Raw genomic sequence first — 144,179 nt, forward strand, 5'->3', positions numbered from 1 at the left:
GATCCTTTGTTACTAATGGGAAAATGTAGCGTGTTTCCTTTCTAAGACTATATGTCAGAATTACCAAAAGTTTGACATCCAATAGCCAATGCTTGATAAAACAATGTGCCATAGTTAAACAAAACAAACTATACAATTTACTTGAGACAAGACAAAAGGTGTTTTAACGATACCACTATAACACATTGGTTTATTAAAGGGACTGTCCCGAGTTTCCTGCATTGTAAGATGTTTCCGACTACTAAAATCTTTTAACGTCTAACAATACGCATGAATACAATTATTTTCCTGTTTAGAATATCAGTGTCTGTATATTCTATGCGTTTCTGGTCGTCTTACTATTTGTAACAAGCCCAAACTGGACTTTGCCTTCAAATAATTTCGTACATACAAAATATTTTTTTTTTTAGAAAATAAAATGAAATTTAACCTAATACAAATATTAGAACGACCAGAAACAAGTTTAATTTGCAGCCACAAATATTTTATGCAAATAAATATGTTTGATATGTAATTTCAGTCGTTAAAAAGTCTCTGTTAGTCGATAATATCTTAAAAATTGCAGCAAACTCAGGACTGTCCCTTTAAAGATTGGTTATTGGTTGTCAAACGTTTGGTAATTTTGGCATATGGACTTAAAAAGTAGCAACGGATTTTTCGTATGCCTTTACCCACAGACAGGACAGCACATGCCACAATCTTTGACATACTAGTCGCGGGGCACTGGTTGGGATGGGGGAAAAACAGTCAGAAAATGAGTCCCCTGAGTTGGGTTTGATTCTGTGATCAAAACACCTCAGATTAATTGAAGGGACAGACCCTTGTTTTAACCTGTTTTTAAAAATATGAAAAATGCATTTTGTGGTATTAGGAACACCAGGATAACTAGAAACACTTCGGCTGTACGGAAACGGATAACCACAACAATACAATATAAGTAATGTTTGATTTCAGTGATCATAAACAGCTCTAATAGTGTTGGGGTCTGTCCGTTTAAGACATACGGAGTTACACAAGGTCACTGTCTCAGCAATCTGGTACTATTATCCTGTTCAATTATTTAGACCCAAAGTTTTTTGCAAATGTTACGTTTATTTCCTATTCGATATTTGTTTTCTTTGCATTTACATGAAAACAAACCCAAACTCCAACAGGTTTTATATACAAATCATATAAAATGCACGAAGTTGACTTAATTCCACTTTTTAAAAATCTCAGTGTCTTTTGAATGCACGTTATTTATCCTATAAATAACTAAGGTCATTTGCATATCAAAACATTGGGATCTGAGGCTACGTGAAGGCCATTATAGCTTGTTTCACTAAATCAAGGTTATTATTGTTTTGCAGTGTGTAACAGCATTGTCTAATCTTTCCGTTAAACATAGATGTAAACAAACAGAACATGTAACCCTTTCTTGTAGGTGCATTATATTTAATAAATTTAGCTAATATATTATGTATTTTTATTTTATTATATCAATTATATATTGGCATACCATACCTGACCTACCACAACTGAGGTGTAGCACAGTAATAAACACAAATCACCTCACACACCGCAGGAATGTGCTTTCCAAATTTATAAATAAATTTAATGCAGGGCCGGACCCAGAAGACCGGGGGGGGGGGGGATAAAATGTCAAAGGCCACCAACATCAAATAATAATAAAAATGTTATTTAATTTGCCTCTAAATTGGGAACTCATACGTGTATATATATATACACACACACACACACACACATATATATATATATATATAGTATTTAGGGTGGTGCTAGGGGCTGGGGTTTGGGGGTTGGGTGTTACATTTGTAATTCGAAAAACCAAAGGGCTATTGTTCGGACTCGTATGGGTTCAACCACTTTTTCATCCCGCAGACACAGCCCTGAATGTTCAAAATACGATAGCATTGCTTGGTCAATAACATCATTATTTCGATCTATGACTGCACGTGCTATTGTAGCAATGTGTAAACCACGTAAAATACAAGTTAGGTAGGGTATATAAATTCGTTGAAAATGTATTAGTCGACATTCCTGTTATTGTTATTTGAGGAAAAATATGGGTAAATCGAAAAACACTTCAGTTGATGTAAAATCGTGTATTAAGAACGTTTTCGATTATTTTGAAGATGAATATCAGCGCGGTAGACCTAGGTATGCTTCTTATCGAATTGTCGATCGAGTTGCCGCTGCACTTAAAGTTTCGGTTTCAACAGTAAAAAGAACTGTAAAAAATCTAAGCTGTACGAATCCAAGCACAGAAATCACTGTTAAAAAACGCGACCGAAAACTCGTCGATTTATTTGATAAAGATGTTATTAGACGACGAGTATACAGATTTTATAGAGAGGGCGAATTACCTACATTACATAAGATTAACGTGGCTTTAAGGGAGGAATGTGGAATCAACATATCCATATCAACTTTACGAAGAACACTCCATGACCTCGATTTTAAATACCAACATATGTCTACAACCGGAAAAGTGATTTTTGAGGACGCCAATATATCAGACAGGAGACTGTCCTATCTCCATGAAATATCCAGTTTACGAGAACAGGGGTATTTAATAGTGTATCAAGATGAGACCTGGGTGAATGTCAACCACACAACATCCCACCACTGGACAGATATCCACCCGGGCACAAGTACCGCCAATCACCTGCCGATATCAGACGCTGCTGATCGAGTTCCTAAACTCTGTTCGGTGACTGGGAAGGGAAAAAGACTTATTATTTGTCATGCTGGCTGTGATAAATATGGATTAATAAGTCACCCCCCAAAACCCCAGAAACAAACCGAAAACAAAAAAACAAACCAAAAATCCCCAACTAAACAAACCAACCAAATAATAAAAAAAGACACCCCCCAAAAAAACAAAAAAACAAACAAAAAACAACCCCAAAACCCCCACAAATCCAGCAAAGAAAGAAAGAAACCAACAAACAAACGACCAAAACAAAACATGAAAACAAGCAAGGAAACAAAACGACCAGCCGACCAACTAACCGACCAACCAACCAACCAAACAAAACCCACTGGATTTCTCTGGCGGCTTGACTCTGGAGTACGCGTAGGGTATGAGGTAGGGGAGGGGGGGGGGGGGGGGGTGCATTAATGCCTGATATAGTAGCTCATCACGTACTTTCTACAAAATAAGCGATAGACGCCTGCATTGCGTTGCTGCATCTGATATTACAGAACAAGAAAACAAAATGTACTGTTCTATCAAAACTAGAAACGGAGCCAAAATTAACGGGGGTGGGGGGGGGGGGGGGGGCGCTGGTTTGATGAACGTCGAAGATCGATTCTCCTCCCTGCATCCATTTGTGTTTTCCTGTTCCAACCAGTGATCCTCATGTTGTATATCAAATGTGTAACATGTATATGCAATTTTCACAAACAAAAAACCCTCAACGAATTCGACAACTATTGGTTGTTCCCAAGAAGGGTGTTTTGACAGTGGAATGGTTGATTTGTCAAATTATAAACTTAAACTGCAGTAATTTATTATTTGGTGACTCGAACCTTAGTGTCCTAGAACATAGCAGACCCCTCTCTGTCTTTCTCTCCCATCTCTGTTTCCCCCTCCGCTCACACCTCCCCTCTCTCCATCCCACTCCGCCTCTCTCTCCTTTCATCTCTCCTTTCCCCATTCAGCCCTCACCCCCCCCCCCCCCCCCCTCTCTTGCTTTCTCACTGTGTTTTTCCCCCCTCATCTCCGTGTTAGGTCAGCCTGTCTGGCAAGGGATCAGTCTGGTTTTGGCTCAAGGGACCGGCGTAATCCACGCACGTCTGGTGTCGTCGCTGTCAGAGGTCAGCTGCAACATTCCCGCAATACCAGACGACGGGGAGAAGTCACTGCTGTCGCTGTCGTCGTCGCAGGTCAGTACAGTGTATTGCGCGGGTCGGTCAGTACAGGGGATGACGTGGGTCACAGCTGCCCCACCCCGCATGCAATAGTTCTTAATACCACTTAATCACAAGACGTTCATGCCCCACGGCTGGTCCATCAAAGCCCGTGGTATGTGCTGTTCTGTCTGCCGAAAAGTTCATGTAAAATATCTCTAGCTACTAATACAAAAATGTAGCGGGTTTCTTCTGAAGATATGTCATAATTACCTAAAGTTTGACATCCAATAACCGATGATTAATTAATCAATGTCCGTTAATGGTTCTTTTAAACAAAACAAACCAACTGTAGACTAAATGTTAGAATTATCAAATGTGACATCCAATAGCTAATAATTAATTAATCAATGTGCTCTAGTTGTGTCTTTAACAGAACAATTTTTTACGACTACGTGTCATAATCATGCTAATTCACTTATCGGGTTTGCAACCCTGAGTGAGTGCTCCGCAAGGCTCAATGGGTAGGTGTAAACCACTTGCACCGACCAGTGATCCATAACTGGTTCAACAAAGGCCATGGTTTGTGCTATCCTGCCTGTGGGAAGCGCAAATAAAAGATCCCTTGCTGCCTGTCGTAAAAGAGTAGCCTATGTGGCGACAGCGGGTTTCCTCTAAAAAAATCTGTGTGGTCCTTAACCATATGTCTGACGCCATATAACCGTAAATAAAATGTGTTGAGTGCGTCGTTAAATAAAATACTTCTTTCTTTTTTTTATCGGGTTTGCTGTCCAACAAAAAAGCAAAAAAACAACAACCATGTTTGGCTATATATGACATGTTCACATATGTAAAATAAAAATAAACCGTTGGTATAGTAGCTTTATTTTACCGAATATCCGATGAACATTGAAATACTAGTATCGACCCTTTCGTGAAAGATGCACGGAAAAGGCACCAAGGGACAAAAAAGTAAATGAACAATTAAAAGATAAAGAAGTGAACTCATTGTACGTTTCTTTAAAATTGATTTTGTAAACCTAAAATTGCATGCATGACAATAAATAAAAATAAAATTATTATTATTTGTTTTTCGTTTCAACAAATGTTAATTTGGCAGTTGCCGTTCGGGTAAATGTTTTATGTAACTTTGGAACTATGTTAATTAGCGGGCGGGAGGGGTGGGGGTGTGTGTGTGTGGGGGGGGGGGGGTGTTGGACGTCTACTTGGATAAAGAAATGATAATGGCATGCTGTAAACGTGTGTGGAAGCTAATGTATGTCGACAGATATAAACGCGTATAAGTAACGGCAGTCGTATTACATAATGGACATGGAATCCATTCCAAGGAAAGCTGTAAGAATGTATACGGAGGATTGCAATATGGGCGTGGTAACTTGTCATAATGTAGCGTCTGGAAACAATAAATGAATGAATGAATTGATCCATGAATGAATGAATGAATGAATGTACGAACAAATAAACAAATGAATGAATAGATGAATGAACGAATGAATGAATGAATCAATCAATCAATCAATCAGACAATGAATGAATGAATGGATGAATGAATGAATGAATGAATGGATAAACGACGAATGAATCAATGAATCAATGTTCAACGATACCCCAGCACAAAAATACACATCGGCTATTGGGTGTCAGACGAAGGTAAGTATTCTGGAATCCAGGGAATATCTTAACACGCTATAACATGCGTGCTAACCAGCACCTATGTGGGATCACTTTGACTGTCGACAGTATAATGTTTTCAATGTTTCAAATTTACAAAATAAATTGATGCACTGTTTGAATATTCTGTTCTGTTTGTTTTGTTATTATTATATTAAAAGAAATGTTGTTTCTTTTGTTTGTTTGTTTGTTTGTTTGTTTTTGTATTTTTATTTTGTTTTGGTTTTGGTTAAAGCCGAAATATCCACCCGAAATGTCCTTAGCTGAAACGTCCCGTCTTCACCGAAACAAAGCTATAACAAATCATAACTTGCCAAAAAACTATTTTGGAAGCCATGTTGAATCCAATATGTTGGAGTCTAGCTGATACGTACAAATAATAATTGACCGTTTCCCTTCTTTTCTAAGTTTACAAAACTACATTGTAATGCCACTAAAATAGCCTTCCCCACGTGAATCCAGCACGTGGCATCTTTCATTTCGCACGCGCATGCGACCCCGGCCAAACTGCAAAATTTACATCCTCTATTTTTGGCAATGATCGCCCGACACCTACAGAACGAAGTGCCAATATGACATCTATGTTCACAGGTTGTGGAAACAACTGCAGTGTCGGTGGGTGATCCAGAGACACCAAACGTGATGAAGCGGGACACGGCAGTAGACAGATGGGATTAATTCTTGTAGGGGCGCCAACAGAAAGTAACACATTCACGGCTTTTCGATCATTCAGTTTTACCAAATATAAATATGCGATGATGTAGGCGTCGAATGACACATTCTTGGACTTCTGTCACTCGACAGTTGGCCCACTAGAGGTAGAAGAAGTTTGCTTTGTTTAACGACACCACTAGAGCACATTGTTAATTAATCATCGGCTATTGGATGTCAAACATTTAGTAATTCTGGTATGTTAAAATTTATTGTTTAACGACACCACTAGAGCACATTGATGAATTAATCATCGGCTATTGGATGTCAATCATTTGGTAATTCTGGTATGTTAAAGTTTATTTTGTTTAGCGACACCACTAGAGCACATTGATTAATTCGTTAATCATCGGCTATTGGATGTCAAACATTTGGTAATTCTGATACGTAGTCATCAGAGGAAACCCGCTATATTTTTCCTAATGCAGCAAGAGATCTTTTATATGCACTTTTTAGAAAGACAGGAAAGCACATACCATGACCTTAAACCTGTTGTGTGTACTGGTTGGATCGAGAAAAAAACAGCAGTTGAACGGATCCACAGATGTGGTTCGATCCTGCGACACCATCACCTCAAGCGAACACTCAACCGACTGAGCTAGAATCCCGCCCGCCAGAGGTAGAATCCCCTGAACTACCTGACCTGAAGTCTACATACATCTTTAATGAAGGTGGAGGGATCTCGATCAAGAGGTAGAGCGCTAACCTTAGGTGCTTGGATCGAAGGATCGAAGCTTCTCGGTGGATCCATTTATTGATTTTTTTTTTCTTCTGTCCCAGCTAGTGCACCACGGCTGGTATATCAAAATGTATAGTATGTGCTGTCATATCTTTGGTAACAATACATATACAAGATCCTTTGCTACTAATGGAAACCTGCCATGGACAGAACAAAACTCTTTGGAAAAATACATATAAAAGATCCTTTGCTGCTAATGATTTTTTTGTTGCGAATTTCCTCTAATTACTACGTGTCAAAATAACCAATTGTTTAACACCAATAGCCGATGATTAATTAGTTAAGGGGCTCTCGTTAAACATAGCAACCGTTAACTGAAGAAATATTTGCCAACATAGGCCTACATAAGGTTTAAACTATATCAAATGGGATGTGACCTGTTGCTTAATTAGCATGAAATCCGTTACTATATCAGCAAGAGACTTAATGTTGATACCACTGTAAAGCTCGCTTGAAGCTAAATGTTTTATTCCATACAAGGGTTGTCATTAAAACAAAATAAACTAATTACAAATTAATTTTTAAAATATTTGACCTTGACGTAAACATTAATATATGTTTCAAAATTAAAAAATAAAACTCACTCAATGGTAGCGCATAATTATAATATAAGTAACAATCACTGTACGTTTTGTGATTGAATGAGAGAGTGTCAAAGAAACTTTCGAAGATGCACGAAACTCGAAAATGCAAAGTTGAAACAATTCTAAAATAACCGCACGATGTTAACTGTTTTTGTCGCAAGTAGTTCATAGTAGATGATGGATATGTGTCTTGTACCATATTCTTTACTATTCTTCATTTTGTTGGCAGTGGCGTGGTCAATATAAAAGGGCCCTTGCTGCTAATGGAAACCTGTCATAGACAGAACTCTCTGGCGAAGTCAGAGGTTGTGCCCACGACAGACGTGCTTGAACAGTTCTCTGATTGAAGCATGCCAAAAATTACCCACACCCACCAACAAAAAAATGTTGCGGGTTCCCTCGCTAAGACTACGTATCAATATTACGAAAAATGTTACATCCAATAGCCGATGATTAATATTCCAGTGTGCTCTAGTGATGTCGTTAAACACAACAATCCTTAACTTTAACCTCTATACAAGATATTAATGGCATCTACTGCACGTCTCTTCCGGGTATCCATCAATCATTTTTGGTAGACAAAATTTGGTACCTTTCAAATATGTCTGAATGTCCTGTACAATTACCAAAATGTTGTTTAGTCTTCCAAACCAAATTCACTGTCGGATCATTATTGTAACAGGAAGGAAAACTCTATTAACGTGCTCATATCCACTGAATATTCAAGCACGTCTATCCTGGGCACGAGTTCTGATTTGCGCCAGATCTCCTGTCCAAGGCCCCGTTCCACAAAGCGATCTTAGCGCTAAGATCACCTTAAGTGCATATGTTAGCTGTGTAGTTACGGTGATCTTAGGGCTAAGATCGTTTTGTGGAACGGGGCCCAGGACAGGATATAGTAACAATGGAGATACATGTATACATACTTTTATAGATAAAGGTTAAATATTTGAAGACAAAATTAATTATATTTTAATAAACATCACATGTAATAAATAAAACATTGGGCTTCAAACGTCGGGTGTCATCGGTGGGGCAGGATATACTCATCTTTCGTGAACACCTGATATCATCACTGATATGACAGCTGTACTTATTCCAATGAGATCTGTCCTGTACTAACAGAGCTGCAGTCCTCGCTGTGGTTATGCAAAAGGAATGAAATATCCAGTAAAGGATCTCCTTGAGTGGCTGTCCTCCTATAGACGAGACACTAGACAGAGATTCATGGAATCATCCACAATTTTGCCAAAATGCCCACTCGACTCTGCATTGTGCAGAGATACGGCCCTGGGCCCCGTTCCACGAAGCGATCTTAGCACTAAGATCACCTTACTGCATAAGGTAGCTATGCGTATAAGGTGATCTTAGGGATAAGGTCGCTTTGTGGAACGGAGCCCTGATAATGTATTACTGTTTTTTTTCGTTCAGATTTAAATGGTACGAACCTCAGAGCTTCTTGATGACAACTAGTGGATATGTAGCTGTTTGAACTAGTTGAACTAACGTACTTTATCTCATGGTGCTAAAATAATTACTAGTATTAAAAATGTGTGTCATTTTTATTTTATAAATGTACTTAAATCATCTCAGAAAATGTCAAGCACATTTTTAACGATGATGTTAAAGAGAGTATTGAGTTGACATAGAATGACCAATTTATGGTGGTTTATACATACTTTTAAATATATATTATACTAAGCATGGTTATTGTGTACACAAAGAAAACATTCCGAAATAACTATCAATTTATATATGTTTTAATCAACGTTACAACTTACGTTCCACTACTATGTTCGTTTGTTCTTTCGTTCATCTCTTATACAATGATCAATCTAAACGTTAATTTATTTCGTTACAAGACAGTAGAAAGGGAAATAACTGTTTAAGACTGACACGCACTTAATAGTAAGAATTGTTTCCCATGGTTGCATATTAAAAGAATTGTCTCTCTTGGTTGCAAAATATAATACGAATTGTCTCCCTTGGTTGTATCTTGAATTTTATATTCATGTTGATCATGAAATGTGTTTTGCATTTACCATAGTTTGACACCCAATAGCCGATGTATTTTTCGTGCTGGGGTGTCGTTAAACATCCATTCATTCATCCATTCATTCATTCATTCATTGCCTTGGTTGTATGGGTCAGAAAGGTCAAAAGGAAAGGAAGTTGAAGCTTGTTTTGTTTAACGACACCACTAGAGCACATTGATTTATTAATCATCGGCTATTGGATGTCAAACATTTAGGAATTCCGAAATACAGTCTTAGAGAGGAAACCCGCTGCATTTTTCCATTAGTAGCAAGGGATCATTTATATGCACTTTCCCATAGACAGGATAGCACATACCACAGCCTTTGAAGTACCAGTAGTGGTGCACTGGCTAAAACGAGAAATAGCCCAATGGGCCCACCAATGGGGATCGATCCTAGACCAACCGCGCATCAACGAACAATTCACCACTGGGCTACGATCCGTCCTAAAAGGAAAGGAATGTGTGTTTAACGACACTACAGGGTGTACTATAAGCGATCATATAATGTTTGTGGCTAAAAGTACTATATGCAATACATCAACCCTTGCGACTAAAAGTACTATATGCAATACATCAACCCTTGTGACTAAAAATACTATATGCAATACATCAACCCTTGTGACTAAAAGTACTATATGCAATACATCAACCCTTGCGACTAAAAGTACTATATGCAATACATCAACCCTTGCAACTAAAAGTACTATATGCAATACATCAACCCTTGCGACTAAAAGTACTATATGCAATACATCAACCCTTGTGACTAAAAGTACTATATGCAATACATCAACCCTTGTGACTAAAAGTACTATATGCAATACATCAACCCTTGTGACTAAAAGTACTATATGCAATACATCAACCCTTGCGACTAAAAGTACTATATGCAATACACCAACCCTTGCGACTAAAAGTACTATATGCAATACATCAACCCTTGCGACTAAAAGTACTATATGCAATACATCAACCCTTGTGGCTAAAAGTACTATATGCAATACATCAACCCTTGTGGCTAAAAGTACTATATGCAATACATCAACCCTTGTGACTAAAAGTACTATATGCAATATATCAACCCTTGCGACTAAAAGTACTATATGCAATACATCAACCCTAGTGACTAAAAATACTATACACAATATATCAACCCTTGTGACTAAAAGTACTATACGCAATATATCAACCCTAGTGACTAAAAGTACTATATGCAATATATCAACCCTTGTGACTAAAAATACTATACGCAATATATCAACCCTTGTGACTAAAGTACTATATGCAATATAACAACCAATCTGACTAAAAGTACTATACGCAATATATCAACCCTAGTGACTAAAAGTACTATATGCAATATATCAACCCTTGTGACTAAAAATACTATACGCAATATATCAACCCTTGTGACTAAAGTACTATATGCAATATAACAACCAATCTGACTAAAAGTACTATACACAATATATCAACCCTAGTGACTAAAAGTACTATACACAATATATCAACCCTTGTGACTAAAAGTACTATACACAATATATCAACCCTTGTGACTAAAAGTACTATATGTAATATAACAACCAATCTGACTAAAAGTACTATACACAATATATCAACCCTAGTGACTAAAAGTACTACTATATGCAATACATCAACCCTTGCGACTAAAAGTACTATGTGCAATACATCAACCCTTGTGACTAAAAGTATTTTATGCAATATACCAATCCTCTTCTAAAAGTACTATATGCAATACATCAACCCTTGCGACTAAAAGTACTACTATATGCAATACATCAACCCTTGTGGCTAAAAGTACTATATGCAATACATCAACCCTTGTGACTAAAAGTACTATATGCAATATATCAACCCTTGCGACTAAAAGTACTATATGCAATACATCAACCCTTGTGACTAAAAGTACTATATGCAATACATCAACCCTAGTGACTAAAAGTACTATATGCAATATATCAACCCTTGTGACTAAAAATACTATACGCAATATATCAACCCTTGTGACTAAAAGTACTATACGCAATATATCAACCCTAGTGCCTAAAAGTACTATATGCAATATATCAACCCTTGTGACTAAAAATACTATACGCAATATATCAACCCTTGTGACTAAAGTACTATATGCAATATAACAACCAATCTGACTAAAAGTACTATACACAATATATCAACCCTAGTGACTAAAAGTACTATACACAATATATCAACCCTTGTGACTAAAAGTACTATACACAATATATCAACCCTTGTGACTAAAAGTACTATATGCAGTATAACAACCAATCTGACTGAAAGTACTATACACAATATATCAACCCTAGTGACTAAAAGTACTACTATATGCAATACATCAACCCTTGCGACTAAAAGTACTATGTGCAATACATCAACCCTTGTGACTAAAAGTATTTTATGCAATATACCAATCCTCTTCTAAAAGTACTATATGCAATACATCAACCCTTGCGACTAAAAGTACTACTATATGCAATACATCAACCCTTGCGACTAAAAGTACTATGTGCAATACATCAACCCTTGTGACTAAAAGTATTTTATGCAATATACCAATCCTCTTCTAAAAGTATTATATGCAATATACCAATCCTCTTCTCAAAGTATTAACTGAAGAAAGTGGAACCTTGCAGTTCCATGACTCATTTAATAATAATCGGATGTTTTTACAATACCCTTAGTTTCTCACAAACTTGTGGTACCTAATTTTACAAATTCCCTATACATGTTCAAAGGTCTGTCCTATGTGACACAGTGGTACTGGATTAAATAAACTTGCATACATTTATTACTCGGATAAATAGAATATTTTAACAACAAACGCTGTCACATTATGGGGCAGGAATTAACTCAGTGGTACAGATCTCACCTGATGCGCTATCGATCTAGGATCGATTCCCGTCGGTGGGCCCATTGGGCTATTTCTCGTTCCAGCCAGTGCCCCACAGTGCCCATTGAAGTGGCGACAGCGGGTTTCCTCTCTCAATATCTGTGTAGTCCTCAACCATAAGTCCGATGCCATATAACCTTAAATAAAATGTGTTGAAGGCGTCGTTAAATAAAACATTTCCTTCCTTCCTGTCACATTTATTACTAGTGGCAGGAATAACCAACATTAAATTCGACCTTTGACCCATCCGGATGTTATTTGGTATAGTGCTACCTACAATACATTTTAAATCCACTGCCATTGAATATCTATCATGTTACCGTGGCGACACGTGGCCTTGAGATAGCAGTACACTAAATAGTGTCTCAGCAAGTCAAAAGTCGAGGTACACTATAAGACAATCTACGTCAATCTTCATTTCTAAACAGTCAAACAATAAGAGTATACTCTAGCTTCAAGGAAAGCAAGAACGGAAATGTTTTTATGAAGATAATTCAACAGTTTGTTACAACAACAACAACAACAACAACAACAACAAAAAATTTAAAAAAAATTCCGCCTTGACCACACAAGATATTCCTGCAAATCAGAATAAAAATTCAGAAATATAATATACTCTTCAAAAAAGTAGGGGAACTCTAATAAGAATTTACAATTGCCAAAATTGTAAGATATATTAACTGTGGGGAATGGTTATATGACGACAGTGAATTAATTGGGCAAAAATTACAACCGGTAGTTCAGTATTACAGTAGGTTTTATGACCACCAAAGATCTCGAAGGACGATTGGGGTCAGAAGTGAAATTTGAAAGTTGAAGTTTTTATCAGTAAATCGCAAATTCAAAGAATAAAAATGACTAAAAACAAAACAATAATATGATCAACAGAATGAAAACGATTGACAGAAATAATGTTCCACGGTGATTAATGGACCTACCTGGAAATTGTCAAAATCGAGAATGACTCCCCACGCCCGTGTACGGGGAAACTGTGTGATGCACGTGTAAATTATGGAATGTGTTTCGGTGTGTTGATAAACAGACCTGAACGTTCTTTACTAGGATGTCTGTGGTCAAAACGTATGTTCGGTTTAATAGTTGATATTAACAGTAATATTTCAGGTTCCTCTACTTTTTTTTTTGAAGGGTATATATTATTGAATTACCATGTGTCTGATTTTCAGTTTATAAATGCACTGTTGTGGGATGCTGGGGGTGTTAATGTAGCCTTCAGCCTGATGACCAATTCCCAAAATGCTACTTTCAAGACCGTAATAAATATGATGAAACTGCAGAAATATGTTTCATGTGCTCTTTCCAACATACGCTACTAAACCTTTTTTTTTCTTTCTTTTTTAAAATCTCCACTCATTTTTTTAAAACTGCGGCTAACTAACACGCGCTTAGTTCATCCCTTGATCGCGATTTAATAAGAGAGGGTTTGTTTGTTTTGTTTAACGACACCACTGGAGCACATTGATTAATTAATCATCAACTAAATGGATGTCAAACATTTGGTAATTCTGACTCGTAGTCATCAAAGGAAACCCGCTACATGTTTTCTAATGCAGCAAGGAATCTTTTATATGCACCATCCCACAGGCAGGATATCACATACCACTGCCTTTGATATACCAGTCGTGGTGCACTGGCTCGAACGAGAAATAGCCCAATGGGTCCACTGAAGGGGATCGATCCCAAACCGGCCGCGCATCAGGCGAGCGCTTTACCACTGGGCTACATCCCGCCCAATAAGAGAGGGAATCCGTGGCCGACACCTACTGCAGCAAAATAGTTTATATGCATTTTGTTTTTCATAGACAGGACACAGCATATCCTTGACGTGCTAGAAGGTATACGCTGGTTGCACCAACAAAGAAATGTTTTTTTTTAACGACGCACTCAACACATTTTATTTACAGTTATATGGCGTCGTACTGGATACACCACTACCGGTATATCAAAGGCCGTGGTATGTACTACCCTATCTGTAGGATGGTGCATACAAAGATCCCTTGCTACTAATGCAAAAATGTAACGAGTTTCTTCTCTAAGACTATTTGTCAAAATCATCAAATGTTTGACATCCAATACCCGATGATTAATAAATCAATGTGCTCTAGTGGTGTTGTGAAACAAAACAAAACCTTTAAGTAACATGCGCTTATTTCAGCCCTTAATAAGAGAGAGAGAGAGAACCCGTTATCGCCATATAGGCGACACCCCTACTAAAAAGCCAAAAATGCCACACACAAAAAAAAAGCAGTAAAAAAAAGCAGAAAAAAAGCTAAGATTTTTTAATATATACCTTTTTTCATACCTTTGATGTATTAGACGTGTACTAGTTGACATGCTTTATACGCTAATAGACCAATGGCATAGCGAAAACTGGTGATAACTAAGGAACATTGCATTACTATGGAACCGTGACTGTGTGATTATTAAAAGACAATTACACCCAGTATGGCTATATCGGTTATCAGCCGACCTGCAGTTGTTACCAACATACATCACCAGCAGACGACACGAGTTGTTAATACCCAGTGAAAGAACTTCCTAATAATACGTACGGATCTCAGGCTTCGTTTCGTTTGTGAATTTGCGCATTGACCTGCAGTTACAATATTAACAACGGTACTGCAGACGACGTGAATCGGTAATACCGAGTGACAGAAATTCTCTACGTAGGTAAGAAATTTCTTAATATTCTATACCCAGGTTGTGAAAATTGCAAGAAAGATAATTTCGTTGTTCGCGCAGTAGATTTATTCCATCATTTGCTGGCCTCGGTGGCGTCGTGGTTAAGCCATCGGACTACAGACTGGTAGGTACAGGGTTTGCAGCCCGGTACCTGCTCCAACCCAGAGCGAGTTCTTAAGGGCTCAAATGGGTAGGCGTAAGGCCACTACACCCTCTTCTCTTTCACTAACCCACTGCCCATAGACAGACAGCCTAGATAGCTGAGGTGTGTGCCAAGGACAGCGTGCTTGAACCTTAATTGGACATAAGTGTGAAAATAATTTGAAATAAAATGAAAATTGCATCATTACTAATCACTAACAACTAACCCACTGTCCTGGACAGACAGCCCAGATAGCTGAGGCGTCTGCCCAGGACAGCGTGCTTGAATTTTAATTGGATATGAGCACGAAAAATAACTGAAATGAAAATTGCATCATTATAATTATCATGACAGGTTACGTTAAATGAAAATAGGTTCCCTATATTTTCTTTTTGTGCAAACCATAAATTGTTTACACAAATTTGCAATTCTTAGAAGCCTGTATTATTATTGTTATTTTGTATGTATGTACGTTTGTGTATTTGTCTGACTGTGTGTGGCTCTGTGTCTGCATGTATGTGTGTGTGCACGTGTCTGTGTTTGTGCGCGCGCACGCACGTGTGTATAGGTCCAATAGCCACAAGGTGTTATATATTAATAGACTCCATCCTATGTGGTCATGTGGGATAGAAAAAGTACACCCGAGGTGGTGGAAATTTCGATGCGGGACGAGGCTTGTCGAATTTCCAAACAGTGTTACATGGATTACAACTAATTTTGTGGGTAGAACGATTGAAATACATGATTAAAAGGTCTCACTTAGCACATTTTGCCTGAATATCTCAATAATTTTTGCCTGAATTTGAGGATTTGTCCCCCCCCCCCCCCCCCCCACGTCTCGTACGCTTATGCTAGTGGCTTTAGAATAACCAATTCCATCTTCTAGTTCTTGAGCTTCATCATAAGTCAGTTAGTTACGGCTAATACGGGTTTTGTAGTTTTAACAAAGCTGTCACCGGTTTCGTTTGATAAATCATGTATTCATTTGACCGCTTATTACTTTCTCATTTTCTAATTTGGTTTTATAAATAACCCCTTTGTAGAGTTCCTAGATTCTTTGTGGTCGAAGTATGTACCATAGTTTCCTCAGTCAATTCAATTCTGCTCTGCATCTAATAAACGCAGGGGCGAGACGTAGCTCGGTGGTACAGCGCTCGCCTGATGCGCGATCGATCTAGGATCGATTCCCGTCGGTGCGTCCATTGGGCTATTTCTCGTTCCAGCCAGTGCTCCACAACTGGTGTAACAAAGGCCGTGGTATGCACTATCCTGTCTGTGGGATGGTGCATATAAAAGATCCCTGGCTCCTAATTGAAACGAGTGGGTCATGAAGTGGCGATAGTGGGTTTCTCTCTCAATATCTGTGTGGTCCTTAACCATATGTCCGACGCCATATAACCGTAAATAAAATGTGTTGAGTGCGTCGTTAAATAAAACATTTCCTTCCTTCCTTCCTAATAAACACATCATTAAGTGTGGCTGTTTTGTTTCTTCAGACAACACGTTGCTCTAATCATTTAAACTTTCTGGGATAAAAATGGCGTTACTCTTCTTTTTAAAAGTGGAATAGTCACGCAGGCCTCTCAGAATTGAATATTTGCATAAACCGTTTATGGTTTAATCACAAATAAATTCAGGTAACCCATTTTCATTTTGCGTAACCCTTTATATCCATGTCAATAATGTCCTAAAGTTAACACAGGATACATAAATTAGATTTGCGTGAACGAAGCGCGAACGAAATAATCGTTCTCGCAATTTTCAAAGGCTTGTTGTGTGTGATTTATCCAACGTATTTTTCCGAATAGTGTTTCTTTCATTACATTTCAACTTATTTGCGTGCTTATATCCAATTAAGGTTCAAGCACGCTATCTGGGCTGTCTGTCCAGGACAGTGAGGTACTTTGCTAGTGGTTAGTGAGAGAGAAGATGGTACAGTGGTCTTACACCTACCCACTGAGTCGTTAAAACTCGCTCTGGGTGGGAGCCGGTACGGGGATACGAACCCTACACCTATCAGCCTTATGCCCGACGGCTTAACCACGACGCCACCGAGGCCGGTTATAGTGTTTCTAAGAACAGCTGATCAGTGTATGCTGAGTGGCAGGAATTATAATTTTGATATTCTCAAATCAGACCCCTTGGAATCATATCTGAAGTGTAGGGGAGGGGAGGGGGAGGGGGAGGGGGAGGCGGGCGCAAGTAAGAATTTTATCTTTCTTATATATAGTATAACAAAGCCGTACACATTTTCGTCCGCAAGTGTGTGTGTGCGCGCGTGTAGGGGGAGGGAGGGGGGAGGGGTGCTATACCCACCCAGCCCCAGATCCTACGCGCCTGCAAATTACTTGTGCATGCATATATATATATATATGTTTGGAATCGATAGTTGGTAGTTATTTACTTCAGGTTTAACAACAGTGATATCAGTCACATCCAAGTTAGTGATAATGCACCTTTAATCAAAACATTGTCTGATCGGCAGACCTGTTTCTACCATATGAACACTGTGAATTATTCACTGAATAACACCATTATGTATACCGGCCTCGTTGGCGTCGTGGTTAGGCCATCGGTCTACAGGCTGGTAGGTACTGGGTTCGGATCCCAGTCGAGGCATGGGATTTTTAATCCAGATACCGACTCCAAACCCTGAGTGAGTGCTCCGCAAGGCTCAATGGGTAGGTGTAAACCACTTGCAACCGACCAGTGATCCATAACTGGTTCAACAAAGGCCATGGTTTGTGCTATCCTGCCTGTGGGAAGTACAAATAAAAGATCCCTTGCTGCTAATCGGAAAGAGTAGCCCATGTAGTGGCGACAGCGGGATTTCCTCTCAAAATCTGTGTGGTCCTTAACCATATGTCTGACGCCATATAACCGTGAAGAAAATGTGTTGAGTGCGTCGTTAAATATAACATTTCTTTCTTTCTTTCCATTATGTATCACACTAACAACGTTCAGCTAGTGACCGTTATCAACACGATGCTGCGTCAAGGCAATAATTATGACGAGGCAGTTGCATAACATATCTGACAGGTCGATAACATTTCTTTTCATTTCAACTTATTTTTCTGTGCTTATATCCAGTTAAGGTTCAAGCACGCTGTCCTGGGCACATACTAAGGCTGGCAGGTACAGGGTTCGCAGCTCGGTACCGGCTCCCACCAAGAGCGAGTTTTAACAACTCAATGGGCAAATGTAAGACAACTACACCCTGTTCTCTCTCACTAACCACTAACCAACTAACAATTAACCCACTGTCCTGGGCACAGACCTCAGCTATCTGGGCTGTCTATCCAGGATAGTGGGTTAATTGTTAGTCGGTTAGTGGTTAATGTCCAGACCGAGTTTTAACGACTCAATAGACAGATACGGTGTAAGGTCACTACACCGTTGTTCTCTCTCTCTCTCTCTCTCTCTCTCTCTCTCTCTCTCTCTCTCTCTCTCTCTCTCTCTCTCTCTCTCTCTCTCTCTCTCTCTCTCTCTCTCTCTCTCTCTCTCTCTCTCTCTCTCTCTCTCTAACCACTAACAATCAAAAAACCCACTGTCTTGGATAGACAGCCCAAACAGCTGAGGTGTGTGTGCCTAGGACAGCGTGCTTGAACCTTAATTGGATATAAACACGAAAATAAGTTGAAATGAAATGAATGAAAAGAACAGTGGGTTAGTGGTTAGTTGTTAGTGTTTAGTGAGATAGACGTCACTGTAATGACCATACTCTTAAAAGCAGACTAGAGTTTGTCTCCATAACCGTTACTACTCAGAAGTATGTACGTTTTTAAAATAATAATAAAAAATGCACACACCTCAGCTACCTAGGCTGTCTGTCCAGGACAGTGAAGTACTTTGTAGTGGTCTTAAAACTCGCTCTGGGTGGGAGCCGGTACGGAGCTGCGAACCCTGCATTTACCGTCGTGATGTCCGACGCCTTAACCACGACACCACCGAAGCCGGTTATACAGCTGATCAGTGTATGCCGAGTGGCAGCAATTATAATTTTTATATTCTCAAATCAGCCCTGGAATCATATGTGAAGTGGGGTCTGGACAGAAGTGAGAATTTTATTTCTTGTATATAGTATAACATAAATCCGTTTACATTTTCGTCCGCAAATTTATGTGTGTGTGTGTGTGTGTGTAGAGGGGGGGGGGGGGGGGGCTATACCCACCCAACCCCAGATCATACGCGCCTACAAATTACTTGTGCAGGCATATATGTTTGGGATCGATTGTTGGTAGTTATTTATTTTAGATTTAACAACAGCGAGATCAGTCACAACCAAGTGTGATAATTAGGAAATCACCTGTTTCCATTTTTTTCGTGCGTAGGCACGATGTGGTCATCCTCCTATTCACTGTCAATTAGACGATATCACCTTGAGAAAAACAAAGAATGGAAACTGGTGATCTCCATTGTAAAATACCTTTTACCTTCTTTTTTTATTTTCTGTAAATTGTATATGTTTTATTTTTAATGTAATATAAATAGCGAACTATTTTCACTCACGAAATTCTCCGAAGTTACTCTTCCACATTTTGTCAAACGTGTCTGTAACTGATTGACGTCGATCGACAGGAAGAGTCCATCATGGGGGTAACGAAATTGGAAGAAAATTTTCAAAACTAGTTATATGAAAAATACTGTTGTGTATTTGAACCAATAAAACACTTTTAATATGGAAGAACATAACAAAATTTCAAATACCCTGCAATATGGAACGGTCTGAAATGTAAAGTTATAAAAGTGTTTGTCGATCAGATTTGGATATATTCGTTTTGATTTATTGTGCTACGTTGCTAATTCATATTTTTATGTGATAATGGTTGTGAATTTCAACTGTCATGTTAAAGGTAGGTGTCATTTGAGTAATTTTGTTGATGTTGGGAGTTGTGTAATATTCGTGTTTTGCAAGTTCGTTTGAAAACTTTGAGAGGCCATAATAGGATAAACGGGGTCAGTTGTCGCGTTTTTAATTTGGGGTTTACACGATGATATTTCACTGCTAGGTGCACTTAAGGGATCAGTATTTTCATCAATTTGTTGTAGAATGTTTGGATATTTGCGTTTTTATGTTGGCAAAGCGTGATTTATCGGTGTCGTCTGCTGTCAGTGACTGTACATTCTCGATCAGCTGATTTCGCTCAACAGGACGATTGTTAGTTGAAATTCTGCTTGAAGAGGCCGATGCAGCAAGCATTGCTGGGTCATTCTACAAAAAACGTCACTTTTCAAAATACAAATTCAAGATGGAACAATTAAAAGATATAAATTTTTATTGTTAACTTTTGAAAACAAGATGAACAAAGAAACGTAAAAGTATATATGTCCACGCAGAACTGTACTCGGCCTGCACGTGCAGACACGTGTTACTCTATGAACAAGCTCATTATGGCATTGGTGTTACCGGACAAGTGCGATAGGTCAGCAGTGTCATCAAATTGGTTTATAGTGATCAAGAGCACATGGATGTGTTATATGGGTGTCCCTAATAACATATATGGAATAACTTTAGAATTAAAAACTATCCAAGGGTGTAATTGTGCATTTCCACACGGATATTATGTACGTGACTTAAAATATACACTGTGGCAGTTTTAATTATTTAAAAAATATGGAGTCCTTCAAAATAAATTTCATCAAAGTCATAAAGGTAGAAAGTATGCTTTCCTAAATAACCAATTTAAATTTCAAAAATAAAGTTTCTTGAGAAATGACAGCTAAAGTATTCTTGTTAGCAAAAGTATGTAATTAATATTTCCTTAATTTTGTTTCTTCAGCCTACACCTATTAAAGGTCTATTAGAATAATTGTGTGTTTCTGTATTGATAAGATACGGCCGGTCAGACAATTTTAAAAATATACTAAATTAAGACACAGAATTTTAATTTTGTTTAAATATCAAATCAAAGATTTATTCATTCATTAATTTATGTAGTTATTTTCGTGCTTATATTAATATAAGGCTCAAAATCTATTTTACTGTATACTTGTATTCCTACAATGAGGTTGGCGTCTACGACGAGCTGATAAGGGGCGTGGCGAATAAGTTCGGGACTTTGCTCCTCCGTTGCATCAGTGCAGGGATGACTTACCCGTGAACAGCGCCGACGACTGCCTTGACAATCCTGTGGATGGTCTGGCTTTCCATCTCTCGCAACAGGATCGCTTGTCGGTAGTAGCTGCGGCATCGTAGGGTCAAGACGACCCGAATGTCCTTCCTGAGTCCTGATGGTGTGAAGTTCAAAGTGGCTTTCATCAGTCAGCTGTTGCCAGCCTTGATTCAGGAACTTCCCCTTCAGCATCGCCGAATCACGCGTGTCCTCTTGCACACAATGCCGGAAGCTTGGCCTGATCTTCCTGACCTGGATGTTCCAATCAACTTCCGGCTGGGCTGGGGGGGGGGGGGGGGGGGGGGGGGTTAAGTTGACGGGCTGGTGGTTTCTCCTTGGCTGGCTGTGAGACAGGTGTTGTCGCCTTTCTCTTCGCAATCGCACCAACAACTGGTATCCGGGGCGGCTCGACGGGAGCGGTCGATATAGTTGACCGCTGCACCGGAGCCGCCATGTTGGGGGTCGAAGTAGGAACCAGCGGCGGCGATTGGTACATCGCTATATCCAGCTCGTCGTAGGTCACCTCCGTAGTGTTCTTTTCCTTGATCGGCGAAGTTCTCTTCGGCGGCGTCGCCCTGTTCCTGTTTACTGTTCCTTCTCCTCCTCTTCAAAGGGACCGAGTCGCCATACACCAAGGTCACGGTCGCCCGTGACTCGGTGTACGCGACTCGGTGTACGCGACTCGGTACTCCAACAAAGTTCCGTAGCTAGCTAGCAGTCCCCCCAGGTGGCGGGGGGAGGGGGTGGGTGGGTAAGTCCAGAGCGCATGAAACAACGTTTGTCTTCATTGCCGGTCAAGCTGAGAGTCCCGATAACAAGAATCCTTTTAGGTTGTAGCTCAGTGCATTAATTAACCTGTGTAGCGGCCATGATAACGTACGTCATTTCATTTCAAAGTCTTTTCGTGCTTATCGAAACAGGATCAAGTACGTTGTCCTAGCTACACATCTCAGCTATCTGGGCTGTCTGTCCAGGACAGATGGTACCGTCCTTGTTGACGTCGTGGTTAAGCCATCGGATATAAGGCTTGTAGGTACAGGGTTCGCAGCCTGGTACCGACTCCCACCCAGACCGAGTTTTCACGACTCAATGGGCAGGTACAGTGTAAGGTCACTACCCACTTCTCTCTCCCCCTCCCCCCTATCTTTCTCTCTCTCTCTCACTGACCACTAACAAACTAACAATTAACCCACTGTCCTGGACAGACAGCCCAGATAGCTGACGCGTGTGCCCATGGCAGCGTGCTTGAACATTAATTGGATATAAGCACGGAAATCAGTTGAAATGAAATGAATGAAAAGAACTGGGTTAGTAGTTAGTTGTTAGTGGTTAGTGAGAGAGACGTCGCTGTAGTGGCCATATTCTAAACAGTGACCAAAGAGACAAGAGCTGGTCTCCATAACCGTTACTACTTTTTACGTTTTAAAAAAATGCATTTCGAGTTATTAGCAACACGAGGAAGACCAGACACACTTCGGATGTACGGATATGGATAATCTAGGTAATAAAACGTCAGTAATATAAAGTTAAAGTTCATAATGTTTAACGACACAACCAGAGCACATCGATTTATTAATCATCGGCTATTGGATGTCAAACATTTGGAAATGTTGACTCGGAAGTCATCAGATGAAACCCGCTACATTTTAAAAGTAGTAGCGAGGGATCTTTCATATGTAATTTCCCACAGACAGGAAGGAACGAAATGGTTTATTTAACGACGAACTCGACACATTTTATTTACGGTTATATGGCGTCGGACATATGGTTAAGAACCACACAGATACTAAGGGAGGAAACCCGCTGTCGCCACTTCATGGGCTACTCTTTTTGATTAGCAGCAAGGGTTCTTTTATATACACCATCCATAAGACAGGATAGCAAGAAATAGCCCAATGGACCTACTGACGAGGATCGATCCCAAACCGACCGCGCATCAAGCGAGTGCTGTACCACTGGGCTATGTCTCACACACCCCTCCCCCCCACAGACAGGAAAGCACATACCACGGCCATTGACCAGTTGTGGTGCGCTGGGTGAAATTAGGAAAAAAAAAACCTCAATCAGTTGAATGGATCCACCAAGGTGGTTCGATCCTGAGACGCAAGCACCTCAAGCGAGCACTCAACCGACGGAGCCAAATACCGCCCCCAAAGTAATGTCTGATTTCAATTATCGAAAACGGCTCAAACAGTGATAAACACGCAGTAGTGTCTAAAAACTAGGGTCTGTCACTTTAATTCCGATAGCTTAATCACTAGACTACCGAGGCCCGTGATAAATGTGCTGACATAGTGGTTGGCCTCGGTGCTGTAATGGTTAAGTCATCGGACTTTAGGCTGATAGGTAATGGGTTTGCTTCCCGGCACTGACTCCCACCCAGATGTGTGTATGTGTGTGTGTGTGTGTGTGTGTGTGTGTGTGTGTGTGTGTGTGTGTGTGTGTGTGTGTGTGTGTTTATGTGTGCTACATAATAATAAATGAAAAGTAATAATAAAATAAAATAAATTAAATTAAACTTAAAAAACAACAACAAAAAAACAACACACCCAAGAAATATAAACTAATAAAATTAAATAGTAAATAAAATAAAATAAAACAAAACAAAATAAAACCGTTTGTTAGTTTTAATGTAAGCACTAACAATGTTTCCTTTCACCCTTCTCCCTCCCCCCTCGTAATTATGGTTTGAGTTACCAATTTTCATACTACTTATTAATTATTATTAATTTTAAAAGTCTTGTTTCTTTCTGTTCAGGCAATGAATTCATCGCCCGGAAGACTAACCAGAGTTATCTCCCTCTACTGTTGTCCGTGAACCTGAACAACAACTCCATTTTCAAAATCGTATCTGTGCAAAGCAGAGGCTAACGGATGTTTTGAACAAATGACGACAGCTCCTAGTCACAGTGAAGAGTTTCGCAATTAGGAAGACTGCCACTTTTCCAGAACGAAACAGCCTCCCCACTTCGCCTGTAGAACTGTGAAACTCCAAGACTAGTTAGTCAAATCTAAACCTGCACAAGATAGAACTAGTGTTACCTGGTACATATTTTAAACCAGGATCTGCAAGCAGTCAGTTTTAAAACTAATTAATATTAGCAGACGCAGCAGTCTTGTTAATGGTTGACGAAAAATACTGTCCATAATATGTCGTCAGTACAAGTCATTGTTGCTTGATTGATTGATAAGGTAGACACATTTCAACTATGTACATCTGAACAATACACTGAACAACAAAACCGTTGTCTTATTAAGATCGTATTTCTGCACAAGGCAGAGTCGAAAAGATATGATCAAGGTTGTAATTGTTCTCAGGCATTGCTGTCAGGTGCTTCGCCTATAGGAGGTTTGCTACTCCCCATGACACTACATCTTTACAGTGTCTGTAGAAACAGCATACAACCATTATCATTTTCAAAATCGTATCTCTGCACAAAGGGATATTTTAACAATATCATAACTTCTCTTTTGAGTCTTTGTAATAATAACATGTAATATTTAATAGACGTTGAAGGCAACAGTGTGTTTTAAAGTGGGTTTCTGTATTCAATATTTTGTGTATATTACCATTTGCTTCATAAGATAGCTAACATACTTCTTATACTTGTTCTTTGCTGTTCTTTTTTTGACACAGCCAATAACATCTAATATTTAATAGTCGTTCAAGGCTACAGTGTCTTTTAAAGTGGGTTTTTATAGTCAGTATTTTATGTGTATTCTCATTTGCTTCATAATATAGCTAACACACTTCTTATACTTATTCTTTGTTGTTAATTGTTTGACACAACTAATAACAACATTTAATATTTAATAGACGTTAAAGGCAACAGTGTGTTTTAAAGTGGGTTTCTGTATTTAATATTTTGTGTGTATTATTATTTGTTTCGTAAGATAGTTAACATATTCGAATACTTCCTTCTTCTTCTTCTTTGCACTTCTTTCTTTGACACAATCTACAACATCATTTAATATTTAACAGACGTTGAAGGCAACAGTGTGTTTTAAAGTGGGTTTCTGTATTCAATAGTTTGTGTGTATTATTATTTGTTTCGTAAGATAGTTAACATATTCGAATACTTCCTTCTTCTTCTTCTTTGCTCTTCTTTCTTTGACACAATCTACAACATCATTTAATATTTAACAGACGTTGAAGGCAACAGTGTGTTTTAAAGTGGGTTTCTGTATTCAATAGTTTGTGTGTATTATTATTTGTTTCATTGCTGTTCTTTCTTTGACACAATCTATAACAGCATTTAATATTTAATAGACGTTAAAGGCAACAGTGTGTTTTAAAGTGGGTTTCTGTATTCAATATTTTGTGTGTATTATTATTTGTTTCGTAAGATAGTTAACATATTCGAATACTTCTTCTTCTTCTTTGCTGTTCTTTCTTTGACACAATCTATAACAGCATTTAATATTTAATAGACGTTGAAGGCAACAGTGTGTTTTAAAGTGGGTTTCTGTATTCAATATTTTGTGTGTATTATTATTTGTTTCGTAAGATAGTTAACATATTCGAATACTTCTTCTTCTTTGCTCTTCTTTCTTTGACACGATCTATAACAGCATTTAATATTTAATAGACGTTGAAGGCAACAGTGTGTTTTAAAGTGGGATTCTGTATTCAATATTGTGTATATATTGCCATTTGTTTCGTAAGATAGCTAGCATATTCGTATACTTGTTCTTTCCTGTTCTTTCTTGTTACATGTAAATGAGAATACTTCTGGTATGTAGAATAGTACAATGGGTTATGTAGAATAGACGTGTGTTGTTTTAGTTTTATAGAATAAACGTGTTACTTTGTTTCTTCATCCACACATTCATTCGTTCGATCATTCATTCTTTCATTTATTCGTTCGATCATTCATTCTTTCATTTATTCGTTCGATCGTTCATTTAATGCATTCCTTTGTTCATTCATTCACAAGTGCCTGACTAACCACACATGAACAGCACCAACATTTCCGTAAACGCCAGTGCCACATTGGGTGCCCGTCATACGACTGGCCTGGGCCTTATTCCCGTCCACCTTCTCATCTCCGCTTTCATCTGCACGGTCAACATCCTGACAATAAGCATTTTCCTTCGATCTCCGTCACTGCGGACCACCATCCCCAACCTGTATCTCGTCTCCCTGGCGCTCACCGACCTGCTCACTGGGATGTACATCCCGTGCATCTCTATCCCTCTGCTGTTTGCTTCCACCACCACCTTCTGCTTCTTGTCATTCGCAGCTTTCATCCTTCTCTCCTGCCAGTCTTTCTTGACCATCACCCTCATCGGCGTCGACAGATTCATCTACATAATCTACCCATTCAAGTACGACAATGTGGTCTCCCCTTGGAGGGCCAAGGCGACGATTGTGACGTCGTGGCTCGCGTCTACAGCGGTGGCCATAACAGCCTACCCTACCTCCCAGTGGAGAGGCCTGTGTCAACAGGTGAACACCATGTCCCCGAAATACCTCAATGGGATTCTGATTCTCTTCATTTCGTTGACGGTTATCGTCGGAGTCTTGTACGCTGTGATAACTAGAGCGGCTCTGCATCAGAGGAACATGATACGCGTGGTTACCCTTTCAAGGGAAAACTGCGCCAGACAACCCTGCTTCAAATACATCAGACTCTTCCTTCTGGTGTACTGTCTGTTTGTCATGTTCTGGCTTCCCGTGTTCCTTGTCTTTTTGATCAAATACGTCACGGGGTATCACTCGCTGGTCAGCCAAAGGATTGCAATCACGATGGCGTTCCTGAATTCTGGCTCAAATTTCTTCGTGTACGTTTGGAAAAACAAAGACTTTCGAAGGGCCCTACAAAGAATGTGTGCTTGCAAACGTGAACATTTTGATAGTCCGGGTACTCGTTCAACCAACCTCGAACAAGTGGCCGAATCTTTAAGTCATAGCTTACAGGACGCAGAACAAGAAAAGCAGCAGAATCAGCGGCAACTACAACAATTACAAATACTGGAACAACAGTCGCATATTGCAGGGGTGGGGAGCGGATGTTAGAAAAATATAGAAAAATAGAGGAAAAGTTTCCTTTGGTGGTTTAATGTGCTCTTTTATTCTACCTACAGAAGGCGTTCCATTACTGCTCCCTAATACTTGTGTACTGCATCTCACTTACATTATATTAGGTAGGAGCTTGTACAGCATTACAACCACCACCACCACCACCACCACTATCATCACCACCAACATTAACAACAACGATAATAACACCAACACCTCCAACAACAAACTAATCACACATAACGTATTGTGATCATTGGGGGGGGGGGGGGGGGGGGGGGGAATTAAATTCTGATGCATCGAAAGTTAAGTGTAACCCAAAAAATATTCGGTTCAGAAATAAATAAAACTGTAATACATGCCATAGTAAGAAAACAACACTTACAGCGTTATGGTCGCCATTGTGGGTTTTTGGACTGGTAGTCTGCCAGACAGAAGTCACAAGGAGATTGAGCAGGCTGACAATTAAGCTATTGCAACTATCTATGCCTGTAAGTACGGTTCAGGTTTTTCGGGTTTTCCTTGTAACAACAGTGGTGCGTGATCAGTTTGGGTAAAAGCATTTCTATAGAAGGATGGGACGGACTATAATTGTAGAAAAACAAACGGCTTGGATTACATTAAATTAACACCGGGATTTAAAATAAAAAACTAGCAAGCTGAGACGGGTTGTTTGTTTGTTTGTTTGTTTGGTTGGTTGGTTTTTACTATATCTCGGAGTTCACTGACCAAAATGATGGCTAATGCTAATCTATATTTTGAACGTGTGCATATGTTTTCATCCCTTTAGTGAACTCTTGCAAAACATTTTTGTTCATCGTTTAAATGGACAGTTTGTACGCGATACTGACTTTTATTCTACATTTTAATTTTATCTATCTGTGATATTTTATTTTTACACATTTATTTACGCTGTGTTTTTATTTAACTGTTGACTTTTTATATTGATGTTGACCATCACTTAATTTGTTTGGATTTACCATAGTTTGACACCCAATAGCCGATGTATTTTTCGTTAAACATTCATTCCTTCGTTTTAGACGGAGCTGTAAGCTTGACAACTGTAATGGCCGGTGCTAGCGGTGGGGCAGGATATGCTCACCTTTCGCGGACACCTGATATCATCAGTGTTACTACAGTGATTCATGAGTGTATGTCATCACAGCTGTACTTGTTTTAATGAGCTCTGTCCAGTGCTTGTTTTCAGAGTAAACGCGTCTGGGAGTGGCAGTCCTCTTTGTGGGGGTATAAGACTGAGGGGTGAAATCCCCAGTAAAGCATTCCCCCGGCGTGGCTGCCCTCCTACACACCAGACACTAGATAGAGATTCGTGGAATCAACCACTATTTCGCCAAATGCCCATTCGACTCTGCATTGTGCAGAGATCATGCCCTGATCATGTATTACGGTCACTTGATCGTTACATACATAAATGTAAGCTTCTGGTACAGCGTACTATACTCAATCTTTATTAGGTTATATTTACGATCGTGTACTTACCTTTTCTGTACGTCCTGTTGGAATACACGACATAGGGGGAAATAAGAACAAACTGGGCATATAAGTCTGGGAAGGAATATGATTCCTAAGGAATGAGACTGCTCTTCCCTGGGCCCCGTTCCACGAAGCGATCTTAGCCCTAAAATTACCTTACGCGCATAGCTACCCTATGCACTTACGTTGATCTTAGTGCTAAGATCGCTTCGTGGAACGGGGCCTAGGAATCAAAGTCCTCGATTCCTACGGCTTGGTAGGAATAGTAACAGCAGCAATTTAAACGTTTAAAAATGTATGTAATTACTCGTGTGTAAGACGTAATCTATAAATAGAAGTTCGACCATGTGAGAGGCGGGACGTAGCGCAGTGGTAAATCGCTCGCCTGATGCGCGGTCGGTCTGGGATCGATCCCCATCCGTGACCAATTGGGCTATTACTCGTTCCAGTCAGTGTACCACGACTGGTATATTAAGGTCGTGGTATGTGCAATCCTGTCTGTAGGATGGTGCATATAAAAGATCCCGTGAAAACATTTTTGACATCCGATAGCCAATGATTAATGAAATCAGTGTGCTCTAGTGATGTCGCTAAATCTAATAAGTTCTCCTCTTATGATCTGCACTGCCGTTCGGCCTACGGGTTATATACAGTTAGATATAAGAACCACAATCAAATGCTCTCAGGCCGACTACTATCACATACGCCTACGGGTTAAATATATATACAGTTAGATGTAAGAACCACAGTCAAATGGAGTGGGCCTACGGGTTATATACAGTTAGATGTAAGAACCACAATCAAATGGAGTGGGCCTACGGGTTATATACAGTTAGATGTAAGAACGATCAAATGGAGTGGGCCTACGGGTTATAATGTTAGATGTAAGAACGACAATCAAATGGAGTGGGCCTACGGGTTATATGCAGTTAGATGTAAGAACGACAGTCAAATGGAGTGGGCCTACGGGTTATATACAGTTAGATATAAGAACTACAATCAAATGGAGTAGGCCTACGGGTTATATACAGTTAGATATAAGAACTACAATCAAATGGAGTAGGGCTACGGGTTATACTGTTAGATATAAGAACTACAATCAAATGGAGTGGGCCTACGGGTTATATGCAGTTAGATGTAAGAACCACAGTCAAATGGAGTGGGCCTACGGGTTATATGTAGTTAGATGTAAGAACCACAGTCAAATGGAGTGGGCCTACGGGTTATATACAGTTAGATGTAAGGACCACAATCAAATGGAGTGGGCCTACGGGTTATATACAGTTAGATGTAAGAACCACAATCAAATGGAGTGGGCCTACGGGTTATATACAGTTAGATGTAAGCTATATACAGTTATATATAAGAACGACAATCAAATGGAGTGGGCCTACGGGTTATATACAGTTAGATATAAGAACCACAATCAAATGGAGTGGGCCTACGGGTTATATACAGTTAGATATAAGAACCACAATCAAATGGAGTGGGCCTACGGGTTATATACAGTTAGATATAAGAACCACAATCAAATGGAGTGGGCCTACGGGTTATATACAGTTAGATGTAAGAACCACAATCAAATGGAGTGGGCCTACGGGTTATATACAGTTAGATGTAAGAACCACAGTCAAATGGAGTGGGCCTACGGGTTATATGCAGTTAGATGTAAGAACCACAGTCAAATGGAGTGGGCCTACGCAGTTAGATTATCAAATGGAGTGGGCCTACGGGTTATATGCAGTTAGATGTAAGAACGACAGTCAAATGGAGTGGGCCTACGGGTTATATGCAGTTAGATGTAAGAACCACAGTCAAATGGAGTGGGCCTACGGGTTATATGCAGTTAGATGTAAGAACCACAATCAAATGGAGTGGGCCTACGGGTTATATACAGTTAGATGTAAGAACCACAATCAAATGGAGTGGGCCTACGGGTTATATACAGTTAGATATAAGAACCACAATCAAATGGAATGGGTCTACGGGTTATATACAGTTAGATCTAAGAACCACAATCCTACGGGTTATATACAGTTAGATGTAAGAACCACAATCAAATGGAGTGGGCCTACGGGTTATATACAGTTAGATGTAAGAACCACATCAAATGGAGTGGGCCTACGGGTTATATACAGTTAGATGTAAGAACCACAATCAAATGGAGTGGGCCTACGGGTTATATACAGTTAGATACAAGAACCACCATCAAATGAAGTGGCCTACGGGTTATACACAGTTAGATATAAGAACCACAATCAAATGGAATGGGTCTACGGGTTATATACAGTTAGATGTAAGAACCACAATCAAATGGAGTGGGCCTACGGGTTATATACAGTTAGATGTAAGAACCACAATCAAATGGAGTGGGCCTACGGGTTATATACAGTTAGATATAAGAACCACAATCAAATGGAGTGGGCCTACGGGTTATATACAGTTAGATGTAAGAACCACAATCAAATGGAGTGGGCCTACGGGTTATATACAGTTAGATGTAAGAACCACAATCAAATGGAGTGGGCCTACGGGTTATATACAGTTAGATGTAAGAACCACAATCAAATGGAGTGGGCCTACGGGTTATATGCAGTTAGATGTAAGAACGACAACCAAATGGAGTGGGCCTACGGGTTATATGCAGTTAGATGTAAGAACGACAATCAAATGGAGTGGGCCTACGGGTTATATGCAGTTAGATGTAAGAACCACAATCAAATGGAGTGGGCCTACGGGTTATATACAGTTAGATGTAAGAACCACAATCAAATGGAGTGGGCCTACGGGTTATATACAGTTACAGAACGACAATCAAATAGATGGCCTACGGGTTATATACAGTTAGATATAAGAACACAATCAAATGGAGTGGGCCTACGGGGTTTATATATCAGTTAGTTATATACAGTTAGATATAAGAACGACAATCAAATGGAGTGGGCCTACGGGTTATATACAGTTAGATGTAAGTTATATACAGTTAGATATAAGAACGACAATCAAATGGAGTGGGCCTACGGGTTATATACAGTTAGATGTAAGAACCACAATCAAATGGAGTGGGCCTACGGGTTATATACAGTTAGATGTAAGAACCACAATCAAATGGAGTGGGCCTACGGGTTATATACAGTTAGATGTAAGAACCACAATCAAATGGAGTGGGCCTACGGGTTATATACAGTTAGATGTAAGAACGACAATCAAATGGAGTGGGCCTACGGGTTATATACAGTTAGATGAAAGTCAAATGGAGTGGGCCTACGGGTTATATACAGTTAGATGTAAGAACCACAATCAAATGGAGTGGGCCTACGGGTTATATACAGTTAGATGTAAGAACCACAGTCAAATGGAGTGGGCCTACGGGTTATATACAGTTAGATGTAAGAACGACAATCAAATGGAGTGGGCCTACGGGTTATATACAGTTAGATCGATAATCAAATGGAGTGAGCCTACGGGTTATATACAGTTAGATGTAAGAACGACAATCAAATGGAGTGGGCCTACGGGTTATATACAGTTAGATGTAAGAACCACAATCAAATGGAGTGGGCCTACGGGTTATATACAGTTAGATGTAAGAACGACAATCAAATGGAGTGGGCCTACGGGTTATATACAGTTAGATGTAAGAACTACAATCAAATGGAGTGGGCCTACGGGTTATATACAGTTAGATGTAAGAACCACAATCAAATGGAGTGGGCCCTACGGGTTATATACAGTTAGATAAGAACCACAGTCAAATAACGGGTTAACAGTTAGATGTAAGAACAATCAAATGGAGTGGGCCTACGGGTTATATACAGTTAGATGTAAATCAAAACTACGGGTTATACAGTCAAATGTGGGCCTACGGGTTATATACAGTTAGATGTAAGAACGACAATCAAATGGAGTGGGCCTACGGGTTATATACAGTTAGATATAAGAACGACAATCAAATGGAGTGGGCCTACGGGTTATATACAGTTAGATGTAAGAACCACAATCAAATGGAGTGGGCCTACGGGTTATATACAGTTAGATATAAGAACTACACAATCAAATGGAGTGGGCCTACGGGTTATATACAGTTAGATATAAGAACCACAATCAAAAGTGGGACGGGTTATATACAGTTAGGCCTATCAAATGGAGTTATATACAGTTAGATGTAAGAACCACAATCAAATGGAGTGGGCCTGTTCTGTTCCACTGAGTGTTATTGGTTGCAGTGTGGATTACATTGTGTTATTTGTTCTTTGTGTTTAAATAAATAAAGGTAATCGATATATATATATATATATATATATATATATATATATATATATATATATATATATATATATATTAAATTTCTGCACTAGGAAACATCAGCACAGTGAAATAAATTTGTTGTTTTATTGTTTTTTTGCTTTTTTTTCACAATATATATACAACTATGTTCATCTATGATGGGGGGGGGGGGGGGGGTGAGGCGCCTGCATGACACAAGCATCTAAACATTCTGTGTTTGCTGTCATTGTACATGTTTCAGAATCATGTCTGGGATCGATCCCCGTCATTGACGCCATTGAGATATTTGTAAATCCAGCCAGTGCACCACTATTGGTATATCTAAGGCCGTGTTATGTGCTAGTATCCTGTCTGCCGGCTGGTGATTAAACGATCCCTTGCTACTAATGAAAAAAATAAGCGGGTTTCCTCTCCATGACTATAATGTCAAAGTTTCCATTAATTTAAAATAAATCAATGTGCACTAGTGTCGTTAAAGAAAAAACAAACTGAATTATAGAGCCTTTTATAAATGGAAGCTCAGGCAAAATATAAGCATTATGCACATTTTAATTACGGTTATATGACGTCAGACTTATGGTTAAGGACCACACAGATATTGAGGGAGGAAACCCGTTGTCGCCACTTCATGGGCTACTCTTTTTCGGTTAGAAGCAAGGGATCTTTTATATGCACTATCCCACAGACAGGATAACATATACGACTGCCTTTGATATACCAGTCGTGGCGCACTGGATGGAGCGAGAAATAGCCAAATGGGCCCACAGATAGGGACCGATCCCAGACCGACCGCGCATCAAGCGAACGCTTTACCACTGGGCTACGTCCCGCCCCAAGTACGTAGGTACTGGGTTCGCAGTCCAGTACCCGCTCTCATCCAGAGCGAGTTGTAACAACTCAATGGGTAGCTAACCAATTACCTCGCATTGTCACATAGCTGAGGTGCTTGCCCAGGACAGCGTGCTTGAACCTAAATTGGTTATAAGCACGGGGGGTGCCGGACATGGTGGAAGGTTTTTATTTCTTTCTCTGAAGTCGCCGAATCCGCGCCTGATTTACATTAGAAAGTGACAAAGTGGAAGGTTGTGAGATAGTACAACAATATGTGAATGGGAAGATAATTAACTAGCATAATTAGATGCACATAGGCGTACAGGCTCCCATTTTGTTGTTGTTGTTTTTGTTGTTTGTTTTTTGCGTGTGGTTTTTTTTTTTGGGGGGGGGGGGGGAGGCTGGTTTATGCCCGAATTAAACAAAAATACTCGAATCTGTACATTTATTAATATTAGCATTACTGCCAAACAGTTATATTGGGTTGAAAACGAATCACTACGCATTTTTACACCAATTACAACTAATTTTGACGGTAGAGTGATGGGAATGCATGGAAAAAAGGTTTCAGGTCAGCACATTATGTCCGAATATGTGCATAATTTTTGCCTGAATTTGAGGTTTAGCTCCAGCACGGGGGGGGGGGGGGGGGGGGGGGGGGGGGGGGGGGCAGTTGCCCCACTGTCTGATACGCTTAATAAAAATTTATTAAAAAACGGAATGTCAGTTACACTTTTGTAGAAGTTATTAAGGTCCTAAACGGGGTAAACCCCACTGACTAGGTTAAAACATATTATCTATGCTAGAATAGTAAAACTTTTATATTATTAAAGTGCTAATGAATTAATAAGAAGTTCCAACAAACAACCAAAATCTTTACGTGCATGCGTGTAACTTATGAAGGTGCCTGAACCCGAGTTATCGCGCTTCATCAAAGGTGGCAGCACCGGTATTTAACGCTCGAGACGCCATTGATTGTGGATAGTTGTCAACTGTCAAAACACGAAACAGACGGTGTAGTCTGTCAAAATGACTTGTGATTTGCCATGCATTTCATACATGGCGATCTACGTCATATCACTGCACATTGTGAACAGTAATTCTAGGAGCTCCTCAAGTTCCAACCACTGGCGGCTCGATCCCGGCGAGGGGAAAGTGAGACGAGCTACCACGGACGATGGAAGTCATTCGGAAGACGATCTTGTGATGGACATTTTGAAAAACAAAGTTGTTAAAAATGGGGAGTGGAGGGTGGAAACACAACATGTGGGCTGCGATACTCCAGAATCTCTAGGGCAGGAAAAAAGGTAAAGAGACAGAACTGTTACAGAAAGCTAAAGGCATGGGTCGCCATCATCACGACTGTCACTAGTATAACTATAACCGTAACGTGTTTTAGCTTGAACTACATGTGTCAGTTATAAATTATTAAATAGTGTGTACATAATAAACACAACCCAATGCACCGGCCCTAAGATGATATGTGTTGTTGTAGCTCAGCCACCTCCAACCCACCCCTTATTGATACTGATAACAGTGATATGTAGGGGAAGGGTTTGGGGTCGTTGAGAGTGTGGTTGAGAAAACCATTTACTTAAAGGGACATTCCTGAGTTTGCTGCATTGTAAAATGTTTCCGACTAATAAAATATTTTTACGATTAAACTTACATATTAAATATATTTTCTTGTTTAGAATATCATTATATATGTATATTTAATGTGTTTTCTGGTCGTCTTAATATTTGTAAGAAGCCCAAACTGGATTTTGTCTTCAAATAATTTCGTATACAGTGTACGAAAAAATATATTTTAGGAAATAAAATGAAATTTAACCTACTACAAATATTAGAACGATCCGAAACACGTTTAATATACAGGGACTAATATTTTATACAGAAAAATATATTTGATATGTAATTACAATCATTAAAAAGTCTCTGTTACTGTTAGTTGATAATATCTTAAAAACTGCAGCAAACTCAGGAATGTCCCTTTAATGTGTGCCATGCACTAGGGATAGACCTACATATTAATATTATTAAGGGGATGGCTGGAAGTGACTCGAGCTACTGGAGTGAGTGCACAATCTCTAGTGGGCAGTGGGGTGTGTGCACAAACCACATTTTGCATCTAGATTGATAGAGTAGGGCAAAAACAAAAGCCTGGTACATTTTTGTCATTAAGGGGTGAGGGCAAATCCCCCCACCCAAACTGGTTGCCATGGATCTGGTGTGCAGAGGGAACACAGGGGTACAGCAATGAAAAATATTTCACTAGTCTGCTGGACCAGAACTAACTAAAATTTACTAGCCTGCCAGAAGTTAACTAGTCCGCCAGCCTATAGAACAATATATTGTTTAATAATATTATAATATGCACATCAAATGATATATATATATTTTTAAATATTGTAATAAAGACAGTTTTTCACAGTTCTTTCATATAGATTTACAAAATTCAAGGTTTATAAAATAAAAACAAAATACCATCCGTCAGAAAAAGACAGATCGCCCGTCGGACTAGAAGTTGCATTTTTCAACTCGTCCATGAGAATTTTTACTCTCATTTGGCGAGCGGGCGAGTACACAGTAGTGATATCTGAAAGTTGCATAGCGAACCATGACAGATACATCTAAATCTACTTTTCAAACAAAATGTGTCCCTACAAGGTTTATTAAAATGATAGCAAAAATGTCCATGTCAATATTTAAATTAAGCACCTTAGGATTAACAGTTTATTCATGACATAATTTACATACATGTACATAGTACATAGTACAATGTTCACCCTAATTTCGCACCTTACATTTTAGTAACATTTGTTGTGTTTAACTGCTGGATTACCAGTCATATCGTCTCCACTTTCTGAGTCCTCACAAAAATGTCCCAGGGACTATAAGAAGATTAGTAATAATAATGTTACATGAATAAATGATTTGAAGGTTGAAAGTGACATACCAGGGAACATTTTATTCAATATCACGTTGCGATTCGCTACACAAGTTTCGAGATCACTACACAATTTTAAAACATTCAAGGGACAGAACCTAATTAAAAAAAATTAAGGTATACATGTATGTATTTCTCACTATTAGAGCTGTTTATCATCACTGAAATCAAACATTACTTATATTGTAGTGTTTTCCCTAGCTTGTTTTAGCATGGTGCAGCACCATACCTCAATAGTCTAGCACCATCTTGTCTCAATCAGCGCCATGCTGCCCTGAAATTAAACAAGCCTTTTTCAAATTTCAGTAATTAATTCTAAAATTACCTTTATAAAACACCAAAAAAGGTATTAATTAATAAAATATGCCTTTTATATCTTTTGCCATTCATTTATTAAAGCAAGCACATAAATTACATTAATGTTTATTTTAATTAAATTTTTTGGTATTTTTAATGAAAAACAGGTGCCCCAAAAATGGTCAAAATGCCCCAAAAGTGTTTGGTCTACCATGCCTTGCCTAATTTCTTGGGAAATCACTATATTGTATTGCTTAGATTATCCATTTCCTTACAACCGAAGTGTTTCTGGTCATCCTGGTGTTTTTAACACCATAAAATGCATTTTTCATATTTTTTAAAATGCATGTGCATCTGCGAAGTAACTGTTATGGAGTCGCGTTTTTGTAGACCTATTTTAGCTTAGCTTAGTAACTGGTTTAATGTGTCCATATACCACTAGGGTTTCTAACACCCCTATCCCGAGTCCAGCCTCCGATATGATCGGGGGTTTGACTTGGGACAGGGATAACTTAACAAATAGGGGAAATTTTGAATATTAATGCCAAAAGTATAAAAAGGGGAGAGTTGGGGTTAAAAAGTTTTGGCTGCGCCCTTAAAGAAAAATATCAACATTCCTAACCTATATAAATTATTAATATAATGTATTGTCGGCGCAAATTTAGATGGGCTGGTCTAAAATTAATAATAATTCTTAAACAATATTCATTAAGCCCATGGGAGGTTAAGAGGAAAGGGGCTGCCAGTCATATTTTAAACATTGGTGTGACCAGGTGAGGGTCGGGAGGGAGGGGAGGCCGGCCCTACACAAAACCTAAGGCCGAACCGCCTACGCATATAGCCCCAAAGAATGCCCTAACTCCTGGCATCCCATCACCCCCACTCCCCACCGTGTCCAACTGCAGTTCAGTCCAATCCTGGCAGCCTAGTAGTTGTTTAGGAAGTTATTATAACTTCCCAAACCGGCGTAACTTGAAGAGTGGTGCCAAAGGGTTATAAGAGTTTAATTGCTGGTGCACAAAAAATCCAGCGATGGACCTATTTTAAAGAGTATTTCAACGTCACAGACTCTTATTTCACTCTGTTGTATCCAAATTTGTTACAGGTTTGTAAATTAACCAAACATAATGTCCATTAGTGAAAAATATGCCTTAGTGTTTAAATACTAGGGTATGTTCCTTTAAACAGTAGTTGCTAATCCATTATTTTCAATTGACTAGAAATATCACTAATCAAGATTTTGAAAATGAAATATTCGCTGCAGACCCTAGTTTCTAAACACTACTTAAAAGGCAAATTTTTCATCATTAGAACCGGTGTTGATAACTGAAATCATACATTATGTAGATTTGTTTGTTTAGATTATCCATTTCCATACAACCGAAGTGTTTCTGGTCATCCTGGTGTTTTCAACAAATAACAAAATATTTTTTCATATTTTTAAAAATGCACATGGGTCTGAAAAGGAATGGTTATGGAGTCGAGTTTTAGTCTATTATTAAGGGTATTTCATGGTGTCAAAGTCATAGGTCTACTTAAGATTGTTTCACACTGTTGTAACTTTTAAATCCAAATGTGTTAAGGTTTGTAGATTAACAACATTTAGTCTCAATTATCACGGGTTAAAATTAGTCTGAGCAGACTCCTTTAATATTTTGTTGTTTAATTGGGTTGTCAAACGCACAAATGCGCATGTTTACAAAATGTATTTACATTATTAAAGACTGAGACTAGTGCCATTTGACTTGAGGCTGGTAGGTACTGGGTTTGTATCCCACCTGAGCCAATGTGTGATTTTTCATGCCAGTAGAGCTCCAACCCAGAGTGAGTGCACCGCTAGGCTCAATGGGTAGGTGTAAGGCCTCATACACCGAGTTTCACCCACTTCACGGGTGCGATTATGGGTGTGTCTCCCGAGTGTATGACCCCACATGGGGGACAATTACCCGGCATGCACTGCAGGTTCTGTGTACCCCGGCCTCGGGTGATACCGAGATAGCTCACCTGACAGCTAGCGTGGATCACGGCCCTGTCAAGTAGTCCCATATGGAAATACTGCGGCTTCACCATTCATCTCATCATCATCCATGTTTGTAATTACTGTCAAAAAAATGTTCACATTTTACTGACAAGAACATTTTTCCTGTGTCAGTATGATGTAAATGTAACTATATATATTCATTTATATAACAAGTCATATACATGTATGTATGTATTTAAAATTAATACATGGACATTTTGTTTTAAATTGCAGCACACAAACAAAGACATCTCATAGAAAAAGCAAAAGAAATTTAACGTGTGGCCGGTCGGTGAACACGACACAGTACGATCACCTGCGGGGTGTAGCTGAGCGCAAGGAGCACAGTCAGTTCCCCGAACCCGAGGTGGCGATGATTTTTCAGAAGAAAGGAACACAGATTTCAGACGTCGATATGAACGAACTTGAAGAAAGATTATGGAAGGCAAAAAAACAGGTATTAAAAACTGTACAAGTTGTCAGCTTCATTCTGTAAATTAGTTGCACTGTTTCATTAAAATGTTAATCAAAACCAGAACTCTACTCTTTTTGTCAAAACCCGAAACCGAAGCCAAATTTCATAACCGCACATCGCGAGACTGTATATGTAATATAAGTTGTAGAAGCATCACGGGGGGTATATGGCTTTTTATGTACCCTTTGTGTGTTCTTATACCCCGAGCCAATGGCGAGAGGGTAAAAGAGCACACAGAGGGTACATAAAAAGCCATATACCCCGAGAGATGCTTCTACAACAAATTTATCTTGCTGACATGTTAAACCATATAATCAAAATAACGCCAGACAATAATTTTTAACAATTTATTAACGGAGCCATACCACGTGGACGCGAACGAAACCACTTGCCAGTGATGAAAAATAGTTCCATAGATAAACAAGTTTTTAACTTCAAATGTTTGTAATATGAAATTATTGCAATATTGATTGATTATCAATGTTATTTATAATCTAATTATTGCTTTAGCATTAACTGGGGTGGCTGGAAACTGTTGGAAATTTCAGATGGGGTATAAGAGAATTTGGCTCCGCCCACAGGGGTATAAGGGATTTGTCCAACGGCAAACAACCAATGAGATTAAAGAATTTTACATGAAGGTGAGATAATAAAATTTATACACACATGTATATACATGTGTACAAGCCACAAGGTTTAAAATTTTATGCAAAACACTTTTTGGGGTTCAATGCCCTGTGATCATCAGAATCCACAGACTTAATTGTGGTAATTAATGGATCTCCAGCAGCTGTTAATGACAGCACTGAACTAAAATGACCTTCCTGCACTTAGGAAAGATAAAAGTCCAAGTTGTGCCCATAATTAGTGCAGTCTAAAGCCCTGGATATAATTTATATGTTACTTGATGATCATACGTTGTCCTGGAAAAAAACCTAAGGGTAGCCTAATAATTAATTGCTCCTCTGCCTTAAATTAGATTATATGGAGAGCCATTTAAGATATGTATACTACCATATTAATACCATAATTAAATGAGTTAAAATTACTCTCGATCTAGTAGTATTCGACAAATGGTTGAGAAAGTCCCTAGTCAAATGATAATTTCCACTAGCCCAGACCAAATATAGACGGGTTTTTCTGATTGTCGCCCAGCAGTTTATGATGTTGTCGATAGATAGCGTAATCGTACAGCCGCCATTAAGGGAGTGAAATTCACGCAACAATAACGTGACGGCATTGCAGCTGGGTGCAATTTCAGTCTTAATTACTTTTATGGAACGTTTTACAAAAGCAAAACCAGTCTCGGATAATTCAACCTCATTTAAATATTGTATATTCATATCAATATCGGTGGAAATCTGTGAATGATTAAAAACATAAATAATAAAGCATCTATACACGCCAATACAAAAGCATAGCGAATAAATTAAATACACGCAAGTGTAAATAATTTTAATGATTATTAAGTGAAACTTTACTGAATGCATCCTAAAATATAGAAAAGTATTTCAATTATGTACGTTTGTAGAAAACGTGGTGTTCCATGGATTTAAAAAAAAAAAAGACTGACCTTGGATCTCGACTCTAGAGTAGATGTCAACGTTTAGCTGTTACTATTATTAGCTCTGAGATATTCCAGATGTGATCACTTAGGGTTGAAGTGGGGCGCAGTTAACACTGCCAAATATTTATCTCTTATTTATTGTTATTTTATTTTATTATTATTATTTGTTTAATATACATACGAGTTATTATGGTGTTAAATGTGTGCGATAAAATGATAAATAAATAATTTACTGACATAACACGCATGCATGTCACGCCGAAAATCGCACAACCCATTTTGTCGTAAAAAATTTATAATTATTATTTATTTTATAATAATAATAATAATAATAATAAAAAATAAAATAAAAAATAATTTATTTATTTATCTGTTATTATTTTATAATTATAATATATATTTTTAAAATTATTATCTTTTGTTTCTTGGAAAAATATTAAATTAAATTAATCATCCACAATATACAACACTAAATTACCCCGAAAATGCGCATTTGGTTAGTCATAACATTTTCTATACAGGGCCACCTAGCTAATTACAAACAGAACCCCTTTTATCTGATACCCTTGTCCGCTGAGGCGAAGATATTGTTTTAAAGTTCAATATATTAGGCTATACAAGTGTCCAGGGAAATTATATTTGCTTGCATTTAAGTTTAAATTATTCGTTATGCTTTAATATATTCGCCTGTATATATACATGCTTTATTATTTACGTTTTTAATGATTAATACACTTCCACCAACTTTGATATGAATATACAATCTTGAAATGAGGTTGTATTATTCGACATACTGGTTTTGCTTTCACAAAATGTACTAAAAAGGTTATAAATACTGAAAATGCACCCAGATGCAATGCCTTCACATGTTATTATTGTGCGAATTTCACTCCCTTAATGGCGGACCGATCACGTGATTCTAAACATGGCCGCACACAGTACTTTGACGTCACTCGCCAATAAACCCGTCTGTTGCCCAGCCGGGAACAAGGGCTAGTGGATTTGTCAGATCCTGCAACTAGTTTCAGGGCAGTGATGGAGAGTGACAGTTTTTTGTTTGTTTTGTTTAACAACACCACTAGAGCATATTGATTAATTTATCATCGGCTATTGGATGTAAGACATTTGATAATTCTGACACATAGAGTCATCAGAGGAAACCCGCTACATTTTTCCTGCAGCTTAGGGATCTTTTATATTCACTTTCCCTCAGACAGGAAAGCACATACCACAGCCTTTGTTCAGTTGTGGTGCACTGGTTGGAAGAGAAAAAAATCGAATCAGTTGAATGGATCCACTGAGGTAGTTTTATCCTGCAACATAAGCTCCTCCAGTGAGCACTCAACCAATGGATCTTTGTTTCCATGAAATCATTTAGCTTGTATGAACATTTGCATCATTGATCATGCATGAAGCTTTTAATTAGTTTGCATCGATCAATAAATGTTCAGTAATACAGTTATGTCACTGTATGCCTGTGTACATATGAATATCATGGTGTATACATACTCAGGGGTTCAACATTTTTCTAAAAAATTACTTGCCACAAGGCAAGTGCCAATCAGATATTCACTTGCTCCATATATTTTTCCACTTGCCTGTACTTCTTAGATAACCAATTCTGTTACTGTACTTCATTTAATACATTGCTCAATAATGTAATAATCTTGAAAGCAATTGGTTTAATTGCACAAATAAAGAAATTTAGCAATAGGTTATCACAATTACCCAGGAAGTACTAAATTTATATGCCTGTTCAGTAGTATCCACTGTTTATTGTATTTTTGTCTGTCTTCTCTACTTGTTGATTTAAACTTTGTTTCAAATAGTGTCCATTTGTTGATTTAAGCTGTGTTATTTGCTTGGTAGTGTCCACTTGTTCATCTAAATATATAATTATTGTGTCAGTGTATGTCTTAGTGACCACTTGTTGTATGGCCGTGGATGTGACGAGAACCTATTCCACTTGTGAGCCATACTTCTATGGCCCATGTGTCATTATTGTGAGTACCGGCATATTATTTAAAACTCTCTGCCCCAAAACACATCTCTGGGATGCTTTTACCCTGTTCATGGCTGAGAAAAGTCTCTCGCAAACAGCCATGGCTGGGCTCAAACTAAACATATGAGCTCTATTACTCTGCAAATGTTTTAAAATATCTCAGGCTTGGTAAACAACAGCAGAGGAGGGGATATTGTCATTTATGCTTAGAGGGGATCGCATCGTCACGATTATGGCGTAGGGCTAATGAAATCTAACTTGTCACGATTATAATGTAGGGCTAATAAAATTTAACTTCGCCCTAGACGTTTATTTTACACAAACGTAGATTTACATTTGCAAAGTACTGAAAAACATAAAGTATGTTCTGCTACAAGATGTATTACATCTAAGCTCATATATCTTACAACTTTTATAAGAATACAGTTCATAATATTTATGCTTTGTTCGAGTGGACTCGGAAATTATAAACTCGTTAGTAGCACTTCCTTTAGGCCTACACCCCCGTTCATTTGCAAAGAGTAAATTCCGGTACTGCGTTAACGGCTAATTTAATTTTAATATGACAATGTTAAACTATATCCATCCTCATATGCCATGTTTGTAACGATTAAACATTTTGATTGTACAAACAAGGCATGTTACTGTATACTTTATTTTATATAAGCTGTAAAGTGTATTGGACACTATGTCCAAGTTTAAAGATCATCGAAACATTACTTGTACAAATTCAATCAAACATTCAGTTGTGGAAATTACCGATTTCAGTCGATAGTAAAAGGAGAATAAGTTGTTATCAAACTTTTCAACACAATTTCCATTTTGGTATGATAGTGCATTTGCAAGAGTTACGATTTAAGGTTAGGGTTAATTCTCCTTAGAGCTATGTAAATGCTTGAATGATCGGAACTCTTTCCAAAGGATTCACCAAGATTTGTAACAAAATTCAAATAACTTTTAGGTGTTACATTAGTCACTTGTCATCGGGCATATGCAGTTAACATAATTACTTGCCCAGCATGAAAATTCCGCTTGGCACAGGAATTTTTTCTCCCTTGATCATACTGTGAGATACTAACCATTATGAATCGTATTTTGGAAGGCACAAATGTTGTTAACACCTGAGAAATCGAACTTTTTCTCTCTTCACCATCAACAATTGCCGTGTTCTTTAAACTTGTGGATTCCAAATAGTGAGCATAACAAGCGTGACAATATGGAATAAACCAGTCTAGCAATTCCTATGACACTCCAACTAGGTTTGGCATCTCTCCATATCACCAAATCATATTTTATTTATACATGACAATATTAGTAACATAATATTATGTCACTAAAATGGCTGTAAGTAATCATTCAATAAACATCATGGATATAAATTATACATGTGCCTTTGTACAGATACTACAACCCCGTCACCCTTTAACCAGCAAAAAAGAGGGGTTAAGCAGCTAGTTTCAAATACATGACTGTATAACCGAAATCAGCTTTGATTACCCTGGGCCTAGTTCCGCTAAACATTGTCATCCTCATTCTAGTAGGACCCTGTACATACAAGAACATGTTTCACCATTTTGTACAACAATTAATTATGGATTCCACAATCAATCAATCATGTTGACCAGTAGAGCCAAATCGTTTAAGAACCAGTTAATTTTTAGTTATAATCAATCATTGGAACGCCACCAGTTGTATCTACATTGTATGTATGTACAGGTGTACTTACAGCAGTACAGGATGTTAGGTGTTTGAGTGGCAGTGTGCTGAGTGTTTAGAGCCCAGGGCTGGCTATCACATTCATTAATTTTGTACATACCTGTACAGTGGAAACCCTCTAAACCAGACACCCTTGGAATCAAGACAAATGTCTGGTTTTAAGAGCGATCCAGTTTAGAGAGGTTAAGTTCTGTCCTGATTTTTACGGAGTGTCCGGTCTTGAGGGGTTTCACTGTAATTGTATGTATATATACATGAGCTGTCACATCAGGTTCGAGTTTTACGCTATTCCGCTGTTCCTCAAATAGTAAATTTCGAAACGGAATAGTAAAACAATTCTTCCAATATTCCACCATGAAAGTGAAAATAAAGCACATAATACCGAAAATTGCCTGCGACTATTCCGCTTATGCTTTTTCTTCAGCTACATGTTTCTGCAGAACAAATCCTCGCACTACTAAGACCTTTCTCATGCACTTAATGGTACAAAATAAACATCTTTTTGGAGTGAGTTTGTTTGTAATTCCAGCTAGTACGCAGTAATGCATAGTCTGGTATATAAACAATTGTTCATTACGCAATGTTGTACAGGGCGACGTAGCAGTCAGGAAAACTAGTGGTACATTAATAATTGAAGGGATAGTACATTTTTAGATGGAATAGTGTTTTTTGAAATTCACTATTCATTAATTAAATTTCAACCCCTGCACATGGGAAAACCTACAACTTGGCAAAAAAAAAGTTTGTCTTATTTTTTGGTAAATAACAGGTAATAACCTTACAAAACTAAATCTCAGGTATTTGAGCTCTATCTTAATTATATCTTGTAAAAATACAGCATTAATGACATCATATTTTCAAAATCAAAGTAGACGGCATCAAAATGAAATTTCAACGTTATTACCTTATTCTAGGTTACTTCCCGCCCAATTTCAATGAAATCAATTGATTTGGAATCAGTACATTTTTCATTTTATTTTTACCCAGTATTTTAAGTTATATATTCCGATTTGTTTTTTTTGAAAGCGATATATTCCGATTTAATTTTTAAAAATAACTCTACAGATCCCATACATGAATGTAATACTAATTAGTGAGAGATATGAAATTTAGCAAACTACAACATTTCACACCAATGTTTTTCAAATTTCTGTTACATATTGCACCCCACCCCACTTTATTCAGATTCCTGTATCCACTATGGAGTAATTTCGTATTTTGTTGGTGTCGTACTGTCGAACGATATGGTTTCATTCTTCGGTTGGTAGTGAGCATGTTGTAACCTGGTACTTGGGGTGGACAAAGGGTTGAATGGTTTTATATTTAGTTTTGTTTCTGTTGTGACAAGTGTTCTCGCTGCTCGATGTAAGCAGGGCGGATGGCCCACTATTGCATTTTGCCGCCCCGCTTTCGTGTTTTGCCGCCTCCTTTATTTTTCTTCATCCCACTTTATTTTCCCGCATCCTACTATATTTTACAGAACCCAGCTCCGCTATTTCATATTGGACACCTTTTTTCACACTGAAAAAGAAAATCATCGGTCGGCACACTCAACATCAAAGAAAACAAGCTGCGGTGTGGTCGATCAGTCTTTTGTGTTCACTAACTTTCGTCTGATATTTTGTTCTCAATTGCAGATGCAGTTGGTCGTAACTGATGATTTTTAATTACTTCATTTGTGTAGTCGGCAATTCTTTATAAAATATTAGAAACTTTTCATTTTGGGGGTATCACCGCTTATAAAAATAACGGAAGTGGTAGTGTTCACCATTAAAAGTATTTTTCTTGGACGCCTTTACAAAAACGAAACTTTTTATCACCTGGCGATATCAGTGCGATTGATTTATTCAATTAGGAAATAAAATGAACACAGACATGTTATGCCAATTTAGGGAATCCCCTGTATTTTTTAGATATCTTGAAATCTTTATTAAAATAATATTAAAACAAGAGGTATGTCTTTTCGCAAAGTCGACCAATACCCAATGATAGGCCTACACATAGCCCAAGTACTCGGGCTAGCCTATATGGTAACCATGTTTCCCACTCCTGTTTTTTTCTTTTTCTCTTCTGGTTTCTTTTTAGGTGGGTGGGGGGTGGAGGGGGACTTCCACAATCCTTTAAGTTTTACCCAGCGAGAATATTATGTAGGCCTACATTTCCTTCTGCTGTTTTTCTATTTCCCTCAACTTCAAAATATGGTCATAAATTTGATTTTTAGATTATTTTCTAAAAGACAATCCACTGCATCCTTTCTGTAACTTGTGCTAATTGGATGAGGTTCAGTGTCATTCTGCTCACTGGTGTTATCATCAGATAAGTGTTTGATTCTATGTTCAGTATTACTGTCAACATCTAATGGACTGTATTTATCATATTCATCCAATACAGTTAAAGTTAAAAGTTAGATTTTTATTAATCATCAGTTATTGGATGTCAAACATTTGGTAATATTGACCTATAGTCTTACAGAGGAAACCCGCTACATTTGTCTATTAGTAGCAACGGATGTTTTATATGCACCATCCCACAGACAGGATAGCACATACCACAGCTTTTGATATGCCAGTCATTGCGCACTGGATGGGACGTGAAATAGCCTAATGGCTCCACCGATGGGGATTGATCAGGCGAGTGCTTTACCACTGGATAATCCGGGATTACGTCCCGCTCATCAGCTAATACAGATACTGTTTCTTCTGTTTCCACTGTTCTTAGTCTTGGTCTTCTATTTTGAATTCCAAAATGTGCCTCAAAGAGTAGGACTACTTCAGGCTTTCATGTAAAATTAAAATATACATCTGTAAGGAAAGAAAACCAACTCCTATACAAATGATGTAAAGTGAACAGATATTATAATAGTTTAATAATTATCACACACATGCACGTACGCACATACACACACAGCAATAATAAATTTGGTTGAGGGAGAAACAACCTTTCAAGAATTGATCTTACTATACCTCCACGTTAATCTCTAGACCAGCTTATGCAATGGCATCATGACGTATAATAAAGGTACATGTATATAAATGAAATGTTTCTGTTACCATACTGCAATGTGTGTGCAGACGACAGTAAATTTGTTTGCAAACGATGTTAAAATAAATAACTAATAATGTAGTATTGTTACAGATATATATATTTTTTTTTGTAGGAAGTGATTTAGTTTTCAGTATTTAGATTAGAAATAGAAATAGGAGTAGAAATAGTGGTGTTGATTGTAGTCCACAGAACAGGTAGGCCTAACCAAGTGGTAGACCCATGCAACCTGATACGATCCTAATTTGATGTTTGGTCTAACTTATGAATATTGTATATAAATTTTGGAAACGTTGCTGAACTTTATGTTATGTATAATCATGTACATAATAAAAATGCGTGATACTTGCATGCCATATCGATATATAGGACTTCTCCCTATGCTTGTAAATGTGTATCAAAGTACTGATGGTATCGCTAACGATCTCGACCAGTGTTCTCAGGTACAAAATACAAAATAGTAACCAAACACTATTGTACATACAGATATATGTTTACTTCAAACTAATCTTCATGTAAAGAAGAAGATGTCATCTTCTAAATTCTTCAAAACAAACAACGCAAACAGCATGTCAACTTTTACTTCTGCGTTTATATGTGACGTCAAACTTTGAGCCGTGTTTACTCGGTTTATGACGTCATGCCAAATTGTAGGTTTTCGCGTGTGACGGCTCATATATATATATATATAAAAGTAAAAGTTGTGTTGTGTTATCTCCCTTTATATTTTGCCACATGTATATTTAGACAATACAACATACTTGTAGAAACTTTGTACACTGTACATACATTTGCACAGTATAAAGTAAGTTTTTTGTTTGTTTAACGACACCACTAGAGCACATTAATTTATTAATTGTCAGCTATTGGATGTCAAACATTTGGTAATTTTGACATATAGTCTTAAAGTTAAAGAGGAAACCCACTAAAAATGTTCCATTGGCAGCAAGGGATCTTTTATATGCACCATCCCACAGACAGGATAGCACATGCCACAACCTTTGGTATACCAATCATGACGTAACGAGAAATAGCCCAATGGGTCCACCGACGGGGATCAATCCCAGACCGAATGTGTATCAGGTGACTGATTTACCACTTGGCTACATGTATTTATCTACAGAACATTTTACCTGATGTTGGTGGATATACCAGTTGATACATGGACACATTTCATTATTATTTCAGTCTAAATATTCTATAACAAATGATTGAATGGGTTACATTGATATTACGTGTACATGTAGGTTGTTTGAAAGAAAGGCGACTGCATGCATGTACTTCATGAACTTGATTTTACACTACATGTACATACATGTACTTTGAACACTGCTTACAAGAAGAAAAGAATTCCGTAGAAAAATGACATACATTGACTGGTCACATAAACATTGCTTCCATCCCAAGTTACCAGTTCAACTGAGCATGTGTACACAGTGATAGAAATAAGCAGAATTTTTCACTAGTCCACCAGACAAATAAATCTAGAAATCTACTTGTCCGCCAATATTTTCATTTGTCCAAATAAATGATTTGTTTTATTCAAGTCCCAGGATGATGTTTTTGATTGCTCAAAATAAAACTGCACTGAAAATTTCTACTTGTCCACTGGGCAACCATCAAGGCGCATTTTGCTTGTCTGAATAGATTTTCACTTGTTGGAACAAACGGACAAGTGCTTATTTCGAACACTGATGTATTGGTGTAATTTATAAACTGTATCTAAAAGGAAGACTATCAAAGTTGCATATTGGCAGCTTAATTAAATTATGTGTTGAAGCTACATTTTGTAATGTCTGCTAAATTTTATTTCATGGTATTATTAAATAAAGATGTAGACAAAATTTTATACAAAGATGGAATGAAAAAAATAAAACAAATGCCAACAAATGTTTCATGTGAAATGTGTAACCTTGTACCCGTGTCTGTTTAATTTATACAATGTATGTGACTGAATGTATTTTAAATAATATTTTTCAGAAAACGAAGTCCATACAGCTGTACAATCAAATTGGAAATTTTTGGCGAATTAAAGGAAACACACAGTTGTCTATAGACTGTTTCCGAAAGGCACTCTCGATATCACCTGACAATCCCGACGTGCTTCTGAACCTCGCCCGAGTTCTGTTTAACCTCCAGTACCTCGACGATGCGATCTTCCTTACCCGCAGGTCACTCATGATGCAGCCGCCCAACGAGAACTCCTGGCTCCAGCACTTCACGCTGGGCGAGATTTTAAAAGCTTATGGCCATTTTCAGGAGGCGTCACTGCATTTCCGACACTCGCTCGAACTGAACCCCGGGTTCCAGCCAGCGCAGGCACATTTACGGGAGATGGAAAGCACGCCCAGTCCTTCGGTGACCCAGTACACGCTATTCATTATTTTGTTTCTCGTTCTCGGGGTTCTTTTTGGGGTCATCACGTCGATAGAGGCGAATTTCGACGAGGGCGGAGACATGGTTAAAACTCAGAGACATTTTAATCGCGCCATGGCGATGAGATCTATAAAGTTAGGTATAAATCCCCGGTTAATAAGGATGCGGAAGCTAAACTGTTAAAGGAAGAGGCTTCAAGTACAAATAGTTTTTTTGCACGTTTAGAGAAACTTGACAGCACAAATGGCACATCAAGAAACCATTTTTTTTTTTTTTTTTTTTTTTTTTTTTTTTTATGATTATTATGATGATGATTATTATTATTATATTTACAGTGCTGTTGAAAATGTTAATACACGTAAAACTTCATAATTCAGATTTTATAACACTTAAAAAAGTAGATATATTTTCTTCTTGGTCCACATACAACATTTTATGAAATGTACCATCTTGTTTTCCGTAATTTTAGAATATGTCAAATAGATCGATAGGATTAAATACATTTATCAACCATTTTGCCAAAGTTTCAAATCTTTTCAGGAAATGAATAAAGGTTTACGTTTGTGACTGGTCGCACCACCATGTTCTGAATTAACATCTCAGTTCAACAGAGTGTACTTGTATTTCTGAAAGGTACTTAAAAAGAATGACAAATTTAATATTTAATTTGACAAACTCGGGACATTTTAACTACGGTTATTTACGGAAACCAAATAATGTTTTGTTTTATGTTCTGCGTAATGTAAGTTTGGACAATGAACCTTTAATATGTTATTACAATTTTTGTTAAACATTATTATTATTACTATTTTTTAAATAAATATAAATACACTGTTAATAGTGTTATTTACATATTTCAGATGTGCACTTGTCAAGATTATTTTTAATTTCAGTTTTTAATTGAATAATTATCAAAATAATAATAAACTTTAATTTAGACATACATGTAGAAATGTACACTATACTCCAAGATATGAAACAGTTGAAAAATATTAATGCTCTTGGGGGGAAAAATGTATTAGCTGTAGTTGCCATGATGGTAACTGATAAGCTTTAACAATTTACAAGTTTAAAATAAGAGTACTTAGGTCGTAAAAGGTGTATATTTAAATATTATCCTGCCAAAATTTGGGTATTTTCTGAATTTATTTTAAAAACATTTGATCCTACATACATGTCCATGTGTATATTGTGTATATGCAGACGGAATGTTGCTGCTATAAGATACGCCTTTGTGACGTTTATTCTGGGTTTAGATGCTTCTATGTACTAGATAACTCTAGTGGGGTGGATTTTTGGAATACCTTTTTGCACAATTCTGCTAGTTTTACACTTATATTAGTTTTGGGCCCGTGCTTTTAAAACTTAGTCTTTGCTCAAGGCTCTGGTCTATCCTCTGGACTCAAATGCCACAGAAAGGTAATTTCTTTTATCTTAGCCTGATGTCATTTCCCCCATGTGTGTTTAGACTGGTCTGAACATCCTAGCAGCCAATGGGGATGGCTTAAAATGCTTCAGAGAGGTCATTCTATTTTTTAGAATCGGTGGCATCATGATGAAAGCTTTAGCATCAAGATGGTGATTATGCTTAATTGCAACATGACCTGTAAGTTAAAGTTTGTTTTGTTTAATGATATCACTAGAACACATTGATTTATTAATCATCGGCTATTGAATGTCTGACATTTGGTAATTCTGACACATAGTCTTCAGTTAAAGCTTTTGTTTAGCGAAAACACTAGATCACATTGTTTTACTAATCACCAGCTATTGGATGTCAAACATTTAATGATTCGGACTTAGAATCTTAGAGAGAAAACCTGCTACATTTGAGTCGGAGCTGGTGCCAGGATTTGAACCCTGTCTACCAGGATCATGTGACCAATGTGCCACTGAGAGGAGTTGAGCCTTAAGTCCAGTCTTGAGTTTTTAAAGCTTTTGCGCCTGATTGTTACTGTTCATTTCTTAGCTTGAAGCTACACAAGATTGACAAATGCATCTATTTTTTTAGTGTTAGAAAACCAACATCTTTACTTCAGGTTTGAGACCTACTTTTATACAAGAAATTTAAATGCTTTGTTTTTGTTAATCTTAACATTTATTAAAAGGGAAGGGGTAATTGTGTTCAAATATGCCAAAATAGTGATGATATTCAGTTTGAAAGCGTGCTGTTTTTGTTGATGTCTTTTTATGACATGCACACAAACTAAATTAATGGGAGAGAAATGATGTGTGGGTGGGGATGGAATGTTAGTTGCCATCAAATACTAGTAGTACTACATGTATAATGCAAAGGGTTAAGGTTACACATTCTATTCTTTATTATTATTATTATTATTATTTTATTATAATTATTTTTACCGTAATTCGGCTACTGAAAAGATATATTATTTTCTTTTTCTCCGGCATAATGTAATAAAGCCAAACATGTCACCTTTTCAAGTAAAACAAAGTTGTAAATGGATGCTAGGATATTCACACCCAGGTAACTGGATGCTAGGATATTCACAGCCAGGATGCTCGGATATTCAAGGCCTGATTGTTTGGACGCAGGTGTGATCCATTGTTCTATGGGGAATGCAAGTTTGTCTGACACAACACTAGGATATCAAACTTCTAAAGAATCCCAGGTAGAAGTTTATCTAATATAAAGTCCAGGGCCCACTTTCACAAAACATCGTAAGCCGAGTTTTGCACGTAAATATAAATCTACGACTAAACCACCATTCTTTATACTATTAACAGCACAACAAATATATGTGTAGGTTTTTTATAACGCACATATATATATATTCCCACCCTCCTTAAAATGCTCCATCTTTTGTTGTGATATGCACCATTTTGTGCATGAAATCAATGCCAAACACATGTAAACCTATGACCAGTGACTGCTAGTTGCAGAAATAAATTAAGATGTTTTGCGAAATTGTCTCCAGAACATGTTTATGTATTAGATACAGATATGAAGTGTGATGCACATGCTCACAAAACTTAGTCTAAACTCGGATCTTTAAAACTGTCGCACACATACAATTTGTGGGCATTGTCATGATGTTAAAAGTCTCGGGACCTTATTAGAGATTGGGTTTAAACTACATGTAGACGTTTATAAACATGGTGCTAGAACTCCAGTTTAAGTTTCACATATATACACAAGTGGAAGTCCTGAATATGACTTTGTTCAACTGATTGTTGGTCACAATTTATTCAGAATAAATGTCCAGGATGGATACACGTTTATAGAAACAAAGCCAGGGCACACATTTATACCAATGAAGTCTTAAGATATAGGTTTATACAACTGTGATTCAGGATACAAGTCTATGCTATGAATACATAGTACAGTTATACAAATGAAGTCCAGGGCCCGGTTCCACGTAGCGGTCTTAGTGCTAAGATCACCTTAAGCACTTAATGTTATCTTAGAGGTAAGATCGCTTTGGGCAACCAGGCCCAGAGCAGAAGGTCATGCGTTTACAAATGATGCCACACGCATACAGTTTATATTATGACCTTTTAAAGTATTGTGACCTACGAGAAGTTTATTTCTTCGCATGATAGGTTTAATAATAATAATAATGCATTTTTTTTACAACAAAAAACGACGGCACCTGTTAACCTGGCACTGTTTTTATTTACACTGCACACGTGTCTGTGTAATTGTTCAAGATTAAATACTGGTTCGTATGTTCGTCCTCCAAATTTCATGCCATTTTAATGTGTAAGCACTATGCACCCGACCCCCTCCCCCTTCGCTCTGAAGCCACATGTTTAGGTGGCGAATTCTAAACACAAGAATATAAATACTATATTAATTATTTGTAAAGGCCTCACCTCACCGTCAAAACACATGTTCCAGATGCTTCCAACACGTTAGATATTTGATGAAAGTTTACTAACTGGATTAGTTTGAATTGTGCATGTAGGCCAAACACTAAGCGCCAATATACCGTTACACACAACACCGTGAATGTACTGACTATAGGCCAACTATACATAGCTGTAGCAGCATTATGTAGTGTTTTGTATATTACTTTATATTGGGTGATTTGAAACATAAAACGTCCTACTTTTTGAAGTTTAATAGAGGAAAAAATATGAAATGCAGAACATTTCTGAGGTGGGTTTTTTTTGGCACAAAACTAGTGTACTGTGTTGTTTATTGGTGATACAATTTTTATTTTTATAAATTGATTGCTTTTAAAATGGCGCATGATGTAAGAAAACCAATGATAATTTTTCTACTCGTCATCTGTACTAAACACGATTGTCGATTGGCCAGTCCCCCCCCCCCCCCCCCCACACACACACACACAGCCCATAACCTTTTTTCCCCCCTACCTCAAGAATGGACCTAAAACTCCCATATGCGGTCATGTAGGGTAGAAAAAGTACACCCATGGTGGTGAAAATTTCGACCTTGGACAAAACTCCCGTATTGAATAGTCCATAGGGTGGCAGTCGGAAGACATAAATAAGAAACCTAAATGTGTATAGGAAAATAAAAAAAGTTCTAGAATCAAGTAAGGAAGTGCCGTTTATCCTAGAAGAAAATAAATGGACTTCTGAGCATAGACATACGGGTCCCATTTTTAAAGTAGGGCAGTCTGATGTTTGTCCGAAGCAAACGGATCACTACGCATTTGTACATGGATTACAACTACATTGTAGTATAGTGGTTAGAATAGTGGTTAGAATTGTGGAAAAACAACATGGTGAAAAGGTTTCAGGCTAGCTTATTGTACCCGAATATCTCTATCATTTTTGCACGAATTTGAGGATTTGACACTATCCGCCCCCGCCCCCTGTGTAAAAAGACTTTGAGCCAGTTTACAATCCTTTAATATTCACACAGGTGATGACGTGACGTTTTATTTACGTAATGATTTTTCTACCGTGCACCATTTTAAAACTGAGCTATTTTACCACCAACAATAAACTAGTTTTATTCTAAATTTCTTGCTCCGCTGATCAACTTCTTAAAGTGGTATTTTTTTGTATATGTATATATCACCCCATACAACATGTTTATCACAATGCGCTTAGAATAATGATCTATTTGTATTGAAGTACATTTGGCATTTTGTGTTAACTTCTAGTCTTCCTGTGGTCGGACACTATAGAATTCTACCAGAAAACAGTAAACTATATATTTTTTTCTTTTGTTCAAATGGCTTTTGTTGTATTTTAACTGTACCAGGGCCCGTGCATATAAAACTTTTATAGAGTCCAGACTCTAAGGACGTCACACATACAATTTGTACCGGCCTCAGTGGCGTCGTGGCAGGCCATCGGTCTACAGGCTGGTAGGTACTGGGTTCGGATCCCAGTCGAGGCATGAGATTTTTAATCCAGGTACCGACTCCAAACCCTGAGTGAGTGCTCCGCAAGGCTCAATGGGTAGGTGTAAACCACTTGCACCGACCAGTGATCCATAACTGGTTCAACAAAGGCCATGGTTTGTGCTATCCTGCCTGTGGGAAGCGCAAATAAAAGATCCCTTGCTGCCAATCGGAAGAGTAGCCCATGTAGTGGCGACAGCGGGTTTCCTCTCAAAATCTGTGTGGTCCTTAACCATATGTCTGACGCCATATAACCGTAAATAAAATGTATTGAGTGCGTCGTTAAATAAAACACTTCTTTCTTTCCATACAATTTGTATGGCGTTGTTGTCATGACATTCATGTCTCAGACTTATTAGTCTTGAGTCTAGATTCTAAAAATGTTATAAGCACCAGGCCAGGACCATACCTGGCCTAAAGTAAACTTGGGGTACAATGATTCACTGGGTTAGGCCTAGATTTCTCCAAGTAGAGAAAACGGTAAATATTCGAGGTAGGGGGTGTTTTCATTAGGTTGAGACTGCTGTAAAATCGTCATGGTTTCTTGAAAATGCAAATTACAATACAGACTGAGCCATTACAAATGTCCATGATTGATTTTTGGGGCAGCCCCGTCGGTGGACCCATTGGCTATTTCTCGTTCCAGCCAGTGCACCACGACTGGTATATCAAAGGCAAGGATATGGTGCATATAAAAGATCCCTTGCTACTAATGGAAAAGTGTAGCGGCTTTCATCTCTAAAACTATAATTATGCCAAAATTACCAAATGTTTGACATCCAATAGCACATGATTTAATATATCAATATTCTCTGGTGAGGTCGTTAAACAGAACCAAAACTTTGTTGGTGTAAACAGCAACAGATGCGAGCAGGCACATGTGCAGGGGGAGGTTTCGGGGGTCGAACCCCTTCTCCTGCAAGAGAAAAGATTTTCTTTTTTCATATATTTTCCGGTGGAGCATTACTCAATCCTCCTATAAATTCACAGCGTAGACACACACCCGACCCTCGCTAAAATTCCTGCACACGCGCCTGTGCCCGTTTAGGAGAGTGGTGAGTAAGAGGCTTAGAATGACTGAAAGTTCAGAAAGATAAATTTCTTCAATAATTGAGGTATGTGCCCAGGACAGCGTCATTGAACATTTATTGGATGTCATCACGAAAAGAAAAAAGCCACGAAACAACCCCCCCCCCCCCAAAAAAAAAAAAAAAACACCCCACCAAAAACCCCCACCAAACCCCCAACAAGAACACAATAACCTGAACTGAAACCTGATGAAAAAGAACGGTGTAATGAATTTTATTATCGCATGATTTATAACACACAGCTGTTCAAAACCAACAAAAACTGGGTTGGTGTCTAGATCAGTTGGTAGAACGCTTGTTTGAGATCTATGAGTCAAACGATCGAAACCCGTCAGTGGACCTATTTTCTGATGTCCTAACCAGTGCCCCATGATTGGCATATTAAACTCGTGGTATGTGCTATCCTGTTTCTTAAAAACCGCATATATAAGATCCATTGAAAATGGAAAAATGTAGAGGGTGTCTACATACCAGCATGTCCAAATGTTTGACATGCAATAGGTAAGAAAAACAAGAAGGAAGAAGAAGGAAATGTTTTATTTAACGACACACTCCACACATTTTATTTACGGTTATATGGCGTCAGACATGGTTAAGGACCACACATATTGAGAGGTAACCCGCTGTCGCTACCTCATGGGCTACTCTTTTTTTTTTATATGCACCATCCCACAGACAGGATAGTATATACCACTGGCTTTGGCTTTACCACAGGGCTACGTCCCGCCCCGACATGCAATAGGCGATGATAAATACATCAATGTGCTGTAGTGGTTTCGTTAATGAAAATAATTTTTTTATTCACAACCTCTACCGCTATTGATGCGCCCTTTTTCCGCTTTCTGTACTCGAACATCAACCGCGCCACGCCTTCTATTGATATCAGTTGTGATTATAGTAGCGAGACGTAGCCGAGTGGTAAAGCGTTCGTCTAATGCGTTACAGGTACGGAGGGGGGGGGGGGGGGGGGGGGGGGGGGGGGGGTAATCCGGAAACAATTATAGAAACTTAAAGAAAATTCTCTTAACCGTTTAAGGAGTTTTAGACTATTAACTACTCAGTCTCTCCCCCCCCCCCCCACCAACAAAAAATCCTAGCTACGGCCCTGCATCCAATAGCCGAATATTAATAAATCTAACGTGCTCTAGTGGTATCGTTAAACAAAACAAACCTTTTTTTTATCATAAATATATAACCGCAATGTAATGGCTAACGTTAATGATAACTGAAAATTGTGTTTTTAATTCGCGTGTATGTATTTGCGATCAATATTTTAAAATCCTCCTTCCATGCTTAACACAACACAATATGTATGAACTGTTGCCAAACAACGCTGGATTTTGTTATGGTTTATTGTTAACTCTGGTGGGAATACGCGGTAGAACTGTTAGGTTGATGAAATAATCAAACGCCCTTGGCGATGGCAATAATATGTAAATTTTTTCTTTATATCCAGTTTAAGTTTAAAAGCCACTACCCTAGGCACGAAAGCAATCTGCCTGGGGCACTGGTTGAAATTACATGCAAGGACGGGACTAAGCTCAGCAAGGTCGTGAAGGGTGGTGGGCGGAAGGGGTGCTATCAACAGGTATTACAACTGATATTGCCCCCTCCCCATCTCGTACGTTTATGCCCCCCTCCCCCCTCCCCCCCTGCCTACAACTTGAGGACAAAATAGTACTTTTGTGTCCTACTCCATATAAATGATGATAAAAATCTGGCTTGTGCCCCCACCTCCAACTAGACACCATGCCCCCCTCCACTACAGATTGTATCCCCTGCTCCGCTCCAGATATTATTTTACTGACCTGGGCCCCGTTCCACGAAACGATCTTAGACCTAACATTACTTTAAGCGCATAGCTACCGTATGTACTTAAGTTGATCTTAGGTCTAAGATCGCTTTGTGGAACGGGGCCCTGCAGGGTGGTTTCTCGGTAGAGTGCTCCTCTATGGTGCATGGGTGGTAGGATCAAGCCGCCTTGGAATTTTGTTCATATTATTAGGCCTATTATTATTTAGTTTTTTTAATGAATAGGGCATACGCCAAAGTGAGAGGTGTTCCGAATAAACTCGAATTACAGTCAATGCAAACTTCTTGGCTCTCCTCTTTGTACAAGAATATAATGGGTACACCAGGGAATGAACAAAACATGATGAATTATGATTTACGAATGAAAATTCCACCATATACAAAATCGTCGAGGTGGTCTGAATGGACTATTAATGTGTACCAGAAGATGCACTAATAAAACACAGAGTGAGCCAAGCAAAACGGCGGCAGATTTACAAACAACACACATACTGGTAATTTTATTATGATATACATTCGCCAAATTAGACTTTTAATTCGCATCTGGCGATTTGGCGAACAGCGTGTGAATTAAACGCCGATACACGCATCTAAATCTGGTTTCTATCAAATATGTAACACATTTGCGACTAACACAGATCGACAGAAACCATCCATCTGTTTGTTGTTGATGTTGTTGGGTTTCGTTTTTGTTTGTTTTCTGTGTATTTTTTGTGTGTATTGTTTATTTATTATTTTTATTTATTTATTTAGTATTTTAATTTTTTTGCAACAATTCTGTTTGCGCATGTATCATCATAGAAACCCCCCCCCCCAAACAAACAAAAAAACCAAGAAAAAAGCAACCTATAAGCACCCCCCCCCCCTAAAAAAAAAAAACAACCCAAAAAACCCCACTAAACAATCAAACGCTCTCCCCCAAAAAACCCAACCCAACCCAAAATACGAAAACCCCCACTCAAAAACACCCCCCCCCCAACCCACCCCCCAAACAAATAATAACAAAAATAATAATTAATAAATAATAATAATAATAATAATGATAAAAGATTAAAAAAACAACAATTTTGGTCTGCGTCGGTCGCCGACAGGTTACATATTGTATGGGAATCATTAATTAAGCATCAATGAAGACAAATTCAGCACCACTGCTCTAGACAAACTGGATGCAGTCTCCGGATTTCTCATCCACGGTCTAATCGTTCTACCACGTGCTATCCGTGCAAGACGACGATGATGATCCGTGCAGAACACATTATAAACACGTGTAAAGTACGTTGTATGTTTTTATTTACCTTTCTGACGTTAGCCACAAATCAAGGTGAAGAGAACTGGCGAAGAGCGAACTTAATACACGAATGTTTACACCTCCATGGTTTACGACGTCCATGGTTCAAAGAGAAATCGTGAGATCATCATTGTAAACAGCAGAATATCCACAAATAAAACATCTTTCAGGGGAAATAGTATTGAAAACATCATCCTTGATGATTAGTGCGTATCCAAATACTTTTGTGTCCAAAAAAAGAAGAAAGAGAGAAACAGAGAGACAGTCTCGGGATCTAAAATCATTCAGTCCATATCAAGAGAGAGAGAGAGAGAGAGAGAGAGAGAGAGAGAGAGAGAGAGAGAGAGAGAGAGAGAAGAGAGAGAGAGAGAGAGAGAGAGAGAGAGAGAGAGAGAGCTTAAATAAGGAAATATGATATAAAAAAAATTCTATTATTGTGAGATAATTGAGAAAGCATTAGTCATGGTGTTACCGACCTCTGTGGCGTCGTGATTAGGCCATCGGTCTACAGGCTGGTAGGTACTGGGTTCGGATCCCAGTCGAGGCATGGGATTTTTAATCCAGATACCGACTCCAAACCCTGAGTGAGTGCTCCACAAGGCTCAATGGGTAGGTGTAAACCACTTGCACCGACCAGTGATCCATAACTGGTTCAACAAAGGCCATGGTTTGTGCTATCCTGCCTGTGGGAAGTGCAAATAAAAGATCCCTTGCTGCTAATCGGAAGAGTAGCCCATGTAGTGGCAACAGCGGGTTTCCTCTCAAACTCTGTGTGGTCCTTAACCATATGTCTGACGCCATATAACCGTAAATAAAATGTGTTGAGTGCGTCGTTAAATAAAACATATCTTTCTTTCTTTCTAGTCATGGTGTTTGAAATTCTTATTCTCGACTTTCTTTTTTAACCCAACGCATTTAAAAAACGGATCTCCAACTAGTATTGACAAAAAGAAGAAGAAGAAGAAAAGCCAACCATGGAATTTGGTACGGTAAACTAATGAAGATAATGTAATTTTAAATCAATGAGAAGAAGACATCCTTCACCGGTTTCCAAAATGAGTTTCTTTTTCTGTTTAAGTCAAGCCTAATTGGAATTAATGACAACAAAAAAAGAAAAAAAGAAAAAAGAAAGAAAGATAGAAGAAGAAGAAAACAAAAAACCCTAACTAAAAACACGTTTTTGTTTTCTGTAACGAGATAAAACTAATGTCAGCCTGACACCTATAAATGGTACGAGTAGCCAACTAGTGTTTCCCCCTTCAGGTTTAACCCCTTAACCGCGGTCATACCTATACAGCCCTGTAGAGTGCTTGCATTGTAACCAGAGCCGTAATGGTGCACATACTAGGCACAGGTCTAGAGCGCAACATTTTAGTGGGCGGCAAATTCTTGCCTCCCCTCCCCCCAAAGAAAAAAAAAAGAAGAAGATTTTTTTGTTTGTTTGCATGGAGCACTAAATTACACTTTTCCTATAAATAGGAGAATGGCGATCTACCCTGACTATATACACGAACGCCCGTGCTAAAAGTGTCCAGAGTGTGTATGCCAATATGAGATGGATGGGATGGGAACTCCATTAACGTGCCCGTATCCACTGAAGTTTCAGGCACACCAATCCCGGAGTTATCCTCTGACCTCGCCAGTGGCCAATTCCGGGACGGGAGTTACCCTCTCAATATGGACACTGCATTGAGTGGGTGTATGTTTATGTGTGCACACCTAACATCATCTGTTCTGTAGAGCCATAATTCTCTGCCCTCAAGAGAATAATTAAAAAAAACTACCTTTGCTCAAGAATGGGTGATGATCGACTGTGTGTCCTATCGCCCTTGGCTATTGAATCTAGCCTTACAGTAGTTGGTTTTCAATAGGTCTCTGTCATTGACAAATTTGCCATGAGTCAAGCCAGGCGCAAGTAAAGCTGTGTGTAAAGTGGTTGTTTGTGTATGAAGACAATAAATTAATGTATATGTCAGTATGGTGTTGATTCAATCAGTCATTATATTTTACTACCGTAGACATCATCACGTCAGTGTATGAATACAATATATTAATGTATATGAAAGTATGTTGTTGATTCAGTCGGTCATTATATTCTACTGCTGTAGACACCAGCATGTCAGACCTACCATTTTGCCCACAATATTAAGGTCTTATCTGAAGGGAAGTTATTACCGAGGGGTTTGTTTAAATATCAAATCGATTTTAGCACCACACCAAAAGGTCTTTATATATGTGGACATCTTTATTCAGAGGGTCATTATTTGAGGACTACTGTAGTGCATTGTGCCCAACAGACCTAGCGGTCTACAGCCTTATTATGGTTTTGGGCGCGTGTGGTGTGGGTGTGGGTGTAAACATATAAACTATTTATAATCCTATTTATCAAAACTGATGATGTTCGGTTGATAACGATGCTTACAAAAGTTCAGATGTGATGCAAATGATATATTAAAATATTACTGAACATTACAATTCAGTTTTGCACGTCAAAACATTATAACTGTCTTCTAAACACATGCAACAGAAGTGCGTAACTTTAAAATACTCCAATAAACAAAATATCCATGAAAGGAGCTTATAATCTTTACATTAAATGTTCACTAGAGTGTCATACCTTCCTGTTATTGTTTTACATTTCAAGTTTTGCTCCTTAAATATCTTGCTCCTATTTTTCTTAGTTTATGCGAACTATGCGCCTAGCTAAAATGCTAACTTCGAGCCCTGGACAAGTTTAAAATGTGCTCTAGTTGTGTCGTTAAACAAAACAAACATTTGGACATATCTAAAAGATCATGCAGAAAAATAGTGGTAAAAAACCAGCATGTTGTTGGCACTGTTAGTAAATGCATATGTATGCATAACAGCATGTTGTTGGCACTGTTAGTAAATGCATATGCATGCATTACAGCATGTTGTTGGCACCGTTAGTAAATGCATATGTATGCATAACAGCATGTTGTTGGCACCGTTAGTAAATGCATATGCATGCATTACAGCATGTTGTTGGCATCGTTAAATGCATATGCATGCATTACAGCATGTTCTTGGCACCGTCAGTAAATGCATATGCATTCATAACAACATGTTCTTGGCACTGTTAGTAAATGCATATGCATGCATTAAACAAGAACAACATCAACAAGAGTCCAACACTTGAGATCCAAAAGCATGACGGGGCCTAAACATGCATATTGGTTGGACGCGGCGCGTGTATGCGGTCCGGCTCAAAAAAATAAAAAATAAATAAAAAAAATAAATATAGAAAAAAATAAAGAAAAAATAAAAGAAAAAGGAAAAAAATAAAGAATACAGAAAAGAAAAAGAAATACACTGGTTTCAATGAGGGCGTCAAGACTGGATGCGTGCATCTACAAAATGCATTCCGCCAGCCGCAATGAACCAATTGTATATTGTAGTGTATATTATGCCCCAAACGCAAGCCGCAGGTGCATCATACGCGCCGGATCCAGTCTATGCGAGCATTTAGGCAACAGTCTTGAGAACCACGACCTTGCCGTCTGAACAACAGCTTACCAAATGCTTCGTGTTTAAGTCTTTACTCGAGTCTACACCAAACACCATAAGAAACGCATATTAGTGTGCAATTAGAATGGGTTTACTTGATTACAAACGCTTAATCCTGTGAACTGATAAACCTGCATGTCTACTGAATCTCATGTGCTGATGCTTTCTTTAAAAAAAAAAAGCAAGAAGAAAAAAAAAAGCATCGAAATTATATTTAAGTGGTGTTTTCGTTTTGTGTTCAGTGTATATTTTAATAGTTTATGGTCCTTCAAACTTTCAACTCAGCTCTGGTCAAATCTGCTTATGGACTCGGTCCTCCACTGGAACAACAACAACACTATGTCTTTGACACTGATGCCAGATGCCAGAATTAATTTAAAAAAAGGAAATGTTATCCGCCCGTCCCATGTCCCAGCATTACATACTCCTTAAAACATCCAGTTGAGTCTCATTCCACCAACACTCGTATTTCTTCCCATTTAGTAATACAATATTTTCGTTTTATTCCAAAGAATCAGTTCCACATTCCAATAACTGAATGACAAATGAACAGGTTCAGGCGGATAGCTTTCCTAAACAATACAACCCTGATTAACAATTTACATCCGTATACATGGATGCAGGCAAATCATTTCAATACCAATAGTGAGTCCCTAACAGATGTATGACATAATAAAAAGGGAACGATGAAGAAAAAAGACGATAAACACAGTTGAAACTGTCAACTATTTCACATCCAAGAAGCTGTGGTTCTCTCTTATGCAGTATAATTGCTAGGAGGTCGCGCATTCGTCATTTCAGATTACCGCGTCCAGTGAAATTCACTTTCACAGCCTCGCAGTCGTCTTTCAATACCAATAATATGTCTTTAACAGATGTATGGCGTGATAAAAAAGGGGACGATAATGAAGATAAAGAAGATAAAGAAAGTTCAAACTGTCGAACATCTCACATCTTTGAAGCTGTGGTTCTCTCGTAAGGCCTCACGCAATATTATTAGTACGAGATTCACTTTCGCAGCCTCAGTACCAACAGTGTGTCCTTGACAGTTGTATTTCCTGATTAAAAAGGGAACGATGAAGACAAATAAAATAAAACTAAGATGAAACTGTCGAACATTTCACATCTTTGAGACTGTTATTCTCTTTAGCGGCCTCGATGCAGTGTATTTGTTACGAGGTCACGCATTCATCGACTTCGGATTACCGCGTCCAATGAAATTCACTTTCACAGTCTCGCATGTGTCCATGATAGATGTATGGCGTGATAAAATAAAGGGAACGCCGAAGAAAACAGATGATAAACAAAGTTGAAACTGTCAACCATTTTACATCTTTGAAGCTGTTATTGTTATCGTCGACTTCGAATTACCGCTTCCAATTAGATTCACTTCCACAGCCTCGCAGTCGTATTTTAATACCAACAGTGTGTCCTTACCAGATGTATTTCATGATAAGAAAGGTGAAGATGGAAAAAACCAACAACAACAAAGAAATAGACCAAAAAACCTGTTGAAAACGTCACATTCTCGAAGCCGCCGTTCCCGATTGCGACCTCGACGCAATATAATTGTTACGAGGTCGGGCATTCGTCGTCTAGGGATAACTCTTCCAATGAAATTCACTTCTGCAGCCTCGCAGTCACATTTCAATACCAACTGTGTGTCCTTGATAGATGTATGGCATGATAGAAAAAGGGGACAATGGAGAAAAATATAAACAAAGTTGAAACTGTCGAACATTTCACATTCTCGAAGCCGCCGTTCTCTGTTGCGGCCTCGACGCAGTGTAGTTGTTACGAGGTCGGGCATTCGTCATCTTGGGGTTACCGCGTCCAATGAGATTCACTTTGGCAGCCTCGCAGTCGCGCGCGTCTCTGACTCTCGGGTTCTGCTTGGCCTTGCTGGTCGACTTGGCCTCGAGCTGGACAACACACAGTCTGTACACGAGCAGGAGGATGACGAGAGAATTCTTGGAAGTGAAGAACATGTTGGTGTAGCTGACGATCTTGTGTCTGAAGATGAGGAGAAGTCTCACCACGAGGAACGGGAGGTCCTGGAGGATGATCGAGATGAGGATTCCGTAGATCTCCGGCTTGCAACAGCCGATGTTGTCGTCTGCTTCGTGAGGACTCGGCACTCCCGATTGGTCGCGTCTGGCCTTCGTGGCCGTCAGGACCAATGTAAACTGCAGCAAACTGAGCGTCCAGATGCCGAGGACGATGTAGCACAGGACACGGTTATACTTCACCTGAAAGCAGAATAGTGAAAAAAAAAGTTTAACGACACCACTAGAGCATATTATTTGTTCACAACCGGCTATTGGATGTTAAATATTTTGTAATTTTTACATAGTCTTAGAGGAAACCCGCTACATTTCTTTTTTCAGCAGTAGCAAGGGATTTCTTTTATATATGTTTAATATTGGCTCTGCAATTATTACTAAGGTCTTCTTAAGGTGTATGTGTTGACTGGTAACTTCTATTTATTCGTGTCCCAGATTACGGAATTTGTTCTTGATATAAAGCACTGTACACACCCCGTCTTCGCTAAACGCTTCGTAGAACTCCACAATGTCGGCGGCAGTTCCCACGTACACCAGGAGAAGCTGCGACAACTGGTCGTGTGAGAGGGCGCCTTTAGGGAGGATCCACCGTCCCAGAATGAGCATCAGAAGAAGAAACTGTTCGATGACTCGCAGCCACAGGTCAGACGACAGAGCTAAAGGAATGTTGATCTCTAGCTGAAACACAAATGAAAGGAATGTTAAAATCAGACGGATTCATCGGAGTGGGAAGGGGAGGGGGTAGTAGGTAATTAATACCATACGTTTCGTTTTTGAATCGCGCCCACCAATTCAGTCTGAAGGCTAATTGTATGTTTTGTTTAACGACACCACAAGAGATCACTTATTAATTTATTATCGGTTATTGTTTTGTTTAACGACACCACTAGAGCACATAGATTATTGGATGTTAAATATTTACAAATTCTCACACAGTCTTCGATACTGGCCTCGGTGGCGCAGTGATTAAGCCATCGGACTACAGGCTGGTAGGCACGGTACTGGCTCCCACCCAGAGCGAGTTCTTAAGGGTTCAATGGGTAGGTGTAAGGCCACTATACCCACTTCTCTCCCACTAGCCAACTAACAACTAACCCACTGTCCTGGACAGACAGGCCTAGATAGCTGAGGTGTGTGCCCAGGACAGCGTGCTTGAACCTTAATTGGATATAAGTACGAAAATAAGTTAAAATGAAATGAAACAGTCTTCGATTGAAAAGTTTAAAGTTTGTTTTGCTTAACGACACCACTAGAGCACACTGATTTATTAATCATCGACAATTGGATGTCAGTCATTTGGTAATTGTGACATACAGTCTAAGACAGGATACCCGCTACATTTTTCTATTAGTAGCATGGGATCGTTTATATGCACCATCCCACAGACAAGATAACACATACCACGACCATTGATATACCAGTCGTGGTGCACTAGCTGGAACGATAAATACCCCAATGGGCCCACCGACGGGGATCGAACACAGACCAACCGCGCATCAAGTGCGCGCTTTACCACTAGGCTATGTCCCGCCCGTCTTCGATTGAAGTTTGTATGTTGAACGACACCACTAGAGCACACTTGTTAATTTATCAAAGATTTACCGCCGGTGGTTGGATGTCCCACATTGGATAATTCTCACACACGGTCTTTAGATAAATGTTATTTTGTTTACTGACACCTCTAGAGCACACTTGTTAATTTATCAAAGATTTACCGCCGGTGGTTGGATGTCCCACATTGGATAATTCTCACACACGGTCTTTAGATAAATGTTATTTTGTTTACTGACACCACTAGAGCACATTTATTATTATATGTCAAATATTTGGTAATTCTGACACAGTCTTCAGTTAAAGTTTGTTTTGTTTGACGATATCACTAGAGAACATTGATTAATTTATCATCGGCTACTGGATGTCAAACATTTGGTAATTCTTAGAGGAAACAGTCATTTTTTTTTTTTTTTTAGATTAGCAGCAAGGGTCGTTTACATGCACTTTTTCATAGATAGGACAACACATACCACGACCTGTGATATACCAGTCGTGTAGCACTCGTATGGACGGTAAAACCTCAATCCGAGGGGTACACAGTTAATAGCCAAGGGAGCAACACAAACAGAATGTTTGGGGTGTTTTTTATTTTAAAAAACAACCCCCCCCCCCCCCCCCCCCCCCCCCCCGATTTGGGCGATATTAAAAGTTTCAAAATATAAATTAAATACATAAAAAAATACTCGTAGACGCATCCTTTTGGTACTAAGGCATTTCAGCTAAGTGTCCGGACCAGCGGTTCTATTCATTATGAAAAAAATATTTCTCACGGTTTCTAATGCAAACGCCATTTTATTAGCAAATGTGCTTAATTTGAAACATTTGCGCTTGGCTGCATTTTGTGGGATTGTTTCGTATCAGTTGTCGCCCTTTGGGAGATCGTTTCCTCTGCATACCACACTTTTTGCACTCGGGCTTCCCCGCAGAAATAATCATGGCAACACAAATTAACTAATTTGATTTCGCTGTACCACTGAGTTTTATGGTGTTAGTAGATCATGGAGGATTGAAGCATGAAAAAATAAATATAATAAGGGCAGTCCATTAAAATTAAAGGGACATACCCTAGTTTTTAAACACTCAGGCATATTTTTGACTATTAGAGCCGTTTTTGATAACTGAAATCATACTTTACTTAGATTTTATTGTTTAGATTATCCATTTCAGTTTTTGGTCATCCTGGTGTTTGTAATATCACAAAATGCACGTGCGTCTGAGAAGCAACAGTCGAGGTTTAGTCTATTTTAGATGGTATTTCACCATTTGAAAGTCACAGACTCATGTTTCACTCAATTGTAACTTTATCCAAATGAGTTACAGGTTTATGGATTAACTAAACTAAGTGTTAATTTTAGCAGGTTGAAACTAGGGTCAGTCCCTTTAATGGAAGTTCGGAAATGATTCGGTATTTTAAAACTGCATTTTGTGTTCATGTATACTCCCTAAATAAACAAAATACTTAACGACTCCACAAGCAATGACTAATTTCATTTTGTGTTTATGTATACTCCCTAAATAAACAAAATACTGACCACTCCACAAGCAATGACTAATTTCATTTTGTGTTCATGTATACTCCCTAAATAAACAAAATACTGACCACTCCACAAGCAATGACTAATTTCATTTTGTGTTTATGTATACTCCCTAAATAAACAAAATACTGACCACTCCACAAGCAATGACTAATTTCATTTTGTGTTTATGTATACTCCCTAAATAAACAAAATACTGACCACTCCACAAGCAATGACTAATTTCATTTTGTGTTTATGTATACTCCCTAAATAAACAAAATACTGACCACTCCACAAGCAATGACTAATTTTATTTTGTGTTTATGTATACTCCCTAAATAAACAAAATACTTAACGACTCCACAAGCAATGACTAATTTTATTTTGTGTTCATGTATACTCCCTAAATAAACAAAATACTTAACGACTCCACAAGCAATGACTAATTTCATTTTGTGTTCATGTATACTCCCTAAATAAACAAAATACTGAACCACTCCACAAGCAATGACTAATTTCATGTTGTGTTCATGTATACTCCCTAAATAAACAAAATATTGAACGACTCCACAAGCAATGACTAATTTCATTTTATTTCAACTTGTATCCAATTAAGGTTCAAGCACGCCGTCCTGGGCACACACCTCAGCTATCTGTGCTCTCTGTCCAAGACAGTGGGTTAGTTGCTACTGGTTAGTGAGAGAGAAGAGGGTGTAGTGGTCTTACACCTACCCATTGAGTCGTTAAAACCCGCTCTGGGTGGGAGCCACCCCCAATCCCCAGTTACAAGGCGATCTAAATATGGATTTGAATTAACATTATTATTTTTGACTCCGACACTTCACAAGAACGAAGCTTATAGTTCTCCATGTTAAAAAAATCCTTTAATACGACTAGAGTTGATTAAATAAAGTTTGTTTTGTTTAACGATACCACTAGAGCACATTGAGTTATTAATCATCGGGTATTGGATGCCTAATTATAACATCATATGAAACCCGAAACATTTTTCCATTAGCAGCATGGTATTTTTTATATGCACTTTCCTACAGGCAGGACAACACATACCAAGGCATTTGACCAGTTGTGGTGCACTGGTTGGAGCGAGAAAACCCCAATCAGTCGAATGGATCCACCGAAGTCGATCGATCATGTGACGCAAGCACCTCGGGCGAGCTTTCAACCGACTGAGCTAAATCCCGCCCCAGATAGAAAGAGAAAGAAAGAAATGTTTTATTTAACGACGCACTCAACACATTTTATTTACGGTTATATGGCGTCAGACATATGGTTAAGGACCACACAGATATTGAGAGAGGAAACCCGCTGTCGCCACATCATGAGCTACTCTTTTCGATCTGCAGCAAGGGATCTTTTATATGCACCATCCCATAGACAGGGTAGTACATACCACGGCCTTTGCTATACCAGCAGTGGTGCACTGGCTGGAACGAGAAATAGTCCAATGGGCACACTGATGGGGATCGATCCCACACCGACCGCGCATCGAGCGAGCGCTGTACCACTGGGCTACGTCCCGCCCCAGATAGAAAGAGAGACAGACATTAAGAGTGACAGAAAGAAAGAAAGAAATGTTTTATTTAACGACGCACTCAACACATTTTATTTACGGTTTTATGGCGTCAGACATACGGTTAAGGACCACACAGATTTTGACAGGAAACCCGCTGTCGCCACTTCATGGGCTACTCTTTCTGATTAGCAGTAAGGGATCTTTTATTTGCGCTTCCCACAGGCAGGATAACACAAACCATGGCCTTTGTTGAACCAGTTATGGATCATCGGTCGGTGCAAGTGGTTTACACCTACCCATTGAGCCTTGCAGAGCACTCACTCAGGGTTTGGAGTCGGTATATGGATTAAAAATCTCATGCCTCGACTGGGATCCGAACCCAGTACCTACCAGCCTGTTGTCCGATGGCCTAACCACGTAGCCACCGTTAAGAGTGACAGACACACCTTCAAAAAATGGCTACGCACCTCATTCACCTGCTTGAATTGGACTGACAAATTATAACGAAAGGTTTGATAGGTTTATATCTTGTGTTTCTAACGTCTGCTATCACCTGCATTTGCTACACATACATAAACAATTTAATGCGAGGTACATTCCTGTTGTCATTCGGTACGTCTTAAGCTGCGTTCTAACAGTTGAACTTGATGTAACGATTTGCAATATGCACGAAGGTTCGAGGTGCAGGTCTATAATTCAACAAGAGGGGCGAAGACGTCTTAGATTAAAAAAAAATTCTTTTGACATGTTTGAATTATATATTTCTGAGCATTATGAAGTATTAAAAATGGAAATGTTGTTAACAATGTGTGTGTATGTGTGTGTGTGCGTACGTGCCTGCGTGAGACAGAGAGAGAGAGAGAGAGAGAGAGAGAGAGAGAGAGAGAGAGAGAGAGAGAGAGAGAGAGAGAGAGAGAGAGAGAGAGAGAGTAGCAAAGAATCTGACATTACCATAAGTTTCCTGGGGTTAATAAATTACATGTATATTAAAAGAGAATCTGTACTTTGTCCTGGGCAGAAAAGCATATAAACGGACCGGAGAATTACAGAGTCCATCGAGGACGACCGATAGCGCGGCCCATCGTACGCTTCCCCCTTTATGCATTGAAAGTGATATTTTCTCCTCAATACGCCCCTACCCGCACCACCGAATCCGCCCCGACATGCTAGAACAGGTTTAATGACAGGTTGATTGATAACTAAACACTCACACCTAGCTGGTCGATGGCGATGCTTAGATCCTCCGCTGTTTCGTTTTCGCGCCATAAGGTGGCGTTGATGTTCTCTTTGAGCGCTATCCTCGACTCCATCTCGTGCAATTCCAGGAACCAGATGGCTGGCACCACACTAGCCAGGTAGAAGAAAACGCTGGGACAAAACCTGAGAAAAAAACAAGACACGGCTATGAGATATTGCAGAACTGATCAGATGACTAGAAAGTTGACAAGCAATTCATATTAACAAGTTTAGAAATCTATCAGACCTAAAATAGACGAGCCAGCCATAACTTACTATTGTTAGCAGTGTTACTCCAACAGCGCATATAAAGCAGTTGCTTAGATGCTAAGCGCATGTACATGCTATTTGGTAAGGCGGGGCGCGGGCGATGACATGGGACAGAGAAGTTCGCGGTAGTCAGGTGATTAAAATCTGTCAGTTGATAGCACTAGGCACAAATATAAACAAACAACTTTTAAATAAAAACTTTCACCGTAGGACGGTTAATTAAAAAAGAAAGAAAGAAAGAAAGAAAGAAAGAAAAAAAAAACCCTCATAAAAACACAAAAGAAATACGCACAAAAACCAAAACCCCCCCCACAAAACTATAAACAAAATACCACCCCCTCCAAGAAAAAAAAAAAGCAACAAAAAAGGAAACCCTAAAAACAAACTAGAACAAAAACAAAACACAACAAATCAAATCTTACAAGCAAAAAACCCAAAACAAAACCCAATAACAACAAAACAAACAAAAACAAAAACAGATATTGCAGGTCGAGGACTTTGTAATATCGAGAGAGAGAGAGAGAGAGAGAGAGAGAGAGAGAGAGAGAGAGAGAGAGAGAGAGAGAGAGAGAGAGAGAGAGAGAGAGAGAGAGAGAGAGATGAGTAGATTAGAAAATGATATAACGAGAAAATAAATGAAATAACGAATTACCAAAATATTGCAGTTAGAAAGCAAAACGGATACAAAACACACACATGGCACCATTCCGCTTGGTTACAGAATGCCAATAACTACTGATGAAAGCGCAGTGGCACTAACATCAAACACACGGAACTGTAAGATAACACAGTTATATTTGCATTTCAAAAGCCCTACAATGATCTTGCATTGTTATAACAACCTCTCAGAATAAACTATAAACATGGTATTAGTTTCCTCAAAAATCAAATCATGAAAATGATCTTTGTTCTGGCTGTTATGGGATTTTCCAGTGTCAGTTCTGTTCCATCGCGGTTCCCAATTATTAAATTGCTTCCGATCAACTGAACGGCGGCTGGCTTGTTACATTAGGGAACGGTGTCGAGTAATAGGCTACTGAAGGCAAACTGAACCAGTTCGTTTATTTATACTTACTTTAGGGTTTATTAGGTTATGGCACGCAGTTCTGGGTCAAAACTTCAGCTATCTGGACTGTCTGTCCAGGACAGTGGGTCAGTGGTTTGTGAGAGAGATATTCGGTGTGGGGGAAGGTTCAATGCATGCTGTTCTGGGCACATACCTCAGCCCTGCCCAGACAGACCTGGTAACTGAGGTGTGTGCCCAGGACAGCGTGCTTGAACCTTAATTGGACAGATGCGCGAAATTAAGTATAAAAAAAATGAATGAAGGAAATATTTTGTTGGAATCAGAACTGATTTGACCGTTAGGTTAAGGTAGTGTTGAAAGGACAACTCTTATAATTGTAGTGTATAAAACGGGTCGATTCCCGAATATAGAACTGAATGCCATATCATGTAGTGTGTTGCGTGCGTACTAAGGTTTAATGGGAATTGCTTCCGTTTTCGGACACTCCGAAGGAAGGAATGGTATTATTTTCAACTCTAGTAGGCGAACTTGATATATATATATATATCCACACCACAAGACGAATGACGTCACAGCGGCTATTTTCTACAAAATTAGAACTTTATTTCCTCGGTTTAATTGCTATATAGGATAATATCCGTATTTCCGGCTATGCTATAAAAAGAACAATAGTCGTGAAACACCTAAAGACTGATTGGGCGAGACGTAGCCCAGTGGTAAAGCGCTCGCTTGATGCGCGGTCGGTCTAGGATCGATCCCAGTCGGTGGGCCCATTGGGCTATTTCTCGTTCCAGCCAGTGCACCACGAAAAGCTGTGGTATGTGCTATCCTGTCTGTGCATATAAAAGAACCCTTGCCGCTAATCGAAAATAGTAGCCCATGAAGTGGCGACAGCGGGTTTCCTATCTCAATATATGTGTGGTCCATAACCATATGTCTGACGCCATATAACCGTAAATAAAATGTATTGAGCGCGTCGTTAAATAAAACATTTCCTTCCTTCCTTGCCAAAGACTGATTGGACAAATTGAAACCTGCATATGACAGAACAGCGCTACCGGCCTCGGTGGTGTAGTGTTTAAGCCATCGGACTCAAGACTGGCAGGTACTGGGTTCGCAGCCCGGTACCTGCTTCCACTCAGAGCGAGGTCTAACGACTCCGTGGGTATGTGGTGTAAGTCCACTACACCGACGTTTCTCTCACAAACCACTGACAACTAACTCACTGTCCTGGACAGTCAGCCCAGAAAGCTGAGGTGTGTGTGCCCAGGAAGGCATGCTTGAACGTTAATTGGATATAAACACGAAAATAACTGCAAATGAAATGAGAACAGCGCTTCGAGTTTCACAACCCACTTCTATTAAAACCGTTCCTTTCATTTCAATTATATCCAATTAAGGTTCAAGCACGCTGTCCTGGGCACACACACACCTCAGCCATCTGGGCTGTCTGTCCAGGACAGTAAGTTAGTTGTGAGAGAGAGGGTGTAGTGGCCTTACACCTACCCATCAAGTCGTTAAAACTCGCTCTAGATGGGAGCCGGTACCGGGCTCCGAACCCTGTACCTACCAGTCATTATAATTACGGATGGCGTGTTTAACCAAACGACACCACAGTCAGAGTACCGAGGCCGGTAGTTTTTAAAACCGTTAACAAATCCCGCGAAAATAACAGACGTGATTTCTCTACGAAAATAATTACACGGAAACTAGCTCCCACACCCTCTTATCAGAGATGTCGCGCTATAGCCCAGATCACGTCGAGATAATAAACACACAGACGCGTGGAGAGCTCCATTACTCGCTGTCAGTGTTTTGTAACTGGAGAAAATAACCAAATTAATATAATTTAGCAGTTGATATTTTGGAAAGTCACGAGGAAATGAAGGGTTGCTTACTCAGCCTCGAGATGAAACGCCGCCGTGACATCATAATTGGCCGTTTATGACGAAGAGCCATGCCATTTCCCTGATGTCCGTTTAATTGGTAACGAGTTACATTTTCCTCTTTTTTTTTAATTATAGGCAGCTCCGTGAGAAATGCGTACTGGATACATGTGTTCGAGCATTTGGTCACGGCATGCGCATATATTAAATAACATATCTCTACATGGCGCTGTATATTTAATGCCATATATAATTCCATGTTAGGTAAGTAACGAGGCGATTTCGCTTTTTGAAATATGAAGATGGAGGAATACATGGATGGATGGACGCATTAATTTCCATCAACCTGGCGGTAGATTTCTGGCGCAAGGTTGCAAAGCGTACTCTTCTTTAGATGGGAGTTGGGGGTGGTTTTTATTTATTTATTTATTTATTTATTTATTTATTTATTCAGAAACGATTAATATTCACCTTCCTTATCCAAGGGGCGGGATATAGCCCAGTCCGTAGAGCGCTCGCTTACTCCCCTGCTATTCTCCTTGTTTCTTAACGATATAGAAGATACATTTAAAAGGGATGACTGCCATGGCATCGGTATAAATGAAATGTTCAGTGATTTCTTAATATATACGTCAGTTGTTCTCTTTGTTTTTTTTTTTTTTTTTTTTTTTTTTTTTTTTTTTTTTTCTCTTTGTTTTACTTTATGCCGATGACACGGTACTCCTTGCAGATAATTATCAAGATATACAAAAATCACTAAATGTTTTTTATTCTTATTGCACGAAATGGAAATTAACAGTAAATTATAAGAAGACAAAAGTTTTAATTTTTAATGGCAATAAGAACGATTGTAAGAAAGTATTTTATCTTGGAAATACGAAGCTTGATAATGTAGAAAGTTACAAATATCTTGGTATTATATTCCACAAGAAACGTGTTATATACACAGGCACAAAAGGCTATCTACTTTGTTCTAAGACAAGGCAGGTATTATAATATTTCCATACAGTGTCAGCTTAAATTATTTGATTGCATGGTTTTACCAGTCCTTTTATATGGTATTGAAATTTGGGGTTTTGAAACTCTGTCATTAATGGAAAAATTATGTAACCAGTTTTTAAAATTGTTATTACCTGTTGGGAATTCAACACCATTGTACAGCTATATGGAGAACTTGGGCGTTATCCAGTTTATATCACTGTAAAATTAAGAATGCATTTTTTCTGGTATCGATTAATCAATGGAAAACAGTCCAAGTTATCATTACTAGTCTATAAATTATTACTAAATGATGTGAACAATAATGTTTTTCATCACAAATGGATTATGTTTGTAAAATCAATTTTAGATATTGGTTGTACATATATATGGTACTCACAGTGCAATGGTATTACTAGTTGTTCCTTGTTGAAAATATCTATTTCCACAAGGCTTACTGATCAATACTTACAATCATGGTACACTCACGTTAATAACTCATCCAAAGCTTCAAATTATAAATTATAAAAAAAATACTGTTACATTTGAGACATATCTTACACTTATAGAGAAAAAACACTGGTGTCCATTATTACGATTCAGATTTCAAATCATAATCTTCCTATTGAAACTGGCAGATGGAAAAATGTATCACTAAACAATCGAATATGTCCATTATGTAAAAATTACGACATCGGAGATGAGTTTCATTATATATTTACATGCATGTTTTTTAAGAATGAAAGAAATCGTTATTTACCCGCTTTCTGTCAATCAAAACCAAATATATATAAATTTTATAAATTATTTAACTAAAAAAAAGCTGGTTTCCTTAGAAAACTTTCTATATTTTGTAACTTAGTTATGAATACTAGATGATTTTCTGTGTGTGTTTTTTTTTTAATGTACGTTATTGTACTTTCACCATCTTGTCACAATGTATTAATTGTTATATGTAAACATGTCCTCATATGCCGTAGACTACGGCCTGAGTGTAAATAAAGTTCCCTTCAATCGTAGGATCGAACATCTCAGTTGAGCCGTAGTCTGATTGTTTTTCCCCGTCCCACACAGTGCCATATGGCATGTGCTGTCCTGCCATTGGGAAAGTCCATATAAAAGATCCTTTGCTGCTAATGAATAGCGTGTTTCCTGTGATGACTACTTTAGAATTGCCAAATGTTTCACATCCAGTTGACGATGGTTTATTTAATCATTATGCTCTAGTGGTTTCTTGAAACAAAACTAAAGTTTAACAGGATGGCAGCCTTTCCGGGATGAGAACCTAGTACACAGATATTTAAAGTCAATCGCTTAAAGGGGCTATTTTCTGTTTTCGGCGATCGTTAAAATGTTCTTGACCAACAGAGACGTTTTAACGACTGTAATTACATATTAAAAATAAAATAATATAAATAAAATTGTAGTGGTTGTATATTAAACATATTTCTAATGTCGTTAAGTTTGCACTAGGTAGTATGTACAAAATTATTCGGATACCAAATCCAGTTTGAGCTACAGTAAAGTACTCTTATAACGAACCGGAAGGGACCGTGGTAGTTGGTTCGTTATAGCAGTAGTTCGTTATACACATTAGCATAAGTTGGTTATTAATATAATTAATGTATAGGGAGATAAAACAGGACTTTCAGATCAATTCGTTCTATGCAGTAATTCCTTCTAAGCATGCTCGTTATAAGTGTACTTTACTGTATTTACAAATATGTGGACTACCAGAAACACATCGAATATACAGACACTGATATTCTAAACAAGAATATATATATATATATATATATATATATATATATATATATATATATATATATACATATATACACACATACATACACATACACATACACACACACACACACACACACACACATATATATATATATATATATATATATATATATATATATATATATATATATACACACACACACACACACATGTATATATAATATGTAATACTAGTCGTTACAGAATTTTATTAATGGAGGCATCTTACAATGCAGCAAACTTAGTATAGTGCCTTTAACGTACTAAATAGTTTGTACCTAACTCTGTGAACCATTTTAACTTTCTATTTTTTACGTGGAGGTAAATTAGCAAGTCAGGAAAAGTTAGATGTGTCTTTAGCTGATGGGTTCTAGTACCTGCTCTGACACTTGGAAATAAATAGCTGGCTAGGATTTCAGAGATGTAGTCATTAACTGAGCAACACAATATGTCGAACAAATTCCCGAACGACCTATTACAGCATGCACTTCCTGAAAATAGTTCTATTAGCAACATACATACTGATGGAAAGAAATAAGGGAGCACGTGATATTTGATAACACATTTTATTCCCTGTTCGTGTAGATATGCTTGTATAAAAACACGGGATGGGTGCATTGTAGCCTAGTGTTAAAGCACTCGCCTGATACGCGGTCGGCCTCGGATCGATCCCCGTCGGTGAGCCCATTGGGCTATTTCTCATTCCAGCCAGTGCTCCACAACTAGTATATCAAAGGCCGCGGTATATGCTATCCTGTCTGTGGGATGGTGCATATAAAAGATATTAATGGAAAACATATTTTGCGGATTAATGGAAAAAATATTTTGCTGATTAGCAGATGTTTGACATCCAATAGCCGATGATTAATCAATCAATGTGTTCTAGTGGTGTCGTTAAACAAATACCCCCCCCCCCCCTTCCCCCCCCCAAATTAATCAAAACAATTAAAAAAACCCCATTTCGTTTCTTTTTGACAGGGTTGACAGTGGTCGGCTGATTGTTTTTCTTTTGTGAAGGAAAGTGACCTTTTATAACAAATGTTAGTGTAATTTGGAATCACCTGCTTCGATTTTTAAAGAGTGTACTATGAGACAACTGTGTGCGGGTTTCCTCTCTAAGACTATATGTCAACATTACAAAATGGTTGACATCCAATAGTCGATGATTAATATATCAATGTGCTCTAGTGGTGTTATTAAACAAAAAGAAAACAATTAACTGTATAAAATACAGCGATGCCGTGTGAGATTGGATGTGGGGTGACTCCCGGTAACTCCGTTAACGTCCTGATACTGTGGTAGAGGAGTTTGGATGCAGTCAGTATTTGCTGTTACTGCTGTCACAATGGTACAATTTCAACTTTGTAACAATACAGTTTATATATTTATTTTTTACACGTACAGTACGAATTAGTTCATTGCAAATCTGACGTGTGCCATATAATTATTAACATGGTTACCCGTTAGTTGAAGACCTGCCAATCAGACCAATTAGTGTCATGCAATAATAGTATTTTTTTCGAGCAATCAAAAACACACTGTATTTTAATTGTTGCCTCGAGTTTATTGCAAGGAAGCTTTAACGGGCAGGGCCGGATTTAGACCGTGGGGGTCCAGGGCAGGGGCCCGGGGCACTTCAGGTTCGGGGGTCCCTCAACATAGAAATTAAATTACATGACAAATAAAAAATTAACTAATTTTATAATTATTACATTTTTTATAAAGGAAGTCCTTAGTCGAGGAGAGGGGGGCACTGACGGGTGGCGGCGGCGGGACAATTGCCCCCTTTATCCCCTTATAAATCCGGCACTGTTAACGGGTATACCATGACGACTAAATATCACGGTATGGATACGTGTTTAGTATGTGTCTTATAAAAAAGTGTCCGTTATCAATGAACGGCAAACTCGAAAAAAACAGGTTCTGATCACATGCCTTTAAGTTATCTGGCTTCTCGCTACAGCCAGTGCACCACGACTGGTATCTCAAAGGCCGTGGTATGTGCTATCATGTCTATGAGATGGTGCATATAAAATACCCCTTGCTGCTAATCGAAAAGAGTAGCCCATGAAGTGGCGACAGCGAGTTTTCTCTCTCAATATATGTGTGGTCCTTAACCATATGTCCGACGCCATATAACCGTAAATAAAATGTGTTGAGCGCGTCGTTAAATAAAACATTTCGTTCCTTAAGTTCTCTGGCAAAACACAAATTCCATTAGGAGATCCGAGTGACATTACTATAACCAAGAGTTTTGTTTCATAATCATAACTTATTGTTACATGCTGGAGTTAGAAATAACAACCCACAATCCACGTTGTGACTTGTTATTCATTTATTTCAATACGCCACAAATATGAAAACAAAATCGTTACATGACATTACTATAATTATAGTTTACGTGTTCCTGTACTTCTGTCCCTCAGTATACGTGGGAAAAGCAACCCCGCAACACGTGTTTTTAAAGGTATGCTGAGGTAATGTTTTAACAATATACTTGAGAGTATTTGTGTTGACACGAAGGGTTTGGCTAAAAAACATTAAAAAAATCCACTTCACGTGGTTTAGAAAATGTGCAATGCTGTTGGTACACTGTTTTAACGGTGCAGCGGTTTAGAGCCAAGCCGTTTGTACTTAAAGCACGTAAAGCGATCCCGTATTTTCCGTTACTCCACGAACATCAGGAATAAAAGGGCCAATATTAGTATAACGAAACACGGCATATTGTTCAAGCAGCGGCGGTTACACGCAATAACACATTGCAGATGTGATACATGGAGTCCGTCGTAACCATATTAATAATAGGGGCGGAGCATATCCACATTTATGAGCGGGAGGGGTCACTGGGTTAGAGCTCTGCCAATTGCTTATATTTGGATGACTACAAATGTAATTCCACTGGCGTAGGAAGCGGGGGGGGGGGGGGGGGGGGGGGGGGGGGGGTGAGTGAGGCATGTGCCCCCCACTTTTCAGATATTTTGCTTTATTATAATAGTGTAAAAGTGTGTAAATATAAAAGTGTGCCCCCTCCCACATATTTTGGCACCTTCCTACGCCGTAGATTCTGGCGAAAAAACAACAACAACAAGTAACAATTGTTTTTGGGATGAAGATTAGAAATAAATGGAAAAGTACAACCCCCATCTGCCAGTTCATCAGCAGGTCATCATTTGGTGCAGGATGTTAGAGAAGAAATCACAGACAGGGCAGCACACATCATGGTCTTATTGACAGTATATCGTGTAAACATAGTTACGCAGTACATACAGTGGAGTTAAAACACCAATTGTTCACTTTCCGGACACAAATCTCAAATTTGGCGCAAAATTGCCTCATGGTACACTGTTTGAAAACCCACCGAGATTCATTATGAGTCTCAGTCAAGATGTCTGCCATTTCGGTATTGAATTTGTCGAAATTATTATCTCCTAAAACCAATTACGCGAAAGGAATCTGATTATGGACATATATTGTTCTTTACTTGAGAGGCGGTACGAGGACGCGAACCCAGTACCTACCGACCGTAAGTCTGATGATTTAACCACGACACCACAGAGACCGGTCAATTCAAATTACACAAACATTCCTTATAAAAGATCACTTTCTTTAAAAGCCAGCCGACCACAATATTACATCAACGCCATTAAAAAGAAACAAAATGTTAAAGTTTGTTTTGTTTAACGAAACCACTATGCACTTCCCACAGGCAGGACAGCACATACCACGGCATTTGATATACCAGTCGTGGTGCACTGGCTGGAACGGGTAATATCTCAGTGGGCCCGCCGACGGGAATCGATCCTAGAAGATCACGCATAAGGCGAGCGCTTTACCATTGGGCTACGTCCCACCTCTATGCCCAGCCCCAATTTCTTTTGTTAAGGTTTTGTTTTTGTTTAACGAGACCACTAGAGCACATAGATTTATTAATCGTCGGCTATTGGATGTGAAACATTTGGAAATTGTTTACAAGTAGTCTTATAAGAAACCCGCTACATAAGCAGCAATGGATCTTTTATATGCACTTTCATACAGACAAGCGTTAAACCACGGGAAACCTTTTGGGCATCCCGTCATTGGGCCCACTGGAATATGTATAGTCCCAGCCAGTGCACTACGGCTGGTATATTAAAGACCGTGGTATGTACTATCCTGTTTCTGGAATGATGCATATAAAAGATCCCTTGCCACGAATGGAAACTATAGCGGGTTTCCTCTCTAAGAATATATGTCAAAATTATCAAATGTTAGACATCAAATATCCGATGATTATTAAATCAATGTGCTCTAATGATATCGTTAAACAAAACAAAATTTAAACCTTCCTTTTGGGCACGTTTAAAGTTCGGAAGAGGGTGTTCGCATCCACAGCACCCTCCCGTGGATCCGCACCTGACTAAGAAAGTGTTTGGCTCAGAATCACGAAGGTGTCAAAGTCTGCTTATGCGATATCAGTCAGGTCGTTACAAGGTGTTAGGAAAGTACTTACAAACCAGAATAATACATAATGACGAAACGCGTCAGTAACCAGAACACATTAAGTGATATCGCTCTAGTGCATTTAGTTTTTTCCCGTTCTAACTAATGCTTCACGGCTGGTATATCAAACGATGTTTTATTGGCTATTACATGCAACTGATCTTCCATAATTCCACAAACATTATATAACCTTGTAAATAACATGTTAACATTAAAAGGTGATATTTATGTTAATAATCATAGGGCAAAACATTTACAGACTTAGTCACTATATGCCTGTCTGCCTACCAGCTTGCCTATCTGATTATATATAGATATATATCTTAGTATTTATCCGATTTATACAGGAGAAACTTCGCGACCTAGAAACTTGGCTGGTTTGACAAGAATCTTGTTTGTTCAGTGTCCGGTTTGGTCAGATTTCACTGTATGAGTGACCTAGAAACTTGACTGGTTTTGACTGTTCACACACACAACACACACACCCACACACACACCACCCACACACACACACACAGAGAGACACACAGAGAGAGAGAGAGAGGAGAGAATTGAAAAAGAAAAAGAGGAGAGGGGAAGGGGAAGGGAAAGGGGGTGGGAGAGAGAGAGGAGGGAGAATAGGAAAGAGATGGGAGGAGAGTGGAAGGGGGAGAAAAGAGGAGAGAGAAGAGGGATGGGAAGCAGGAGGAGAAAGGGAAAGGGGGAAGGGGGGAGGGGGGAAAAAGGAGGATGGAAGAGGAGAGAGAGGGAGCGGAAAGGGGGAAAGAAGGGAAGAAAGGAGGGGAGGGGAAAAAAAGGATGAGGGGGGAAAGGGGAAGGGGAAAAGAAAAGAGAGAAAGGGAGGAGGGAGAAGAGGGAAGAGGGAAAAGGGAGGAGAGGAAGGGGGGGAGGGGGGAAAAGGAGAGGGGGGGAGAAAGAGAATGGGAGAGGAGGGGGAGGAAAAAGAGGGGGAGAGGGGGGAGCGGGAGGGAGAAGAAAAGAGGGGGAAGGGAAAAGGAAGAAAAAGAGGAAAAAAAGGGAAAAAAAGGAAAAGGAGGGGAAGAGGGGAAGGGAGGAGGAAAAGGGGAAAAAAGGGAAGGGAGGAGGAAGAAAAAAAGGAAGGGGAAGGAAGGAGAAGGAGGAAGAGGGATAAGGGAGAGGGATGGGAGAGGGGAGAAAGGAAAAAGGAAAGGGGGGAGGAAAAGAGAAAAGAGGAGAAAGGGAGAGAGAAGGAGGAAAGAAAGAAAAAGGGAGTGAGGGGGGAAGGAAAAAAAAAGAGAGGAAGAAGGGGAAAGAGGGGAAAAAAGAAAGAAAAGAGAAAGAGGAGGGGAAGAGGGGAGAGAAGAAGGAAAAAAGAGAGGAAATGAGAAGAGGAAAGAAAAGAAAAGAAAAGAAAGAAGGGAAAAGGGAAGAAAAAAAGGAAAAAAGAAAGGGGACGGGGGGAAAGGAATTGGAAGGGGAGGAAGAGGTAAGGGGGAAGAGGGAGGAAAAGAGAAGGACGAAGGGAATGATGAAAAAAGGAAGGGAGAAGGAAGAGGGGGGAAGAGGCGAAGGAGAGAAAAAGAGGAAAGGAGGAGGGGAGGAAAAAGAGAGGAGGGATGAGAAGAGAAAGGAAGGGGAAAGGGGAAGAAAGGAAAAAGAGGGGAGGAAGGGGGGAAAAAAAAAAAGGAGAAGGGAGAAGGGGATGAGGGAAAGGGAAAAAAGGGAAGAGGGGAAACGAGGAAGGTTGAATGGGGGAAAGGAGGGGAAGAGGGGAGGAGGAGAGGGAATGGGGGAAGAAAAAAGAGAGGGGAAAAGAGGAAGAGGGGGAGGGAGGGGAAAAAAGAAGAGGAAGGGGGGAAGAGGGGAGGGAAAGAGAGGGAGGAGAGGGGGGGGGAAAGGAGGGGGAAAAGGGGAAGAAAAAAGGGGGGGAGAGAAGATGGAGGGGAGAGGGAAAATGGGGAAGGGAAAAAAAAGGGGTGGAGAAAAAAGAAGGGGGAAAGGGGGGAAGAAAAGCAACAGGACAAACACAAACAAAAGGGAAAACGAGATAGTATCTCTGAATGGGTAGCTGCCTTCAAGGTGAAAGGAATCAAAGTTGAAAATGGCGGGTTGGTGCCAGAATGATTTATTGACGTTTCCTGTGAAAGGGAAAACGAAAACCTTCAAGATATACATCCACTAAAACGTACTGCCAATAAAAAGGAATAAAAAGAAAATGAGGGGAAAACATAATTTTAGCGGACAACCGAGAAAAATTTGTTGCGTTCAGTTGCGACGAAACACACCGTGACCTTTATTCCAGGCGGAAGCTACTGGTAAGTTCCCAGGGCATTTGTGAAACGCATCTGCATGAAAAAAGGGAAGAGGAGAAGAGGAGAGGTTGACAAATCGGGTTGGAAAGATTTTGGGATTCACCGATTTCATAAATATTTGTTAAGAGGCGTTCTCATTAGGGCACACCACGAAGAGGGATATCAGGGAAGCCGTGGTATGAAATATCCTGGGGGTGAGATGGAACATAATTAAGGTCTCTTGCTATTAAAAAAAAAAAAATGTGGAGGGTTTCCTCTAGAAGACTATGCCAAAATTACCACTGGGATAAGACAGGAAAAACAGTTCGATCATTACTAAATCAATGGTGCTCTAGAGATGTCGTTAAAAAAAACAGACTTTAAAAAAACCTTTTCCCCCCTCATGATGCGATTAGTGTCAACAGGCCTATCGCATGGGGGGAGTTAAGGGGGAGGAGGAAATATTTTATGGGAAGATTATTAATAAGGGAATAGAGGGGGGGTAAAAAATATGGGGTGGTTCAGTAGGGGGGGGAATTTTAGACTTTATTGGGCTTAGGGAAATGATGTTTTATGTTTTAAAGGATGTGGAAACTTGAACACACAATTTGTCTGTCTGTCTGGAAGTCTGAAGGGTCTGTGAAGGGATTGGTAAAAGGGGGGGTGAGGACACCTTAAATCGGGAAGACTTTAGGTCTTCTATGTGCGATTTTGTAGGGAATTAGTGGACTAATCGCATGAGAATATCGCTTTACGATGAATCTAGTCGTACTGAATGCGATTTTGATTTACACGAGAATGGGAAGTTCATATGCCTCAGGGGAAAAGATGCAAGGATTATGGGGATAGACCGATTACTGTGTCGTTATTTATTACAAAAAATGTAAACATAGCGAAGAAAAAACACTCACAAAACTGTGATAATAGCACATTGCACGTGCCAGATTTTACTATTTTTGGCAAGATGAAGTAGAGGGATGAGGGCTAGGGAGACCGATATAGCATTTTTATGGGTATGCAAAACTTAAAATTTGAAAGCAAAAGTTAAGAAGGGAAAAAGATAAAAACATTTTTTTTACCAGGAAGCTGGAAATCTAAGGGTGAGATAGAAAGGAGGGACTCGGTAAGAAGACCGAAGGGAGGGGGAATACGAAGAAAACCCCTGAAAAAGAAATCTGACAGTATAACAGAAAAGGAAAGAAGTGCAACCTACTATCACCAAAACACAGATTTTTCACCGTATATCAAGGAGCTAATCCTGCGAATCGTGTGAGGAAAAAAACACTAGAATCACAGTTATGTTCCGGAACGCATTCTAAGGGGGAGCATAGCTCAGGATGACGTTAAAGAGAATAGAAGGGACAAAATAAAGGGAAACAGGGGGGGAAAGGAAACCTTTCAGGGAACATAATGAGGGGAGGTAAGGGGAGGACAGGGAACGCCTTCGTGTCAAAAACTCTGAAGAGGGAGAAGAATAGGTAAGGTGGTACCCAAAAGGGGGGAGGGGGAAATTATTATAGGAGGGGAAAAGAAAGATTGAAGCCCCCCACATCGCAAGAGATGGAAAGAAGGTTTTTATGAAAGCCTTCAAGAGATTAGAAAATTAGAACCGTACTTTCCAGGAAATGGGTTCATAACCAAAAAAGGGGGAAATGAGGAGAGCCAATGTAACCGGAAGGAAGGGGAAGGCTGGCTTTAGGGGGGAAAGATGAAAGGAAAAGGGGGATATTAAAGCAAAGATCTTTTGTCACTATTTTGTAAAAACAACGAAATTAAATGCAAGAATATGACCGGGAAAAGGGGGGGGGAGAGGAGACAAAAGGAAGGGGAGAGAAAAGAAAAGCGAGAAAGACAGGGGGGGGGAAGAAGAAGACAGGGGAGGGGAAAGATAAGGAGAAGAAAAGTGGGAAAAAGAGAGAGAAGAAGGAAGAGAGGGGAAGGGGGGAGAGAGGAGAAAAAAGAGGAGAGAAGAAGAGAGAGAGAGAGAGAGAGAGAAAGAGAGAGGAGAGAGAGAGGGGGGGAGAGAGAAGAAGGAGAGAGAGAGATGAGGAGAGAGAGAGAGAAGAGAAAGAGAGAGAGAGAGAGAGAGAGATTGAGAGAAGAGAGGAGAGAGAGAGAGAGAGAGGGGAGAGAGAGAGAGAGAGAGTAGAGAGGGAAAGAGAGTGAGAGGGGAAGGGAGAGGGAGAGAGGAGAGAGGAGTTGATGAAAATCGATAGGGAGGAGAGGAGAGAGAGAGAGAGAGAGAGAGATGAGAGGCAGAGGAGAGAGGAGAGGAAAGACGAGGAGAGAGAGAGAGAGAGAGAAAGGCAGACAGAGACAGCAGAGAGAGAGAGAGAGAGAGAGAGAGAGAGAGAGAGAAAGAGAGAGGGAGAAAGAGAGAGACAGATAGACAGAGATGCAGGTACACTGAGAGGCAGGGCGAAAGGGACAAACAGACAGACAGACAGACAGACAGACAAAGATACATTGGGAGGCAAAGATAATGACACAGACAGAGACACAGACAGACAGAGATATTGAGAATCAGAGATAGAGATAAAGGGAGCCAGATAGACCAAGTGTGTCCTAGACAAGGTCCCAAGTTTCGTGTTCTACTCACCACTTCCATTCCTTCCCTCTCTTCTTGTAGATGGTGATGATGGCCTCCAACAGAATCCCGCCCAGCGCGACGAGCAGATAGAGGCACCACGTCTCCTGAACCACCATGTACAGCCGCCATATTGAAAGTAGTCCGTGCACGGCGAACAGCAGACGGACCATAACTGCCCGGAATATCGTGAACATCAACATACTTCGTCGTTGAAGTCTTTGCAACTGAAAGTGAGTTGCATGGTTATGAAAGCAAACATTATTAAAGGTGCAGTATCAAAACTGTAAATGAATTTCGCTATTTTTACATATATTGGTGATCAATGAGTAAACATTATTCAATCACACAGGGGCGGGATTTAGCTCAGTCGGTTGAGTGCTCACTTGAGGTGCTTGCCTCGCAGGATCAAACCACCTCGGTGGATCAATTCAACTGATTGGTTTGTTTTTTCTCGTTCCAACAAGTGCACCACAACTGGTCAAAGGCCTTGGTATGTGCTTTCATGTCTGTGGGAAAATGCATATAAAAGATCCCTTGCTGTATTAGGAACTGATGACTACATGTCGGAATTACCAAATATTCCAAAGACTTCCAATAACCGATGATTAATCAATCAATGTGCTCCAATGGTGTCGTTAAATAAAATAAACGTTAACATTAACTTTATACTATCACACATATATCATTGCCTAATGAACTAAATGTTATAAAATATGAAAATTATAATGTGTTACTCAGCGTAAACAGTGGTTCCCTAATGATTCCCAATCTGATTAAAATTAGTTCTACTGGTCTCCTAGTAGATCTAACAGCATTGCGTGGACTCCCATGTCCAGGTGACATTTCATCTATAAATAACAATTTAAATATCGACCAATTACACTTCGCCTTTTATAGCGTTATTCGGGAGCATACAAATTCGAAAAATATCGGGCGAGACTATTTATGCAATAGGCGAACTTGTTGGTCTATTTCAACATTGAAAAAAACAGGGGGAAAAGTGCAGTAATAAACTCTGGATTTTATACTAGTATAAACAGATTTTATGGCTATACCATCACGGTTTTTTACGTCTTGAAACAAATTTTATATAACATTTTATATTGCAATTAGTTTCCGGCATACTTCGTAATTCACCCGCATCATTTCGTATACCCTCGGCATAATCCCGAATGTTTTAAAATTCTTTTCAAATCACTGGCATGATTTTGCAAGTAAGGTTTTGATTGGTCGAATGAAAGGTCAGCTGGACATGAGCTCCATCGGGCTGCGGTTAGATCCACATGTAATAGTGGAGCTAATTTTAATTAGATTGAATGATTCCCTAATGATTCTTGGGGTAAAATATGAAATTTATAGACATTCTTCATCGTGTATCCGTTAAACAAAGGCAGCAAGATTATTATCAGTATGAAGATAACAATGTAAATGCAAACTATGACGCATGTGTTAAGCTTTCTGTCATAACTAGTAAATAAGTATTAATGTAATTTTTGTGGGCGTAATGATAATACAAGGTATACTATTTACATTTGTCAACAACCCCCCCCCCCCCCCCCCCCCCCCCGTTATTTGCGGTCAAGATGGTATATCTGTACAATGCGGAGTCGAATGGGCATTTGGTAAAACACTGGTTGATTCCTTGAATATCTATCTAGTGCCTCGTCTATAGGAGTACAGCCACTCCCAAGGTGATCCATTGCTGGACAATACATTTCACCCTTCTTGCACCGCCACGATCCCGTTGGAATCTGTGATGATATGCCCCTTTAATAAAGACTGAGCACACTTACAATTAACAATATTTCCACTTGGGTTAGCAGCAGTATCACAGGCAGTGATTTCCCGCCACTGTACCGGCCTCGGTGGCGTCGTGGTAGGCCATCGGCCTACAGGCTGGTAGGTACTGGGTTCGGATCCCAGTCGAGGCATGGGATTTTTAATCCAGATACCGACTCCAAACCCTGAGTGAGTGCTCCGCAAGGCTCAATGGGTAGGTGTAAACCACTTGCACCGACCAGTGATCCATAACTGGTTCAACAAAGGCCATGGTTTGTGCTATCCTGCCTGTGGGAAGCGCAAATAAAAGATCCTTTGCTGCTAATCGGAAGAGTAGCCCATATAGTGGCGACAGCGGGTTTCCTCTCAAAATCTGTATGGTCCTTAACCATATGTCTGACGCCATATAACGGTAAATAAAATGTGTTGAGTGCGTCGTTAAATAAAACATTTTATATTTATGTCTGTAAAGTACCTGTTGCTGCTAATCAGTACGTGTATCCTATGTGATGGTATAGGGTTTCTACCACAGCAATAACATATCTTGAGTCTATTTATAAAAGTTGATATTTTTCAAAATGTGGTCAATAATTGTTTTATTACATAATACCGGTAAGACGAACTGGACCGGTTTTCGACCAATAAGAATACAGACATTTTCTCGTTATGTAATATTAGATATTTTTTCAGATGGTAAATTGTATTTTTTTCTTTTTCATTTTGTTTCTGTTACTGACGTCACCACAACCTACTGATTTCACCACATCCACCAACATCAACCTCTACCAGTACACACTCGTTTCAAACGTGACTAGTAATCCACGTGTAATTATACAATAAAATAATTGCAACCCATGACATTGTTATTATGTCTAATCGCCCACTTTGTCCACATAATTATGAATGCGATAATTGTTCTGTACTTTGCTAACAAATTATGTATAATTTAGATCGCTGTGTTGAGGAGATGGGTTTGGTGCGTCACAGTAGTTTTCGGTGTTTTGCGGGGACCATGCCGCTATTTTTTAAAATATATAATCTGGTTACCAACACAGTCTGTGTAACGGTAACCTGATTGAAGATGAAAATAAAGTTCGGTTTGTTTGACAAGAACACTAGATCACATTCATTTATTAATCATCGGCTATTGGATGTCAAACATTTGGTAATCCAGCAGACAGGATAGTACATGCCATAGCCATTGATATACCAGTCGCGGTGCACTGGCTAGAACGAGAAATAACCCAAATAGGCCCACCGACGGTAGTCGATCTTTGACCGGCTGCACATCAAGCGAACGCTTTACCACTGGGCTACGTCCCGCGCATGACCGAATACCAACATTAAAGGGACATTCCTGAGTTTGCTGTATTGTAAGATGTTTCCGATAGATAAAATATTTCTACGATTAGACTTACATAGTAAAGGGACATTCCTGAGTTTGCTGCAATGTTTAAGATGTTATCGACTAACAGAGACTTTTTAACGATTGTAATTACATATCAAGTATATTTTTCTGCATAAAATATTAGTGGCTGTATATTAAACATGTTTCTGATCGTTCTAATATTGTACTAGGTACGAAATTATTTGAAGACAAAATCCAGTTTGGGCTTCTTACAAATATTAGGACGACCAGAAACACATTGATTATACAGACACTCTCATATTGTAAGCAAGAAAATACATTTAATATGTAAGTTTAATCGTAGAAATATTTTATTAGTCGGAAACATCTTACAATGCAGCAAACTCGGGAATGTCCCTTTAAAGTTAAAAGTTAAACAGTTAAACATAAAACACAGTGTAAAGAGCTGTGTGGAAAAAATAACTCAGTAACTTTGCATGGAATAACTAATTTGTCTGCACACGGCGTGGATGAAAGAAAAGTAATTGTTTTTGTGCCCTTACCCAATTAAGGTTCAAGAACACTGTCCTGGGCACATAACTGAACTATCTGGGCTGTCTGTCCAGGACAGTAGGTTAGTGGTTAGTGAGAGAGAAGAGGGTGTAGTGGTCTTACACCTACCCACAGAGTCGTAAAACTCGTTCTTGGTAGGAGCCGGTACCGGGCTGCGAACCCAGTACCTACCAGCCTAATGTCCGATGGTTTAACCACGACACCACCGAGGCTGGTACCGGGCTGTGAACCCAGTACCTACCAGGGTCTGGTTTTAACCACGAACCCCAGTACTGGGCTACCCAGTACCTACCAGCCTAATGTCCGATGGTTTAACCACGACACCACCGAGGCCGGTACCGGGCTGCGAACCCAGTACCTACCAGCCTAATGTCCGATGGTTTAACCACGACACCACCGAGGCCGGTACCGGGCTGCGAACCCAGTACCTACCAGCCTTATGTCCGATGGTTTAACCACGACACCACCGAGGCGTACCGGGCTGCGAACCCAGTACCTCAGCCTAATGTCCGATGGTTTTAACCACGACACCACCGAGGCTGCGTAACTGCAGAACCCAGTACCTACCAGCCTAATGTCCGATGGTTTAACCACGACACCACCGAGGCCGGTATCGGTCTGCGAACCCAGTACCTACCAGCCTTATGTCCGATGACTTTAACCACGACACCACCGAGGCCGGTAAATGCACTGTAACCTACCAGCCTTATGGGTGGACACCACCGAGGCTGGTAACGAAAAACTAAATAAAATGAAACACGACACCACCATATCGTAGACTACCAGCCTTATTTGATTTATCACGACACCACCGGCGTAGGTATGGTCTGCGAACCCAGTACCTACCAGCCTAATGTCCGGGTTTAAACCACGAGGGGCCGGTACTCGGTCTGCGAACCCAGTACCTACCATAATGACTTGAACCTAACGACACCACCGACCGGACCCGTAATGCACTGTATGGGGTGGTTAACAAAACTAAATAAAATGAATAGCCTAATAGTATTCTGTAGAAATAGTTTTAGCCTCGGAGGGGTGGGGGGTGGGGGGGTGGGGGGTGGGGTGGTGTTTCGTTTTCCTCTGGACACCTATGTATATGAATAGTCTAACGTTACTCTGTATTTTAACAGTATTTTAGCCTCACCGGGGAGGTTCGTTCCACCCCGTCCCCCTCCTTACGTCCAGCCCACGCCCATTTCTATTCTATGGCTGGTGGGTAGGTTTGCATGTTTGAACTGAAATTCTACTGTCTGGTATGCCAGAGAAAACAGGTTTTGATTTCCGACCATATGGGCTTTTAAAAAAAAAAAAAATCTATCAAATATCACATTACACAAAAAAACTGCTCACTGAAACAAGTGGTATGCATTTCCTAGAACATACACAGTCGTTTGGTCTGTTCGTGATTAATGTGTGTTGACTTAAGGCCAAATTTACGACGCCTGTGTTTTTTAAACACTGGTGCTTGAGCATTGTAAATGTATGTAGTTACTCGCGTCTAAGTGAAAAACAGTTCGGACCTTATACACTAAATGTGAAGTTAATGATTTAAAAAGAAAAATGGAGATTTTTTTCTTTCTTAATGTATTTATTTTGGCTCTGAACTATTTTCTGATGTAATAGATTTGCGTGTTTAAAATGCATCAAAATAATATACGCAGCCCTCTAAAAACATTGTGCAGCATTTTTAGTTGAAACTTAGTTTCTTGTTTACAATATTAATATGCAGTTGCGGGAACTATCACTACTACTAGATCACACATCTGAAGTGTGGGTCAAACGTAGCCCAGTGGTAAAGCGCTCGCTTGATGCGTGGTCGGTCTAGAATCGATCCCCGTAGGTGGGCCCATTGGGCTATTTCTCGTCCCAGCCAGTCCATCACGACCGGTATATCAAAGGCCGTGGTATGTACTGTCCTATCTGTGGAATGGTGCATGTAAAAGATCCCTGGCTACTAATGAAATGTAGTGGGTTTCCTCTTTAGGACTATTTGTCAAAATTACCAAATGTCTAACATCCAATAGCCGATGATTAAAAATCAGTGTGCTCTAGTGGTGTCGTTAAACCAAATCGACTTTAAAATAATCCTACTTAGTGAACACATTCTTTGATTTTCCCCGGCCCAACCAGTGCCTCACGTCCGGATTATCAGCGGCAGTGGTATGTGCTGTCCTGTATATTGGAAAAGTCTGCATATAAAGGTCCCAAACTACTACTCGCGGCGCAAAATCGAACCACCTCGGTGGATCCATTCAACTGATTGTTGTTGTTTTTCTTGTTTCGACCAGTGCACCACAACTGGATAAAGGCCGTGGTGTATGCTTTCCTGTCTGTGGGAAAATGCATATAAATGACCCCTTGCTGCTTATGTAAAAGTGTAGCGGATTTTTTCTGATGACTACGAGTCAGACATACCAAATATTTGACATCAAATAGCCGATGCTTACTTAATCAATGTGCTCTAGTGGTGTCGTTAAACAAAACAAACTTTAACTTTAACTCCAGAACAGAAAAAAAAAATTCTGATGCCACCGATAAGGATGGATCCTATCAACCGTAGCACCGCAGACATGCAATCTACCACTGAGAAGAAGTTTGTTTTGTTTAACGACATCACTAGAGCACATTGATTTATTAATCATCGGCTAGTGGATGTCACATATTTGGTCATTTTGACATATAATCTTAGAGAGGAAACCCGCTACAGTTTTACCATTAGACTAACGAAAGGTCGAATATTTTAAATATTTTTATGTAATTTAAAATTTTAAGGTGGTTTCAGTGGAAACATATATTATTATATATACTTTTTGAACATTAGTAGCAAGGGATCGTTTGTATGCACCACCTCACAGACAGGATAGCACATCCCACGTCCTTTGATATACCAGTCGTGGTGCTCTGGCTGGAACGAGATATAGCCCAAGAGCCCACCGACGGGGATCGATCCCAAACCGATCGCGCACCAGGCGGATGCATTACCACTGTAGTGGGCTACGTTCCGCCCTCCACCTCTGTGAGTTGAGCAATAAACTATGCTATGTAGTGACGCATAGACCACAAGCATACGATATCGAGGGAAGGCCATAAATAAAACGAAAACCAGACTGTGAAAACCCCCTTGAAATAGTCTTAATTAAATTGGGTTGTTAATGCCCGAGTAAAAACACGTAATGGTATCACCACGTGCTTTGTGCATAAAATGGAGCAGCCACCTGTTTTGTGCGTCACTGCGTGGTTCTATAGCTTTTCATGTGCACTCCTAAAATTTCAGCGAAAAAAAAAAATGCTTAAGGAAATCATTTTGCAATAAACACTCAGCGGATAAGTGGTCTGCGATGTTATATGTAATAGTTTTACAAGACTGTCGAGTCGGGAGAATAATTCGAACATGCCTCTTCACTTGCGTAATAATATTTACTCACAACAGTATTCACCAACATTTCAGTATTAGTTTCTCAGAATTACCAATGCCCTACCGGTCCAATCGTTACGTCTATCAGTCTGTCCTAAATATAATTTTCCGAACTTTTTTTTTTTCGAAGAGGCAGGACGTAGCCAAGTGGTAAAGTGCTCGCCTGATGCGCGGTCAGTCGGTCTAGGATCGATCTCCCAGTGAACTACGACTGGTATAGCAAAGGCCATGGTATGTGCTATCCTGTTTGTGGAATGATACCGATAAAAGATATATTGCTACTAATGGAAAAATGTAGCGGGTTTCCTCCCTAAGACTATATGTCAGATTACTAATTGTTTGACATCCTATAGCTGATGTTTAATAAATCAATGTGCTCTAGTGATGTCGTTAAACAAAACAATAGGTTTTTCTAACAGTGCCTCAAGAAATTGAGGTGAAATTCTGTGTAAGGTCTTGTCATGTATTGTTACATATCAAGTTTGACTTCCCTAGCAATATACCACTTGGCCCTTAAACTTAGGAAATACGAATATTTGTTCGTCCCGGTAGGGGGCATGTATTGCGTTAGCAGTACTCACAGAATGCTTGCTTCTAAACGGCGAACTTGTCGCATGCAATCTGGTTTTGGTTTTAAACTGGCTTGTGAAACATTTTATATAAATGTAGCGGTTTCGTCTAATACTATATGTTAGAATTACCACATGTTTGACATTCAGTAGCCAATGATTCACAAATCAATGTGCACTAATGGTGTCGGTAAACAAAACAAACTTTAACTTCTTGAACTTTGCCAAAATCTATGGGTTACGTCATTGTATTGTTAACGCCACGTGACAGTTATTAGCGCCATGTAGACTGCACACGTGGACACAGTCTAGTGGTCTGGGGCGGGACGTAGCCAGGTGGTATAGTGTTCGCTCGATGCGCGGTCGGTGTGGGATCGAACCCCGTCAGTGGGCCCATTGGGCTATTTCTCGTTCCAGCCAATGCACCACGACTGGTATATAAAAGGCCGTGGTATGTACTACCCAGTCTGTGGGATGGTGCATATAAAATATCCCTTGCTGCTAATCGAAAAGAGTAGCCCATGAAGTGGCGACAGCAGGTTTCCTCTCTCAATATCTGTGTGGTCCTTAACCATATGTCTTACGCCATATAACCGTAAATAAAATGTGTTGAGTGCGTCGTTAAATAAAACATGTCTATCTTTCAGTCTGGTGGTCTAGAACGTAATCGGTTTGTTTTTGTTCTTAACACACTAAAATGGAACGAATGAATGTTTAACAACACTCCAGCACGAAAAGTACATCGGCAATTGGATGTCAAAGAAGGTAATCTTAACACATTAAAACACACACACACACACACACACACACACACACACACGCACGCACGCACACACACACACACACACACACACACACAGACACAACACACACACACACACACATATACACGCACATACATACATGAACACCCAGAATAAAATACAAAAAAAAGAAGAAAAAAAGATCCGTAGAAATCGGGGGGATGGAAGTGTGCGTGTGTGTGTGGGGTGGGGGTGGGGTGGGGGGTGTCACTGTCCACCTTCCACACCAAGGACAAAAACATACGTCTCCTTGTCCTACTCTTATATAAATAAAGGTAAAAATATGACTTGTGTCCCCATCTAGAGGCTGTAAACACCACTGAAGATTGTGCCCACACCCCCCCCACCCCCCCCCCCCCCCCCCCCCCCCCCCCCCCCCCCCCCCCCCCCCACCTCCAAATATCATTCCTACGGGTCTGCAAAGAAAAAGAAAGAAAGAAAGAAAGAAAGAGCAAATAAAAACGATAAAATCAGCACTTTGCATTTTGTGCATAGACCAACCTTGACGATTTGCGGTAACGTATTTGTTCTGGTCTTAAATATTTTTAGGTGTTTTAGATCAACTGCACCTGTCGAGAGTTATCTCGGTGCGGAGTCTCACCTCGGTGATCGGTCCACTGACTTCGCTTGTTTCCGTCTAGTAAACTCAACCTGCAGTCCTAACAGGGCGGTACGTAGCTCTGAGGTAGAGCGCTCGCTTGGAGTGCCACCGGTCGCAGGATCAACCTTACTTGGAGGATTCAGGCTATGCCGGTCCTAACTAGTGTCCCACGACGTAAAACTCTCGCCTTGGGTGCTCAGTCGGTCATAAGGTCGAACCCACTCGGTGCTCCGTGCCTAGTATATTAAAGGTCCTGGTACGTGCTGCCATATTTGTTGGAAAAGTGCTTATAAAAAATTCCTTTGCTGCTACGATGACTGGTACCGTCAGAAGGTCGTGAAATGTACTGATCTGTCTACGGAAAAGCTTACTTAAACTTATATAAAGCTCATATAAAATTTAAAAGATTCCTTGATACTTTTGAAAAGAAGTAGTAGCATGTGACGCGGCAGAAGGTTTTCTTTATTACGTGTCATGCATTATTTCTTCGTTCAGATCATATCCATGATATATGCGGAGCACTCACTCAGGGTTTGGAGTCGGTATCTGGATTAAAAATCCCATGCCTCGACTGGGATCCGAAGCCAGTACCTACCAGCCTGTAGTCCGATGGCCTAATCACGACGCCATCGAGGCTGGTTACACGGTGAAAGAAGTTGAAAGATGGGAGGAGTTGCCAGATCGGGAAGAAATGAGGTGGAATTCAAAGGAGAGAAAGGAAAGGGGGAAGTGGGTACATAAGGTAAAATAAACATAACATGTGCTATACAATGTGAGCGAGTGTTGAAATAACCATTTGCTGAATACAAAATAGCTGGAGTTGAAAATGTTTTGAGATGTCGTTAAACTAATTCCTTTCCCCTTATTTTCCAAAATATTCACTATGCCAGACTAGGATTTTCAAATTCTGATATGTTGCATTAACAATAAAAGTTAAAAGTGAATCTCATTTTAGTGCCTCGTCTAAAGGAGGACAGCCACCCAAGGAGATACTTTACTGAACAATACATCGTTTCTGCATCGCTCAACGAAGATTGCCACAACCAGACTAATAAATCAAAACTAGCACAGGACAGAGCTCATTGGAATAAAGACCGGCCTCGGTGATGTCGTGTTTAAACCATCGGACTACAGGCTGGTAGGGACAGGGTTCGCAGCCCGGTACCGGCTCCAACCCAGAGCGAGTTCTTAAGGGCTCAGTAGATAGGTGTAAGGCAACTACACACTCTTCTTTCTCACTAACCACCAACCAACTAACAACTAACCCACTGTCCTGAACAGACAGCCCAGATAACTGAGGTGTGTGCCCAGAACAGCGTGCTTAAATCTTACTTAAATTGTAATAAATATAGCTGTGACATTATGCACTCATGAATCACCGTCAAAACAGAGACAACATCTGGTGTTTGCTTAAAGAAGACTGCCACTCCCAGACTCTCTCTCTCTCTCTCTCTCTCTCTCTCTCTCTCTCTCTCTCTCTCTCCCCCCCCCCCCCCCCCCCCCCCCCCCCACCCCCCCCCCCCCAAACTCATGATCGAGCTCTTTGGACTAAATATAGCTGTGATGACATGCACTATTTTTGGGTGTCTGGGAGTGGCCTCGGTGGTTTCGGCGATGTCGTAGGTACAGGGTTCACAACGTTTTAACGACTCGATAGGTAGGTGTAAGACCACTACACCCTCTTCTCTCTCTCTCTCTCTCTCTCTCTCTCTCTCTCTCTCTCTCTCTCTCTCTCTCTCTCTCTCTCTCTCTCTCTCTCTCTAACTACTGACAACTAACCCACTGTGCTGGACAGACAGCCCATATAGCTGAGGTGTGTGCCCAGGGCAGCGTGCTTGAATCTTAATTGGATATAAGCACAACAATTAATTGAAATGAAATGAAAAACATGCACTCATGATTCACTGTCAAAAGTGATGGTATCAGGTGTTGGCGAAAGTTGAGCGTGTCCTGCCCCCGACGGTGGTACCGAGTATCTTTAGAGCACTCGACTCTTAAACACTATTCTGCATGAGTGTATCAATAAGTTATTTTGTTTTTCCTAATGTCGACTAATGACGTTTTAGGTTAATTAGAGGTTAGGACTAATTACCGGCTAATGAGATTAACGTTAATTACATAATGAGAGCGTGATGTAGGATAATTATTCATATTGCCGCTGGGAATGTCCCTTCTAATTATGGGCACATATATGAGCTGTCTGGGCTCTCTGTCTAGGATATAGGGTTAATTGTTGGGTGGTTGTTGGTCAAAGAGAAGTCGGCGTAGTGACCGTTAAAGGCGCACACCCTAGTTTTAACCCGTAAAAAATGAACACTAAGTTCAGTTAATTTACAAACCTGGACCCCGTTTTACGAAGCGATCTTAGGGCTAAGTTCACCTTAAATGCATAGCTACCTTATACCCTTAAGGTGATCTTAGCGCTAAGATCGCTTCGTGAAACGGTTCCCCTGCAACTCATTTGGATAAATTACGATAGAGAGAAAGAAGAGTCTGTGACGTTAAAACGGGAAACATCCTTTAAAGTGGACTAGAACTCGAATCAATAAACCGCTACTTCTCAGACGCACGTGCGTTTTTAAAAATATGAAATATGCATTTGTTTTGTTATTAGAAACACCAGGATGACCACAAACACTTCGGTTCTACGGAAATGGATAATCTAAAGAATAAAATATAAGTAATGTTTGATTTCAGTGATCACAAGCGGCTCTAACAGTGAAAAATATGCTGTAACGTTTAAACATTAGGGTCTGTCCCTTTAAAACTATGGTGAAATGACTAAATCCTTGATTCCTTCATTCATTTATACTTTTTTCGTGCTTATATCCAGTTATAGTTCGAGCAAACGGCCCTGGGCACACACCTGAGGTTTTTTTTTTTCATTTCTCATTGAGGAAAGAGATGTAAAAAAATGTTTGGAAATAAACATTAGAAGATGATCTTAAAGCAAGACTATGTTAGCAAATGTTGACTGAAAAACATAGAAGGCAGCCTTAAATAGAAGCCTACCTTAAAGGGACATTCCTGAGTTTGCAGTCCATATTTAATTTATTAAATGAAAATAACCGGACTGCTACCGGGGTCGTCCACCTAACGAATAAGTGGTCATCTGGACGGCCCTTGGGTTTATATAGCAATGACTATGTCATGTGTATGGGTGACGCACCCTTGCGGGTGTAGGCGTACGAATGCTGAAGAAATCTGTGGGACACCTCGGAGCCACCAACTGAAACAACTGTTCGGAGATACGTTTCCACCTCGTCGGTCCGGACGTGATTGGCGGGTTTTCACCACATATCATTCCTAACCCTATCATTCCCTCCTATCCTACCCCTCATATTAACATTGTTAACTTAGACCAGATTGCTGTATGGATAACTTTGGGTTAGGCGGGATGGGGGGGGGGGGGGACGCCGTGGTAGGGTGCTGTTTTGGGTGCGGTAGGGCGTAGGCGGTTTTGACCAATAGAATGCCTGGTAGGAGGCCTCCCCCCCCCCCGGCGCGCCTTCCCCGTGGAAATCCGGCCGGCTTCTGGCCTACCCTGGGGTTACGCGCGGGCTGGATTGGACGCGATGCCCCGCCCGCCTATACCAACCTCCTTCCCTAGGGCTAAAAATAGGCTAATAAAATGTATAATTTGTTTTAATATATTATTATTTTAATACTAAACATTTGAACAGCCCGATCAAAAATGACACCAACTAAAAAATAAAAATTAATTAAATGATATAGCCTGAGTACAAAATTAATGGTGTTTCTAAACAATAAAGAAATATAGGTAATATATCATTTTGATATACATAAGTAAAGTTAAATGTAGTTGTCCCTGTTAATGGAATTTTATATTTAAGGTCTTACCAATTATTATATGTCCCCATCATACAAATACACCCCCCTCCCCCCCTCCGCCATGGAACCGTGGGCTGACGAAGTCAGAACGCGGATCCATGGTGGACGTGCCTGAACCGTTTTGGATAGGGGCACGTGAAAATAGTTCCCACTCCCACTCCTGAGTTTGCTGCAAATTTTAAGATGTTATCGAGTAACAGAGATTTAAATTCTAACCTAGGGGCGGGACGTAGCCCAGTGGTACAGCTCTCGCTTGATGCGTGGTCGGTGTGAGATCGATCCCTGTCAGTGGACCCATTGCTCTATTTCTCGTTCTAGCAAAGGTCGTGGTATGTACTGTTCTATCTACGGAAAAGCTTACTTAAAACATATATAAAGCTCATATAAAATTTAAAAGATTCCTTGATGCTTTTGAAAAGAAGTAGTAGCATGTGACGCGGCAGAAGGTTTTCTTATCACGGTCATGCATTATTTCTTCGTTCAGATCATATCCATGATATATGCGGAGCACTCACTCAGGGTTTGGAATCGGTATCTGGATTAAAAAATCCCATGCCTCGACTGGGATCCGAAGCCAGTACCTACCAGCCTGTAGTCCGATGTCCTAATCACGACGCCATCGAGGCTGGTTACACGGTGAAAGAAGTTGAAAGATGGGAGGAGTTGCCAGATCGGGAAGAAATGAGGTGGAATTCAAAGGAGAGAAAGAGAAAGGGGGAAGTGGGTACATAAGGTAAAATAAACATAACATGTACTATACAATGTGAGCGAGGTGTTGAAATAACCATTTGTTGAATACAAAATAGCCGGAGTTGAAAATGTTTTGAGATGTCGTTTATAACTAATTCCTTTCCCCTTATTTTCCAAAATATTCACTATGCCAGACTAGGATTTTCAAATTCTGATATGTTGCATCAAAAAATAAAAGTTAAAAGTGATCTCATTTTAGTGCCTCGTCTAAAGGAGGACAGCCACCCAAGGAGATACTTTACTGAACAATACATCGTTTCTGCATCGCTCAACGAAGATTGCCACAACCAGACTAATAAATCCAAAACTAGCACAGGACAGAGCTCATTGGAATAAGGACCGGCCTCGGTGATGTCGTGTTTTAAACCATCGAACTACAGGCTGGTAGGCACAGGGTTCGCAGACCCGGTACCGGCTCCAACCCAGAGCGCGTTCTTAAGGGCTCAGTAGATAGGTGTAAGGCAACTACACACTCTCTTCTTTCTCACTAACCACTAACCAACTAACAACTAACCCACTGTCCTGGACAGGACAGCCCAGATAACTGAGGTGTGTGCCCAGAACAGCGTGCTTAAATCTTACTTAAATTGTAATAAATATAAGCTGTGACATTATGCACTCATGAATCACCTGTCAAACAGAGACAACATCTGGTGTTTGCTTGAAGAAGACTGCCACTCCCAGACTCTCTCTCTCTCTCTCTCTCTCTCTCTCTCTCTCCCCACCCCCACACCCACCCCACCCCACCCCCCCCACCCCCACCCCACCCCCCCCCAAACTCATGGATCCGAGCTCTTTGGACTAAATATAGCTGTGATTGACATGCACTATTTTTGGGTGTCTGGGAGTGGCCTCGGTGGTTTCGGCGATGTCGTAGGTACAGGGTTCACAACGTTTTTTAACGACTCGATAGGTAGGTGTAAGAACACTACACCCTCTTCTCTCTCTCTCTCTCTCTCTCTATCTCTCTCTCTCTCTCTCTCTCTCTCTCTCTCTCTCTCTCTCTCTCTCTCTCTCTCTCTCTCTCTCTCTCTCACTAACTACTGACAAACTAACCCACTGTGCTGGACAGACAGTCCAGATAGCTGAGGTGTGTGCCCAGGCCAGCGTGCTTGTATCTTAATTGGATATAAGCACGGAAATAAATTGAAATGAAAAGAAAAACATGCACTCATGATTCACTGTCAAAACAGAGACAACATCTGGTGTTTGCTTAAAGAAGACTGCCACTCCCAGACTCTCTCTCTCTCTCTCTCTCTCTCTCTCTCTCTCTCTCTCTCTCTCTCTCTCTCTCTCTCCCCACCCCCCACCCCACCCACCGACCCCCCCCCCACCCAAACTCATGATCGAGCTCTTTGGACTAAATATAGCTGTGATGACATGCACTAGTTTTGGGTGTCTGGGAGTGGCCTCGGTGGTTTCGGTGATGTCGTAGGTACAGGGTTCACAACGTTTTAACGACTCGATAGGTAGGTGTAAGACCACTACACCCTCTTCTCTCTCTCTCTCTCTCTCTCTCTCTCTCTCTCTCTCTCTCTCTCTCTCTCTCTCTCTAACTACTGACAACTAACCCACTGTGCTGGACAGACAGCCCATATAGCTGAGGTGTGTGCCCAGGGCAGCGTGCTTGAATCTTAATTGGATATAAGCACACAACAATTAATTGAAATGAAATGGAAAAACATGCACTCATGATTCACTGTCAAAAGTGATGGTATCAGGTGTTGGCGAAAGTTGAGCGTGTCCTGCCCCGACGGTGGGTACCGAGTATCTTTAGAGCACTCGACTCTTAAACACTATTCTGCATGAGTGTATCAATAAGTTATTTTGTTTTTTCTAATGTCGACTAATGACGTTTTAGGTTAATTAGAGGTTAGGACTAATTACCGGCTAATGAGATTTAACGTTAATTACATAATGAGAGCGTGATGTAGGATAATTATTCATATTGCCGCTGGGAATGTCCCTTCTAATTATAAGCCACATATATGAGCTGTCTGGGCTCTCTGTCTAGGATATAGGGTTAATTGTTGGTGGTTGTTGGTCAAAAGAGAAGTCGGCGTAGTGACCGTTTTAAAGGCGCACACCCTAGTTTTAACCCGTAAAAAATGAACACAAAGTTCAGTTAATTACAAAACCTGGACCCCGTTTTTACGAAGCGATCTTAGGGCTAAGTTCACCTTAAATGCATAGCTACCTTATACCCTTAAAGTGATCTTAGCGCTAAGATCGCTTCGTGAAACGGTTCCCCTGCAACTCATTTGGAATAAATTACGATAGAGAGAAAGAAGAGTCTGTGACGTTAAAACGGGAAACATCCTTTAAAGTGGACTAGAACTCGAATCAATAAACCGCTACTTCTCAGACGCACGTGCGTTTTTAAAAATATGAAATATGCATTTGTTTTGTTATTAGAAACACCAGGATGACCACAAACACTTCGGTTCTACGGAAATGGGATAATCTAAAGAATAAAATATAAGTAATGTTGATTTCAGTGATCACAAGCGGCTCTAACAGTGAAAAATATGCTGTAACGTTTAAACATTAGGGTCTGTCCCTTTAAAACTACTGGTGAAATGACTAAATCCTTGATTCCTTCATTCATTTATAACTTTTTTTCGTGCTTATATCCAGTTATAGTTCGAGCAAACGGCCCTGGGCACACACCTGAGGTTTTTTTTTCTTCATTTCTCATTGAGGAAAGAGATGTACAAAAATGTTTGGAAATAAACATTAGAAGATGATCTTAAAGCAAGACTATGTTAGCAAATGTTGACTGAAAAACATAGAAGGCAGCCTTAAATAGAAGCCTACCTTAAAGGGACATTCCTGAGTTTGCTGCAAATTTTAAGATGTTATCGAGTAACAGAGATTTAAATTCTAACCTAGGGGCGGGACGTAGCCCAGTGGTACAGCTCTCGCTTGATGCGTGGTCGGTGTGAGATCGATCCCTGTCAGTGGACCCATTGCTCTATTTCTCGTTCTAGCAAAGGTCGTGGTATGTACTGTTCTATCTACGGAAAAGCTTACTTAAAACATATATAAAGCTCATATAAAATTTAAAAGATTCCTTGATGCTTTTGAAAAGAAGTAGTAGCATGTGACGCGGCAGAAGGTTTTCTTTATCACGTGTCATGCATTATTTCTTCGTTCAGATCATATCCATGATATATGCGGAGCACTCACTCAGGGTTTGGAGTCGGTATCTGGATTAAAAATCCCATGCCTCGACTGGGATCCGAAGCCAGTACCTACCAGCCTGTAGTCCGATGTCCTAATCACGACGCCATCGAGGCTGGTTACACGGTGAAAGAAGTTGAAAGATGGGAGGAGTTGCCAGATCGGGAAGAAATGAGGTGGAATTCAAAGGAGAGAAAGGAAAGGGGGAAGTGGGTACATAAGGTAAAATAAACATTACATGTGCTATACAATATGAGCGAGTGTTGAAATAACCATTTGCTGAATACAAAATAGCCGGAGTTGAAAATGTTTTGAGATGTCGTTAAACTAATTCCTTTCCCCTTATTTTCCAAAATATTCACTATGCCAGACTAGGATTTTCAAATTCTGATATGTTGCATTAACAATAAAAGTTAAAAGTGAATCTCATTTTAGTGCCTCGTCTAAAGGAGGACAGCCACCCAAGGAGATCCTTTACTGAACAATACATCGTTTCTGCATCGCTCAACGAAGATTGCCACAACCAGACTAATAAATCAAAACTAGCACAGGACAGAGCTCATTGGAATAAAGACCGGCCTCGGTGACGTCGTGGTTAAACCATCGAACTACAGGCTGGTAGGCACAGGGTTCGCAGCCCGGTACCGGCTCCAACCCAGAGCGAGTTCTTAAGGGCTCAGTAGATAGGTGTAAGGCAACTACACACTCTTCTTTCTCACTAACCACTAACCAACTAACAACTAACCCACTGTCCTGAACAGACAGCCCAGATAACTGAGGTGTGTGCCCAGAACAGCGTGCTTAAATCTTACTTAAATTGTAATAAATATAGCTGTGACATTATGCACTCATGAATCACCGTCAAAACAGAGACAACATCTGGTGTTTGCTTAAAGAAGACTGCCACTCCCAGACTCTCTCTCTCTCTCTCTCTCTCTCTCTCTCTCTCTCTCTCTCTCTCTCTCTCTCTCCCCCCCCCCCCCCCCCCCCCCCCCCCCCCAAACTCATGATCGAGCTCTTTGGACTAAATATAGCTGTGATGACATGCACTAGTTTTGGGTGTCTGGGAGTGGCCTCGGTGGTTTCGGTGATGTCGTAGGTACAGGGTTCACAACGTTTTAACGACTCGATAGGTAGGTGTAAGACCACTACACCCTCTTCTCTCTCTCTCTCTCTCTCTCTCTCTCTCTCTCTCTCTCTCTCTCTCTCTCTCTCTCTCTCTCTCTCTCTCTCTCTCTCTCTAACTACTGACAACTAACCCACTGTGCTGGACAGACAGCCCATATAGCTGAGGTGTGTGCCCAGGGCAGCGTGCTTGAATCTTAATTGGATATAAGCACAACAATTAATTGAAATGAAATGAAAAACATTCACTCATGATTCACTGTCAAAAGTGATGGTATCAGGTGTTGGCGAAAGTTGAGCGTGTCCTGCCCCGACGGTGGTACCGAGTATCTTTAGAGCACTCGACTCTTAAACACTATTCTGCATGAGTGTATCAATAAGTTATTTTGTTTTTCCTAATGTCGACTAATGACGTTTTAGGTTAATTAGAGGTTAGGACTAATTACCGGCTAATGAGATTAACGTTAATTACATAATGAGAGCGTGATGTAGGATAATTATTCATATTGCCGCTGGGAATGTCCCTTCTAATTATGGGCACATATATGAGCTGTCTGGGCTCTCTGTCTAGGATATAGGGTTAATTGTTGGTGGTTGTTGGTCAAAGAGAAGTCGGCGTAGTGACCGTTAAAGGCGCACACCCTAGTTTTAACCCGTAAAAAATGAACACTAAGTTCAGTTAATTTACAAACCTGGACCCCGTTTTACGAAGCGATCTTAGCGCTAAGTTCACCTTAAATGCATAGCTACCTTATACCCTTAAGGTGATCTTAGCGCTAAGATCGCTTCGTGAAACGGTTCCCCTGCAACTCATTTGGATAAATTACGATAGAGAGAAAGAAGAGTCTGTGACGTTAAAACGGGAAACATCCTTTAAAGTGGACTAGAACTCGAATCAATAAACCGCTACTTCTCAGACGCACGTGCGTTTTTAAAAATATGAAATATGCATTTGTTTTGTTATTAGAAACACCAGGATGACCACAAACACTTCGGTTCTACGGAAATGGATAATCTAAAGAATAAAATATAAGTAATGTTTGATTTCAGTGATCACAAGCGGCTCTAACAGTGAAAAATATGCTGTAACGTTTAAACATTAGGGTCTGTCCCTTTAAAACTATGGTAAAATGACTAAATCCTTGATTCCTTCATTCATTTATACTTTTTTCGTGCTTATATCCAGTTATAGTTCGAGCAAACGGCCCTGGGCACACACCTGAGTTTTTTTTTTTTCATTTCTCATTGAGGAAAGAGATGTACAAAAATGTTTGGAAATAAACATTAGAAGATGATCTTAAAGCAAGACTATGTTAGCAAATGTTGACTGAAAAACATAGAAGGCAGCCTTAAATAGAAGCCTACCTTAAAGGGACATTCCTGAGTTTGCTGCAAATTTTAAGATGTCATCGAGTAACAGAGATTTAAATTCTAACCTAGGGGCGGGACGTAGCCCAGTGGTACAGCTCTCGCTTGATGCGTGGTCGGTGTGAGATCGATCCCTGTCAGTGGACCCATTGCTCTATTTCTCGTTCTAGCAAAGGTCGTGGTATGTACTGTTCTATCTACGGAAAAGCTTACTTAAAACATATATAAAGCTCATATAAAATTTAAAAGATTCCTTGATGCTTTTGAAAAGAAGTAGTAGCATGGGACGCGGCAGAAGGTTTCGTTTATCACGTGTCATGCATTATTTTCTTCGTTCAGATATATCCATGATACATGCGGAGCATTCACTCAGGGTTTGGAGTCGGTATCTGGATTAAAAATCCCATGCCTCGACTGGGATCCGAAGCCAGTACCTACCAGCCTGTAGTCCGATGTCCTAATCACGACGCCATCGAGGCTGGTTACACGGTGAAAGAAGTTGAAAGATGGGAGGAGTTGCCAGATCGGGAAGAAATGAGGTGGAATTCAAAGGAGAGAAAGGAAAGGGGGAAGTGGGTACATAAGGTAAAATAAACATAACATGTGCTATACAATGTGAGTGAGTGTTGAAATAACCATTTGCTGAATACAAAATAGCTGGAGTTGAAAATGTTTTGAGATGTCGTTAAACTAATTCCTTTCCCCTTATTTTCCAAAATATTCACTATGCCAGACTAGGATTTTCAAATTCTGATATGTTGCATTAAAAATAAAAGTTAAAAGTGAATCTCATTTTAGTGCCTCATCTAAAGGAGGACAGCCACTCAAGGAGATACTTTACTGTACAATACATCGTTTCTGCATCGCTCAACGAAGATTGCCACAACCAGACTAATAAATCAAAACTAGCACAGGACAGAGCTCATTGGAATAAAGACCGGCCTCGGTGATGTCTTTTTAAAACCATCGAACTACAGGCTGGTAGGCACAGGGTTCGCAGCCCGGTACCGGCTCCAACCCAGAGCGAGTTCTTAAGGGCTCAGTAGATAGGTGTAAGGCAACTACACACTCTTCTTTCTCACTAACCACTAACCAACTAACAACTAACCCACTGTCCTGAACAGACAGCCCAGATAACTGAGGTGTGTGCCCAGAACAGCGTGCTTAAATCTTACTTAAATTGTAATAAATATAGCTGTGACATTAGCACTCATGAATCACCGTCAAAACAGAGACAACATCTGGTGTTTGCTTAAAGAAGACTGCCACTCCCAGACTCTCTCTCTCTCTCTCTCTCTCTCTCTCTCTCTCTCTCTCTCTCTCCCCCCCCCCCCCCCCAAACTCATGATCGAGCTCTTTGGACTAAATATAGCTGTGATGACATGCACTAGTTTTGGGTGTCTGGGAGTGGCCTCGGTGGTTTCGGTGATGTCGTAGGTACAGGGTTCACAACGTTTTAACGACTCGATAGGTAGGTGTAAGACCACTACACCCTCTTCTCTCTCTCTCTCTCTCTCTCTCTCTCTCTCTCTCTCTCTCTCTCTCTCTCTCTCTCTCTCTCTCTCTAACTACTGACAACTAACCCACTGTGCTGGACAGACAGCCCATATAGCTGAGGTGTGTGCCCAGGGCAGCGTGCTTGAATCTTAATTGGATATAAGCACAACAATTAATTGAAATGAAATGAAAAACATTCACTCATGATTCACTGTCAAAAGTGATGGTATCAGGTGTTGGCGAAAGTTGAGCGTGTCCTGCCCCGACGGTGGTACCGAGTATCTTTAGAGCACTCGACTCTTAAACACTATTCTGCATGAGTGTATCAATAAGTTATTTTGTTTTTCCTAATGTCGACTAATGACGTTTTAGGTTAATTAGAGGTTAGGACTAATTACCGGCTAATGAGATTAACGTTAATTACATAATGAGAGCGTGATGTAGGATAATTATTCATATTGCCGCTGGGAATGTCCCTTCTAATTATGGGCACATATATGAGCTGTCTGGGCTCTCTGTCTAGGATATAGGGTTAATTGTTGGTGGTTGTTGGTCAAAGAGAAGTCGGCGTAGTGACCGTTAAAGGCGCACACCCTAGTTTTAACCCGTAAAAAATGAACACTAAGTTCAGTTAATTTACAAACCTGGACCCCGTTTTACGAAGCGATCTTAGCGCTAAGTTCACCTTAAATGCATAGCTACCTTATACCCTTAAGGTGATCTTAGCGCTAAGATCGCTTCGTGAAACGGTTCCCCTGCAACTCATTTGGATAAATTACGATAGAGAGAAAGAAGAGTCTGTGGCGTTAAAACGGGAAACATCCTTTAAAGTGGACTAGAACTCGAATCAATAAACCGCTACTTCTCAGACGCACGTGCGTTTTTAAAAATATGAAATATGCATTTGTTTTGTTATTAGAAACACCAGGATGACCACAAACACTTCGGTTCTACGGAAATGGATAATCTAAAGAATAAAATATAAGTAATGTTTGATTTCAGTGATCACAAGCGGCTCTAACAGTGAAAACTATGCTGTAACGTTTAAACATTAGGGTCTGTCCCTTTAAAACTATGGTAAAATGACTAAATCCTTGATTCCTTCATTCATTTATACTTTTTTCGTGCTTATATCCAGTTATAGTTCGAGCAAACGGCCCTGGGCACACACCTGAGGTTTTTTTTTTTTCATTTCTCATTGAGGAAAGAGATGTACAAAAATGTTTGGAAATAAACATTAGAAGATGATCTTAAAGCAAGACTATGTTAGCAAATGTTGACTGAAAAACATAGAAGGCAGCCTTAAATAGAAGCCTACCTTAAAGGGACATTCCTGAGTTTGCTGCAAATTTTAAGATGTTATCGAGTAACAGAGATTTAAATTCTAACCTAGGGGCGGGACGTAGCCCAGTGGTACAGCTCTCGCTTGATGCGTGGTCGGTGTGAGATCGATCCCTGTCAGTGGACCCATTGCTCTATTTCTCGTTCTAGCAAAGGTCGTGGTATGTACTGTTCTATCTACGGAAAAGCTTACTTAAAACATATATAAAGCTCATATAAAATTTAAAAGATTCCTTGATGCTTTTGAAAAGAAGTAGTAGCATGGGACGCGGCAGAAGGTTTCGTTTATCACGTGTCATGCATTATTTTCTTCGTTCAGATATATCCATGATACATGCGGAGCATTCACTCAGGGTTTGGAGTCGGTATCTGGATTAAAAATCCCATACCTCGACTGGGATCCGAAGCCAGTACCTACCAGCCTGTAGTCCGATGGCCTAATCACGACGCCATCGAGGCTGGTTACACGGTGAAAGAAGTTGAAAGATGGGAGGAGTTGCCAGATCGGGAAGAAATGAGGTGGAATTCAAAGGAGAGAAAGGAAAGGGGGAAGTGGGTACATAAGGTAAAATAAACATAACATGTGCTATACAATGTGAGCGAGTGTTGAAATAACCATTTGCTGAATACAAAATAGCTGGAGTTGAAAATGTTTTGAGATGTCGTTAAACTAATTCCTTTCCCCTTATTTTCCAAAATATTCACTATGCCAGACTAGGATTTTCAAATTCTGATATGTTGCATTAACAATAAAAGTTAAAAGTGAATCTCATTTTAGTGCCTCGTCTAAAGGAGGACAGCCACCCAAGGAGATACTTTACTGAACAATACATCGTTTCTGTACCGCTCAACAAAGATTGCCACAACCAGACTAATAAATCAAAACTAGCACAGGACAGAGCTCATTGGAATAAAGACCGGCCTCGGTGATGTCGTGTTTAAACCATCGGACTACAGGCTGGTAGGCACAGGGTTCGCAGCCCGGTACCGGCTCCAACCCAGAGCGAGTTCTTAAGGGCTCAGTGGATAGGTGTAAGGCCACTACACACTCTTCTGTCTCACTAACCACTAACCAACTAACAACTAACCCACTGTCCTGGACAGACAGCCCAGATAACTGAGGTGTGTGCCTAGAACAGCGTGCTTAAATCTTACTTAAATTGTAATACCAGTATATATAGCTGTGACATCATGCACTCATGAATCACCGTCAAAACAGAGACGATATCTGGTGTTTGCTTAAAGAAGACTGCCACTTCCAGACTCTCTCTTTCTCTCCCCCCCCCCCCCCCTCCAAACGCATGACCGAGCTCTTTGGAATAAATATAGCTGTGATGACATGCACTAGTGTTGGGTGTCTGGGAGTGGCCTCGGTGGTTTCGGCGATGTCGTAGGTACAGGGTTCACAACCTGGTACCGGCTCCCAGCCAGAGCGAGTTTTAACGACTCGATGGGTAGGTGTAAGACCACTACACCCTCTTCTCTCTCTCTCTCTCTCTCTCTCTCTCTCTCTCTCTCTCTCTCTCTCTCTCTCTCTCTCTCTCTCTCACTAACTACTGACAACTAACCCACTGTGCTGGACAGACAGTCCAGATAGCTGAAGTGTGTGCCCAGGCCAGCGTGCTTGTATCTTAATTGGATATAAGCACGGAAATAAATTGAAATGAAATGAAACACATGCACTCATGATTCACTGTCAAAAGTGATGGTATCAGGTGTTTGCGAAAGTTGAGCGTGTCCTGCCCCGACGGTGGTACCGAGTATCTTTAGAGCACTCGACTCTTAAACACTATTCTGCATGAGTGTATCAATAAGTTATTTTGTTTTTCCTAATGTCGACTAATGACGTTTTAGGTTAATTAGAGGTTAGGACTAATTACCGGCTAATGAGATTAACGTTAATTACATAATGAGAGCGTGATGTAGGATAATTATTCATATTGCCGCTGGGAATGTCCCTTCCAATTATGGGCACATACATGAGCTGTCTGGGATCTCTGTCCAGGATATGGGGTTAATTGTTGGCGGTTGTTGGTTAAAGAGAAGTCGGCGTAGTGACCGTTAAAGGCGCACACCCTAGTTTTAACCCGTAAAAAATGAACACTAAGTTTAGTTAATTTACAAACCTGGACCCCGTTTTATGAAGCGATCTTAGCGCTAAGTTCTCCTTAAATGCATAGCTACCTTATACCATTAATGTGATCTTAGCGCTAAGATCGTTTCGTGAAACCGTTCCCTGCAACTCATTTGGATAAATTACGATAGAGAGAAAGAAGAGTCTGTGACGTTAAAACGGGAAACATCCTTTAAAGTGGACTAGAACTCGAATCAATAAGCCGCTACTTCTCAGACGCACGTGCGTTTTTAAAAATATGAAATATGCATTTGTTTTGTTATTAGAAACACCAGGATGACCACAAACACTTCGGTTCTACGGAAATGGATAATCTAAAGAATAAAATATAAGTGATGTTTGATTTCAGTGATCATAAACGGCTCTAATAGTGGAAACTATGCCTTAGTGTTTAAAAACTAGGATCTGTTGTCCCTTTAAAACTACCGTAAAGTTACTAAATCCTTGATTCCTTCATTCATTTATACTTTGTTTCGTGCTTATATCCAATTATGGTTCAAACACACGCCCCTGGGCACACACCTCAGCTTTTTTGTCATTTCTCAATGAGGAAAGGGATGTACAAAAATGTTTAAAAATCTACATTAGACGATCATCTTAAAGGGAGTTTGTTGCACTTTTTAAGATGTTATCGACTAACAGAGACTTTTTAACGATTGTAATTACATATCAAACATATTTTTCTGCATAAAATATTAGTGGCTGTATATTAAACGTGTTTCTGATCGTTCTAATATTTGTACTAGGTTAAATTTCATCTTATTACCAATAATATAGTTTTTTCGTACGTACGAAATTATTTGAAGACAAAATCCAATTTGGACTTCATACAAATATTAAGATGACCAGAAGCACATTGAATATACAGACACTGATACTCTAAACAAGAAAATATATTTAATGTGTAAGTTGAATCGTAGAAATATTTTATTAGTAGGAAACATCTTACAATGCAGCAAACTCAGGAATTTCCCTTTAAAGCAAGACTACGTTAGAAAATGTTGACTGAAAAACATAGCAGCCGGTCTTTTAATAGAAGCTTGCTTTAAATTGAGGCCTACCTTGAATAGTGGCTGGCTATCAAAGGAAAGAAATGAAGGAAATTATTTATTTAACAACGCACTCAACACATTTTATTTACAGTTATTTGGCGTCGGACATATGGTTAAGGAACACACAAATATCGAGAAGGGAAACCCGCTGTCGCCACTTCATGGGTTACACTTTTCGATTAGCAGCATGGAATCTTTTATATGCACCGTCAGTATAGTACATATCGTGACCTTTGTTACACAGTTGTGTAGCACTGGTTGGAACGAGAACTAGCCAAATGGGCACATCGACGGGGATCGATCCTAGATCGATCGCGAATCAAGCGAAAGCTGTACCGCTGAGCTACGTCCCGGCCCTCTATTCAATGATTAACGGTATGATGTTCATTCACAGCGTAAACTCTAAATTCTAACCTAGGGGCGGGACGTAGCCCAGTGGTACAGCGCTCGCTTGATGCGTGGTCGGTGTGAGATCGATCCCCGTCAGTGGCCCCATTGCGCTATTTCTCGTTCCAACCAGTACGCCACGACTGATATATCAAAGGCCGTGGTATGTACTACCCTGTCTGTGGGATGGTGCATATAAAGGATTCCTTGCTGCTAATAAAAAACATTAGTCCTCTTTAGTCCTTAACCATATGTCTGACGCCATATAACTGTAAATAAAAATGTGTTGAGTGCGTCGTTAAATAAAACATTTCTTTCTTTCTTTCTTTCTAAATTCTAATCTACTCACCCAAACACCTGTACCTAGTAAAATAAGAAAATTTAAGGCAACAACATTCTCAACCACAGAGTAAATATAAATTCGAGCCTATCAATCCAAAAGTTAACAAATTTGGTTTGTTTAACAATACTACTGGAGCACACTTTAATAATCGGCTACTGGATGTTAAACATTGATAATTATAACATAAACTAGCGATCTTTTACCACAACCCGCTGTAGTTATTCCTACTACGAACAGCAAGGGATCTTTTATATGCAGTTTTTCAAAGACAGGGCACCACATACCATGGTCTTTGGTATACCAATAAACAATAAGTCCACCGAGAGGGTCCGATCTTACAACCAAAACTTATCAGTTTGAGTTAGATCCACTCACATGCATCCACTTACTCCGTTTAAAGTTGACACTTGTTAAAATCAGAAATTAAAAAACCCCAAATTAAATGGAACAATAAAAGATCATCACCCATTAAAAATAAAAGCTAAATTCAAGCCCATCCATCCATCTCAACCGGTGACAAGTGAATTGTCACTTACCTGCTGAAATCAGAATATTGAGGACTACAAGATTCGCAGCCATAGATTAAAATTGAAATTATCGCTCCAGCCAGTGCACCACGACTTGTATATCAAAGACCGTGGTATGTGTTATCCTGCCTGTGGGATGGTCCATATAAAAGATCCCTTGCTACTAATGAAAACAAAATGTAGCGGATTTCATCTCTAAGACTACAGGTTAAAATTACCAAATGTTTGACATCCAATAGCCGATGCTTAATAAATCAATGTGCTCTAGTGGTGTCGTTAAACAAAACAACCAAAGAACCAAACAAAATGTAAATTCTCGCGCATCCATCTTCTGTTTTTCAATATAAGTAAATTATCACTTAACTGTTGCATTTAGGTAAATTGAAAATATAAAAAATCTCATTTATTAAACTCAGCATATTAAACACTGTTCTCGTTGATCTATTACAATGAGAAACTTGTAACTCCAATATTGTGATACACAGAGTAAAATGCAAATCACACCCATGTCATCATCAATGTCGGATATAGAAAGTATTTTAGAGAGGGGGCCAAGGACAAAACTGCAGGAGAACCAACTCCCTGAAAAGTGCTCTTCAATGAAAATTGTAAAAAAAAAACTTGAAGAGAAGGGACACTTTAATATTTTTAGGAGAGGCAGATTCCCTTGATCTATTGCGTTGGATCAAAGTAAATTCTCGCTTACTAAATGAAACCAGAAGATGTTTATATATATATATATATATATATATATATATATATATATATATATATATATATATATATATATATATAATGGTGTTTTAAATGTTCATTCACAACTAGCTGGTATAAAATGATCATGCACTAGGACAAGGATAAATATAAAATAAAATAACATGCACATTCACGCCTGTCATCGGCGAAGTTTCTGACATTCGAAACAAAGAAAACAAAAAGAAAAGAAAAGAAAAAAGATCAAACACTATTGCCTACCTTTTAAAAGTAGAAACAAATTCAAAACTACAAGACACTCATCAGCAGCGTAAAATCTAAATTCATCCCGAAACTGTGGACGATCACGAATCTTCTCCACCACTGTTCCCAATCTGTTTTTTCTCTTCGTAAGTGATTTAACATCACCACTACATCTCCCCGCCTCTGTTCTTCTTTCTTTTTATGACAAACTACTGCCTACCGAAATTGCAGCACTAGATCACAAAAAAAAAAAACCCCAAACACACACGGAAACAGCACTGACAAGGTCCTCGGTTCTACGAGGTGTGGAGAAAGTGCTGGCTGGTGGAGTCGCTAGTTTAAACCGGCCATCACGTTCGGTATTGGCATGAAGGAACCACTGACAGATGGGTTAGCGGCGAGTGGGTTAATTAGAACTACTCCTGTTGCTGCTATTCGATATCAATCACAATGGCCGATCGGAGTTTTTTTTTCCTAAAAAAGAAATAATAAAGCGTCCGTGTAGACGATGCATGGGCAGATCCAGGATTTTAGAAAGGTAAGGGGCACATGAACCAACAACAACAAATAATAATAATAATAATAATAATAATACATTATTATTATTATTTTTTTAATAATAACAGTAAAAACACTACTACTACTACTTCTACTATTACTTCTTCTACTACTACTACTACTACTATTACTTCTTCTACTACTACTACTACTACTACTACTACTACTACTACTACTTACTACTACTACTACTACTACTACTACTACTACTACTACTTTTACTACTACTACTACTACTACTACTACTACTACTACTACTACTACTACTACTACTACTACTACTTTTACTACTACTGCTACTACTACTGCTACTACTACTACTACTACTACTTCTACTACTACTTCTACTACTACTTGTACTACTAATACTACTTCTACAACTACTACTACTACTACTACTACTACTACTACTTCTACAACTACTACTACTACTTCTACTACTACTACTACTACTGCTACTACTACTACTTTTACTACTACTATTACTACTGCTGCTACTACTACTACTACTACTGCTATTACTACTTCTACTACTACTACTACTACTACTACTACTTCTACTACTACTACTACCACTACTACTTCTACTACTTCTGCTACTGCTATTACTTTTACTACTACTACTACTTCTACTACTACTGCTACTACTACTGCTACTACTACTACTTTTACTACTACTACTACTACTGCTGCTACTTCTACTACTACTGCTACTACTACTACTTTTACTACTACTACTACTACTGCTGCTACTACTACTTCTACTACTATTACCAATCTTTTTTAAATTACAAATAATGCATAGTCGTTGGGTTTTTTGGAATTTGATGAAAATGAAAACTATGACAGGACGTAACCCTCACTTGATGCGCGGTCGGTTTGTGATCGATCCTCGTCGATGGGCCCATTAGACTAAATCTTGTTCCAGCCAGTGCGCATGCACCACAGCTGGTATATCAAAGGCCATGGTATGTGCTAGCTTATCTGTGGGATGACTCATATAAACGATCCCTTGCTACAAATGGAAAAAAATGAAGCGACTTTCCTCTATGTCTGTGTCAACATGACCATATGTTTTACACCCAATAGCCCACGATTGATAAATTAATGTGCTCTAGTGGTGTTGTTAACAAAGCAAACTTTAACTTTCGAAATATCCAGTTCTGGTTGCCCGGCAACAATATTGCTGGGCATAAAAAGAGACAAGAAAGTGAAGCCATAACAGATAATAAATCTAATGCGTTTCTTATTTTAAGGGCGGGGCGTATCCCAGTAGTAAAGCGTTCGCTTGGTGAGCGGTGGGTCTGGGATCGATCCTCGTTGGGCTATTTCTTGCTCCAGCCAGTGCACCACGACTGGTATATCAAAGACCGTGGTATGTGTTATCCTTTCTGTGGGATGGTGCATATAAAAGATCCCTTGCTGCTAATCGAAAAGAGTAGCCCATGAAGTGGCGACTGCGGGTTTGCTCTCTCAATACCTGTGTGGTCCTTAACCATATGTCCGACGCCATATAATCGTAAATAAAATATGTTGAGTGCGTCGTTAAATAAAACATTTTCTTCATTCTTATTTTAATTATGTCCATTATTATTATTATAAGAACCTACAAGGCAACTTGTGACTTTTGTTATTCATTTAACATTCCGGTAAAACAACACAAGGAAAACCCTACTCTCTGTTAAAGAGACATACCCTAGTTTTTCAACACTACAACATATGTTTCACTATTAGAGCCGTTTATGATCACTGAGATCAAACATTACTTGCATTTTATTTGTTTTAGATTATTCATTTCCGTAGAACCGAAGTGTTTCCGGTCATATTGGTATTTCTAATACCAAACAATGCATTTTGAACATTTAAAAAATGTCTGAGAAGTATATTGATTCGAGTTCTAGTCTATTTATAAGGCTATTTCCCATTTTAACGTCACAAACTCGTCTTTCACTCGATTGTAACTTTATCCAAATGAGATACAGGTTTGTAAATTAACTAAACTTAGTGTCCATTTTTTACGGGTTAAAACTACGGTGTGTGCCTTTAATATTGACAATTTAATATTCACTCACAATGTACACGGACTGTTTGATACAGACCTCTACTACTCATGCTATCATTACACCTGACAGGTGTGACCATAACGTCCAGGTATAATAATTAATGTAATCAGTGATGACACCAGTCTCATATCGTCTGCTTCAAACGTCATAAAGGTGGCGCTACACGAAACGAGTGCCTCATACCAGAATAGCCACGTAGTTCAAGCTCTTTATTGCTTTAAGTTTTTACAACTTATCAGCATAGTACATTGTACAACAAAATAATAAATATATACAGGATATATACAGGATTATGTTGGATAGTGATTTAGTATACTAATAATAAATTAATAAATTAAGGTATACAAAAGATCCCTTAGTACTAATGGAAAAATGTAGCGGGTTTCCTCTCTAAGTCAGAGGTTAAGCCCGTGACAGGCGTGTGCGAAACCTTCGTGGTATATGCGCACGTTAAAACAATTCAGCTCCAGCTCTTCGTCTCTAAGACTACATGTCAGAATTACCAAATGTTTGACATCCAATAGCCGATCCCTGCGTGTGCTGTAACCTCACCGTGGTGCAGGGGTGTAATATTCTCTTTGAGAATGGCCAATACAGCACAAAATTGAAGTTTTGAGTAAAATTCAGTATCCGTAAAATTCTGTGATATTTGTGTTTTTGCACAGTTCTTTACACTGTTTTTGTTTAAGTCTTGAATTTTTATATTGATGTTGATCATCACTTTATTTATTTGCATTACCATAGTTTGACATCCAATAGCCGATGTATTTTTCGTGCTGGGGTATCGTTAAACATTCATTCATTCCAATAGCCGATGATTGATAAATCAATGTGCTTTAGTGGTGTCGTTAAACAAAACAAATTAACTCATACTGCTAGTAACGTTTTTGAGATTTTATTTCAAGGATTTCCATGAATCATAATCATGTAACAAGCAACAACATGGCGGGGTATAATTTTCATTAAGACTTTAATACCAAGTGGGCCACATTTAAGGCGTACGATTGAACAACCTCAAGTATGACGAATCCAGATTCACCTAGATACTCATGCATGTACTTATAATTAACTTTCACATTTAAGCATAACGTGACTAAGCTAATATTGAGTTAACAGCTGCAGAACAATGGGTAATGATGGGATAGGTTAGTCGTGTGTTCAAGGGGGTAAGCGATTATCATCACTCGCAAGATTGGTTTCTGGGCCCGGTAACACAAAGCACTCGTAACACTTACGTCAGACGTACGCCTCACATTATGCATGGTGTACGTCTGACATAAGTGTTACGAGTGCTTTGTGTTACCGGGCCCTAGCATCCTAGTTTTTAAAACTACGAATTATTTTGCACAATTATGACCGTTTTTGATAATTGAATAAGGTCATTTCTTAAATTTTATTGTTTAGAATATCCATTTTCGTACATAGGGAATGTTTCTGGTCATCCTGGTGTTTCTAATGCCACGGCAATGGCGACGAGCGCTTGTAACAGATTCTTGTTTCACTCTATTGTAACTTTATTACAGTTTGTTTTGTTTAACGACACCACTAGAGCACATTGATTTATTAATCATCGGCTATTGCATGTCAAACATATGGTCATTTGACAATGTCATAGAGATGAAACCCGTTACTTTTTTTCCATTAGTAGCAAGGGATCATTTATATGCATCATCTCACAGACAGGATAGCACATACCACGGCCTTTGATATACCAGTCATGGTACACTGGCTAGAGCGAGAAATAGCCCAATAGGCCCACCGACGGGGATCAACCCTAGACCGACCGCGAGCGTTTTCCCACTGGGCTACGTCCCGCCCTTTAACGTTACATGAATGCCAGATTGTATCACAACTACTAAAGGTTTAATATCCAAAATCAATGATTAATAAATCAAGGTGTTCTAGTGGTATCTTTAAACAAGATATATTATTATTATTATACAAGTATATATATGTATCAGTGTAACTGCAGTTTGAGCTACAGCAAACATGAAGACCACCAGACATTAAATTTACACACAGCGATATGCTATGTACAATGTATGTAATATGAAGTTTAAGTCGCTAAACAGATTATGGCCTCAGAGCACACTTATCTTCCCATTTTAGAAATATATATCCGCGCAAGTAGTCTGCTGTTTGACGTATTAAAGAAAGAAAGAAATGTTTTATTTAACGACGCACTCAACACATTTTATTTACGGTTATATGGCGTCAGACATATGGTTAAGGACAACACAGATTTTGAGAGGAAACCCGCTGTCGCCACTACATGGGCTACTCTCCGATTAGCAGCAAGGGATGTTTTATTTGCGCTTCCCACAGGCAGGATAGCACAAACCATGGCCTTTGTTGAACCAGTTATGGATCACTGGTCGGTGCAAGTGGTTTACACCTACCCATTGAGCCTTGCGGAGCACTCACTCAGGGTGTGGAGTCGGTATCTGGATTAAAAATCACATGCCTCGACTGGGATCCGAACCCAGTACCTAATAGCCTGTAGACCGATGACCTACCACGACGCCACCGACGCTGGTTTTGACTGATTAAGAGGTGACTATTAGACTGAAGTTGACAGGGAAGAGCATATAGCTTGCAAACATGTCTAACTTGTTAAGACTGGAGACTTCTTTTCTGGTAATTCCAGCCCATGCAAAAATAAGGGTGGTTTTTTTTGGTGTAAAATAGGTGTACTCTTGCCAGGTTTACTGGGTGTGTTTGTTTAAACCAGTATCCTGGGAGAAAGAGCTGGACAACAGAGGTTGTGGGTTTTTTAGGGTATGTTGTCCTGAGACAGGCAAACGTGCATTAAAAAATCCATGGGCCTACTGATATTAACAAAGAGTGCTGTAGCTACTAACGCTATGTAGAAACTTATAGCGTAAATAATTGTGACCTGTGGCCTGTTACAAACAATGGCAGATAACTCGGGTCAATCCCTTTAAAACGGACAGAGTTAAGTCCCCTTTATCGATCGAATATTGAGTGAAGCGAGAAACGGTTCTTAAATATAAATCCATAGATCCTTTTTATGTATGTATGTATGTATGTATGTATGTATGTCTGTCTGTGTGTGTGCGTGCATGCGTGCGTGCGTGCGTGCATGTATGTATGTATGCATGCATGCATGCACGAGCATTTTAAAATTAATATTAAAATGCTTACAAAAGTTAAGAAAAAATTAGATTGAGGTAAAGCAAAAACAAGTACCTATCGAAGGAAAATTGGCCCCATTAAAGACAAGACTCTGTAAACACATTGGCCACATTAACAGAACTATCTTCAATCTTGGTAGTCCTTTGACGTTTAAATTATTTTCACCGTCCATTCTCTGGTGAATCTTTGGCAGAAATATAAATTCGGCAAACTTGATATTTTGTTGAAGTATGCTTAGGAAGTTGTCATGTTGTCGGTGTTTTTAAAGAATTAAAGTTCAATTTCTTTTTTAATGGTTAATTAAGTATCAATATATTTATTGTTAAGGGTGCAATTTTTTTTTTTTTAGAATTATCAATATTTATATCATAATTTCAAAATAAATCATTTACCTGTGTTTGTGTATATAAACACGAAGTAGGTCAGCCTTATTGATATTAAGAATGTTAAAACCAGTCTGAAAACACCTTTCCCGCATTTTTTTTTAATTATAGCAAACAGTATAAATGTAATTATTTTTATTCGGTTATTTTTATTTAAACTGAAAAGGAAAACACAGACAAATGCAAACAAAACGAAAATTTTACACCTTAATTGACAGTCATTCCAGTTCACAATTGTCACATTGTTGTAAAAAATAAAAGCGAAATAAGATCCACGTGTGTGTACAATACCTGAGAAAAATAAAATCCATATAGGCATCTTAGCCATGCATGACAATGAACATGTATGCATCTGCAGTACTGTGCCACTCAAGAAAACGTGTCCGAAACTGATCATGAGATGAGTTATGTGTGATCGTTCATTTTCATAGTAATATTTTTAACAAGACAAAATAAAAAAGTACTAAAATAATTTTGGGACAATAGTGTAGCGTTTATGGGCTAAAAATGAGGTCATAGGCGGTCTATAAATAGCGGGGTCAACTATCCACATCTACTGCGCCGAATCACCGGACATGCAAATCATTTTGGATACAAGGGGGTGCCTATATTTATGCACCATTTTTAAAATGTTAATTTAATACAGACATAAAACAATTTGTAGTGTATTTCAGATTATGTACTGCTTCACTGGTGAGAGACACATTTTATTAAGTATTTCACAGTGTTCACATAGAAAATGGTCCTTGAATGCTTAGGTGCGCCGATACACCGGACAGCACTGTAGTTGAAATATTATCACGAATTCAAGATGACATACCACTTTCAAGATGTGCACGTGGTCGGAATTTTTTTTTTTAATGGGTTTATTCATTTACACATTTTCATAGAAATTTGGTATGTTTTTATAACCAGTGATTTTGTTTAATATACCTCTAAATATGTATAATAATGAGCTACTTCTCATAGAAAATTGATTTACGTTTACAAATATGCTTGAACCAGTCTTCTGCTATGAATAATAAATAAGTTATCATCAAAAACCCATCTGTAAATGTATCCTTTGTTTAACTGTCAAATATATTAATTCCTGGGACACTTTGAAGACAATGGGTTAATAAGTCTGAAATAAAATGCGCGTCGTTAAACAAACCATTTCCTTCCTTCGTTACACGTGCCTTTACGTACTCCTGGTATCCTTCGTTACACGTGCCTTTACGTACTCCTGGTATCCTTCGTTACACGTGCCTTTACGTACTCCTGGTATCCTTCGTTACACGTGCCTTTACGTACTCCTGGTATCCTTTTACTGGACTCTACATGCAATTTGTTTTTGTATCTTTATTTGTTTGTAGGAAATCCATCATTTAAAAACCGTCATTTAAAACAATAATATTATATTATTTACATATGTATCGAATACATAGAGCATAGTTTCACTATAATTCTTATGTAAGTTTATCTTTTTGTTAACAGATTAATGTCCTCATGATCCATTATCCTTACGAATACCTGCCTGTGTGTGCATGTATCTGCATGCCAGTAAGGGACGGTCCATAAATATCGATGTGCTTCACAATCCGAACAATGTTCGGAAGTGGGGGAGGGGGCAAAAGCCATGTTCGGATTGCTTTTCAGGTAAAACATCGGTCCATCGAAGGTCAATATAGTAAATATGTAAAGCCAACACGTATAATCTGTTAATAAAAGTCATCTTGTAGTACACATTATATCAATGTTTTTATGTTAGGATTAGGGGAGGGGGGGGGGGGGGGAGGGGGTCAAACCCAATCCTAACATTGTTAGGATTATGAAAACCATTGACATTTATGGACCGTCCCTAAGCCAAGCCCTAACATTCCCCGAAAACAAGAAAGAAATGTTTGTCCAACGATAATTCAGCACATTATTAATTTTTAGGGCGGAACGTAGCCCAGTTTTAAAGCGATCATTTCCCCTGTCATGAACGGAGAAATAAAAGTTAACCATTTTTGAGGCCATTTTGAATGTTGAACATAATATCTGCCATCTTGGGTTTTCAAAATTATTTGATTGAATTTACCATCCTTGAATGGATATAAATCGATGCAACAAATATCCAAATCGACCAACATTTACATATACATGTATAAGTTTTCATGTTGACCTCCCAGCAAAAAATCGGGAGTCCGAGGGGTTATGTTGGACATAATTTATCAAAACTCTGTTAGCACCATTGGATTCCTTTGGAAAAAATCCATTTGGAATCAAAAAGAGAACAAATCAGAGACTGACTACTTTGAAAATGGGAAACACTGCGCGAATTTCAGAGGGCATCATATTTAACAGCGAATAACACATTTCCAGTAGCTTGTTGGCAAGGTTGTCCACCTAGGTTGTAATCCTAGGTATATATAGATATGATTTTAGGTGGCAAGCCTTTATAGCACTCCGGTCCATTTTACCATTTTGCCCCCTGGATATAATGTTAGCAGACGACAACGCAACCTTTAACTAATAAATTAATTTCAAATTGTCAAAAATGCTGTTATTTTAGCACCAAATTCATCATATACATCATAACCAGGAGTACAAATCTGTTTTTTAATAATGTTGTTATCGTCCCCCCCCCCCCCCCCCCCCCAGCCCCCAAACAAAAACAAAAAACAGTGGCCCATGTGGCGGTAGCGAGTTTCTTTCTCACTGTCATAATGCTCCTTAACCGTTTTGTCTGACGCAACATAAACGTATATCAAATGCGTTGAGTGTGTCGTTAAATAAACATTTCTCTCGTATGTATGTGTAGTCTATATGCATTTCTAGTCGATTAGTTTATAGGTTGTTAGGTTGTTTGATAGTGAATGATATGGAAATAAATTGTTTTTGGTGTTAAAGAGTTCATGCATACATTAAAGTAATACTCCTGATGGGTATGGAGAAATAACTTAATCAGTCGACGAACTCATTTGTTCATCACTATCTTCGTTAAGGGGGACTATCACAGGGGGTATTTTATTTCTTATAAAACTATTTTGTTTTCTAAAATCTTCTTCGATCTTTATTACATGTTTAACTGCGTCAGAGAAATGTATAGGTGTGACAGAGTTCAATGCATGTGCAAGTTCTCTCCGCACCGTGGTCATTTTACCATCATTATGACGAGCTATGTGCCCTTTGACTTGACTCCAAATCAGTTCTATCGGATTGAGTTCAGAATGTCTTGGCGGCAGTCTTAGACACAAGTGCCCATGGCGTTCAGCAATATCATCAGTAACAAATTGCTTTACACATTTGTTACTTTTCACAAGTTCATAAAGAACTGGCTTTGTCATGTTACTCTCTAAAGGTATATTTTTGTTTCGTAGCCACTACTGAATTTCTTCCTTTTTAGTGTTTAGTGCAGGACATCGTGTAATCTCAGTTAATTTGTTGTGGTAGCTTGCGTTATCCATGACGATAACAGAAGGTTCTGGTAGAGAAGGCATAAGTTGTTCTTCAAACCATTTGATGAAATTGTTATGATTCATCTCACCATGATAGTCTCCGTCTGTTTTTTTAGCCTCAAAGATCAATTCACAGCCATCTATCAATCCATATTTATCACAGCCAGCATGACAAATAATAAATCTTTTTCCCTTCCCAGTCACCGAACAGAGTTTAGGAACTCGATCAGCAGCGTCTGATTTCGGCAGGTGATTGGCGGTACTTGTGCCCGGGTGGATATCTGTCCAGTGGTGGGATGTTGTGTGGTTGACATTCACCCAGGTCTCATCTTGATACACTATTAAATACCCCTGTTCTCGTAAACTGGATATTTCATGGAGATAAGACAGTCTCCTGTCTGATATATTGGCGTCCTCAAAAATCACTTTTCCGGTTGTAGACATATGTTGGTATTTAAAATCGAGGTCATGGAGTGTTCTTCGTAAAGTTGATATGGATATGTTGATTGCACATTCCTCCCTTAAAGCCACGTTAATCTTATGTAATGTAGGTAATTCGCCCTCACTATAAAATCTGTATACTCGTCGTCTAATAACATCTTTATCAAATAAATCGATGAGTTTTCGGTCGCGTTTTTAAACAGTGATTTCTGTGCTTGGATTCGTAGAGCTTAGATTTTTCACAGTTCTTTTTACTGTTGAAACCGAAACTTTAAGTGCAGCGGCAACTCGATCGACAATTCGATAAGAAGCATACCTAGGTCTACCGCGCTGATATTCATCTTCAAAATAATCGAAAACGTTCTTAATACACGATTTTACATCAACTGAAGTGTTTTTCGATTTACCCATATTTTTCCTCAAATAACAATAACAAGAATGTCGACTAATACATTTTCAATGAATTTATATACCCTACCTAACTTGTATTTTACGTGGTTTACACATTGCTACAATAGCACGTGCAGTCATAGATCGAAATAATGATGTTATTGACCAAGCAATGCTATCGTATTTTGAACATTCAGGGCTGTGTCTGCGGGAGGAAAAAGGGGTTGAACCCATACGAGTCCGAACAATAGCCCTTTGGTTTTTCGCATTACAAATGTAACACCCAAACCCCAAACCCCAGCCCCTAGCACCACCCTAAATAATATATATATATATATATATATATATATATATATATATATATATATACGTTTGAGTTCCCAATTTAGAGGCAAATTAAATTTTTATTATTATTTGATGTTGGTGGCCTTTGACATTTTATCCCCCCCCCCCTGGTCTTTTGGGTCCGGTGTCACGAAATAGAATCGCCCCCGTAACATTTTCGCCCCCCGGCGAATCTATTTCGAAATAAAACCTCCCCCCTTGAAATAGAATCGCCCCGACCCACAAAATAGAATCACCCCCATAAAATATTCGCCCCTTACTCATTTTTAGTTATTCTGTCATTTAATGAACAATATTCAGGTAAATTATTGTTGAACATATTTATATCACTGTTATGTTTTATACACGTGAGCATGCCACACACGCGCACACACACATACATAGACACACACACGCACATATACATACATATACACATATGCCTCAGCGGAATGGGAATGATTGTGGGGTCTTTGCAATAGCCAATGCCTTCCAGTTGGCCCAGGATATGTCTCCCTCAGTGAAATATAACATTGCCAATATGCGCAATCATATCTTAAAATGTATTGAAGACAGGAAGATGCGAGCATTCGATTATATGTCACTGAGAAAAAAATCGATGGATAAAATCGTGTGCATCTAAGAAGAAAAAAGACTCGTGTTTATATGATAGGACTTCATAACTTCGTATTTTCGTTCTCTTTATTTACTATATTTTATGCAAGTATTGCATTTTGGTTCCCTGATGGATACTTAATTTGAAATAAAATGTTTATGGTTTGATTTGAATATAATGTCATTTGTTGTTATACGATACCAAGAGCTTCTGAGAAAGTATGGAATTATTAGTTCCCACTATATATCCTCTATCCACTCCACCCCACCCCACCCCCACACACCCACTGTAATAAAATTAGCACGGATGTGAGATTCTATTTATCACATAGTTATTTATTATATAGACTAACCGGAGAGCTAAATATATTATCATAGTAGACCAATATATTACTGGTGGAGTAAAACAAACTTTCTCTACTATGCAAATTATAATAGTGCACTAGGAGGAGAATGAAACAAGAGAAGCTCACCCTGTGTGTGTATATACATCATCATATTAGATAAGTACACTGCCAGGATAGCCCAAAACTCTCCTAAATATACGCCACTACATCAGTAGAATCATTTGTATAATGGATAATAAAGTGACACCTATAATTATATAATTCAGTTTACAATAGAAGTCGTCACTACAAGCGAAACATATTATCTGAGTTTTATATATTTGACGGAGAGTATATATTTTTATTCAAATCATATCCATGGATTAATGTCTTTCTGAAATGTTTTAAAATGCATGACGTATGAATACCTTATGGAGGAAATCGGGGCACTGCATTCACAAATGAAATAAAGAAATAAAATATCGTCTATAGTCTCTATACAATAGATAGAAATTAATTATAATCATAGACAGTGTAAACTAAAGGTAAAATAGAGGGTATTCTTCTAATGTAATGTTGTATAATTAGAGAGTAATTCATTGAGAACTGTTTCCAAAAAGTGTAATATATACACAGAACTTCACATACGTATTTTTTCGTTCCTATTTATTGCACGAGTTTATTGTGCGCAAGAATAATATATAGCACGAGACCGCGTAGCGGTCGAATGGTATATATTCTTGCGCACAATAAACAAGTGCAATAAATAGGAACGAAAAAAACGTATGTGAAGTTCTGTATTTATTACATATCTTCTTTAGTTTATTTATTTATTTTAAAATTAATAAAATAATAATAAACATTCAAGGGAGCTAACTCTCAAACAATAATATGGGGGATTCCTCCAAAAATAGTTCAGGATTTTATTGGACATATGTTCAATAAAAGATTTTTTAATTGCACGGATCGGAATGGTCTTTATTACTATACTAAGATTGAATGGATATGTAATAAATAAGGATTTTTCTCTCTTTTTTCGATGACTATTAAAGACAGCACGTAATTTGTATGCGTATGGACTATAGTAGAAATAGATCATCGTCCTATATATAACACATTATATAGGGGGGGGGGGGGGGCGAAAATATTTGGAGGGGGGCGAGAAATAAATCCGCCGGCTGGCGATTTTCTAGGGGGGCGAATATATTTCGCGACACCGGCCCTGCATTAAATTTATTTATAAATTTGGAAAGCACATTCCTGCGGTGTGTGGGGTGATTTGTGTTTATTACTGTGCTACACCTCAGTTGTGTTAGGTTAGGTATGGTATGCTAATATATAATTGATATAATAAAATAAAAATACATAATACATTAGCTAAATTTATTAAATATAATGCACCTACAAGAAAGGGTTACATGTTCTGTTTGTTTACATCTATGTTTAACGGAAAGATTAGACAATGCTGTTACACACTGCAAAACAATGATAACCTTGATTTAGTGAAACAAGCTATAATGGCCTTCACGTAGCCTCAGATCCCAATGTTTTGATATGCAAATGACCGTAGTTATTTATAGGAGAAATAACGTGCATTCAAAAGACACAGAGATTTTTAAAAAGTGGAATTAAGTCAACTTCGTGCATTTTATATGATGATTTGTATATAAAACCTGTCGGGGTTTGGGTTTGTTTTCATGTAAATGCAAAGAAAACAAATATCGAATAGGAAATAAACGTAACATTTGCAAAAAACTTTGGGTGTAAATAATTGAACAGGATAATAGTGGTAGCTTAGCTTAGTGGTAGCTTAGCCCGAGTACTCTCTGACCGTAAGAGAGCAAGACGAACATTTGGACAGTTATAACGCTCTCAATACCGTCAGAGAATAATGTATATCAAAACAACGCAGTCTGTGCATGCCAAACGGTAGTCAAAGATTCCCGCTCTAATACAACCACAATCCTATGTTTGACGCCAAATACCTTTATATCGATTATTTTCGAGTTCCCTAGTAACAGTAGTTTCACATAGTAATGACTAATACACACACTACTGGAAGAAACCCGAGCGCGTGATAACTGTCCGAACGTTCGTTGTGCTCTCTTACAGTCGGAGTACTCCGGCTTGTGGTAGCTCTTCCTATTCCATCCAATACTCCACGCATGTCGTACCAAATATCATGGCATGTGCTGTCCTGTATGTAGGAAAGTGAATATACGAAAGCCGTTTTATGTTTACCAATACAAACTGCACAGCGTGGTAAATGGACGTGTGCCGCCACGTGTGTAGGAAAGTGTCGTTTTATAGTGCTTAATGACAATGACAATCAAAATTAGACACCTAAATTACAGGTCTGACGTACAGAAAGGAATGTTTACCAATACAAACTGCACATTTAGAACTTTGTGATTGTTGTTTTATTTATTTTTGTTGGTATTGTTTTTATTGTTGTTGTTGGTTTTTGTAAACACAAATATGTGTGTGTGTGTGTGTGTGTGTGTGTGTGTGTGTGTGTGTGTGTGTGTGTGTGTGTGTGTGTGTGTTATTCAATATAAAATACAAGTTGGTATAATTTCAATAAGAATTCAATCACAATTTTTTAATTTTTTAATCTATTCTGCCTTTTACCGCGAAACAATTTAATATGATGTACCTTGAAAGATCAGGAAGGAAATGTTTTATTTAACGATGCACTCAACATATTTTATTTACGGTTCTATGGCGTCGGACATATGGTTATGGACCACACAGATATTGAGGGAGGAAACCCGCTGTCGCCACTTCATGGGCTACTCTTTTCGATTAGCAGCAAGGGATCTTTTATATGCACCATCCCATAGAAAGGATGGCACATACCACGGCCTTTGATGTACCAGTCGTGGTGCACTGGCTGGAGCGAGAAATAGCCTAATGGGCCCACCGACAGGGGTCGATCCCAAACCGACCGCGCATCAAGCGAGCGCTTTACCATTGGGCTACCTCTCGCCCCTGTATAAGATCAGGGCCGTAGCCAGTATTTTTTTTTTTTTTTTTTTTTTTTTTGGGGGGGGGGGGGATGTGTGGAGAGGGATGTCAGATGAATTCTTGAAAAGAACGGGCATGTAAGGGGCAAGACACTAGTGGGTCCAGGGGCATGCCCCTCCCCCACCCTACCCCGAAAATTATGAAATATAGAGATTCTGAAATACCATTTTGCAGCTATCCAGGGAGAGGCGAGACGTAGCCCAATGGTAAAGCACTCGCTTGATGCGCGGTCGATTCGGAATTGATCCCAGTCGGTGGGCCCATTTGGCTATTTCTCTTTGCAGCCAGTGCATCACGACTGGTGTATCAAATGCCGTGGTGTGTGCTATCCTGCCTGTGGGATGGTGCATATAAAAGATCCCTTGCTACTAACGGAAAAATTTAGCGGGTTTCCTCTCTAAGACTATATGTCAAAATTACCAAATGTTTGACATCCAGTAGCCGATGATTAATAAATGTCAATGCTCTAGTGGTGTCGTTAAGCAACATAAAACAAAACGAACAAACTATTCCAGGGAGGTTACATACTTAAAACGTTAATATTAATAACCAGTAAAACCAAACTGGGGGGAACTGCACCCTTCCCCTTCCCCCTCCCCGCAAGCTACGGCTCCGAAGATTGAACACATAACAGCATGTTATATTGGTATGTACATGTATATGGATACTGTAGTTATAGTGTTATTTGTCAGGTCAGGTCAGGTCATAGGGTTTAACGTGCACATTCAGAACAAGCTGTTGTAGCGCACGCCTGTCATGGGCACAGGAGCCGGCCTCGGCCGGCTCCTCCGTCCAGGACAGAAAGGTGGGGATGGAAAGAAGGGACCGCCTGCACTGGCAGGTGCAAGGGAGCACCAGCAGCCTGATCGAGATCAGTAGCAGGCGGGGGTGGGTGATGGTGGTGCTATGGAATTTTGAATGGAGCATTTAATATGCCAAACAGAAAAGGTGCGCATTTTGTTTTGAGGATCGATCGAAAAGAAAAAGGGTTCTGGAGCTATTATAGGTTTTGATCTTAGTAAGTCGAGAGTAGCTCGTTAATTAGACCTCAGTGTTATTTGTACATCAGTACAGTATTTATGATATCGAGGCATGCATGTGTATACCGTATAGCGGCCTCGTTGGCGCAGTCGTTAAGCCATCGGACTACAGACTGGCTGGCACAGGGTTCGCAGCCCGGTACCGGTTCCAACACAGAGCCAGCTCTTAAGGGCTCAATTGGTAATCGTAAAACCACTACACCCTATTGTGTCTCACTAGCCACTAACATACAAACCCACTGTCCTGGACAGACAGCCCAGATAGCTGATGTGTGTGTGTGTGTGTGCCCAGGACAGCGTGTTTGAACCTTAATTGGATATAAGCAGGAAAATATCTTGAAATTAAAATGTATACAGTAAAACGTCACGTGTATTCTTGAGGATCGAACCACCTGGATGGATCCATTCAACTGTTTGGGGTTTTCTCTCGTTGCAAACAGTGCACCACAACTGGTCAAAGGCCATGGTATGTGCATTCCTGTCTGTGTGGAAAGTGGGATCCCTTGCTGCATTAGTAAAAACTTGTAGTGGGTTTCCTCTGACGACTACGTGTCGGAACTACCAAATGTTTGACATCCAATAGCCGATGATTAATAAATCAATGTGGTCTACTGGTGGCGTTAAACAAAACATGTTTTAAAACTTGCTTTTCTTCCACACGGCACAGAAACTCTAGTGGTGTCATTAAACAAAACATGTTTTTTTCCAACACGGCACAGAAACTCAGAGCCAGAGAGAGATAGCAGTAACGAGGGGGGGGGGGGTGGTGGTGGGGATGGGTGCGGGTTGTTCTTACGTTGAAACCTTATTTTTTTGGTTTTCTACAATTTTAAAGTATTTCTCAGGAAAGTTTTTTAAAATTCCACTTTGATATTAGACATTTTAATCTGTCCGGTTTGATTAAGTAAAACTAGTCTGGAAGTGGCAGTCCTCCCTTGTGACGGTGCAAGAAATATCCAGTAAAGGATCTCATCGGGAGTGGCTATCCTATAGACGCGTTGGCGTAGCGAGGTGGTGTCATTCTATAAAACCATACATATATACATACAGAGACGAGATTGATGGAATTAACACTATTTTGCCAAATGCCTATTCCACTCTGCATTGTGCCGAGATACAACCCTGATCATGTACGGCATTACGGTTTTGTCGGTCAGATTAATAGTATCTAAACATAATTCAAAGATAAATAAGAGAAATAAAGCACACCAGTACTAATCAATACAAGTAACAAGTAAGCTTAGTATATTGATTTTATTTGTTTAAAAACAAAATAGCATGTGCACAACATTTTATTGACTGAAACAAGGGAGATACACACCCCGTGTGTATACGTCACCGAGTTCGTTGTTTTATTTACGAGCAAGCTGCAGTTGTTAAAGCATTAAACATATTGTATTCATAAAGATCGACTTACATGCGTACAAACACAAAGGACGAATCGTTTAAATTAACACACTGGGGAAGGAGAGATTTGGACAAGCAATTCAATTTGTTTTCCTAGCTCTGATGATGGATTTCGTAAGGATACGCGTGTCTGCATGGTATGGACACATATCACTTATCATACTACTTCATTAGTTCTATCATATTCTGTCTATATATATATATATATATATATATATATATATATATATATATATATATATATTATTTATTTATTTATTTATTTTGTTTTTTAAATCAAGATAGTACAGTTCAATTCAATTTCCAAAAGCATACATAATATTCGTTATTTTATTTCTATCATATTCTCAACTTTATCATTGTTTTATCGGAAAGTACAATGCATCTTTAGCTTTTTTAAAGTATGTACATTGTTTTTGGTCTGTTAGACGTAGCCACACTCTCTTTCGATCTTGGTCAGATTCCACAGATGACTGCAAATGACCAAATTGTGTTCTGTTGAGTTATGGCTATTAAACTAGTTTTACTTAACCCAGATCGCCCCTATCCCCTCCTCGATTTCATTTGTAGAACCGCCCTAAAGAGAGAATCAGTCCAGAGTCATCAAGTCATAGCCCCAGGGAATGCGGTATTTCATTGACGTCAATCTGGACTTCATAAATCTCCTCACTTCACGGAGAAAGGATCAATTCGAAAACACGATAGTCGAAATAGCGGCTCCTATAATCAGCATCATCACGGTCTGTGGCGTCATTCCCTCTGCACCAGACTGAAAAAAATAAAATAAAAGAGAACAGTGAATGTATTTTTAACGACACTCGGTCGGTCTGGGATCGATCCCCGTCAGTGGGCCCATTGTGGTACATCAACGGTCGTGGTATGTGCTATCCTGTCTATGGGATGGTGCATATAAAAGATCCCTTGCTGCTAATCGACAAGAGAAGCCCATGAAGTGGCGACAGTGGGTTTTCTCCCTCAAAATCGGTGTGGTCCTTAACCATATGTCCGACGCCACATAACCGTAAATGACATGTGTTGAGTGCGTCGTAAAATACAACATTTCCTCTCTCTCTCTTTAGTAAATGACTGAATGTATACTGTTAATAACCATGGTTCATTCACTTCAGAAAACTGTAAACTTATATGTGACGGTACATGCTCTTAATTTTGTTTTCGCCTGTGGCGATATTAATTGTTTTAGAAGGCCGTGTGCAGTTCCAAATTGCCATATGGCTAGTAGTTACGTAATATCTCCGGTAGTGCTGTTTATGGCCAGGGGATTGCTCGCGGTTGGCGACAGCCAGTCTGGCGATCTAAGAGAAAGATATGCCGTCTTGGTCGCTGTGGAAATTCAGATGATACGTGAGGTACCGCCTTGTACCCCCAGGCGATTTTCTGATTTTATAATAAATAGCTAGGGTTTAGAGATATCTGGGAGAAGCAAAAAGGACAGAACGATAGGAAGGTATCCCGGGGGAACGTTAGTCCGGTTGGACTTTGGTAAATATTTTATTTCTGCTCTGTTGTATAACCTTGATGTGATTGATGTGACTTTTAAATATTTTAATACTGTATTATACCAATATTCTTTAGACAGTGACTTCGGTCATCTGACGAAGTAAATCGTAGACTTTTTGTTCTAACATTATACGAGTATTTGGTAATATGAAGCTTAGCCGGTCATCCTAGAAGACCTAGGTAAACTGTAGGTTATTGTCTTTATTGTGATAGGTACCAGTATTAATTCTGTGTTACAAGGTTACTGAATGAGTAGTTAGGGTTAATTAAAAATTAACCAGTTAGGAATAGAGCTGTAATTCCTTATTAATTAAGTTCCCCTGGAAGCGTTTCTCAATTATTACACGTGTGGGTGTTGTGTCACGGTGAAGTGATTAGCATATTGTGTAAACTAGACACCTAGAGATTAACTAATTAAGTGATCAGTTCTGGGTTGTTATGATTGTTGTTATTAATTAACTACTGCGGCAGTACATTTGTCAGCGTAGATTAATACAGATTCCAAAGTGTATTGTGTTTTTGTTGTGTTTTCTAGTGAACTAAACGTGCTATAATAATATATACTTTATATAAGATCGTATCTCTGATCATACCTAGACGAGCCAAAGCGGTTTTGAACTGCACGTTACAGAGAGATCTAATACATATACAGTTAGGAGAGATATTTGGACAATCGTGTTTTATTCAGTTACGGGTATTATAGAATCCCCGTGACATTATATATGATGATCTGTGTAGTATTTTCAAAGACAATTTAGAGAAAATATTTGAGCAAGGGAGACAAACCATGTTTCGGAATAGATTGAAAACGAGCAAGAAGTGTTTTTCATACAGCACATAACACTACAATGTTACACGCCGGTTAGATGATACGGCTGATATGATTACAGCTAATAAAACATATTGCAAAATTGTAAATAATGATTTTAATAAACACAGAAGAAATGTTCAATGTAAACTACGTCATATGCAGAGTAAACGACCTAAAGATTTATGGAGATTAATTAACAACTAACAACTAACCCACTGTCCTAGACAGACAACCCAGTTAGATGAGGTGTGTGTCCAGGACAACGTGCTTGAAACTTAATAGGATATAAGCACGAAAATATTGAGAGAGAGAGAGAGAGAGAGAGAGAGAGAGAGAGAGAGAGAGAGAGAGAGAGAGAGAGAGAGAGAGAGAGAGAGAGAGTGAATAGGAATATAAATATTTTGAAACGGTAAATAATATTGTATGTGATGAAACATGTGACTTTTTTAATGAGAACAATGCTCTACTTGATGCTGCTGTAACTGAAAAAAAAAAGTTATTCTGTAAGATGTGTAAAACAATGGTAAGGCACCTGGTGATGCTGAAGTAATTGATTAACACATAAAATGTACTTTTATTACCTTTCTATGTCATTCTGTTTAATACGATGTTTAATACAGGTATAATTCTCGACACGCAGTTAAATGGTATCATATACATTTGTATACAATCAAATGTGATGAATCATTACCTGAGAACTATCAACCTATCATCATACTTACCTGTCTGGGGAAATTATTTATCTTTGTTTTAGATAACCATTTACAGACGTTTATTGAAAATAATACTATTATTAATAAATTGCTCTCTGGCAATGCTTTAACATACTTTCTTAAAATACGTGTTCTACTTTATACTGATGACACTGTTAATGTTGCTAAAATATGTTTGATATGCAAAATTCATTAAATGTATTCCATAATTATTGCATTAGATGGAAACTGGCTGTTAATACAGCAAATGCAAAAGTTGTTTTGGGGTCAAAAGGTCTAAAGAATATTTGCACAAAGTTTCGTTAATGTACTTAAGATGTGTTTTAAATGTGCTAAAAATAGCGCCCCTTTAGGCCGTTCCTAAATGAGTTTTGCACCAAATTCGTCACTTAAGAATGGCACATCTGTAATCACAGTGCCGAAATTAAACGTTTGGCACCAGTTTGATCGACGTACTCAAAAATGTAATTTAAACTGATTTTGGAGGGTACTGTAAGCAGCGCCCCTTACTTAATGCACCAATTGGAAAACTTAAGAATGGTGATTTGGAGGTCCCCATCCCACTAACTAAAGATTTTAGCTATCAAATCTGTTGTACTCGAGATGTAATACAAATCTCCGTTAGCTCCCTCATTACCTCGGATTGTATTTTACAAAGAACCACACATATCCACTAGCAAAGAAACGTTTTGTGTAACGAGCCACAAATGCTATGTTTTTATTTAAACCTCGAATATGTATCCTCAATTTGTCTTTTTATTGCCAACTTAAACCTTTTGACTAGACCATTTTAACTAGTTTACTATACGGTTGTAAGATATGGGGTTTTGAAAATTGTTCTATTATTAAAAGTGTACATACTAGGTTCCTACGAAGTGGTCTTGGCGTAAACGTAGTACACCTATGTATATGATATATGGTGAGCTTGAAAAGTTCCACTTATTATGTGAAAACTCGAATTATTAGTTATTGGTGTAATATGGTAATAACGTGAATAAGCTATCTCATAGAATATATAAAACATTACTCTCTGATTATACTAATGGAACCTATACATATAAATGGTTTAAATGTATTGAAACAATTTTTAATGAAACTGAATTTAGTTTTGTATGGTTATCCCAAAATTATGTTAACTGCGGTAATTCGAGTAATGTTATTTTAGAGAGACTGGAGGACATGCATTTGCATAGATGATAGACAACATTAACTTGGGAGATTATTGATTACTACTAAATAAAAACAATATATATATATATATATATATATATATATATATATATATATATATATATATATATTGTTAAGTATCGTTCTACCAACTGCAAACGACCAATCGAAGTTGTAAGGTGGGAGAATAGATATTTCTACACATAAACGTAAATGTTGTTTATGTGAGGAATATGTCGTTGGTGATGAATATCGCTATTTGTTTGAATGTGTTTTCAATAAAGCAAGGTGCATCTATATACCAAAGCATTTCTTTACTAGACGAAATATTGTTAAAACCGTGAGTTGTTTTACAGTATGAATATTAATTTACTAAATTATATATCTGTAAATTTATTGACTGTTTTAAAAACATTTAAATCACCATGGTAATCGATTTATTTATTTATTACACATGGTTGTAATAATGTGTATTGTACATGCAGTAGTAGCTATTTGCTCATGTCTCATGTTATGTGATCTGAATGCAAATAAAGTTGTGTTCTGTTCTGCTCTGTTCTGTTCTGTTACGCTCCTGACATATATCAAGATAACATTCGTATGCCCATTTAATTGTTTTTTGGTTAAATTATAGAACGATATGTCTTTAATCGAACAGTCATATGTAAATAGAACCCATGGAAAAGAATTTGTCTTCATCTACATGTAACAATAACATGAACATTAGGTGTTTTGTACACAACTTGCGTACATATTAATGAAAAACGTCCCTCCTCGTATTAAAAACAAACATCAGTACAGTTACATTCTATACAGATCTTCCAATCACACATCGAAGAAATATAACAACAATACTATTCAATGTCGTCTGCCAGACATATAACTAGGGATGGGACGATTAATGTTTCGATATTTGGTCCACGGTTCGATTATTCACAATACTTTCTACAAGTACGGAGCTGTCATATATGCATTTAATAAACTATTTTAAGAGCAAGAAATCTTATTTTTAATTGTCATTTGTAAAATGCTTGTAAATATAAAACTATACATTTACTGAAAACAAAAATACTATTTGTACCATGCCATGCTAACGTGTTGTTCTCGTGGGTCTGGGATACTCAGTCGCAATGTTTGTCCCAGGATGCGAGTTCAAAGGGTTGGCAAAATAATTTGATATGAACTGAGAACCGGACGGGGGCGAGAAAGCTAGGGTGTGTGTGTGTGTGAGTGTGTGTGTCAGGGGGCATTTTTCCCGTAAACAAATTTGAAACTACAGTTGCCTTTAGATGCATTGCGGAGTAATAATGTTGTTTATTATTCGTATTCTGTCAAATATTTGATAAATATTATATACTACTACTAATTTAAGGGTCAGACGATATTTTCGACATTATTTTCTGAATGTCAATTATATTAGCTAGACCATAATGTCACGCATGGTATTGTTCCATTTTGACGAAAGTGGGTCTAAGCAACCCATAAATGAATTAAAATCCACTGTCATTGACACTGTCGACTAGTTCTAATGGCGAAAACATGCTTACATTTGCACGTAAATTAGGGCGAAAGCGAAAGGTCTGCTAAGTGCCCATAACTTGCTTTTTCACAAAGCGCTTCATTTGCACGCTTTGCACGTGTATTCCATGTTCCCAATGCTGAATTTCCGTATAATTGGAGCTTGCGTTCGTGTACGGTGCACACTCTAAATTCGACAATGGTACGACTTCAACTGACTATCGAAGATCGAGGAAGGGCTATTGCTTGGCTTCATGATGGCAATACGCAAAGAAATGTTGCTCTGAGACTTGGTGTTAGTCAGAGTGTCGTTGGCCAACTGTGGCAACGGTACCAAGCAACGAATTCTGTTCGAAATCGTCCACATTCGGGAAGACCCCGAAGCACTACAAATAGAGAGGACCGCTACATCACCAATATGGCTCTACATCAACGCACAACCACTGCACGCCGATTACGTGACAATCTGCGGACTGCGACTGGAACTCGAGTGTCTGATCAAACCATACGCAATCGTCTGAGAGCCAATAATCTACGCTGCCGTCGCCAGGCTGTTCGACCACCACTCCTACCACGTCACAGAACGGCCAGACGTCACTGGTGCACGCTTCATCTGCGGTGGCAACGCGTTCAGTGGGGTCGAGTGATGTTCACTGATGAGTCCAGGTTTAGTCTCCAGTTCAACGACGGTCGGGTTCGTGTCTACAGACGTCCTGGGGAGCGCTTCGCTGACGTTAACGTTAGACAACGTCACCGGTTCGGTGGTGGCAGCGTCATGGTGTGGGGCGGCATCTCTATCCACCACAGGACCCCCCTCTATGTGGTGGATGGCAATCTGAATGGAATCCGCTATCTGAATGAGATTATCCGGCCGTTGGTTCTCCCAGGCCTTCAGCAGATTGGCGGCGGGGCAGTTCTGCAGGATGACAATGCCAGACCCCACCGCGCCAGGGTGGTAACGGACTTTCTCAGACAACAAGGTATCGCCAGGATGGATTGGCCAGCATATTCGCCTGACTTGGCCCCAATAGAGAACGCCTGGGACGAATTAGGCAGGAGAGTTTGGGATAACCATGCCACTCCGGCCAACCTTCATGATCTGGGTCAACTTCTTATGGCAGAGTGGCAGGCCATTCCCCAAGAGTTCTTCAGACGTCTGATCAACAGCATGAGGCAACGATGTGTCGAGTTTATTCGCGCCAGGGGTGGATTCACACACTATTAAACGAATGTTCTAATGTGTAAAATCCATGTTTGACAACCTTCAACTTTGACAGCATGTCATGTGACTTTCTTGTATACAGTGACGTTTATTTGTGTTTTTTTGTAAATATGGAACAATAAATTAAATTTTTGGTGTAGTTTACATCATCAATCTAATACACTCTGAAACTTATTTGGTTATAAATTTTTGACCCTTAAATTCTTTTGAGTAGTAATATAAATAATTTGAAAAAGAAAAATGAAATAACAAGCACACGTACACAATACTTAGGCCTACTGCTGAATTATTTAAAGGGACATTCCTGAGTTTGCTGCAATTTTTAAGATGTTATCGACTAACAGAGACTTTTTAACGATTGTAATTACATATCAAATATATTTTTCTGCATAAAACATTAGTGGCTGTATATTAGACGTGTTTTTGATCGTTCTAATATTTGTATTAGGTTAAATTTCATTTTATTTTCTAAAATAGAATTTTTTCGTACGTACGAAATTATTTGAAGACAAAATCCAGTTTGGGCTTCTTACAAATATTAAGACGACCAGAAACACATTGAATATACAGACACTGATATTCTAAACAAGAAAATATATTTAATATGCAAGTTTAATCGTAGAAATATTTTATTAGTCGGAAATATATTACAATGCAGCAAACTCAGGAATGTCCCTTTAACTGACCAATGGTTATATAGAATTAAGGTATCAATGCTTTTTAATATAAGTAAGGCCATGTTCATACTATACACTGGCGTAGGATGCGGCCGGGTGGGGGGGGGGGGGGGGGAGGAAGCATGGGGGTGATATCCCTCACTTTGTAGCAACAGCCATGATTTTTTTTTATATACATATATATATATATATATATATATATATATATATATATATACACACACACACACACACACACACACACACACACGTTTTGGTCCTTCCTACGCCCGTGATATATAATAGTGAATTACGTGATTTGTTATTTATTTTTTATATTGCTCGTATTGAAAGTGAGCAAGAATTGTAAAGATTAAAAAAAAATATAATGACAAAAAGAAATTCAAAAAGAGAGCAGAACAAAACAAAACAAATCAAATCCGCAAAGTAGTTTGTGTATATTGATGTTCTGGACAATTACTGCAATCGTATTCGTCTGGATAAATACCTACGGAAATTAGCGATGATGAATCGATTTAATATGACGAGAATTGGGCGAAATTTTATATACACGTGTTTACTAAACACATAGTCTATTGTTTGTTTGACAAAAACGCCCACAAATTTTTTTTTTTTTAAAAACAACAACAAACAAAACACACAAAAATCCCGAACAACAACAAAAAAACAACGTCTAATATCTAATAGTCTGTGCTAATATTATTTCTATTTGCAATTATTTGAATGAAAATGCCATAATTATAATACAATTTTTAAAATCCCATCTACTAAATTTATAAATGTGAACCAATGATGCTGAAAATGATAAATGTGAACCAATGATGCTGAAAATGTTACCGTCCTGAGATCACAATATATAGGATCTATGAAATCTTGAAGAAGTTTGTTTTGTTTGGCGACACCACTAGAGCATATTGATTTATTAATAATCGACAATTGGATGTCAAACATTGGTAATTTTGACATATAATATTAGAGAGGAAATCCTCTGTATTGTTTTCGATTAGAGATCTTTTATATGCACCATCCCACAGGCAGGATAGCACATGCCACGGCCTTTGATATACCAGTCGTGGTGCACTGACTGATGAAATCATGAAGTAGGAATATTGTTTTTGACGATGACCTTCTTGCAGACTGATTTTCTTACCAGTTTTCGCGCAAGTTTCAGGCTGCTTTTTCGCGACCTGTTTGTTGATCTTCAAAAGTCAATATATATATATATATATATATATATATATATATATATATATATATATATATATATAGTGTGAAGAGAAGTTGTCAGAAAACAAAACAAAAGCAAATCCCCCCCCCCCCAAAAAAAAGGGTTACATTCCTGACTATTTTTTGCAACATAGTTCTTATTCATTTTGTAATTCATGCATGAGATCATAGTATTTCATTACACAATATACACCCAGCGATGAAACATCACACAACTCGTTAAAAACTAGAGTCAAAAATGTCAAATGAGTTAATTTTCACCCAGTTCATAATTATTCATGTAATTAGAAATTGTTTTGATACGACCCCCCCCCCCCCCCCACACACCTTTCCCAGTCACCGCCGTCTACGATATATGTCTGATTGCAATAAAAACATATATAGCAAATCAACGACGATCGACGCAGACCAAAACAAACCCCACCCCACCCCGCCAAAAAACAAACAAACAAAAAACAACAAAAACAACACACATACTAAAAGAAAAAAAAATGCTTTAAAAATCGCTAACAAAAACCAGGAAATAGCCTCGGATCTACGACACATCAATCCATCGCAGTAAACGTCGACTGTTTTTCCATCCATATCTCCTTTGGTCTGCGTCGACCTGTTACATATTGTAACTAGACTACATTCCTTTGTTGGTACTTACTGTTGTGGTGATGGGTGCTTTTGCTGTAGTTCCAGCGGCGGTGGGAGTAGTTGTTGCTGAAACAGATCGTGGCCAATGTCAATATACCGTCCTCACCTATTCATTTTATCAGTTTAGACACTGTATATATATATATATATATATATATATATATATATATATATATATATATATATATATATATATCCAACGTATCCAGTGTACTAAAAGTATATGACATATTTGAGATCACTTACTTTCAGAATTTGTTAACTTTAGATATAGATTTTAGTTTTAAATTAGCAGTAACTTAATTGATATGTTAGCAAACGTACTACGTTGACACTCCAGAATTGACGTATGTATTCCTAATAATTACAATAATAATAATAATAATAATTCTCAACAATTTTACATTAAACGCTGTCCAGCGTTCTGAAAAGAAAAAAAACAACAACACAACGTCATTCGAAGATAACGTCATTCTGATTCAGAAACATACTACACCATATATTCATCCATATAGTCATTTTAATATCGCGTAATTAAAGTTGTCACTTGTGTATACAGTTTGCAGAAACACGTTGTATTACATATCTTTGTATCTGTGTTTTTTGGTCTCTTTCTGTCTCTCACTCTCTCGAATTGAAATCAGAATGTATAATTAATCAGTTTGTCTCAGTAATTTTGAAAAAAAACCCACAACAAAAATGCCGAAACATTAATCCATTTAACTATATTGGTGGTGGTTCTGTTAAAGGGACATTCCTGAGTTTGCTGCAAGTTTTAAAATGTCATCGACTAACAAAGACTTTTTAACGATTATAATTACATATAAAATATATTTTTCTGCATAAAATATTAGTAGCTGTATATTAAACGTGTTTCTAATCGTTCTAATATTTGTACTAGGTTAAATTTCATTTTATTTCCTAAAATATATTTTTTTTTCGTACGTACGAAATTATTTGTAAACAATCTGGTATTATAAACTAGTAAATATATTTAATATGTAAGTTTAATCGTACAAATATTTTATTAGTCGGAAACATCTTACAATGCAGCAAACTCTGGAATGTCCCTTTAATGCTAGACAACAAATGACTAACATAATCTACATCATACAACGAAGAGAGAAAAACAAACACGAAATAACAATCAAGCTACAGTTAAAAGTTTGTTTTGGTTTGTTTAACGACACCACTGGAGCACATTGATTACTTAATCGTCAGCTATTGGACTTCAAACATTTGGTAATTCTAACTCGTAGTCATCAGAGGAAACCCACTACATTTTTATTAATGAAGTAAGGGATCATTTATATGCACTTTCCCCACAGACAGAAATGCACATACCATATTCTGTCCTGGACCAAGCCACTGGCTATCCAGAGACATGGCCCGCGACATACATGCCTGAAACTTTTAGTGGTATATGGGCATGTTAAAAATACTCACTCACACATACCTTTGTCCAGTTATGGTGCACTGGTTGGAACGAGAAGAGGCCCAATGAGCTGAATGGATCCACCGAGGTGGTTCGATCCTGCGACAGTCACCTCAAGCGAGCACTCGACCGACCGACTGAGCTAAATCCCGCCCCCTCAAGCTACAACTACTATCACAAGGTTCTGGTATTGCGGTTTGTTTTTCATCAGGTCATAAATAAAACAGTAACAAAATGATTCGGTCTCTTATTCAATGGGCGATCTTAACATACATGATTTCACCGGTCTCGGTGGCGTCGTGGTTAGGCCATCGGTCTACAGGCTGGTAGGTACTTGGTTCGGATCACAGTCGAGGCATGGGATTTTTAATCCATATAGCGACTCCAAACCCTGAGTGAGTGCTCCGCAAGGATCAATGGGTAGGTGTAAACCACTTGCAGCGACCAGTGATCCATAACTGGTTCAACAAAGACCATGGTTTGTGCTATCCTGCCTGTGGGAAGCGCAAATAAAAGATCCCTTGCTGCCTGTCGTAAAACTGTAGCCTATTTGGCGACAGCGGGTTTCCTTTAAAAAAACACAGTGTCAGAATTACCATATGTTTGACGTCCAATAGCCGATGATAAGATAAAAAAAAATCAATGTGCTCTAGTGGCGTCGTTAAATAAAACAAACTTTACTCTTTTTTTCACATGGTTTCATTTAATTATACGCGATTAAAATAAATAAAATAATTTTATTAAATACATTAAAATAAATAAATAATGAATGAATGAATGAATAATAAATAAATAAATAAATAAATAAATAAATAAATAAGTTAATTAATTCAATAATAAATACATAATAAATAAATACATAAATTAGTTAATTAATTAACAAATAAATAAATAAATAATGAATAATAAATAAATAAATAAATTAGTTAATTAATTAATTAAACAATAAATATATAATAAATAAATACATCAATTAGTTAATTAATTAATTAATTAATTAATGCTAAATAAATAAATAAGACATGCACTCAGTAGTTTTCTTACCGTAGCACGTCTGTAGGAAGACGGCAAACAGTAGAACGAATATGATGACTTTCATTGTCCCTGCGTGTTCTGAAAATGAAACAAATTGTTCTTTAATGGCAGGGTGGTACCTAGCGAAGGAGGGGGAGACAGATGTAACCCCTTCCAGTCACGCCCTTTTCAGTTCAAGTTCCTTTTAGCAGGTCCCACTATGGCTATGTCCCAATTCCTGGTTTGCTCATCTCATAATTACTTTTAGGAAAGATACGGTTCTGTAACGACAGGGGCGGGACGTCGCCCAGTGGTTGAGCATTGTGTAATCTGTCTAGCATCGATCCCCGCCAGAGAGCCCACGGAGCTGTTTCTCCTTTCAACCAGTGCTCCATAACTCGTGTTTAAAAAAAAAGAGTTTTGTTTAACGACACAATTGGAGCACTTTGGAACGGTTGCAGAGACAAGGACTGCGATGTGCAGGTGGACAGCAAAAACCTTGAAATATATGAGGAGCTATATATAAAAGAAAAAGCAGACGAAATAAAGATAAAAGTGGTTTTGTTCAACGATACCACATTGATGTATTAATCATCGGCTATTGTATGTGAAACATTTGGTAATTTTGTCATTTAGTCTTTGAAAAGAATCTCGCTTCATTT

The 144,179-nt window shown here is 39.0% G+C and overlaps 3 protein-coding genes and 1 long non-coding RNA gene across 4 annotated transcripts; 2 read left to right on the forward strand and 2 right to left on the reverse strand.

Annotated features, from left to right (window-relative positions):
* Positions 1 to 26,460: 26,460 nt before the first annotated feature.
* LOC121390294 (adenosine receptor A2b-like) lies at positions 26,461 to 27,525 on the forward strand. The gene has a single exon (XM_041522077.1). It carries the CDS (start codon positions 26,461 to 26,463, stop codon positions 27,523 to 27,525), a length of 1,065 nt encoding a protein of 354 aa, XP_041378011.1.
* Positions 27,526 to 35,100: 7,575 nt separating this feature from the next.
* Positions 35,101 to 55,752, forward strand: LOC121389956. The gene is made up of 3 exons (XM_041521628.1): positions 35,101 to 35,447; positions 39,642 to 39,864; positions 50,190 to 55,752. Exons 1-3 carry the CDS (start codon positions 35,170 to 35,172, stop codon positions 50,766 to 50,768), a joined length of 1,080 nt encoding a protein of 359 aa, XP_041377562.1. The 5' UTR covers positions 35,101 to 35,169; the 3' UTR covers positions 50,769 to 55,752.
* A 4,348-nt stretch (positions 55,753 to 60,100) lies between these two features.
* LOC121390413 (transmembrane protein 26-like) lies at positions 60,101 to 114,749 on the reverse strand. Its single transcript, XM_041522218.1, has 6 exons — positions 114,437 to 114,749; positions 86,824 to 87,038; positions 71,523 to 71,691; positions 66,181 to 66,384; positions 65,144 to 65,892; positions 60,101 to 60,310 (listed from the first exon to the last, which is right to left on the reverse strand). Exons 2-5 carry the CDS (start codon positions 87,012 to 87,014, stop codon positions 65,386 to 65,388), a joined length of 1,071 nt encoding a protein of 356 aa, XP_041378152.1. The 5' UTR covers positions 87,015 to 87,038; positions 114,437 to 114,749; the 3' UTR covers positions 60,101 to 60,310; positions 65,144 to 65,385.
* A 16,653-nt stretch (positions 114,750 to 131,402) lies between these two features.
* Positions 131,403 to 143,618, reverse strand: LOC121390315. Its single transcript, XR_005960195.1, has 3 exons — positions 143,548 to 143,618; positions 141,079 to 141,134; positions 131,403 to 132,339 (listed from the first exon to the last, which is right to left on the reverse strand). It is a non-coding gene; the product is annotated as an uncharacterized LOC121390315 (long non-coding RNA).
* Between the last annotated feature and the right edge of the window lie 561 nt (positions 143,619 to 144,179).

Source organism: Gigantopelta aegis, chromosome 15 (genome assembly GCF_016097555.1).
Source record: "Gigantopelta aegis isolate Gae_Host chromosome 15, Gae_host_genome, whole genome shotgun sequence".
Lineage (NCBI taxonomy): Eukaryota > Metazoa > Mollusca > Gastropoda > Neomphalida > Peltospiridae > Gigantopelta > Gigantopelta aegis.

Excerpts from the sequence above, each read along its gene's own strand:
- LOC121390294 (XM_041522077.1), top strand. The coding sequence starts at position 26,461 with ATGAACAGCACCAACATTTCCGTAAACGCCAGTGCCACATTGGGTGCC.
- LOC121389956 (XM_041521628.1), top strand. The coding sequence starts at position 35,170 with ATGACTTGTGATTTGCCATGCATTTCATACATGGCGATCTACGTCATA. Across the intron at positions 35,448-39,641 it reads TCTCTAGGGCAGGAAAAAAG|CACACAAACAAAGACATCTC; the intron begins GTAAAGAGACAG and ends TTTAAATTGCAG. Across the intron at positions 39,865-50,189 it reads TATGGAAGGCAAAAAAACAG|AAAACGAAGTCCATACAGCT; the intron begins GTATTAAAAACT and ends AATATTTTTCAG.
- LOC121390413 (XM_041522218.1), bottom strand. The coding sequence starts at position 87,014 with ATGTTGATGTTCACGATATTCCGGGCAGTTATGGTCCGTCTGCTGTTC. Across the intron at positions 71,692-86,823 it reads AGAGGGAAGGAATGGAAGTG|GTTTTGTCCCAGCGTTTTCT; the intron begins GTGAGTAGAACA and ends TTTTTTTCTCAG. Across the intron at positions 65,893-66,180 it reads AAGCGTTTAGCGAAGACGGG|GTGAAGTATAACCGTGTCCT; the intron begins GTGTGTACAGTG and ends TTCTGCTTTCAG.